Source organism: Rhea pennata, chromosome 11, assembly GCF_028389875.1.
Source record: "Rhea pennata isolate bPtePen1 chromosome 11, bPtePen1.pri, whole genome shotgun sequence".
Taxonomy (NCBI): Eukaryota; Metazoa; Chordata; class Aves; order Rheiformes; family Rheidae; genus Rhea; species Rhea pennata.
In genome coordinates this window covers 18,883,443-19,026,728 of record NC_084673.1, presented here as the reverse complement: position 1 = coordinate 19,026,728, position 143,286 = coordinate 18,883,443, and the positions used below count along the sequence as shown (strand labels likewise).

Sequence of the window (143,286 nt, the reverse complement as noted above, 5' to 3'; positions counted from 1 at the left end):
GGCGAGCGCTTGGTGCTTGGTCAGGGCGCACGCGGGCCGGGCCGCCCGCGCGGCAGGTGTCGCGGGTGCGGGGGCCGCCCCGGCTCCCTGCCGCTGCCGCGCGGGGTCGCGCAGGGCTTCCGCGCGTCTCTGGCTCTCCCCCGCTTCGGCGTCCTCCTCCCTCGCGGGACGCTTTCCGCGCTCCGGATTCACGAGCAGCTTCGCATCGCTTCCACTTTGGTGTTAGAGCGACTCGCCTGAGGAATGTTTTCGCTGTATTCGATAGACGAAATCTCCCCTGCCCCCAGCCCGCCCCCACCCCCTGGCTGCGTTTGCATCCGTGACACAGGCATACAGCCCAGGAGGTGCAGTAGTCGGTCCTCACCCGGTGGCTGGTTTTTCATCTAACGCCGAGCAGCCCTTCAGGGCTACGAGCTGGTGCTTGGGGCTGTTGTGAGAAAAAGCGCTTTGGCTCTCAGTTGCATCAGCTCCCAGGCCTGGATATGAGAATTCGAAGGGTCCCTGGCCGAGGTCTTTAGAAAACGTGCCTGTGTGACATCCCCTGTTCGTGCTTTTGCTGTAAAGAGCAAAAGCTGTCGGATGGCTTCAGTTTCCTTCCTTTAAAACACAGGGAGGTTTGGGGCCCCGGAGGCTTCTTACCCTTAGTGGTGCTGGTTGACCCACACTGGCTCTTGTTGGGCAAATGATGGGCAGGAGACCTTTGGCTGCAAGGGCAGGCTGAGATGGGCAGCAGTGTTCAAAGTGCGAGAGGCAGCAGTGGCATAAAAATACACATTGCTCAACTTTGAAATGCCCTTGCCGAAGCACAGACATAGATTTGCTATGTAAAAAGATACAGGGAAAGTGAGCAAGCCCCATTACCTAGTTAGTATATTGTAAAGAATGAATAGGTCAAGCAAAAATCTGCTTTGTATTTATTCCTTCCAAGTCACCATTAGCATGATGAGAAATCATGCCCGTAAAGATCAATTTTACAATACTGTGGATGTTTTCAAACCATGGAAGCTCTTGGGCTTCTCTTGCAGGCTCTTAGCAAAAGGCAAAATACAGTTAGTGAAATAAGCTGAAGCATCTCAGGCTTGTAGACGTAGACAAGGTGCATGTGGTCTACAGCACCCTCCAACGTTTTTTGTCATAGCTCAGAGAGTTCCTTAAGAAAGGAGCTCTCTGTTTTGAGCCCCCCATTTTTTGTCTGCTCTACAGTAATTTGACAGCTGTCCCGCAAGGAAGAAAGCAGTGTAGGTAGTCCTCTGGTTTTATCTGTCTGTGCTATTTTACTCTTCCTGAGCCCTGTTGTGAGCTCTCTCATGCTGCATAAATGAGAAGCAATTTCCTTGCAGTCAAGCCAAAATTATAGTTAAGCTTGTGCCTTTTTGCCAGCCCGTATACATGCTCTTTTGAGGCAGCTTTGAGGCTGCTTTGGAGCAGTAGAAGAACAGAGTCCGATTCTTCCTGGATCCAGCAGTTTTTGCCCATCTCTGGTTGCTCTACTCGCTCGTCTCAGACATGCTGTTGTGTAATGCTAACAAAAGCAGAAGCAAGGGCAGCTACACGCGTGGAAATGCATACTATCACCTCCAGAAGAGCGGTTTCCTCGCCGGCCGCTCTCCCTCGGCTGGAGGGAAGGACTCAAACAAACGGCACAGGAGCCCGGGTACAAGAGCTCGCCTGTGAGTATATAGCCAAGCAAAGCAGAGTTCCCAGAAAGAGGAAGAAGCTTTGCTAAAACTTGCTCAGAACAGGTGTGAGCCCCTGTGCTGTTCAGCTTGTGTACCTATAGCTTTTATAAGTGCAACTTGTGTAAGCGTGTGTTGTATCAGTGCAAGCATGGTGGGAGGAGTGGAAGGAAGAGCCAGAGAAGAGCCTGGCAAAGGCATTGGGGAGTGAAGGACAGCATAAAGCCAGCGTGGTTTGCTTGCTGCGGATGGTGAGGAAAGCAGTCTGTGGAAAAGAACTTTAAGAAAAGGCACTGAGACCTTCACCTAGTTTTACCTCAGCATAGCGTTCAGCTTAGATCCTGTCATGCATTTCAGCAGTACCTGAGGCATTGCTGATGTTGGCAAGAGGAGCCAGGGCTGATGTACTGAACACAAGGGAGAAGCAGAAACTCCTGTGGCAGTGTGGGATGAACTCAAGTACTGATATCTGTTTGCAGCTGGTGTGATAGCAAAAGGCAGATATAATTCTCTCAATGCCAAATGTACAGAGTTACTGTTGTCTCTGAGCCAGATAACTGGGAGAAGTCATCCAAATGCGTACAACATATCTTTTTTTCCCCCCCCCCCCTCACCTAGCTTTCTTCAGTGTTTAGCTGTGGATTTTCTCCCATCACGCCATGCCACACTGGATGTTTGTTGATAAAGCAAAAAACTGGAACACTTTTTTTTTTTTTTTTTTTAAAGACAGTTTCTCTAGATAGGCAAACACTGCAGGCCTGACTAACCTTTAACAACAGTCTTGCACAATGAAAGAGGACTTGTCCCAAGGTAAAAATGAAGCTGTGCTCACATTTCCAGGAAGGCCCCAGTATAAAATCCTACAGCAACTGAAATCAGTCATTGCTGCTGCTGGTTTTAGATCTAAGCTATAACTTTGCACCAAGAAAGACTGCAATTTTATACAGCGTCTTGGTTTTTCCAAGTGTAGCAGTCACTGAACTGTAACTCTGCTCAGCCTGCCATTCGCAGCTTAGCTCTGCAACCCCGTCTGGGTTAGCTGATTTCATTTGTTGTTTCTGACTGTGTTAAAAAAAAAAAAATCTGCCTTGCTCAGAGGAATTGTGGAAGATGCTATCCAATTCTCAACCTGTGGTTTGGAGGTTCCTTTTTTTTTTTTTTTTTTTGCTTAATGTTTTCAATATTCACCAGGAACAAGATCAACAGTAATACAGATGCCTCTAGGAAGCTATTCTACCATTATACTGTTGCGTGGGAACTAGGCCTGGATGTGCCTGTTGAGCGTGCTAGCGGTGATGGTGCGTGCAGTCACTTTGACAACTGGCATAGCAGGAGGCATTGCAGTGGGTGGTTGTATCTGTGCGTGTACTGAGGCCTGTGGGTATATGCTGGGAGAGACTACAATGCCATGGGCTGCCTTCCAACTTTGTAACCTCCCTCTTTGCCTCTTACTCGTGCTTCATTCCAGGGGAAAGAAAAAGAAATTTAATTTGTTGCAGCACTTCTAAACCAATGGGTTAGTTGAGACAGTCAAAGCATTTATATGTGGAAAGCTCTGTAGTCTAACAGTAAAGAGCATACTGAAATCCACTCTAGAAAACTGAGACCAAAAATGTTGTGAGGCAGAGAGGGGAATTTTTGAACAGTGCAGTACTAAACCACTAGGACAATAACCCACAGGAGAAACATGCTATTCTCCATTGCCTGAAGTCTTTAAGCCAAGATTAGCTGTCTTGCTGAGAGAGAAATTATACAGCGTATGAATGGCAGTGCTAAGAATTTACTGAATGAAATTCTCTTGCTTGTATTCTGTAGGGTGCTTTCTTAAACAAATGTGCTCAGAACTGCAACATTTGGATTAAGAAAAAATACTCAAAACAAACAAACAAAACTATGCAAAGTTTGCTCTGCACTTCCTCCCAAATAGCTGCAACTCATGCATCTCCTATGGATTGTTCTTTTTCCAGGTCCATCACCAGAGCCTACTACAGGAACTCGGTTGGCGGACTCCTCCTCTTTGACATTACAAACCGCAGGTCCTTCCAGAACGTCCACGAGTGGCTAGAAGAGACAAAGGTGCACGTCCAACCGTACCAGATTGTCTTTGTTTTGGTAGGTCACAAGTGCGACCTTGACACACAGCGGCAAGTCACCAGGCACGAGGCTGAGAAACTGGCTGCTGCATATGGTATGAAGTACATTGAGACCTCAGCTCGGGATGCCATTAATGTGGAGAAGGCCTTCACTGATCTGACTCGAGATATATATGAGCTTGTTAAAAGGGGGGACATTTCAATCCAGGAGGGATGGGAAGGGGTAAAGAGTGGGTTTGTCCCAAACGTAGTGCACTCTTCAGAAGAAGTGGTGAAGTCAGATAGGCGATGCTTGTGCTGATCTCTTCTAGTGAGAAAAGTGGTGATGAACTCTACTAACCACCTGTATTCTATTAAGTGAACTCAGTGTGACAGAAGGGAGAGTAACCCTCCCATTGTGAACAGCCTCCCACGTTGTTTTGGACCCCAAGAGAACAGAGCCAGGAAAGAAATGTTCTGTTCCAAATAACCTTTCAGAATTGGGAGCGACAAACCTGAGAATGAGTGAGGGTGCATGTGTATGTTGTAAGGAGACAGGAAGCAGAAAGGAGGGGGAGCAGGAGGGAGTGCGTACATAGGCAGATCTGAATGAGATGGCATGTGCCAGGGAACTGCATGTTGTCCTCTTTTAAGTCAAGCTATAGCTCCATTCCGTCTATTGCAGCCCCAGTATGGGTAGTTTAGTAGTATGACACTCTGACAGAGAGAGAGAGAAAGAAAGAAAACATCTTGGTTTGTGGCAGCTGTTTATTACCAAGAAGACAGATGTAACAGCAGTGTTTCCTCATAAGGCCAATGCCACAGGAAAAGAGTTTACTGAAAGGGTATACACACTTCTGCATTTTCTTTTTTTATGTTCTTGAATCTAGTTCAATATATTAAGACTATTATGAGGGATTTAAAGAGGAAAATAATAGCTAGTTAATTGGTAATTAAAATTTAAATGGTACTCCCCTTCCCCCAACAATGTTTTCCTTGCTGTGCTGAACTGGGATGCGAAGTGGTGACTGCTGCTCCAGATGTAATTATTCAATGAATATTTAAGTATTATCTGCCTAGATGATTAACTTGAAAATATCCAGAGTTCAGGGCTAGACAACAGAATTAAGTGATCGGGAACATGAAGCCAGAAACATGTCCTCATATTCTGAATCTTAAGGCTAGAGTATTGCAGCCAGGTGGACACACCAGAAGTTTCGTCTTGCTGTCTTTGTATCAGTGACCTCTCAGGTGTCTAACCAGCCAAGGCCACAAGGAGAAATGGAAAGGAGGAGAAAAAAAAAAAAAAAAAAAAAAAAAAAAAAAGCTTGCAAAGCTTAACTCAGGTGCATCAGCCATCCTCAAAGGTGAGATATGCTTTTAAAGATGTTAAATAGCGTGGAAAGCAGCAGCTTCCATCAGTACTTTCTGCTGTTAAAGTGTCGTTTTCTTTCTTGGCATCGGTGGAAGAGAGCACTAGAACTGGGAAGGAGAAGCACAGAACAGAAGTGTCTGAGTGGGTGAGAAGGAAAGCCACAAGAGACAAAATAAGAGGAAAATTTGTTTTCTTCCATGTTTTAATTTGACAAAGGAAGATCCATCTCAGGTTGGTCATCATAGGTTGGTAGCTTAGTTACAAAGGCCATTTTCTGGGAACACCATTCACTACTTGAGCTTTGCTTCTGCTAAGTTTTGACTTAAGCTTTTGAAGTGCATGCCCCTGTAGCAAACCTGGGACGTTTTAACTTACTAAACAAACAAACAAAACCACTATAGTGACATCTGCTCAAGCTTGCAAGCTTTCACACAAGCCTGCTTAGGGGGGAGGGATTAGGTGAAACCCCAAGAAGCATCTGGTGTTCACTTTCAGCCCTCTAAGTAGGTAAGAGTAGAATTCTTGCTTCTTTAAGCTATGCCACCTATGAAAGTATGGGTATCCTGGTTGCTATTGCGCTGTCTGTTTCTTTGCTTGGACCTGTTCTATGGTTTGCAGCACCTGAGCAGGTCTTTTTGGACAACATCTGTGGTTTCTATATTAGAGCTGTTAAAACAAGCAAAAAAAAAAAAAGAAAAAAAAAAAAAGGTAACAGTTTTCGTGTTCTGGAAACAATGCGAGTTCCTGGACTCTATGGGCAAACAGCAGAGTTGTACTTGCTGGGAGGGCACTGGTGGCAGGGAGGAGTTGCAACAGTCCAGCGCATTTTGGGAAGCTTGTCACTGCCAAGGACCCCTGGTCAATCTGAAACTGGCTATAAACACATTGAAAAACCTTATGCTAAGGCCCATCAAATTCCAGGCAGAGTCACTGGTGGTTGGGTTGAGTGTCCTGAAGGTACAAAAAAAAATCTCTTTATAAAAAAAATCTCTTTCTAGGTAAGCAGAGCTGGAGAAGATTGATGCAGAGAGAGCCACGAGAGCTTGGCTACCGTGGGCTCTCTACCTGCAGCTTCTGCTGACGCCAGCGGAGAGCACAAGGTCTCTTCAAATCAGGACCATTAGTCTTGTTTTGACTAATGCAAGGACAAACAGATAGAAAAGGGTCAGTGTCTTTACTCTTTGAATGATAAGTAGGCCAAACAACCACTTCAGCCTCTTGAGGGTACAACACTGCTCAAGAGGTGTGTCTTGGAGTGCCTAGCTGAAGCCAGAAGCTGGCCTAAAGGCTGAGCTTGAGTCATACATTAAAGACAGTAAAACTTTTGGATCTAGCAGAGTTTTAGCAATACCAACATTTTATAAGCCTTCATGCAGGAACCTGGCCACTGGGGGGGAGGGGGGAGAAGACCACCTCTCGCTCTGTATGCTGTAAAGACAACCAATACTTTGTCTAATTGGTTTGGGACATTCCCCGTTTCCTGCTCCCAGAAAGCCTAAATAAGTAAGTGCATTCAGGCCTTAAGAATAAATCTTGAATTTATAATACAAGTATGGAACAGTACAGAAGAAAATGTATGCAGTCTTAACTACTTAGATGTAATAAATGGTTATATTAAATTATAAGAAAAATCATTATATACATCTTTTTCTAATTCCTTGCATTTTCTAGACAGCTTATTAAAAATATAGGAAATGTAGATTCATCTGTACAAAATTTGGGATGTTTTTTCTAAGATGAAGAACTTATAGGCTATGCTAAGAATTCTTTTCTAACAACTGGTTTTAATGCTTTGACTTCTAGCGCAAGAGGGATTTAGGGAAGTCGGAAGGTGACACCTTTCACAGGATAAAGGTCAGGAGCTCTTTTACTCTAGGACAAAAAAAAGGAAAAAAAAAGAAAAAAAAAGCTAACTTTTTGTGGTCTTTACCACACATTAAAAACAGTCTGCATGCTAGATGATTGAAACTGCTCAGAACCTCCAAAAAAAGTATACTATATGCCTTTCCTTGCTTTCTGTTATGCACCGTAACAAAATGTGAAAATAATGCTGTATTTAGCTGTATGTGATTGAAAATATGCTTGTATTTAGCAAAATGGTTACTATGTGATAATGTGAAATTCAAAACTTGTAAAGAAACTTCAGTGTTTTTTTCCCCTTCTCCATTCTTTATCAGTAGCCATCTAATACCTGTACTACAGCAACCTTAACTGAAAATCTGATATGGACTAGATCAACAATAAACAGCAGACACCCTTTGCAACAGTATCTGCTATACATTTTTCCTTTGCAGGTCCTCTGCTTTAAAACCAGCCACCTACCTTGCTGAGAAATACTATCACTATTCTGTAAAATAGAAACAAAACAAAACCACCCCACAGAGCACAAACAGAGAATCTGAAGAACCCAGAACTTTTCACTCTTGTACATGTTCCATCCAAACCTACATCCCGCAGTAGTGGGGAGGGGGTGGGGAAGCACCTTCTGACATCTCGTTCTTACAGTAACGAAGATTTAACTGCGACAGACAGATCAACAGTGGACAGAGATCCACCAGCTGCAAGCTACCATTCTTGGCCCCCTCCCCTTTTTTTTGCTTGATATCCAAAAATACCAGGCTTATATAACTGCCATGGGCATTCCCCCCCCCCCCCCAAACCCAGGTACCTATTGACTCTACTAGACATTTCCAGCTCTGCTGCCGCCTCCCCCCGCTCTAACACAAAACATTAGGTCATTGGTATTGTACACAGTACTTTTGCCAGCACATAAATGCTTAACTCATCATTTCATTGTGCACAACAAAGAAAGGCAGTTTCTGCCTTAGGAGCAGCCAGAGAAAGGGGGGGAAGCATGCTTTAGCCTGTTGGGAATCTCATTAATCCAAACAGAAGAGAAAACTACAAGAGAAATCAGGACATGTTTGCAGCTGTCTTTTAATTGCTGATGCTCTGGAAAAAAGAAACAAAAAAAACGAAAACAACAACACCCCCCCACCCCTGCAGTTTGGGTAGCCCCTGCTTTAGTCTAGCAGAGCTTTTGCAGATACCTGTTACCTAATAGTACCTTAGCTATTAGATACATTCGTATTTTCTCTGCTAAAATCAAAGACATTGCAACAATAGTATCATCCTCCAGAAGAGGTATGGAAGGGCCAAGCCCAAGCAAAACCTGAAGGGAATTCACAGATGAAAGCACAACCTCTTCCCTAAAGGCCAGAACCCAAGACATACAACTGACATTTTCTCATGAAACTGGCATCATGTAGTAGTGAAAATAACTGAGTAGATGAGCAAGGAAAAAGTTGAGTTACGCAGTAACAACCAAATGATTTTTATCTGAAAGTTTTGAGAAACGCTTTATGCAACAGCAAGTTGATTAAAAAAGCCTAGGGACAGAACTGATGCAAATCCACAGCCTCTGCCATGCTCAGGAACACAGGCTTCTTCTCCTCTCTGGTCAGTCTTACCTGCAGCTCCCTGCTGAAGACGCTACCCATGTGATGCACTTCTTTTCTTCTTCCATCTTTCCTGCTCTTGAATTCAATTGTGAAATTACCACAGATACTTCTTTCATCTTAAATAAGATTTTTTCAAGTACTTACTTGTGACCAGTGCTAAGAATTTACCATTACTTCCATTTCTGCAGCTCTTACTCTTTTACAGCCATAGTGGTGTCAGATCGCTTTGCTTGTATTCACAAATCCAGATGTGCTGACTCATATCCACTGTTTCACTCAAGCCTGTATTCAGCAGCTACACTTTTCCACATCTGCTGCTTCAACCAAGTTTCTTCACCCCTACCCTTAAGGCAGGAAAACATTATACAAGATTATGCACAAGATCAGTGACTTTCCCCTACAAAGAAAGATGCACAAAAAGGTGTTTGCCACAGCTGTTTAGTTTTACTATTTTAATATCATGAAATAAAAGTACAAAAACTTTACAGGTATATTGTTTATTACATGAAGATTGAACAGTTAACATCTGCATTTATTTTGTAGCGAAACCTGTATTCTTAGTCACAGAGTGTGAATACTAGCCATTGACATCACCACTGAGCATTTCATTTTAGAAACTGCAGAGGTAAAAGGCAACAATCTTGCAAGGCTTCATAATAACCAAAGAAATACTCCACCTGTTAACGCCAGAAGAGGTACTTCAGAGAACCATCCATATTTAATACAAGTTTCACCACCTAGTAGGCTGAGAGTGTTAAGACATTTGAACTGGACATCTGTCTAAGGAATCGTACATGGGGGTTTCTTTACAGGCTATCAGCATTTTGGTGTCCTTGTTCAACACATTTGCAAAAATAAGCAGTGTGTGCACATGTATGAAAAAGAACGGGGCGAGATCACCTGCAGTCTCGACATAGCTTCTGCTGTTTACTCCATTCACCATTCTTTTCTGAAGATGAGTCACAAACTGTTGCAGGTAAAGTGCTGAGAGTTCAGTAACAGACAGTTAACTAACCAGTAATTATTAAAATCAAGTTTATCCCAAGTGGATAGATATTCAGGAATGCTTGTAGGGTTATGCTGCCGAAGAAGTAACTGACTGAAACAAAATCCAAGACTTCACTGTGCTTGATCTGCTTACTAAAACATTAGCTGCATGTCTTCCCAGCCCAAGCTGATTACAACTTCATCAGCTGCACATAACAAAGATGAAAGAGTAAACTCTTACATTACATTAACCTGCAGAAGCGTCAGACCCAATTTCATATTTGCACCTCACATTTTGAAACTTTCAGGTAGAAATTTACTAACGACAGACTGATCTCATCAAAATGCTATGTCTTTTGCTAGACTGCTTGGTGTCTTTTCAAATAATTTGTAATTCATGAAGCATGCATGAAACCAAATTCCGAGTTTACAAATAAATAAAATGGTGCTCACCATTGTTTTTATTTTTATATATTTTACCATTTACTGAAATGATTAAAGTAACTCAGTCCCTTAAGAATGAACTTTGGGGGTGTTTAAATAAAAAATATTTGGAAATTGAAACCACATTTAAAATTGCCAAAACTATGCTTTATTTTTGGAAGGGTCTTCCTTGTTTCTTCTCTTTACATCCCAATTATAAACTCTAGCCATATCTGAAGGTACAGAATTAAGGAAACAGCTCATGCATTAAGGAAAAAAGAAAAAAAAAAGGAAAAGCAAGTTATGTAGTTGGCTGCACATAACTCATTTCACGTGTGACAGTCAATAGAAACCAACTGATGAAAGAGCTGTCTTAGTGCAAAACCTTCACACCAGAATACTAATATTTGTTAACAACTGTAGTATCTATACCATTTATTTAACACTCTTAAGGATGATATTACAAAGAAAAGCATTTTTAGTGTTACTTACTGCTATCTTCTGACTTCAACCTGCCTCCTATCAGTCATATTTACCTACTTCAGGCATTCATCCTGCATCACTAGGTATCTTAAATATCAACATTAAAGACTAGTAACTGTGCCTTCATATCCTGGATTATCTAATGCTTCTGTTGCAGGCTGTCCTCATCACTACAATAGTTTAAAAAAGAAAAGACAAACAAACAGAAAAAATCCCTACAGGGGGTTCATGATGCTCTGAAGAAGTTGGAAAAGTTAAGCAACGTATTAGCTAGCACCAGCAGTGCTTATATTGCTTGGAGAACATCGCAGTGGCAGTTGACTCAGGCACTATTACCAACAGCCCAAAAAACAGTATTTTTACTCTCTCTAGAGGCCACTGCACCAGTCCACACCTTCAAGTCATTCCCAGTCCAGGTCTGCAGCCATTTCAGTAGTTTTCACAGGGATACAATTACCGGCACAATCTTTGCCGTATCAAACCCACTCATCCTCAGCCTAGCACTGGAAACAAAATAACCCTGTTTCACTGCTAAAAAAAGTTCCTGGAGTGCTACAGAATTCTAACTAAAGCTAGTTTCAGATAGAAACATGTCTGGAAATTATTAATTACCCATCACATATACTACCTCCCTTGCAAATTAAAACACACACACACAAAGAATAAAAGGATACTGACTTCTGTAGTGGTAAACTGGTCTCTAAGAAAATCAAGGTCTTCCTCTAGGGAATCAAGGTTTCTTGTAGCTGTTGACAAGTTCTTCTCTAACAGAGCCTGAGCTTCATCAATATCATATTCAAGCATCACATTGGCCTAAAAAATAAATATTTTTAAGCTTAGAAAAGCTTTTATTCTTCCATTACAAGAAATAAGCTGTAGCATGGGTATTTCAGCCTGGTTATAACTCATCCGATTAACAGAAGCTTGCCCTGTTAGGCCAAGACTACAAGATTTAGGAAGAGCAAAGCCTGAACTCACTTGAGGCTTCCACCACTTAAGTAACTGAGAGACAAAACCCTCTAGTGACATGAAAAAGCAGCGCTCTCCTCATTGCTAAGCAACATGGGATTTCACTCTCTATAGATTGCATTGAGCCTTTTACGTGTCAGAATCTCATCTTTTTTGAAAAGCAAAAAACCTCCTAACATTTCTTAACAGCATCAAGCGTGAAGTAATTTTTAAAACAATTTTTGCCGCATTCAAGTATAAAATCAGAATCTCCCTATGTGGGACACTGGCAAACTGCCTAATGGCATTAGTTCAAGAAGTTGTTGATAAAATATTATTACAGGTATTCAAAAAAATAAGATGCACATGAGCCCTATCCCATCCTATAGTGGCTTTTATCTACAAATCTTCATTTCTGCAAGGAGCTACCACATGAAGACAGAAACAAGCAGTATCAAGTCAAGATGCAGCAATGAAGCTCTGTCCTGTTCAAGGGCTATGTACTGAACAGAGACACCTACTATTACTACTTAACTAGACACCACTCCAGGGAATACTGTGCAGAGATGGAAGTGTGATAAGCCCCCTTTTTTTTTTTTATTTCCATCTTCCATTTCCATTTTAGATAATGGAAGCTATAGTTTCCCCAGTAGAATGAATACACATAGCCCAACTCACAGACAGACTGTAAGGCACAAGGAGGAAAAAGGGCAGAAGGCAAAGGACACCTAAATATTATAAACTGCTTGTGCTATTTCATGATAGCTTTTCCGTAAGAACCATCAGGAGGATAAACTTCCTCCAACATGTGACAAATCAAGGTTGCAATGCTCCAGAAAAGCCAGTTTGTAAATTCTGCAGCCAGTCTCTTGGAATCGCTTTACTTATGACAGGACAAAAAGTAGGAGGGTTTGGGAGCACCTGCCTAATCAGACAGCATCCTACAGCTGCATTTATCAACAATGCTTTAGTCTTAACCAGAGGTTCTTTTGGCAGCCAGTCACATGGGAACATCAGGGATTTGTAAGTCTCAGAATAAACATTGGTGAGTTGTCTTTACAGCTAAGAAAGCCTCCAAATACGGACTATCCCAACCTGATACCACTTAAGTACTTAGAAATCTGTGTTTCAAGCTCTAATCCCACCAATCTTTAGTAAGAACTCTAAATGCTGGTAAGAGAAAAAGAAAAAAACGCTACAAGGAAGAAAAAAAACAGTATTTCCCAGAACTTAGGTGAAAAGGAGAGTAAAGTGCTAAATGCAAATAACAGATACAGAAAATGGGAAGCTAGTTGCCAAAGCAATTTGTTGTGTTGGACACATAGCAATCCTAAGGAATGGTGGATGGTAATTTGAACCACAGTGTGATAAGAAAAGCATTTATGAATACGTTCTGTGGGAAAAAAATCCAATAAATTACAATTCTCTAAAAGCCTTAGGATTATATAATATACAGGCACCTAATATAGTAGATGAAACCTCTACTAACATTGAAATTGCCTTGTTTGGTTTGCTCCACTACAGGAGAAGCAGACGGGAACAGAATTATACAATGTCTTTGAGGCATACAGAAGAGACAGCAATGAACAGGTTCTTCTGAGCCCATAAGTTATTAAAAATAGTTTCAAAAAGAGCTGCATTTTACTTACCCCCAACCACAAACAAACTTTATCTGTAGGAGGAACTGAAGCTTTGCAGTACAGATTATCTGCCAGTAAAAATCTGGTTTCCATTGGATTTGTAGATTCCTAATGACAAATGATAAAACTTAAAATTGCTATTTTCACTGAAAACTTACATCAGAGACATAAAAATCACAGTAAAGAGCACACTTCTCTGCTTTTTGCCACTGATATTATATTAACTTCTCAGGAATTATACATAATTTTACTTCAATACTCAAATTAGAGTCCAAAGACTAAAACATTTTAAAAATGTAAAAACATTATAGAAATTCTATAAAGAACAGAGACTAAGTCCAAGTTTAGTTGCAATTATACACTATTAAAAGTGAAGTTTCCATTACAAACATTAACTTTTTTTTGAACTAGCTTTCAAAAAGTACTACATACCTTTAAAACAATTCTGTTATTTTTAAAGGCATATTAAGTGTGCTCTCCAAAACATTTCTTGCAATGTGTTCTGTTAGGGTGGAAAGGCAGTTAGCTTTACTCATACTCATTAGAGATTCAAAATAGTTTACCTTTTTCTTCTGCATGTGTTTTAAAATTTCTAATGTCTGTTTAATTTCAGGAATCTGACTTTTTAGCCTGTGAATTAACAACAGTCATAATTTATTATTTTACACAGACACAAAGTTTCCTAAACAAGTGATCAGCTCTATTATATAATCCAATCTGTTTTAAAACTTGACATTCTAACAACTTTCCAGAATTAAAAATAGAAATTTGAAAGATATGGCATGTAAAAACATCTCTTCTACAGCCTCACCTGCCTCTTATAATACTGAAGTTCAGCACAACAAAGAAGCAGAGCAATACATACAACTTTCAAAATGTAACAAACATTTATTAACAGTAACTTATGCCTATTTGCTAAAATGGCATATTTTTGCGTATTTCTGATGTAACAGAGCAGTGGGAAACCTCAGAAGAGATACAAAGACAAACCACAGCACATTAAATAAATAAGTGTGTTTCTTCTGAGGACCACGGACTGCATTAACAAACAGTTTAGTGCTACAAGACTTAGTGATATTAAAACAAAAACTCTCTCCAGAGCCCAGGGCATGGACAACCCTTGCAGCAGATGAGCAGAGATGCTCAGATCCCCACCAGTCTTCCAGGCATCCAGTCACCTATAATCAACCAGGCTCATGTAGCAGAAGCCTCTGAAGACACCAGGTATAAATTATAAGGGATTCTTCCCTATGCAAGGTAGTTTAATCTCAAATAAAACTGTTATTCAAAGGTTTGATTTTGTGTTTAAAAGAAAAGTGTATTTCTTACCTAGCTTCAGATCAAGACTGAAGCTATTGAGGAGAGATGAAATTAGTAAGACAAAAGTTACAGGCTTGATATAAAACCATTTATCAAATTATTCTCTTTTTTCAATCTAATGTGAATAAGAATATAACAGTCTTTTTCACCTTAAAGACTAAGGACCAATTTAAGGACTAATTTATGCAAAAGTTTGCAGTATAGCTATAATCCTCAGGAAGGGGAAAAAAAAGTGAAACAAAGGTTTTCAGAAAAAGTACTGCAAGTATTAGCTCTTCTAACATTTTTTTCGGATATTTAAATAAGATAGATCCTAATCCTATTTTAAAAATAGGCTGTGCTAAATATTTCCCAATTCTGCAAAAAAATATAACTTACCTCCTTTTCTTTTGAGCAAGGTTAAGTTCCATAAATTTATACTTCTGATACTGCTCATCCAACTTCTTAAGAACTACATCTGCTGTCTCATTTCCAGGCTGTTTCATAAAGGAATCTACATCTTCCTTTATTGGGGGGGGAAGAAAAAGACCTTAAAGTTAGAACAGTTTTAGAAATTTCAGATATACTTATGTTATCATCTTACTGCAACTAAGCCCAGAGATTTTATATGTAAATAAACATTTTTTTTCTGGAATAAAGTATCAAATCATTTTCTTTCTTTTCTTAGTTAGCCTTTTTTTTGAGAGAGAGAGAGAATCAAATAATAGATGCAAGGAGTATTTCATAACCATACTTGCTAGTGCTAATTTGTGGTGGTTTCAGCCCTGGGCAATGTTAAATGGCAGCTAACAAGAGATATCCTCAGACCAAATCCAAACTTCAGCTTCCTATCTGTAAAGGAGGGATAATGCTTTTTTTTGTTAATCAGATTATGAGCTATTTAGGATAGACTAATGGAAAAACAAACAAAAAAAACCAAAACAACAAAAAACCCAAAAAACAAAAAACCATGCCCTGATCAAGCATAAGCTATGGCAGAGATAAAGAGAGGTAAAGGTGAGGAGGAAGGTGGCATCTCCCCAGGCTAGCTGTATGCTAGTAAATATATTCCTTCTACAGTCAGCAGAAAGCAATCAAAAATCTTAAGAACAGTTCGAGTCAGTCCTACCATCAACTGGAATTGTAGTCAAAGAGCACGGGCCTGACCAGGCGAGAAAGCTGACTTCAGATTTGCACAAAACAGTTCATCTGCCTGGGGTCGACACTCTCCATCTAGTTAGACCTGTCTGGCTAGGGATCAGTCACAAGTCTCTGGCCTTGACAGCATTTACTCTGTCAGAACTCAAGATCACTGCCCGAGTCTGCTGCAGTAATTCTTTCGTTGGTTGTCCAGACAAACTCTCTTGCTTGTTGAAATCTCTGAACTCTGGAGAATTAAGACTAAAGAAGTGCTTTGAATTTAGATACCACAGTTCTGTAAAATCTGATAAAAGTCAATCACAGGCCTTTTCAGTTCATCGCTTTATGCCTACGTATTTCCATTCCAGTAGTTTTGCATAAGGAAAAAGACTGTAATACGTTAGTAAAATAAGTAAATACATTTAAACTTATAGTTGTTTTCCCTCATAATTTGACCCATAATCTTCCTTGGCTAAGAAAAACTTACTATGCAGTGATCCAATCTGGTAGGAAGTCACCCATCTTTATCTATAAGCCAAACCTGAAATAGATATATGAACGCCATAACAGACATCAGCAGGCATCATGGTCTAGGCAGTATGACAGCGAGAGAGAGCTCATGAGTTTTTATTTCAGACTAATTGCTTAAGGAAAGCCTCAAGCTACCTCACCAAGAACAAAACAAGAAACATTTTTGCCTCCTGATGGAGCCTGTAGTGAAGCGTTAACTGAAAAACTGAAGGTTAGATTCAGGCAAGTACTGCAAAAGCAACGTTGCAGCGTGTGGTGAAATGAAATCTCCTGTGGAGCTATTCTGCTTATATAAATCACCTAAGACAGAAAGCAAAAGCAGTAGGTAACCTGGTGGACAATTACTCACTCCACACCCAGCCCGGCATCCCATCTCTGCACGAGGTAGAGCTTGTCTGTGCAAGATGCACCCAAAAAGGGAGTGCGAGTCCCCTCAAATGAAGATGTGAGTAGATGGATCTTGCCAAAAAAAAAAAAAAAATAAAAATAAAAGGTTCAAACCCCTTCAGGGGACAGAAGTGGCTCCAGGTCCTCTGTATCCTGGTGATCCTCTCCTAACACCCAGCCAAGGAAGGCTTCGGTTTATCACTCAGGTTTCCCAGCTGCAACCGCCAAGCCCTGCGTACCGGACTTCTGGCACGGCTGAGATACAGCCACTGCTCTGAGCTAGAGCACAACAGATTTGTAACACAGCTGGCTACCGCTGCTACTGCCACATCTTGTCTGGCCATCTCTGCTTCACAGTATGTCACAGAGCATCTCAGCTGCAAAAATACCTTATGAGTACCGCTAGGACCTGCCAAAACGCCTCTTTATCTTCTTACAAATAAAACTCACTGGCAAAACACCATTTTTGGATACTCAGACATAACTCAGACTTTACAAACGTCAAGCAAAGTCACATAAAATCTCTCTAAAAGCTGTGAAATACAGTACGACAGCATGTACCCACGCAGCCCTATGTTCACCTTTGGGGTGACGGCCCAGACAAGGAGCCGCAGGCACACACAGTGCTTCTGCAGAGAGCTGTCGTCACCTACGGGCACGCGCAGGGCACACGACACAGGAACACCTTTTCAGCTCGCACCTCCTGTCCTCCAAGTCCCGTGCATGCTACGGAAAGCAGGATAAGCAAGGCATTTTCTTTGGAAACATCTGGACCACAGCTCAAAGGAAAATAGAGCTGAAGGTCTGTTCTTTAAAATCCAGTGAAACGCTTTGTCAGTGTTTAACGTCACTTGAAATCCAGAGGGAGACAAGAATACACAGGACAGCTTTAGCTTTACCAAAGCCTACGACAAGGCATCGTCATAAACTCTTTGAAGAGCATCTGCTGAATCAAGATAGTTCAAGAAAACAAAACTCAGAGTAAGAACACCCACATAGCACATGGTAGTGGGAACCAAAGTAGTAATCAGTAATTCCTAATCAGCACAGTGACATATAATTTTCTTAAGTGTTTTGGATTTCTAAAAAAAAAATTTCTAAAGAAATAACGTATTAGTGTTTCAAAGTGTTTTTTTTAATACTATCTCTACTTTCTAGTGCAGAGTATCCTTGAAAATTTCTTAGCACATACTTATTTTGAATAAAAAGTCTATTTTAATATCTACAACACCTAAAATCAGCTTACTGTTACCAGGTACTCTAAAACCAGCACAAAGGATCTCTTCTGCAGATCTATTTGATTAGAACATCACTCAAATCAAGAATAATAATTAAGAAGCTCTCACAAGTTTTAAATCCAGACATAAGGTTATGAAGAATTAAAACAGAAGCAGAGAGCTAAGCTCCTACCCCCAGGACTCTTCCGGGTGGCGTGGCACCGCCTGCGAGAAACTTCAGACAGAAGTGTCAAAAGGAACAACCTGGAATCAAACATGGTGCCACCAGCAGCTCCAGCAGGAAGGGGCTGGGTCTGACAAACGCCCTCCGAGTGTTTGCGGAGGCCCCTTACGTTTTTATCTCCTGCTCCCTGCCAGGGCCAGCACCTCCGCTGCAGAGCGGGCACAAGCCACCAGCGCTGCTCCACCAAGGGGCCCAGGGCAGCTGAGGCTGCAGGCAGCCTTTCCTCTCGGGCAGCGCTACACTACTCTCCGTAACGGAGCGATAAGTTAGACGCTGGCAGTAACGGCTTTACCTCTCAGTAAGATTTCCCAAACCTCGTCCTTCAAGTATCTAATGCTTGCTGAAGAATCTTAAAGAATACAAACATTTGGAAGCATTGAAAACACGCGTAATGTACCCATTTGCTCATGACCATGGCCGGTGCTTGCTGAGTAACAACGCAATGTAAGTCACACACCAGCTTGCTCTCTGTAAGAGGTGCCAAACCTGATCAGTCCAGACAGTTCAGGTAAAGAGGTCAAGAAAGATCTTGCAAAAATGGATTTTCAAAACCTAAGAAAACTCAGGAGTAAAGGAGCAAGACAAACACAACGTTCAGGGTAGGCATCAGACAGCGTAACATGAAACCAAGAGGAGCCAGGTCCTTCGATGCACACGGGGTGTGCCCATGCACGCGCCTAAACCCTTCTGCTTTAAACCAGCCCGTGCGCATCAAGGGGAAAGTTAACCTTCAGCGATTTAATGCAGCATTTGTGCTGCAAGAAGAAAACACCTCCAGACACCCAAAAGACGATCCCTGCTTCCTGGTAAAACTACGTACAGCAGCAATCAAGACTGCATGCAAAGAGCTTGCTTGTAGCAGAGACTGACCAAAACATAATTCTGATGTTACGTCAGTGCAGGAATTGACATAATTCTGCTTTTTCTTTTTCAACAGTCAGTAAGATTATTACGTGCTGCTTAATTCAGCTTATAAGCTGGATAAACACGACCGTTAGTTTTGAAGAAATCGGGGAGCCTCGCTGGACACCGCGGTCACTTCTGCAGCGTGCTCCTGCCCGCGCACCCGCAGGTACGCTGCGGGACGAGCGTGAGGAGCACCAGGTCTGGCGCTAAGTGAGGCGGCGGAAGCGGCGCCGCTCTCCGCGCGGGGAGGCGGCCACGAGGAACCGCGATTTCACCCGCGCAGCACGGCGCTCAGCCGCAACACGCCTCGAAGGACGCAGCCAGCGAGGCAGGACGGCAGCGTGTAAAACGGGGCCTCGAGCTCGCTGCGAGACTGCGCGGTCTGATCAGACTGCGCGGGAGCAGCGGCCCCGGGCCCCTCCCGGCCGCCGCCCCGCGCCGCTTCAAACGCACCGGCCGCCACAGCGGCCGCGCCAGGCCAGGCCGCGCCGCGGTGCCGCCCGCCGGGGCCGGGCCCGCCCGCCCGCCGCAGCGCCCGCCCCGCCCCGGCGCGGCGCTCACCACGAAGACGGCCTCGGGGATGCCGAGGGGGCCGCGCTTGCCGCCCGCCGCCGCCGCCTCGCCGCACCCCGCCTCGCTGCCGCTGGTCGCCGCCATCTTGGGGAACCGACGCTGCGTGCGCGGCCCTCGCCGGGACGCCGCGGCCGCGCGTCATCACGTCGGCGCCAGGCCCGCCTCCTCCGCGCGGCTATTGGCTGTTCGGCGTTGAGCGATGGGCCGGCGGCGAGGCGCGTGGGCAGGGCTGAGCGGGCGGCAGAGGAGAGGCGGCGGCCGCCGCTATTGGAGGGCTGCGGGAGGGGGCGGGGCCTCTCGGCCGCCTGCGTCGCGGGGGCAGCGCGAGCAGCAGCTCACCCCGCCCGCGCGCAGCGCTGCCGCCGCCGCACCGCTCCCTCCCGCCGCTCCGCAGCGCTCCGAGCGGCGCCGGCTCGCGCAGCAGCTGCCAGCGGCGCAGCAGGCACGAAGCCTCCCGCGAGCCGAAGGGTCGCGCGTCGAGTCCGTGAACTCAGCAGCGCGGCAGCTTAGTGCTTTATCAGCGACACAGAGCTTTCGCTGGAACAGCAGCGGCTGGCAGTGACACAGCAAGAATGCGCTGTTAAACGTTTCAAGCTCCTAACTGAAAGCAAGTCTCTACCCCTACGGGAATCACAAATGCAGCTACTACAAGCACCGATTCTCAAAGCTTTCACTGTAGAAGCCAGCACCTGCAGGACAGAGGTCGCACTAGCACACCTCTGCCAGGCCCCAGGAGCTCAGCTGGAACACGGGTTAAGCAATGATTTTGCCTTCAGGCAAGCTGCAGCCACGCTAACGCACTAAAACACCGCCAAGCCACAGACACACACTTAGTTGAGGCCGCTTACACGCTGCGCCTGTGATTTGTGACCGAGTACAAGGTTAGGAGAAAGCCAAGTATCTCCCCTCCGCCGCCTGAAGCCAGTTTGCCACCTGGCTGCGGGGGAAGCGCTTTCCCTTGGAGCTCACACCTACTGAGGCAACCTCGCCACTCCCAAACTGAGCCCGTCTCTCCAACTGCCCTGCACAGGGAAAAACACGCTGCTGCTTCTTAAACAGAAGCTGAAATAGTTCACCAACTGATCAAGGCCAGCCGCCGTGACAGCTTCAGCAAGGCACGACACTCTTCTGCACTTGCATGCAGTACGGTAAGAAACAGCACACGAGCACCCAACGCAGCTGCTGTGATCAGTACTACAGCAAGTTTTCTGAGAAGACATGGAAGAACGACCACACACGCCCTGCATGTGCCAAAGTTTATTTATTTTTTCAAAACCTCTTTCATCAATTGACTGAGTATGAGCAACAGCCTTAAAAAAAAAAAAAAAAACAGTTTGTATATTAACAAATTGTGAAGTTAAAATGTCAACACAACCAGTCTTGTGCTTAGGCCTTTTTTTTTCCCCTCCTCCATAGGATGTAAACACTCAAATTTTTTCAGTTTGTGGCTAGATTTTTCATGCATTCTATATTCTTATAAAATGAAGGAGCTCATGTAAAGGAACAGCCACACAAGAATAAACCTGTAAAACAGCTTGAACAACTTAAGTTTTAGTAGCCCCTTTTAAATAAATATCCAATAAAGGCACAAACCTGTTCTGAGGAGAAAATGTAACATACAAAACAAGAACTATTAAATAAATAATGTGTGGGTTGGGGTGGGGGAAATCAGTTCCAGCACCTATTTTTGTAATTGTTCCAAGACGAGATTCCAGCCAAACATTCAGTAAAGGATTAAACCTAATCACAAGGCTATACACATTTCAGATATACTGAAAGATCTGATGTTACAATTTGTGTAGTAACTGTACCAGTTACTACAATCTCTTTAAATAAATGCTCAAGAGAATCTGCATAAAGTAATGATGCAGTAATATACTTAATGACAGATCAAATACATCTTCAGAGTAATAGCAACATAGTTTTTCTATATTCCTAGCTACCAGTAAATGTATAAATGGTAAGATGTAGTTTCCATTGCTCAAAAATATAATCTTTAAAATGGAAATAAACGATTGATACACAGTGCCTTTCTATGTTGTCCTTACAATACAAACTACTCAAAACAAAATTTTTCCCTTTTATGTACAAATTAAGCACTGATCCACAGTGCATACTATTCTAATTATAACCCCACCCTCCCTGCCACACATCGAAAAACCCAGATGTGGATACACCCTGTATTCAATCTTGTAGTCAGAAGTTACTCAATGTTTTACAAAAGTCCATTTGTTATTTTTACCTACAAGTATTCCACCACTATGTGCACAGAACTGAGATTTCTCTAGTACATAATTTATCTGAAATTAAAAAAGGTAAATTCAATAACTTCTTGGAGGCAAAGTCAAACTATATCTAAAGAACATTAGAAAACCCTAGTTATTCAAGAAGTACACTTTCAAGTCCAGTAGGCCTAACACCATCATCCTTCCCAAATTCCCCCAAAGGCTGATCTTGTTGCATATCCCAGAGACAGCCCCCCGCAGCAGCGTTAAATCCCTGCGTTAGGCTTGAACGACCCCCTAGAGTTCAATAGTGCAAAGCGCACAGCATTCTGCAAGTCCTCCTCCATGCTCCCATCTTGGTTACCGGCTTTCTGGAGCGTTCAGAGCAGGATCCCGACCGAAGCAGGTCGTGAACAAAGTCACGGGTACACACAGCGCTTCCCCCTTTCACTTATCACAGTTATTTGCAACTGTTGCGAGTTATTACAGTTACCCTCCAGAACCACCTTTGTCTACAATGCGTTTTTTTGGAGAACAAATTCTGAGCCGTAAGAGCCTTGACATCATCCTAAGTCCTTGCATTTACTTCTAAGCATATGAACTATGTTGTGGTTTAAAACATAGTACTTGTCCATTTTGCGCATTCCAACAGGTCCACAAGGAAGAGGTGGAGAAAAAGCAGTTCTGCACGCTCCCACGAGGACAGAAGTGTGCTACGCAACCTTCGCTTCACAAGGATAAATCTGTAAGAGCTGTGTTTTAACGTGTCAAACATTCTGAATGAGACTAAGGATAAGATAATTTATAGAGTCATTAGGACATACTTTGTGGCTGTTTCTCCTTTTTTTAAATACTAAAGTAAATTGGTATCAGACAGCTTTGCTACAAGAAAGCATGCTAAAGAACTATTTAAAAGAATCCAGAGCAAATTGGAAGTTTTACTAGTGCAAACAGTACTCAGGTCTAAATCCATTTCTGAGTGAAGTACATTCCAGATCTTTACAATGCACTGCAAAAAAGTTATAATGAATATATAATGCTTGCCAGGTACCTGTTTGCATATTTTATTAAAAATAACTGATCATGGCATATACAATCCAGTATGGAAAAAAAAACCTGATAGTTCACCGTGCCAGACACTGCCTGGTCATAACGATCTCGGCTATGACATTGATGCTCGGATACTTACTACTGTATGTACTGGTCTAATTTGAATTCAAGGCTCCTCAATGCAGAATAGAGGAATGGAATTAACTATTTCTTATACAAACAACACCCTCCACCCCATCCCGGACCAATGACCCATTCCGAATGGGATCTATTCCCTTACCACAATGAGGGCAGCTACAGGCATCAGAAAATTCATTAGCTTAAAATGGTACAATTGCTCAACCCAGGAAAGGTGGATTAAAGCTTGGAGCCCTTTATAACTTAAGTTTAAATGTTAAATTGCTGTATATCAGTCCAATTCTTCATCAGCACACATTCAGAGTCTCAGGAGTTTAAAATTTCTGCAAGGTTAAATTTCCCCAAAGGTTAGCGGTTATCAGTTCCAGGGGTTGGGTTTAACTGTTTTGCTTGACAAAAGTATTTCTGCAGCATTAAGAAATACTACTTCTGTACTCTATGGAAAAAAAATTAAACATTTTGAAAATGAGAGGCTTGCTTCTACTGTATTTTGGAAGTTCTCTACAGGACAATTTGACAAGATTTTCAAGGCCTACTTACATTTATGGTGAGATTCAGAGATACTTTTGCAAATATAGTGTCCAAGAGATAAAAGCCATATTAATCTGGAGGTCCATAACAGTAGAAACTCTTTCTTTTTGAAAAACCCAACTTTAATATTAATCATCGGTAGAAGCCACATTACAGGAGAGCTCTTCATTGTGTTCTGCCAAACTTCTGGAGAAAGGGTTGTTTCTAACTTCATTTAAGTGCTATCACATTTTATTGGGCATTTAAAGATACAAGTTAAGGCATTTTCATAGCCAACCTAAATTTTGGAAGAAGATTGTTAAATACAAAAGACACATCAAAAGCCTGTGTATCTAACCCGTCAGCGATAGCATGCCTCACAGACCAGTTGATTCACAAGATTCTCCTCTCAAAACAAGTCTGGACTTCTTCTTACAGCATTAAGATCTTAAAAATACTACAGAAGGAAGAAAAATTACTGCAGCATTAAAGAAAACGTTATTTAAAAGTTTGCACATATTTACACATTTAAAATAATTACTTCTGTATGGTTTACAAGTAGGTTCTTGTTTCAGAAAAGAAGCACAAGCTGTTCTCTATGGCTGGGACTATTTTAATATAGTTACCAGTTTTGAAGTGTCAACACTACTGCAAGATTTGCTTTTATTGAACTGATGAACTGAACTTTAAAAAAAAAAGAAAGTTATATCTCTTACCTCTTTTGCAGTTAGCAACAAGATTTTCTAATTGCTCCAATTTGCTGCTGTTGGGGTATACACTTTCGCTGTAACAAAAACTACATACTTCTTTCCCTACTCTGAGGCAAGAGCTTTAGCCAATGTCAGAACCTGGCCCTTTCAACTAGCCATGTAACACTGACATTATGCCAACGGAGCAATTTATTATTTTCATTATATATATATATATATATATATATATAAAATATACATATATTTCTTGTTGATTCACAGCATTTAAAACTCACATTATAGAGTTTATGAATTATTATAAGCTATGCTAATGTGAAAAAGCTGTCTGATTTCATTCAATATTGGCCTTATGATAATGCAAGCATTACTCTATCAGAGTATTTATTAGAGCATATGAAAGTTTTATTGCTCAACTTCATTTGAGTTGTGTCTTGGTAAAAACAGCCACAGAATTTATGGAGAAAATAAATAGGATTTATGACATTCTCAGTTAACTTCCTTCAGGCAATCCACTGATGAATAAGATTGCAAAGCAATCATATAACCCTCTTCTCAGAAGGTGCAAGTTGGATTCTCATCTTCAAAGCTGAGTTGACCTCAAAGATTAGTTTCCTACTGAAGTCTAAAAACCAGTGAACAAACATGATTTCATACCACAATGACTGTTATAAACAAGAATCTCTAAAGCATTGCAATTCAAATTAGTATTACATTATACAGGGGAGAAACAGTTGCCCTGTTCAAGAATACATCATGGGAAGAATGAAATTCAGTCTTTTCTTTTTACCAGTATTTGGTTGTTTGCACATCTTGCTGCTTTGGCGGCTTTACATAAACTGTATCTGTAAAGTAGAGATTACATATTGTTAATGCCACTTTCATAACATGTTTTCTCAGTGTTTCAGAGGTATGTATCTACACAAGTGCCTTGTTATCTGTAAGTTGGGACTATGTGTTTCATCATTTAAAAGAAAAAACCACCTCGAAACAAAGTGGAACTTCCCTCCCCCCAGTATCTCAAAGAACATTAACAACAACGTATCTAGACGTATCTGGGTGACAGAGGCACACAACTCCTTTCACTTGAACAGTCTCCTGTCCATATCTTTCTTTACTTCATAGCTCAACCCCATCCTCCAGAAACCTTTCACTACTGCCATAGTCAGTATGATTGAACCAAGTATCCAGATAATGAATCTGGAACTTAAGACTTCCTATGACATCCTCCACTCCCTTTTTCTTAACACCGTCACAGTGAGAAGCTAGCCATTATTTTTCTGATCCGTTGCTCTCCATTTGTACTTTCTTCCTCACTTCCTATGGCTGCATGCTTTCATCTGTATATTCCTTCTCACCTGCAAAAGCCTGCTGCCCCTGACTGAGGAACCCCTCACTTTCTCAGAGGCAGAAATAGATGTTAATAGCCAATCACAAGACAAGATATTTGGTTTCTTTACTAAGACTGAAGTTTCAATGAGTCCAAGATTGAAGAGAACATTTCACCTGAGTTCCAGAAACAGGTGCAAAAGGGTTTGTTGACCTTAAACCAGGTTGTGTATACATCATTGACTGGGGTGCCATCAAAGGAGCAGCTCCAATCTGAGGAGGTACCTACAAGAAAAAGGGAAACAGATGACAGACAAGTAGTACAGACAAATCCACTTGATTCTAGAAGCTAAGTTTTTTCCCCATTATAAGCACAGTAAAAACAAAAACATGGATACACACACAGTTAGTTAAGTCACGGCTGTTTAGAAAACTTGCTGTATAAAGTTTAGAATAATGTCTTCCAATGAACGAAGTGAAAAAGCTATCCAATTTCACACAGTATCAACCTCATGAAACAATACACAAGCTGCAGGACAAATCAAACAATAATGCTTGTCATGACATCCACTGAAGTGCGCAAAAAAAAAAAAAAAAAAAAAAAGAAAAAATTAAAGAGTATGAAACAGGCAAGTTCCTTACCATTCCATATAGAGGCACTTGAGGTGTGGTCACTGGGTATGCAATAGGAGCAGGTACCTTCAATCAAAAAAATTTTGAGGTCTCAGATAAGCTCATGCATACTAGTAACTCGCACGAAACAGTACAAAGTATTTTTTTTTAAACACTCAATTTACAAGAAATTGACTTACATATCCAGGATAATGTACTCCATTCTGGCAGGGCAAAAGGAGTAAGCACAGAAAGTTATTTAAGAGGTCAAACTGAAATTCTAACCAAAAGATGGACTAAAATCCAGTACCAAAACTACCTACAACTATGCTAAAGCCACTGATTAGAAAAATTCAAGCAGAGGAAAAAAGGTACATGGACAGTAACATCAGCAATTGAACCTGGTAACTTTGGTAGGCTCCCTGATGAGATTTACAGCAAAAATAGAACTTTTACTAAATTTGCACACATTTTGAGTGTATTGCTTGCATAAACATTTGGGTGAGAAGCTTTTTGGAAGGCATGCAACAGTCCTCCTTCCTCCTATTATGTGCAATAAATGTATAGAAAAACAAGGAAGCCAGTGACCAGTCAGCCCAAAAAACAAATAGCAATGAATGTTCAGTCAGCCAAAATATTGCTAACACACTAAACTTAATTCTGATGCCTGCAATATATCACAATACAAAGAACAAGAAACAAAAAACACTTTAACCGAGGTTATGGGTTAACTTACATCAAGTTATGTTTTTAGCCACAATGATGCATACACTTCATATTGCCATGCAATTAAGTAGTGCTCATTAATTATATTTAGAAAAACCTGAAGTGCTAGTTAGAATACTTCACTATGAAAGATTATATGTGAGGCTGAGGATTACTACAGTCCCTGAATGCCACAGACCAAGTCAGGACACTTAGGCCATTCCAGCAGCTGGGGCATCAATTTCAAAAGATAGCTCATAGCTAAGGCAGTTCTTTGGCCAGTAATTGTTAGACTTTCTGGCGGGTAAGTGAGCTGATATATGGCATAAAGCACTCAAAACATAAGCTTAAACCAGAAGGCATAAGAATGCATGAAAGAAAAAACCCACCACACAATCCAAACATACAGTAGCTAATATGTGTTACGGTGCCCTAAATCCGATCTTCCGAAGACCAGAACACATCAGCACTCTAACATAACATGTTCTAAACACCAAGAGGGGACAGAAAGATTTTTATGGTCTCAAAAATCTCATGGACAAATTATAACCTGAAATCATACAAGTACTATGCAAGTAAGATATTCTCTAATCTGAATCTTTTTATTTCTGTTTCAAGTTCAAATCTGGATTTAATAGTCTATTTAGTTTTGTGAATTTTGACTGAGCATACCCATATAAGCTAAAAGAAAAAAGATCTAGGACAAAACTACTTGCAGTGGCAATAAAGTCAGACAGCAGTCCAAAACTCACAGCAAATACTGCAATTACTATAGTCGTACATAAAGCTGAAGTAAACATTCTGAAATACAGCTGCCTTGGAGGGAAGTAGAAGTGACTGGTATTTGTAGAAATATCAGAATAGAAAATACTGGAAAAAAAAACTCTTAAAAACATAGCACAAGACTCAGTTGCCTACAAATACTGCTCCAGAAAACCAACATTCTGCAAATTAATTAATTTTATCATTTACACTATAACTGTTCAAAAGTGTGATGAAGATGCTCTTAAGCACAATCAGAAATTCTAAAGTGCTACCTGAATTATTAATTAAGGTGCCTTGAAGGAGTTAAGATGCAGTAGCTTTTCAGGTACTGAATAGAAGAGGGAACAAAATCCAAAAGGAACAGTATTTATTTGGCCTTGAAACAGGTTCTTAAGATTCTTAAAGGTGCATCTTTGCATTGGAAGGGGAAGGATGGTCAGGTTTTTTTTCAATTAAAACAATCAGGGAAAGAAAACTCAGGAGTTTAGAACTGTCACAAGTGAAAGGCTACTTCCTTTCCTGTGAGAGGAAATAAAGTATACTAATATCTCCATCTCATTCAGTTCGTGAAGTGGTCTTACAGGCAAGTTTTTCCTCAATCTTGTCCAATGCAACCTTTGCTATTCCTACTAAATTAATTCATGAAGGGAAAAAGGCATTTGCTAGTAAGAAGTATGATTTAAATGGCACAGAAGTTACCATATGTGGAATAGTGGGTAAGGGAGTAGGGTTCCATGTAGTTGATGTGCTTGTTTTTGCTTGCCAGTTTGTTCCACCAGTAAGTTTTTTCTCTGTAGGCTGGGTCCACTGCATATCTGATCTAGAACGAAACCATAATATTAGATTTCAAATTAGGACCAGCAGGTAAATAGTAACAACAATATACTGAAAAAACAGGAAAAAAAAACACGCTTTGTAACAGATGTAGGCAGCTGAAATCTACAGGTGGTAGAAATACTCAAGATTTAACTTCAGTAACTGCTTGTATCTGCACTCTAGCGAGCATTGAGTTCTAGGGCTCTGTTTTTTATTAAAAGAAAACTCGCTATCACTCACTGCACTATACAGTACAACGACTTAAGAGTTTTTATAAAAGACATTTTTATGGCTGCTCACAGAAATATTTAAATAATACTGCAACTGCAAGACAAAAGCATACTATGTCACTTACTATGTTTGCCTGTGTTATAACAACGGCCCATATTAACTCATTGTCTTAACACCGTTCTTGATAGCAGATTACTTTCCAGAGCTGAGAATCTTGCTATGTCAGTGCCAGCAAAATGTACCACAGATTATCAGTCTTACCAGTCATACATGAGTATTAAATACATATATCACTTACTTTTTGGATGGAGTTCCTCCAAAGCCAAGATCTGGGAGGGGGGAGAAGGGGGAAGAAACAAATTCTCATATAAAAATCACTGAATATATTTAGGTTGGGGGGGGGGGGAGTGGAAAATCTTGTTTTGAGTAGCAAATAGGAAAACATACTTTTAAAGTTTCATACTTACTCCCCACAAGATTAGCAAGTGAAGAATCAAGATCATTTGCCAGAATTTTTCCACTTTGCTGACTGGCTACAGCAGTTCTTTGACTTTGTGGTGGTACTGTGGGTTGCAATACATCATCTAGAAGAGTAAAAGCTAAACCAAGACATAAAAGCAAGAACATAAAGAAAATAACTGTTACCAAAACAGTTAAAATGCATTTATTGAAAGAAATCCAGAAGTCACGGAGGCATCTTCCTTATACAACACTATCAGTAGGGCTTTTTTTTTTTTTTTTTTTTTGGGGGGGGGGGGGGGGGGGGGGGAGGGAATATTTATATGTGGAAGATCAACATGCCAGAAGTGTTTAAGGCTTAGGTACAAGCATAGTTGAACCTCTCATTCTTTCTGGAATATTATATTCTAGTGCACTGTCCAATTTTACTTCAACAGTAACTGGTAGTATTTTTAAATTAAGCTAAATCCCTCCTAAAACTCAGGGGAAAAAAGTATAATTTCTTATAAGAAATATAGCCATGGTTTCACAGTAATACTAATATCTTCAATGTACACAAGAATTCCTTTGTTATACATTCACAAGAACTTTGATGCAAAATAGTATCAACCAGCAGAGTGATAACTAAATTATTCTTTATGTAAAGCATACAAATAAAATGCAAACAAAAAACATGCAAAGTTACACTTTGCTTACTTAAGTGTAAGTACAATGCCTCTCAACAAACTCTGGGGAACTTATTATCACATTATCAAGAGAAAACACTGAAGTCATAAGCACTAGAAGTAAAACACAATCTTACCCATTAACAAAAATCCGATGGGCCACATTTGAGGTTTATTCCCCCCCAAAAAAAAGAGAGAGAGAGAGAGAGAGAGAGAGAGTTATTACACAGTGTAAGATTACTCAGAGCAAATTTTAAACCAAACAACTACAATTGAACTGATTGTCTATTATCTTATCAGTCCTATGTTATTCAGCTTGCAAATGGGCTAAGTTACTAATTTCTGCATTGTAATGGCAGTTATGTTAAACTTCAGGCAAAAGTAGCCTGCAGGAGGCAAGTCATTTTAAGGTATTTTTTTTACCACTAGTAGTCCTGTACTCTTGTGCAGTAGATTTTCCTCCAAAAACAGCATCAAAGTCTGCATTAATTGCTGAAGAGGTGGTACTTGGAGGAGCTGAATGAAGAGGAAACCCTAAACAAGAAATTCAGAATAAATCAGGTACACCCACTGAATAGATACCACTCACTACAGTGAAACTAGAATATTAAAAATCAAATTACCATCAACAGTCAGAGGATGATACACAGAGGTATATGCAGGTTTATGACCACTAAAATCATCTTCATGAAAAAAGGGAAGAAAATAAGATCAGATTAAGAGAGAAAAGGAAGAGAAAAATCCAAAAGAGTCTGCAACTATAAAAATTTTTTAGGAATAAAGAAATTTTTTTTTCAGCCAATTTGAAAAGTATTAGTTAACTCTAGTTAACTCCTGCATTGCCTGTCACTGCAAAAAGTTCCAGTTTAACAGAAATCAGCAAAAACTCTAGCTGAGAAACAAGTCTTAGGATGCCTAGCTTGGACAAGCTGAACAAGATAATGGATTCTTTCAACTCTAGAAATAAAACTTTAGCAAAAAAATGGTTTTGTTAATACTTCAGGAATTATTATACTATTTCCACTTGCTAACAAAAATTGAAGATTGGCTCAAACCACAAAAAGACTATACAACACAGTTGATTAGTAGTATTATCTCCAGTTGGAAAGAAATTAGGTTTTTTTTTTTTTGTTTTTGTTTTTACCACTGAACAGTTCCACTGTTTGTTTGGAGGAAAAGGTAGAACTGATGAAAGGGGTGGTAGATTTTACAGCTTCTTCAACTGGCTTCATGTCAAAGATGTCCAGATGAGGTGGAGAACCAACACAACCGTTTGAGGACGAGAAAGGACCTTTCAGACGCAGTAGAAGTAAAGAAAAGAAAACACACAATACAAATAGCAGAGAAGAAAAATAGACTGAAATGACTGTACATAAGAATTCTAGAAGTAGTAGATTTTTCATCTACTGACTAGCCCTGTTAAGATACAGATTCTTAGTTTCAGATGAAAAATGTCTAACAGTTTTCTGTTTAGGGAAAATAGAATTTTAATACAGCCATTAGGTAGGAAGGGGAGAAGAACAGAATGCTTATCAACAAAAAGAATAGTCAAGGACTATTTTTTAGGCTTCAGGAATATGCCTTTTAAATAGCACTTAAGCATACTGGATCCACCTATACTAACTACACTAACACTTGTAACAGCGTTACCTTTGCCTTATTTCAGTTTGACGTGTATTTTTTTTATGCTTATCATGATTGTTTTTTGAAGGAATTGGCGAAGGTATAAAAAACAGGAACAGCAGCTTTGCAATAGGCATCCTGAAGTTATGAATACCTTTTTAATGAAGAATGCATTACATTTCTTATTGAAAGGAAATACTAGTACAGCATCTTCTCAGTTACATCTGCTTCATTCCTATTTCTCAGCATATTTGGACTTTCATTACTGGATACAATTAGTCTTCCCCTCCCTTTTGTTGAGTACCTCCTTCATTCCATCCACTGCACATTGTCATTACTATAACGCATTTTTAAAAATACATAAAATCTCTGGAAGAGTTTGCCAGAGCTTTCAGATGACTCGTTTTATACTCTATCGAGGATAGAGGTATTTGGGTGCAGAGGAATTAAGGTTTAAGCTATAGATTCAGTTAAGCACAAACCTGTGCTTTATCATGAGATAATACTCCTGTATTTTAATTACACCCATTATTTAGACAGTAAAATCAATAGTATCTGCTTACCTCCCCATGCATTGCTTGCTGATGTTGCTATAGCTGGAGTACTCTGTACAGTTGGAACAAATGCAGGCTGAAGATCAAAAAGATCACTAGAAAGGTTGGGCATGCTGAGGAGGAACAGAGGAGGGGGAAGGTGAAGATACATAAAAGGCATTACAGTCTCATGCTATACACAGACTCGTACCAACCTCACTTTTTTCTTTTGACTATGAGCCAGTCAAGAATACTGGTATACAACAAGACCAGGTAATTAAGCACTTCTTATTGTGGAACACTACCAAAACTCATGTGAATAACCAGGAAATCATCAGCAAAAGGTTATTTGTGAAGAGTATATCCCATAACTAGGATTTGTGCTTTGCACTTGACTGCAGAGTTACCTGGCCAGCGTCATTTATGCTTGCTTCAGAAAGCGAATGCTCTCTCACCTATTTGTTGTGGGTGCTGGTACTGCAAAAAGGTCAACAGCTGCAGTGGTATTCACACTTTTTCCTGATAAAGTGCTTGGAGATGCTGATGTAGAAATGGAATTTGATACCACAGAAATCTCTCTTAATCGCTGTTCCTGAAAGGTAAGACAAATAGTTTGAAATTTAATTGCATTAATTTATCAACTCTTCAGTCCTGATTCAGCTTTCAGTAAGAGAAAGTATCTTGTTCTGTTCTAGATTGTACTGTGCACTTCCTCAGGAAGTGATAAATAAGTAAAAATTAGAAGGTCCAGGACTGAGGCCTTAGGAGAAGAACCTTGCTAGGAAAACAACTCAACAAGTAGCAATGAGTGAACAAAGGAAAGAGAGCATTAAGGAACCAAGACAAGAGAACACACTGGGTTTTCTTTCAGATGTGTATGGACTTAAAATCCATAGATTATACCTAAATATTCAAGATCTGAAATGGTTTTGCAAGCTAAGCTGTAAAATCATACATGAGAACAGTTAAGTATAGACAGAAAAACAGCTTGTGTTCTCATTACAAGCAACATGGCTGAAGAATCATGCTAAATCATCATTCCACGCCTCACAAGGGAAAAAAAAATTCTCATCTAGCAATAAACAGTCCTATAATAGCAACATTGTATGGTCAGCTGTGGTGACAAGACCTAGAACTCTTGTATGTCCGTTTCACAAATCATTGAGATACAGAATTCAATCATGAAAAGAGTATAAATGACCCACTTCAGGTGCCAGCTATTCAAATCATACTCCTGGGTAGAAGGGTCACCATACATTGGCAACCAACACACCTACAGAGTAAAGTCTTTGCCTCTCAGTGTTAATATCCCCTCACACATATTAGCTTAAACCAACTCTGGTCTTAACTTGTATCTAGTGAAAAATTTTGGAATATAATCTTTTCAAAGATACAGTACCTTAAGTGCCTGCAGTCTAGCTTGCTCCTCCTCTAATGCCTGCTGCTTCTCTTTCTCATCCATCCTGCTAAATGACATTCCTGTGCTGGCAAGCGTTGAAACAGCGCTGGACAGGGCACTAGCTCTAGAAGTAGAGATATTTTTTTAAAAAGTTAAATTAAGGAAAACCTCTCAGCACATCACTACTTACTTAAGCATCAAGTGCCTTATCTTTTTCATATCTGTTCTTACTTTACTCTTTCGTACAGAAAAGTAGATAAATCAATAATAAGGCAGTGTGGTGAACGAACAATGCCTCAAGTTTCAGTGAGTAGATACTGGAAAGTGCAGAATGTAACTATTTTGTTTTTACTTTAAATGTCATATAGACTAGAACTTTATTCTTTCAAGTAGCGGAGGCATGGAAAGCTTGTATGTACGCATTATACGGACAATCGGAAGCAAAGCACAGAAGTTCTTCCCTACGTACCAGTTTAGCAGAATACTGTGGAAAGTAAGTTCTCAGATGCTTTTCAAAAGTCTGTCATGCTGGACAGCAATTCACAAATGTACGTTACACTGATATGCCTGTCAGTATATACCCACATTTCTGAGGGGGAGCGTGTATGCCACAAGAGATCTCTTAAGTCAGACACAGTACCTCCAAGTCAGAGGTGCTGCTCATACATATGGATACCGATCTTAACAGAAAGAATACTGCAATACTTGTCAGCACAAATCATCAAGCTAACTTGGCAGTTTTAGGGAGAAGCAGTTTTGAAATTTTTATAACAGGTTAAGACAAATTCATGGCTTGAGAGGTATATAACTGACAAGAAGAGGTAAACAGCAGCCTGTCTGGGGTTTAGTAATAAACAAAAATCCCCAACCTCAAAACATAAATCTCAAAAGTCTTACAAGAAAGAAATTGGTAAAAGGTGAAAAGAATAATACATAGGCCTCAGCTCAATGGTTTATAACAGCACAATAAGACATCTGACAGAGACAGATACACAACAGATATCTACTCAACAAGTGCGATTACGTTATCAGACAACTCCTCAATATACGTATCATATATTCTTGTACAAAGATACACTTTTAAGTGAACGAAATCCAAAAGGAGAACCTCAAATGGTCAAATACAGAAGCTGCTTAGTAAGACGACAAGACTTAAGTAAATACATCACTGTCATTCATTTGGTGCTCACCGGCTGGCAGCAGAGACTTCTTTTGTTTTCTTTCCTTCCAGAGAAGCCAAATGCTGTTCCAATGCTTCAAGCAAGCTGCTGGGCGCCTAAAGTTAAAGTACTCATAAAAGACTGCTTCTAGACAAAAATATTATCACTGTTTAGCACACAGATTAGTTTCCCATCCACCAATTTAAAGAAACCAAATAAAATCCCACAATAATTGTGTACTTATTTTTTTTCCTCCTTCTCCTCATCCTGTACACCCAAGCTCTAGCTACAGAGCTGTGGTCTACTAGAAGTAGTGGTATCACACAGACATGAAATAAAGATCCTCTCAGACTAGGTCTGCTTCTATGCATGTAAATTGAATTGAGGTAGGGGGATGGAAGGAAACAGTGTTTGCTATGCTAAGATAAAAAACAGTAACCAAGTGATTAATTCCCTTAAATTTGCAAGAGTACCCACAGGACGCCTTTGCCTTGTTGTCCCCACCCCCCTCCCATAACAATAAAAAGCCAACAATCACTTTTTTCTTTCAATCACATCTTCACAAAGGCTTGCACTGGAAACATTTATGACCACAGCAGTATGCCAGCTTTGATAACAGTGGAATAAAAATTTGACCAAAGTTTTGTCTCAACAGTTCTACAGATCGAGTAGCTATTCAATACATGATTACACAATAAACTCAGTTACACCAAAGCCTTTTGTACCATAAAACATAATAGAAAGTAGCAATATCATTTCAAATCAACTTAGGTTTTTTTGGTCAAGAAAGTGTTACCCATGAGAAGCTCCTAACATTAAGTTATCTTATAAACAATGAAAAAGATTAAAGGAAAAAGGCTTCACTCCACTTAATTCTAGCACGAAGTCTAGCATTTAAATGTCTTGCTCAACACTTCAGCTGGAACTTGAGACATCTAAATGAATGTCAGATGATCAGTGTGCAGGAGCTTATGAAGTCTTTTGAGAGTACAGCCATGATATTATTCAACACCTCAGACTAATACTAATTACTGATGTGTAAACAAAGAGCAAGTTTAAAATAGAAAGACTAAATAGCACCAGAATCATAGAATCAGTAAGGTTGTAAGGGACCTCTGAAGATTATCTAGTCCAACCCTCAAGCAAGTGGCCCATACAGGGATTGAACCTGTGACCTTGGCATTATTAGCACCACATTCTAACCAACTGAGCTATATCCTAACATATAACTGCTTTAGTTCCTAAAAAACTAAACGAGCAAAAAATCCACCACACCACTCACAACATGCTTCCTTTCTGCCACACACTTATATCTACCTATTGAAATATTTCCTCCCTACCAGAGAAAACAGCTCAGAATAAATTTGAATTAATCTTGATTACATGTTAGTAGCTAGTAACATTTCTCCAGGTCACCCGTAGAGAAATAAACCCCCCAAAAGGCAAAATGATTAGGCTGGAACTTCTAGAAGAGTTCACTGCCTTACTGTTTCAGCCACATTACTCATGTCTTTCAACTACACAGTCCCTGCCCCATAAGATGAGTGAATTAAAGCCTACAGCAGATGCAGATGAAGGGAATAGATCTCCTAAATTTTAATCTACTTGCCAGCTCAGTCCTCATCAACTGGCAGGGTTTCAGAGACATTAAATCTCTGTTACCACTTGCCAACTTTCAATAGGTAGCATAAATGACATGCCCTGTTCAAAAGAAAGCAAACAAACAAATGTGCCCTTGCCAGCCCTTCTATCTAAGAAATGGACTATGTATGTTCTGGAAAGAGGAAAATTAATAATCAGACAAGGCTTTGGCAAGTCCCTATCTAGAACACTAAATACATTTTTCTGGCTTCCAGCATTCAATGAAGCCAGATTCAAGCTACAAGAGATGCAAAGAAAGGCAATTAGAATAATCCTATAAAACTGCTTGGCTTAAAGGTCCGAGTTGATACTTCTTTCCACAAATAGAGCTACGTAAGCTAGAAGAGTGCTGTTACCACAACTGGACATGAATAAATTCAGCCTACAAGCTAGATAGCTATTCTGTAAAGGAGTAGCATTTTGAAATGCCTTTTCAGAAAGAAATCAGGGACGAAAAAGAAATAATTACCTTTCAACAGAAAGGCAAGTTTGCAGTAGACATTACATAATACAAACAGACAGATAATCCCAGTAGCAGGGGTCTATACTCCAACTCTGGAAAGTTTTTTCTGGTCCGTATTTCCTTTCAAGATAACACTAAAACCTATCTGTATGGAAAAGCATGTTCTATATTCCAGATTGCTTAAGAAGGAAAAAAAAAAAACCCAAAACAGATCAATAGGTTCTCTGTAACTGCATTATCCAGTTGAAACGTAGTTTGAAATGTACACTCTCTTATCTGAGCTCCTATTGCAACAGATGCACAACAAAACATTAGAGCTGAAATTTTCTGAGTGAACACAGGTTAGTGGTTTTACACCAGAGAAGCTGCCTAGTTAATGTAGCTACTAGGACTTGAAAAAGTCTGTTTTATTATTTCAAAAAAAGTCACCTAAAGAAAATATCTGACCAATTAACACTCATACAGGAGAAAGTGATCCTGCTGCACTGATGAAATACAGTAACAAGCAGAAAAACAAACAATGTCGTTGTGAACCAGGGCACCTAGAAAGGACCGTGTTATCTCCTTGATGAGAATCAGCAACAGTGGCACTATTACTACAAATAGTTAGCCTTGTTAAGCCTTTTACAGCCAGATAAAATAGTAAGATTTTCATTACGTTTTTGCAAACTGACTGAGGACTACATCAGATGAAAACAAAACAGAAGTAAGACAGTAAGAATGATTAAACTGGGGAGAACAGCAACATTTAACTCAGTCAGCAACCTAAGCTACTGGTGAGAATTCAAGAACACTTCAAGTACAAAAAACAAGCCCCTGGCAGTGAAAAAGTAAAGCATGAATTGATCCCGATTGTCAGAATCGGGAAAGAAAAAAGCGTTATACAGCAGTTGCTCTATGTGTGTGTGTATGTATATATAAAACAAGCTTCTAAACATACAACTTCATTGTTCTCAGGAACAACTTAAAGAAACTCTGAAATATGCATATCCACAAACAACAAACACCCAAGCAATTAAGTATTTTTTTTTTTAAAAAATATATACACATAATATAGTAGACCAGAACATGAACAAAGGACTGCTGTTGCGGTTTATTGTCCATGATCCTGTCAGAACTTATACCAGGACCAGAAGCACAACGAAAACTACAGTTGTTTTGAATGCCCAGTATTACAGAATTTTATAGAAAGTAGTTTTGGGATGGCACTAAACTGATTTACAATTATTCAACTCTGAGGTGTCACGGATTACTTGACTAACAGTGGCACTGAACTGCCAAAGTACACAAAAGACCAAAGGCTAGAGTTCAGACTTGCCTTGCATGTCTAACGGCACTTAGAAAAAATAGCTGAACTGCTAGAAGAAATGTAAGATGTAAGAAAAGCAAGTTAAATGAGGAAAAAAAAATTGTCCTGTTGCTTTTGTATCTGAAACTTAAAGTTAAGTCGCCTAGTCTTAGAAAAATCAAGAAAAACCCCATGCTTTGAAGAATCTTATAATCACCTAGTTAACTGGGCAAATAAGAGCACACAAACCCTGCGTTCAAGCCAACACCATCTGTGAAGAAATACTGTCTCAGACTTAAGTATAATTTCATTAGCATAATACAGACATCAGCTGAACAGACAGTGCTGATTAGAAGACAACTGAGATAGTAAGATGCTAACAGCTATTCAAACAGTAATAGAAAACATTATGCTACTACATTTACTCATCATTTGTCCTCACCCTGTTGGTTATAGTCATATTTCTTTCCTACTGCAAAGGCCTGGAAGTACTTGAACAGGATTCACATTAAATTAATTGCTAGTGTAATTATTAGAGACTTTTTTTGTTTTACAAAATACTAATTTGAGATGCTAACTGTATCATAGAAAACAATGAACAATGAGGAGAGGTTCAGATTCGACTTCATATAAAAACACACTGAATTAAATTTAGGCATATCTTCCCAAAAGATATATATTGACATGGTTAATCTGTGAAATTTAGACAGCATGAGATTAGACATTATAGTTCATGAAAAGTTATATATTAGACTGACTGTTTCACAAAGAGCCCACTTCAACAGCCTGAGTACACTACAGCTCTACGGCACTCCTCTCTCCTGACAGATCGTCACTTATTCTATCCACCAGTTTATTCCACACTACTGAAAGGATGTCAAGTACCAACAGTCATTTTGGGATGACGCTAAGTTAGAAATTATGACAGAAAAAACTTGAAAAGAACAGCTTTGTACACTTAATTGGACTACCAGTGTTTTCTGTTGATCAAGTCAAATCATCTCTCACTTCTCATTTGCTCCTCTATTTATCCTCACTAGAGGATACTCCCCTGCATTCCATCTTTTAGACTAAATTTTCCAGTATACAAACTATTCCTAAGCACTCTCCTCATTGCTGAGCGCTGTTGAAGCCAGAGTACCGATAAAAAAACAAGTATGGGGGTAGGGGAGAAGCAGATTCTTGATTGAACAAGCAAATAGTAACCTTTATATATATTTAGTGGAAGACATGGTGCTACAGTGAAATGAAAGGTTTTCCTCAAGACAATGCAAGATGCTTATGTACTTATAAGCCATAATGAATCCCATGTGACAAAAAAGCAGAAGTTCTTACATAAGCTTTTTTGAGTGCTATTGCTTTAAACAATCAAAAACTTTATTAACAGCTGCAAAATATTTAAGCATTGAGTACATTTGATCCATGAAAAGGTGAGCAGATGCATTTCCCATATATAAATATATGGGAGAGAATACATCTTCAAGATGAATGTTGATTATGATGCACACAAACCTTTAAGAACACAAAGGACAAATTGGGTTAAATCAGTATGAAATGTACACTGACCTGAGTAAGATCTGGAATGTCACCCTGATCAATTCCAACTTGCTGAGTTTACAAAAAAGGGGAGGGGGAAAAAATTACATTACTACATGCAGTGGCAATGAAAATAAAAACTGTGAGGTCTGAATGTTACATAGAGACTAAGATATTAAAAAGGGATATTTATAACTTTCTGAATCGGTATGAATTTAGCTAAGAACATGCCTTAGAAATCTAAAGTACATTACATTGCATTGCATCTCAAAACAAAAACTTTCAGCTAACCTTATTTTTTTCATGCAGAAAAACTTATTGAAAGCATTCGAAATATCTACATTGCTTACTGGAAGTCCTCCCCTTTGAGCAACTACAGTAAAAGAGTACTGTAAAAATACTAACATCCAGTCCATTCATTTTGGACCACTCAAATTTATAGCACTTTACACAAAAATGTTTATTCTGTCTGACAAATGAAAAGGATGCCTTAGAATCTCCCTTTACAATAATGAGCATAAACAATCTTTAAAACATCTAGCCTCTAAAATGCTTATTTTGTATAGTAAAGTTAAGTAAACGGAGTAATGTTTGTGAAGTTACATGATTATGAATATGTATCACTGTACCAGAACAGATGCCTAAATGATACCCGCCGCATAGATGTTGATTTATTTACCTCTGCTACTTTGAGGAATTCTGACAATTTGGTCATTCTGGCTAGAAATTTTTTGTAAATATCCAGGCCTTCTTTGCACTGGTTCTTCTTCATATCAAAATATTTTTCTGAGGATGCAAATAAACTCTTGTAAGTTAACACCCTCCCTGACAAAAAGCTGGCACAGAATTATAAATGCTAATTTGAGACAAGCTTCAGGGACAGAAGAGACAGAAACAACTCATTAAAGCGATGAATTCCAAAATGGATATGAATATCTGACATCTTTTGTAATAAAATCAGTCAAAAGAAAAATATTACTTTTCTTATTTCAGTATACTAGAATACTATGCAAAGCTTTATTAAGCAAGGATATGAATCGCTTAATCACTTCAACTGTTTAATTAGGTATGAGTTTTTTTTTTTTTTTTTTTTTAAAGGAACTCAGCTTATTAGCTGGCAATGAGGGAAATTATTGTTGGAAAATATTCCTGCTATGTATTTACATTTTTAGACCCGTATCATTATGCTTTGGACAATATCCAAAAGACATCAGAACAACAACTAAGTGGTACACAAACTGAACTGACCTGAAAGATGCAGATACCATTCCTTTTAGCACTTTTTATGGTTTTGCTCTATATACTTGTTGGTATTTCACCAAGTCAAAATTAATAGACAGGAAAATAAACTGATCAGAAGACATTTTAATTCAGAAATTTGCTTGAATAGTCCTCATTATAAATCTTTGATAAGAGCTTACTGGGGTTGGGGGGGATGGGAAGAGGGGAACCCAGACTCGATATATCATGTACTGTGCTCATTTAGATTCAGGAATTGGCTAAAAATAAATTAATAATGATATAAAGAAAGTATGGGAAATCAGAAGCCAATCATGTTGTGACTATATTAAACATATAAAAAACAAGTAACGTTCCTGTCTATAATTGCACAGCGAACATTATAGTTTAAGGAAACCAAACCAGGTACCTCACTAATACTTTTACAGTTCAGTTGCCAAAGGTTATCCACTGTAAATTCATAGTGCTTCTGTTTTATTCTCAGTCTCTCTCTTGTCTCAGTTTCTAGTTCAGACTGGTTCACATCATTTTTTTTTTTTTGATTAACTATAGGAGGTATGCTTAAGCTATGCTTGTTGTCACTGAGACTAATAAGGGCTTAATTTAATGGTAACGAATCTGAGACAACATATAAGGAAATTACCGTCAAACTGTCTACATTTTCTACTTCTCTCAACAGCTTCAACAAAAGCTCAAAAACTAAAAAGATTCATACATACCTAAGAGATTAATAACCCCCTCATTGTATGCTGCAAATAGTCTAATGGAATCTTTAAAAAGGAGCATAAAGGCAGCATTAATGACACCATTTGTTAGTTCATTTGGATTTGCCTGTGTAAGAAAGCAATGAGAAAGTAAATTATTATTAAATAACAAAGATCTCACTTCAAAATAAGCGTATTGCCTAAAAATGAGCTTCATGCACTTACATCAAAATCAAGGAGTGCATCAAGCTGATTCTGTATGATCGGAAGGGTTTTCAGAAGCTTTTCAGCATTCATGGTTCTCATCACTCCATCTATCCTACAGAGTAGGAAACACAGGTTTACTTTTTACCAGAAAACTTCAACATATTGTTTCAGCAATGTTACACTATCTGCAGGGTCAGAATCAATACCAGTGCATGACAAGCTTAAGGGCAACTGGTATTTTCTCCCCACTCGAAAACCTTGATGAAAAAAAGCAGTAATAGTCTTACCCTCTTTTCATTTTGGTGAAGTCAACTGCTACAAGTCTATATGAAAGTGCTTTTTCATTCAAGTATCTGCTATATCGTCTAATGAAGGTAGACATATCATAGCCTAAAAATTAAGCATTTGTAAGTTAAGACATTTTGAAGATATACATTTTCAAATCTTTTCTCTAATACTATTCTCTTATTTGTCCATTTCATATCAATCTGCGTAAAAAGATTGCTCAGGCACAATGCTCACAGGCACATTCCAGAATCTTGAGCTTCACTGTTTTCACTTTGAGATGGTGTTAACAGCCATATGCTTCCCAACTTGCTAAAACTAAGAAAGTATTCATGACAGTTGTAAGAGAAACTGCCTTATAGCATATTAGGTAATTACCAAACAGCTCTTATTATGTGTTCTAGAAATTGCACTGGAAATACATTCCTGATAAAGTGGTAGACTTCACTAACTTATCCTCAATACCTCAAAAAACACATAAACCTACTTTCCACCACTGACAAGTAATCAGAAGCCCTCTCAGAGATGTGAATGAGTTCTCATTATCTACACAGCACATTCAGTTACCATTCCTTGCACCTCAACAGTTTATATTCACTCCCGAAACACTAAAATGCAGTGGTAAAATAGATCAGTGTGCCAATATTCATCAGGTTTATTCTAGGCAGCTTAGGAGTTCACTTTTTAAATTTATAGCCCTGTAAGTGCACAATACATGTATTACAGGCAAACTTCCACCACTCAGCTAGGTAACTCAGTGTCTCACTCTCCTCATTTCTTGCATTTATTAACATCTCTGGTGCCTCATGCAATAGAAACCATAATACTCTTTTATATGTAAAGTCATTTGTCTCTTAGCATGCAGTGACCCAGGTACTAAACACCGAGCAAAAATCAGTAGAGTTGTTTCCTTCAGTAAAAGATACTTACCCTGCATGGCACTTTTGTCCAGGTAGTTATTAAGATTGAACAACGTGTTTCGGGACGCAAGATACTGGATAAAGCGCTGTTAATGAAGAAAAAGTTGAGTATCATTTTTGTTCTTTTGAGAGTTAGAACATTTAAGCACAGTACGGAAAACTACATGTAACTGTTTCTAGTAACCACCGTTAATAGAAATTGGTTACAAGACAAAAAACAAACTGTAATGTAATGAGTTAAAATGCAGAACTGAGTATTTAGCAAAAATACAAATCTAGTTTAAATACGATGACTTCACTGCCCATGAACGAAATACTAGTAATCCTAGAGAAAGCTGCTTAGGTTAACCTTGTAGTTTAGAAGAGACAAGCTAGAAAAAGAACAAAAATACCACCAAATTTATCCCAGCTCTCAAAGCGTGGCTGCTGCAGAAGATAGTGACAAGTTTAGTTACAAAGTTTAAAGAGTAATTAGTAACTATAATGCTTCTAGAACTGTGATGAATAAAAGCACTAAAGTTGGTGTCATCAGTCTAGGATTACAATGCACTAAGCTGGTTAAACAACATTTAAGTTTTGACAAACAATAGCTGGCTCAGACATGGCAAGAGTAAGAGACCACAAATCCAGATAGCACAGTAGTTTTCAAAGTCTGTCACTCTTCCATACACATCATCTCCCATGATGTCAATTTCTATCCTTTTCATCCACCTTTACATATATATTTTAGTCCATAAAATAGCATTATGATCAGTACAGCACATGGGGCTTGTTACATCTTTGATCCCAGTCCCTCTGCTGCTATAGCAGGGAAGGTCCTATTATTACTTCAGTTTTCATGGTGGAATTTCAAGTGTCTGTCAGGTTTGGATTATAGTACGTTGCACAGAACTCATGCTTGTCCAGCCAGCCCCAGTACTAGGTCTGCTCTTTGGAAGCTGCAATGAGGGCTTCGCACAGTGACAGAAAAAATTCTCTTCTCACAAGCATGATTTAATCATAAGCAGTACTTTCACCTTCCCTAAAGTCCCTCTTCCCAGATAATTTCCCAACGTATCAGGTTCTACCTCATCACATAGGTAATTTCACATAGATTTTCAGCCTATAGTAAGAGAGAGTTCTGACAAGTCTACAATTAACAGCTTTACTGCCAATAGTTCTGGCATTGCATATTTGTTTTTTCATAAAGCATTTTATCTGGTCTTTGTACATCTTATTACTGCATTCAAAGAGACACAGAAGAACAGAAACAGTTGCAAAATGATCTGAACAGAACAGTGATATTCAGGAGGTATATATACAGATCTGAAATTCAGCTAGTATTCTGAATCATATTCTAGCAGGACCTAGGCTAACTATTATCCTCCAAATGCCAGTTCAAAATGTTAACTAGGCTACCATTTTGAAACACACTCTGAAGGAGTGTTCTACCATTATGTGGGGGGACGCATAAAGAGATTGGCCTTTCTGAATACCACTTTTTGTTTACATAGTGATGTGCAGAACATTTGCTACATCTACTTCAAGAGTTTACATGAAATTTTTTGATGAAACATGTTATGAATTTACAGAAGTTTATTTCAGTACTTCATCATGGACTGTCAAATAACTCACCTAAAAAAAAAAAAAAAAAAAAAAGAAAAGATCCTGATCATCAATGTTTTCAGATTTGTTACCAATCACAAGGTAGAACTTGAACAGAGAGGTCAAGAGAAGAACAATTTACCAAGCAGCAATGATTTTGATCAGTTAAAGGGAATTGTTTACTACTGCAATTGACACTCAAGGGAACTATCAAGGGTTGCTGTTGCAATCATGGGCTTACCACTAAACAGGATTTGCATTACACAAAGCAGAGACATGAAGAGGTTTGACCTCCTTCATCCAAAACTCAAGAAAGATGGTCATGCTGAACAAGAAACTGCAAGGCAGCAATTGCTCAGACATCATTCCGACCTCTGCTCTATAACTTGCACTTAAAATAGAAGTTCAATTGATAATTTTTTTTTCTGCTAAAGAATAAAATACTTTCATATTTCACAAGTGAGCAGTACACTTAGGTTCCATCTTTCCACGTGAAATCACAGAAATAGCTGGAACACTATAGGAGTCCAGCAGACACAAATAAGTTTAAGTTTCAAATGCATCCATTCAAAATTGAGGTGCATTCTTGGCACAGGCAAAATCCAAATCTTTTTTCAATGAAAAAATGCCACAAGGGCGAATGGATACTCTAAGCTCCAAATTCTTTTTCTACGGTTCGGTTGGCTTTTGTTTCTTTCAAACTCCAGTGGAGAGATATGAACTATCTTTGAAGAAGAGACATCAAAATAGACATACTGTTTTACAGTATTCAGTTTAGCCTTATTGTTATTCTGAGCACTGAATTTCACTTCTGAGCTACCCTCTAATTTCAGCCTACTGTCTTTCCTAACTACAACATAAGCATGTAAATAACAGAAGCGTAATGTGGAACACACTATGTTTTATGGACCATTTCATTAAGTTACTAGAAATTTGGAGAAGGGAAGCAACACTAACTTTTCAGAGCAGTTTAAGGGTGTGAAGCAGTACCACTGAGAGTTCATTCCAATATTATCAGTACCTACCATAAGTACTCAAAAGTTAAGAGAACAGATACATACAAGTTAAGAACTAAACTGCTACTTGAAGAGGAGAAAATTTAGTTTTTAAATATAAGACTGTGAAAAGGAGACTACATTTCTAGTACCATGTGATTACATTTCTAAAACCACACTGACCATAACCACTGCTGAAATAGTTTAAACAAACTAAATACACTGGAAAACAGTTTCAGGTGAATGCTAATGGCAGAAACATATGACAACTTAGCCTAATGGACAAGGATTTTCAAGACCAAATATTCCAGTCATCCTATTCCTTCTCCTTCCAATAAATATTCTTATCTGTTAAATAGGTTGCCTGCACAGTTATGGAGTGCTAACAAGACATTTGCTGTGCTTTCACTGACGAGCACTAGACCAATGAAGTAAAGCTCATCAGAAGTTTTTCACATCTTCATTCCGGAAAGGCCAGTCTAGCACACCCTCATAACCCAATCCTGATACCTGCAGTCAAATTACAAACACTGAAATATTTCAGTATTGAAATAATCAAGCATTATTTCTTCTCTGGTGAAGTACTTTACAGGCAATGGCAGGGGAGGGGGAAAATGACACATTAAAAAACCTGAGGTACACATTTCATAGATTGACTAAGAATTTCTTAAAACATTGTCAGAGACACCTTAACAAAGCTATGCCTTACCTCATTTCCATACATCATGAGGTGGTGTGTTGTAATTAGAGCTTTGAACACTACAACCCAGCTACTGTTTGCAGTTCTCTCAAAAAGTGTGTCTGCCAACTGTGGAACATTCACATTCATTTCATTTGTGCACTGTATCAGATCTAAATTAAAGAAAAAGGTCAAAGCATTACAATGAGAGATATACTCAAAGAGGATAATCATGTTATTTTGTGTTTGCACATGAAGGATTCATACCAGAAGTGTTAGCTCAATTATTCCTTCAACAAAGAACTGAAATTATTTTACATTCTGTGCTTAAATTCTGTGCATTTTACTGATAGAGCATGAACTTCAAAAGCATTCCAACAATTTTACAGAGTCCCAATACATCATCAGTAAATAAACTACTCCAGCAGAAACTCTAGCCCCAAATTACAGTCTGAAAGCCAATATAGATAATCTCGCTGTCCAGCTTCCTGAAGCCACTCAATCTAACCAAAACTGAAAAGCAGAGAAGAGAGGAAAAGCTGAGACACTTGTATCACATAAGATCAACAGGTAGCAAGTATCCTACAATCAGGATCTAAGCCTGAGTACTGACATACATGCACTAAAGTGAGATACTGCAAACCTCTGCTAAGCCTCTTTTCTATGAGACTTAAGAGACAGAATTTGAGTCCACACTGCTTTCCACTTAGCTAAACTGACATAATCATGAATCTAAGTGTTTTGTTATGGACCATAGGAGGTCTTTAGCTTCTGCATAAAAACTCTGTGTAAAGACCAATTATAACTCAATAATAAAATATTAGCTTGTGAGGCCACAGATAGGCCTTCAAGCCTCTACCTCAATATTTATTGGCATAAACCTAGGTGAGGCTCCAGCAGATACGTGGGAACAAAACCTGCCTGAGAACAGTAGCTAAGTCACTTGCTGAGAAGAGAGCAAAAAAGTAAATCCAGAACTGTTCTAAACCCCTCGAGACATGCCCTACGACTAGGCATTTATTCTCTCTTTGAACTAAATATGGCTCAGATATGATCAAAGTACACCTTTGTGACTGGGTAATAGTTGCAAAACAAACACCTACTTTGAAAAGCTTCCTTTGCGATCTGATATTTAAGTCAATTTTCTGAGCAGCCTGTTGGCTGCAGAGCAGCACCACCGCTTATGTGGGGGGATTTTTTTGTGTAAGTACTTGAAGAAGGATATCTGCCTAGGAATACGAGTGACAACTGGATACCGAGATGTCAGCATCACCAAAACGACCAATTCAGCTACCTAATGAGCTATTTACCTCATTAGGCATGAGCAGAAAAAAAAGACCACATTATCATAAGCAATTTAAACATAAAGATTATATATTGACAGTTCAGGACAGAATGCCTTATAGAAATACCACACTTAACATTTGTATCTATTCTGCTGCACAAAACATAGAATCAGTAAGGTTGGAAGGGACCCCTGGAGATCATCTAGTCCAACCCCCCTGCTCAGCAGGGTCACCTAGAGCATGTTAGACAGGGTTGTGTCCAGGCGGGCCTTGAATCTCTCCAGAGAAGGAGACTCCACAACCTCTCTGAGCAACCTGTTCCAGGGCTCCGTCACTCTCACAGTGGAAAAATTTCCCCTCGTGTTCAGGCGTTTCCCTAAATCCAGTCAATTTATAAACAAGTATTATAAAGACATTACTGTCAGAATTAGCTCAATATTTTCCATTTAACTGAAGACTCAAACCAGTAAAGAAATGTTACAGAATTGTTACAAGTCATAAAGGAGTTCTCAACTTACCCCCCCCCAAAGAAAAACACTACACTGAGCGGTACCTATAACATTACTACTCTTAGAAATTACATTGGTCTGTTGAGGCCAAAGACCACCACACAGATAGCCTATTGAATGTAGTGTTTTTGCACATACAATATCCTTTTCTTCCACACGACCACTGGGCAAGTCAAGAAGATATTCAACTTTAAGAGTGCTTTTTTTAAAATAGTAAATGAAATTGGAAGGAAGATTCAGATTAAAAACAACCAACCTTCTGCTTTGAGAGAGCAAAACAGTAGCCAAACTAATTTAATTCATATTTTGCTAAAACATCTTATGGAGAGAGTTCAGTCTTCTCATGCTCCCTCAGCTAAGGTTTGCCAATAGAGGTTCCAGTAAATGCTAAAAGGATGCTGAACACCTAGGAGATGTCTGACATACCTGACACCGAAATGTGTTCTTAGTGTTGTCCAGCCATGATCATTTGTGATAGAAACTCTATTGTTAGCAACTATATGAAATGTTGTAACTAATCACCTCTAAGTCCTACCTCAATTAAAAGTAAAGCAAACAAAAACACACACAATTTTGGCTCATATTGCCCCCCTACTGGTTTATACTACAAAAAAGTCATTCAGATGTCAGTCTTCAAAACTGCTAACTGCTCCCTCATGTGGTACTCAGAAGATGCCTTCTGCCATGTGACAGTGACAAAGTGGAGGCTGACAGAACTGGTGCCTTGGAGAAGTTCATACATTATCCTTACCACCGAAATGTGGTTCCATCTGACTGAAGAGTACAATTCCAGTAGTTCTGTAACAGTGCTAGCAAGGTTTTCCAGCACAAACTTCTTTCTTGTGTAAAGTTGGGGTCTGGCTATTATAGCAAGTATGAAAAAGATGGTATTTCTGCTCAGAGCCCAATTCAAGCTCTGCTTCGGGTTAGAGGACCTCAGTGAGGTGCAAGTTCCACATAGTTCAGCTAATCAAGACACATACTGGCTCCCCTCTGAAGTCAACTTGCATAGAGTGCACTTATCACTTAGTACCACTGAGATCTGTGGTTCCAGATCCTCCCTGAATGCAGTAACAAAAATCATGGTTAGCCCATAGAGGCACATCTGCTCAGGGAAAAGAAATGTCCCTGAAATACTACTACTTAAAAAGGAAAAAAAACTCAGTGCATTTTATAGGCTAACTTGTCCTTCATAAAAGCGTATTGTAAAAAATCTAGAGAGACTCTAATAAGGCTACTTGAATAGAATTTTTAATAGTAATAGTTCTATTTAAAGCCAGCATCATACTGGAATTATAGTATTCAAGATATGCAAAAAATACACCTATCATCTCGCTAATATGCTTATTTAAAATCTGCAACAGGACTATCTACAAAGAAACAGTAGTACGGATTTGTAAAAGCTGGAAGCAGAAGAGGAAACAACTATTACCACCATGTATCTTGAAGTATAACTGAACACATACACACCTGAGAGACTGACAGCTGAACAGCTATAGTATGGATTAGCTTGAAAAAGATATTGGCAGCAAAGAATGGAATGAAATGCATAGGGCAAGTGATGTTGGTTTTCTTATCAGAGTACTTCTGTAAACACTTCACAACTCAAAGCACTTTGCCAACTACCTAGAGGAATTATTTCAACTGCAAGTGAAACTGCACTGCTATTTCTAGAATGGAATTCGGAAACTTGTTAACACTACGCAGCAAGATCACAAAGCTTTAAGTCAGAGGAGTACTGCAGAGGAACTCAAGCAGCCTGGCAGAACTGTGGAAATATTGCTGCCTAAAAGAGTACTCAGAACTTCTCTTCCACAGCTCCTCTGAAACACTGGCACATCAGCTATGAAGCCAGACAGCTCTCCAGAGAAAAGCATGCATAAATCCAGATAAAAAAGAACAAAATAAAAAACCACCCTGTTCTTTGGAAAGTTCTCAACCAATCACTGACAAAATTGATACACTTTTCAACTTTTAAATATCAGGAGTTATTGCTTTCTTCGTTCAAGAATACATCTTTTTAAGAGAACTGCAAAGGCATCAGTTAAAAGAACCATAATTGTTTAATACTCCTGTATTTCTTCCATTTTGTCACAGAACTGAAACTGCTGTGAAGACAGGTAGATGCAAGAATTCTAACAGTAATTACCTTAATCCCAGCAGCCTGTAGAAAATGACATTTTCTTACTTGAAAGTTGTACTGCACACTGAAGTTAAAGAGAAGAATCATACACACAAGTTTTCTCAATGCAGTCTCAGGAATGTAGTGATTCTTGTTGGAGGGTTAATTAAGAGATAGTACCTGACTGATACAAACATTATGTCCACATGCTCTTACATAGCAGATTTGACAGAAATCTTAAGTCATTTATGAGCTAAATCTGTACCATCTTACAGAGCTATATTTACTAGAAGCAAGGTAATTCAGCTATCCTATTCTCCCTGCTAATCAAGGATACAAGATGGCTCATAAAGCTTTTTCAAAAGCTTTAAGTAATTGCTAAATAAAAGAACACTTATAGATTCCAACAACATTAGCTCTATTTTTTTCTTGATTCAAGTCATATTTCCTCAATTACTGTACTGAAAAGCTTTACTGTTTAATGAAGAGCTTCAAATTAAAGAGAACTTCCTTATTGCCCCTAGATGAGTCTAAGGGCATTTGTTTATGCTGTTTCCCAACTTGCCTATCTCTAAAAACCACACTGCATCTGAATGCACTAACAGTCATGAGCTCTAGCTGCCAAGAGTACAAAGGGGCAGACATACAAGAACATACCAAAAATATGACAGTCAAATTGATATTACTGGCAAAAATTTAAATCCACAATGATTTGGCAGAGACCTGATCTTTCACCCACACAGAGAATGAAGCCTGATTTTGTTACATAACACAACTTTACAGTACCCAAATTACCACTTTTGCCAGGATTTCCAAAGCCTATATATGCAGCATAGTAGTTTTAGGTTTTAATGAGCAATGTTAGCTACTTTCCCTCCCATTCACTTCTTAACTGGGCTGTACACAAATTAAACAGGAGTTGCTTGCTCTTCTTTATTACTGTGTTCATATAGAAGTTCAGAAAAAAAAGTTTTAATAAATTTTGGTCTACATAAGTCTAGTCTGATAATTACCAGCTTTGCCACAGCTTTAATTTGTTCATTTTTATTATAGCTTTTCAGCAGTTAACCAAGAATATATATATGATATATATCAATCACCAAAAGAAGCATCTAGCCTCATTCTACTGCAACCTAAAATTAAGAGGCAGAAAGGAATTAAGAGAAGAACTTCAAGTGGTCCACTAAGGAAAAGAGAATCACAGCTGTATAACATTTTATTTTATCCCAGAATATTACAAAATATTACAGAAATAGATTTGTTAATTTATTTAGGACACTGAACTACTTGATAAAAAGCATTCACATTCCTTAATTTCTTTTTTTTGGGGGGGGGGGGGCAGGTGTTATTTGCTCTTTAGGAAAGTGTTACTATATTACCAAGAAGTTAGTAGCCAGGCAAATTTCTGGACTCTGGAATACCGGTTTCCACAGTGCACATGTGGTGTCTTCCCCATTAATACTCACACTGTGATTTGAAGCTTTCCTTAAAGCTAAGAAAATATGGCAGATGGGATTTTCAAAACTCATCTGGATTGAGTGCACTGACTGAATGCAACTGCAGCAACTCTCAAAAACATGTTCTTGGTCAAGTTTTTTGTTGAGAAGCAATTACAAGTAATACCAGACAGTGCAGTATTTTTAATGATACACACATGTGGGGACCAAGGAGCAAGTTGAAGGAGTAGATCCAAGTTATTCTTTAATTTAACTTAACTTAGAAAGCATTTTCACTGTATCTCTGAAAATATACTGTGTTATTGTTTTTAGAGATTACACTGTTTAAACTAGTATCATACCTGCTCGCATTTAATACAAGCAAGTTTTGCGTGCAGGTGTACAAATAAAAATTAGTAAGTGCCAAAGACTTCAATCTAGCTATTTCAGCAGATATTTTAAGAAGTCTGGATATGCGCGATGAACATTTTCTAGTGTTCACTAGAATCTTTTTAAGCCTAGAGCTATTTATAGTACACATTTCACACCCTCTTTTCTCTCACCTCATCAAAATGTTGCTCCATTTCAGATAAGTAATTACAATAACATGCTTTTTATTTGTCTTGGACAAAAGTCAGAGAGAGTGAATTATACAAAAACACAGAACTCATTCAGTACAGGAGGTCCTTCAGGACACTGGCAGGTCTAAAGTCTAAACAGAGGTTTGTACCAAGAGATATCCAACAGAATTTGATAGTCACAATTCAATCTCCATTTATGTTACTCTCAAATTACACTGAGAATTTTTCCATTTTCTTCCATTTTCTTCTTTTGTAAGGTTATATTAGGTGAGACTATTTTAAGAGCATTTTTCAAAGAGTACACTACTTGAAAGCTTCAGAAACTTCTAAGCTATTGAGCAAGCTATCACCACATTCTGGCTTCCTGTTATTTTACCATTTCTGGACTTAAGGCTTACCTCATTAAGTTGTTCTGCCACAGACAGAAAATAACTAACGGTGCAACAAAAGCAGTATCTTAAAGGTGAAAGAACAATCAAGGATAAGTTACCCAGTCCTAAGGCTTTTAATATCAATACAGTAGCTGCAGTATTTACTACTGTAGCTGGCTTCCAGTCATTCAGATCAACAGTAAATGAAATATGTATTTGCTTGTTTTTAATTTTTAACTTTTTGATTCATCTCAAAGGCTCTCATACAAGATGTCTGTATTAGCATCAGTGCGCCAAACTGTCCTCAGCCAACTTAACCCAGCATGCCTATTCCGAGAAATTAAAACAGCAGACTCTCAGGCACCATCAACTTGAAAGAGTGCTGCACAGCCACCAGCCAGCTCCCTTGACTTTGAAGAAGCCAACATACAGTTTCATGTTGTACTTCCTTCCTCACCCTAACCAACACACACACACACACACACACACATTACCTTTACTTTTAATGGACAGTGATAGGGTGTATCTCACAACACGGAAGTTTCGAGGGATTCAATGCACTTCTGAGCAGTCGAACGATACCAACAGTAACTTCAGCTATTAGTCAGTTATTAAAAACTGACACAAAGCAACAGTACTGACACCGGGTAACTTTGCGAGTAGCCCATTTATATTTTTTCACATACAGAAAGGAGTTTAAGTATACTGGCAGCAACCTACTCCCATTTTGGAGACGTGTTGCTCTATTTCTCCCCTTCCTTCACCTCAAACGTTTTATAGAAGGTGTAAGACAGAAAGCCGTGACATTTCGGGAAATGTCAAGTACGGCTGGACCCGCCGCACAGACAGCAGAGCGCTCAAAACCGAAACCGGTCGCTCACAACAATAAAACCACAGCGCTTAATCCACCTTTGCCCCAGGTGCAGGATTAACGCGCACTAGGCTATGTGGCGCGCTCCGCCAAGGAGCGCTTCCCGCGAAGAGGCGCTCACACGGCTGCGCAGGCCGCACCTCGCCGCCCCGGCCCCTACTCACAGTCCAGGTGCTTCTTCTTGGGGCCCATCACCTCGTGGGTCGTGGCCTTGCAGACGGCCTTGGCGACGGCCGAGCCGGTGACACTGTGCTGCGCCGCCGTGATGCGGTCCGTGATGGACTGCCCCGACATCTTCCGCCGCCGCGGCGCCGCGCTGCCCGCCCGCCCGCGCCGCCCCCCGCTCCGCGCAGCCCCCGCCGGCCTCCCGCCGAGGAGGGAACCCGCAGCGCCCCGCCGGCCGGGCTCCCCCGGGCGGCAGCGGCGGCGGCAGCAGCAGCGGAGCCCTGGGCGGGCGCCGCCTCAGCCCGGCTCCGTTCGCCCCCGCCGCCGCGAGGCGCGTCCCCGGCGCCCCCCGCGCCGCTCCCTGGCCCTGAAGCGGCTCCCGCCGGCGCGGTCAGCCCCACTCTGCCTCCGTCCCCCGGCGCCGCCGCTCCGGCTTTTCCTTTCACATTTCCACTCTCAGACAAAATGGCGGCGGCGCCGCGGCGGCGTCAGGTGACCGCGCTGCCGCCCCGCCCCGCCCCGCCCCGCCCCGCGCGCGCCGCGGCCGTTGGCTCCCTCACGGCGGCGGCGGGCGCGACCTTGTGCGCGGAGCGGTAACGGCGGTTCTGAGCCCTAAATAACCCGTCGGCCAACTGCCGCTGAAGCAGCTAGGAGCCCTTGTAAGGCCGCCACGCGCTTTTTTTGCGGGGCCTCTTGGGTTCTGAAGGCCCCCGTCCACGTTCTCCACGTTAAAAACAGCCCCCAAAGACCTAGAAAGTTGGGTCGCGGAGGCGAGCCACACACCACTTGGGTCTTTGGCCCAAGATCTAATAGACATTTTAGTGCTTTTCTTGGTGCATCCAAGCTCTCTTACTTGGCCTTGTGTAGCAGCATTGGCTTCTCTGGGACTGCAGAGCTAGAAAAGGACATTATGGTACTACTGTATGTTGTAGAAAGGTTCCTTCTGCCTCTCTTAGTAGTTACAGAGAAAGAAGAAGAGTCCCATCAAAACTGCTTTTCTCTTGCAGATTTTGTGTTTTATCTTCAGAAGCAATTTCTATTAAAAGAATAAGTATAACCTCCCTTGTTGAATCCACTGCATGTTCAAATGAGGAAATTAAATTTCTTCTTAAGTTCCTCCCTGTAATTCTGTTATATGCCTACTCCTATGTTAGGTTGTTGAAAAGCTTCATGAGAAACCTCTTTGTATCGGCACAGATTGTATTGGGGAGTCTGAAAACCTGTTTATCCACAACCACATTGACCTGGTTTTGAGGACATGGTCTTGTTTATTTAAAATTACAACAAAGAACCAGGCAGGACAGAAGCTGGGTGACGGATCTAACCAAAGAAGGGAGGGAGGAAATGGTAGTTTACTATACACATATATTCACTCATTTGCCATTTTCCTGAGAGCAAACCAGAAAGCAGTTGCAGCTTTTGCCAAGTGTGATAGTGGTTTCTGTGATATGGAGACCTGCCCATTAGAGCTGGACTGTTACCAACAATATGCTTCGAACAGCGACCAGTCATATGTTAATGGTATCTTATGAGGAGAATTAAACAAACAGTTTAGAAATGATAGGCTCTGTAACTCACTAGCAATCCCCTTGATCCTTCCAGGCTGGCTGTTTTCGTACCAGCTCATTAGGTGGCTAAAAATATGACCGAGGTTTAAAGAGAGCTACAGAAATGAGCAGGGACTTGTGCCTAGCAGAACTGTTCTGGAGCAGAAATTCAGGAGTCCAGGTTGTGGGATTTGGCTCACTTACAAGGGTCAGCTGGTTTTGATTTTAAAAATTTTCCTCAGGAAGCTCTCTTTTCTTCTCATCTACATAAATAGCAGCTCTTACAAGGATAGGAAGAGACAGAAAAAGTAGTTTTGAAGAAACCTTCTTACTTAGAACTTGCTCCTCCGCCTATTACATTGACAGCCAGTGAGCTCTTTGACTTCAACGAAAGTGTGTTTGAGTTTCCAGGCCAAAAAGGGAAATTGTCCTTTTTCGTCATCTAGCAGAGTGAGGAAAGGTGGGTTTTGCAATAAAACAAAGTCCGATTGCATCAATATCAATTGATTGCATCAATTCTGTCTCATTCAGGTGTTACATTCACAGCAAGTGTCTTCGGATCTGTTTTTATCTTAAAGACAGGTATAAATTTATCCCTGAACATGTGCATACAGTAACATATGCTATGGAAAGCATGACAGTGCAGTGGAAATATTAGCAGTCCTGTGATCTGGGGTGGAGAATATTCTGAAAGAAGGATTTCTATAACCCTAAGGGCTTAAATACATTAAAACATGGTCACTGCTATTAAAATACTGAACACTTCCTCTACAAGAAAAAGTTAGGCATCTTTAGCTCTGCTGGCAGCAGGCAATTTCTAGCTGCCTTATTTTTGCCTTAAGACTTGTTGTTTCTGGAAAAAATAATCTTGATTCTTCAAAGCCTGAGGAAACATCAGAATGGTAAGAAAAGAAGAGATGGAAAGATTAAATAAGCATTATAAATATGTCTAAATCTCTTACGGCTTGTCTAAACAAGGAAGCTCTTTCAAAATAAGTGAACCTGTGAGTTGAAGCACAACAGCTATTCCCCACCCCCAGCCGGGACTTTCTTATTTTATTCTGTTTCAGAAAGCCTATGTTTCACGTAAGTGCCTGAGTTGAGAGTTTTCCATTGGCTATAAATGCCTCTGTCTTTACTGAATTGGCTAGTCAGGCCCAAATACAAGTTCACATTTCTCTCTGTAGTCAGGCCAGTAGCTTGCTCCATATTCAAGCCATACTCAGTGTCGGTGGCTGAAGATCATGTCATTTAGCATGAACTTGTGCACAGGCTAACACAAGAAAATGAATGCAGTCTATAGAATTTAAATGCTAGATAGTATGAAACAGGCAGATATTTAATGGCATTAAGGTCATCAGAATGCCATGCTTTATAGAAGTGCCTTGTTTCAGGTTAATGGAGTCAGCTTCCAAAGCACTGCTATTGTGGAGCAGAGATGCATGTGAAGAGCTAGGTAATAGCTCTTCCTTAATGATTGCTTATTGAGTACTTGTGTAATTCTTATCCCAGCCAACAAGTTATACAGAGAAACTGAAAAGTATCCTGAAAACTTCCCACATGTTTTATGAAAATAGTGTGGTCAAGAAGTCCATGCTGTCCTGACAGAAGGAAGACCAGAGATAATAACTCAAAGTGCATATACGTCAGAATACCACTTGTGAAAGAGTCTATAAATACCCCCATATCAGGAGAAGCATCTGTCAGAAACTGCTGCCTTTTAGGCATTGAAGTTACTCTGCTATGCAACACAATATATATACAGTAAACCAGTTACTTGCAGAACACCTTATCCTCCAAGTGCATTGATTTCTAGTGAGAAAAATACTTGCTACTTTTCATACTTACTATAACACAGAAATGCTTCATAAAGAAAAAATAACTAAAAACAAATTGAAGAGCGTCAATTCAGCCCTGTACTTCTTCGGGATGTTCTGCTCTATCGCTAAACACCTCTTTCATGCTACAGTTCCCAGGACCTGTGGGCAAAAAAGGAATTCTTGTTGGTGCACAAGGTATAAAAAGAGGAGGAAATCAAGCTAATCTGGTCCATCATCTAGTCATCTTAAGGTACAAGTCTGCATTTTTGCTATAATGCAAAACCTTATCCGATTAGTAACAGAATGTTTGGGTGAAACACTACACCCTTAGAATCAAACAAGGGCAAGGAATTAAGCTCCCACCCACTAAGGTGGAGTGACAAGGTACATTCTTCATCCCAGATTAGAGACGTATTTACAGAGGGTTGTGCTGTGACACCATGACAGATGCACAATTAGCTACACAAATTGTTGCACAGAAATTTAATTGAGAGGTGGGCACATGGACTAAAAGGAGGGCTGGAATGAAACCTTACCTACCTCTCTGTCAGCTCCCTAATGCCGACATGCGTGATTAGTCTCAAGGAGACAAGGGAGGGTCGATGTTTTTTAGGGCTGACATTTCTCTCATTTCTCTCTCACCTCGCTCCTGCAGTGCCATAACGTGAGCAGAGGTTTTGTGTGTTTCTGGAGGAGTCATTCAAGCATGTAGAGACTAAAATCCAGCTTGTCCAGCTTGAATCCAGTTCATTGCTTGTGTGGTTCTACCAGGAGAATGACAGCAGATTTCACATGAAGTAGCTGGCAGTTCTTGCATTTACACCAAACAGGTACTTTCTCATAATGTACCTTGCCTCTCTGTCTCTCTCTTTTTACTCCTCTCATGTGGAAACAGCACATCTTTCACAATTTAGTTTAGCTTGCAAATCTTTTTTCTTATCCATTCTTCCTGCACCTATGGACTTATGTTCATATTTTTATGGATAAAAACTGGAAATGATATGTTCAGTTTACTTCTTGGGTCATTCATCATGCTGCCTAGTGTTTATTATAGGACAAGTGATTAGGGCTTTTGGAGAAAGGAGACAGGAAACAGACTCCAGACATTGTTAGCATATAAATAGCCTTGGGGAGGTGGTAGTGGCAGAGAGAATGGGACATTTCTGGGATTTTGCCATAACTGAATGACACAGATGGTTTTCCAGTAAAATGAATATTTTGGTAGTGAGTAGTGAATGTGCTTCAGTCTGGCAGCACCTACAGCCCCAAGAATGCAGACAATTTAGAAGTAGGTTTGTCAATAAATACCATCTGTTCAACATCATTGAATCCAAAATATTGCAAAACCTGCCTTAACAGTGACTGCTGGTTTGGTAGACATAGGTGAAATGAAAATCACTGCTAAATACTTTTTGTAAATAGTGTGATTCTGATTTCCAAAGAATAAAACTTGCTTAAAATCAAACTTGTTTATTCCAAATTTAAGTCTGAGAAAATTGAACTGATGCAGTTAGCTTCTTTTGCTAATGGACATAAGGCATCTCCACTGAAGTGCAACAATAAGGGTGCAGAAGCTGCTTATCACACAGTAGCTTCTGTAGCTTGGACAGTTAAATATCTGAAAAACTTCTTGCTACCACTTCTCTCAAGGGAAGGAAACATGTAATCCTGTGAGCAGCAGCATGAGTAAAGCCTGGTATCCTAGTTACTATGACTGGTGTTTTAAGGTTGATTTCCTCTCTGAACACGCTGATACCTGATAAGAGGTGAGTTCCTGCTGCAGCCTTTCTTTCTGTAAAGACACTGATAGTCATTTTGTCTGGCTCCCTACATTCCATTCAATTCACAGAAACAGATTATCTTTGTGATCTTTACTCCTGTTAGATTTTGCTGAAATTGGCTAATGGACTCAAAGGCAAACAGAAAATAGAAATAAGATTATTTTCTAAAGAGTCTAAAAAAATTGTATAAATGAATTTTAAGATTGTTAGCTGCCTAGTTGACTAATTCTTACCTGTTCAGAGACATGAAAGGAAAAAAAAATCATACTGTTGTCCAGCTTCGATTTATGGCTATGATCGTCAGGCAATCTGTTTTAAAGTTTTTCCTGTGATTCCACCAGCTGTGAAGGAAGGAGGAGTGAGGATGCAAAAGCTAATTGTCAGCTTGCCCTGTGTGAAACCATGAGAAGTCACTTAAGGTTCAAGAAATGCAAAAAACATAGCATTTCGTTCTGCCTTTGACCTTGGAACGGTCCTAAAGGGCTGTTCATAGGCTAGAGAAGATGAATCTTCATTTCCTTCCAAAGACTGAATTGTAAAATGTGGATAAGAATTTTAGCTACGTAACTGGGACTCTGTATGACTAAATTCGTCCAAATCTTGCATAACTGCAAAATACTAAAAGATCAGATCACGAGTCTGTCAGTGGAAATTGCATGGCTGAAAACTCAGACTCATTTTTATGTTTGAGTTTCTTTCTTTCTTTCTTTTTTTTTTTTTTTTTTTTTTTTTAGTGTGGGATCAGAGAGAATTGCAGGGAGAAACAGGCCTGAAAAAGCAATTCCTTAAAAGAATAATTTAATAGAAAAATATGTGAAAATAATGGAACAAGAAAAAAAGTGAAGATTGAAAAGAAGATCAGTGCTGAGGACTGGAATTCACAGCTCATTTTCTCTGCAGAAGAACAGAGGTGACATACAAAGAAGAATCATAAAAGAGATGGGTGAAGGAGAATGGAAAAGTTAACTGGAGGAGTAAATCATAAGAGATCCTTTTTTAATAGAGACTGCTTACATTTGTATAAATCTGGAATAAATCCACTTACCTCAATATTTCATTGACACCAGTAAAGTTACCCGACACATACAGATTTGCAAAAACAAATCTGGCCTGAAAATGGCAAGAGAGAAATTGGTCACAGGAAATTTACTCTTTGAAAAATTATATCTAAAGCTCCTTATGTGTCTATTATGCTTAAAAAGCTTATGATGCTTAAAAAATGGACCATTTTTTTTTCCCTCTGAAACAACTAATACTAGACATCATAAGGAATAGGTAAGCAACAAAAAAGTTGGCAGTAAAAATATTTCATGAACTTTAGCTGCATCTTGATACTATATTTTATCCTGGTAGCTGTGTGGTGTGGTTCATGGAATAAAGGATGGGGGAGAAGCTAGAGTTGGATTTTGGCTCTGTATATTCTGTCCTTGCTTTGACTGGCATGTTGTACTCCTCAATGACAGGCGATAGAGATTCTCGCAGGTTTGTTCTAAGTAGATGAATGGCAGGAAAATGTTTGACACACCAATACCAAAACGCTGTGGGTCTGGGAGTGGCATGAAGAAAATCTCAGCGAAGTATATTTCTGTTAAACCCATGAGAAACTCCTGCTTCCAAGTCTCAGATAATTGTATTTCTGTGAAGTCCAAAAGAAAGCTGCTTCCAAAAATCAAGTCAACACTCAGAAAGATAAAACTTGCCTTCAGTGAAAAGTGTGACATCGGAAAATTCTGTCTCTATGAGTGAAGAAACACTGCTGAGAGGAGTTGGGAGCTCTTACAGAAAGGTAATGCCACTGCCGTAGCCTGCTCTGCACCCCAGTAATGTCCAGTAGGCCCCAAGGGATTCAGCTCTGCCCAGAGATTCAATGGGGGTTCCTATAAACTTCTTCAGCCCTACCAGTCTGGTCCTGTGTTGAGCTGGGATAAAGCTTGCTCTTCCGGGACAGCAAAGTGGCACCAGACTGTGATTGGATTTGTTTTGGTACCAACCAGGAGTACAAAATCAGACACAACCTGTGGTACCTTTAAGCCCTTTTTCAGAGTCCTCCAGGAACATGGAATTTGTGCTCCATGGCAGATGATTAGTATAAGCCACACATTAATTTTCTCATCTGCTGTCACATGAAGATAAGTCACACTTCCTCTGCTTCCTCCTTCCATAATGCTCGTGTTGACAAACAGCAACCTCAGCAAGTAGCACCAGCATTAGTCTGTGCCTAGGGCCGGGTGCTATGTTTCACAGAGTGCTCCAACTTCTGCCTTTGAAATCACTGTTGAAGTTTGAACTTTTAAATTGCTGACTCCGTATAGAGAAGGGACAAAAGAAAGAGGAAAAGAAAAAAATGAAAGGAAATGCAACAAAAATAATCTAGAGTTATGCCACACTTGCGTAAGTGTTGGTAGACAGAAAGTCAATCTGCCCCTGCACCATCAGCGCTGAGCAATTATATAGTAGTCCTTCCCTTAGATTAATTCCCTGAAGGCGTGTTACTGCGAATAAGGACATATTGTAGAAAATTTCTGTACTGTATCTGAAGTGACTCATTTTAAGAGAGTTTCTATTTGGTCATTTTTGTTGCTGAGCATTTAACAAAGATCCCTGAAAGTCACCTTGCTTTGACTTCTCTCCTTGCCTTTAAATTCAATGTCTTTTAAAAGATAAAATAAATGCTACAATATAGTGTAAACAGTGTAGTAGAATTACTTTAACCTGGTCCAGTTTGGTTTGTTACCTTGTGAATTTGATTCTGAAAAGCAGGCAGCTGACTGAGGAATCTCATGCTGATTCAGGTTCCTAAATTTAGGCTTGAAGATTGGTCTTGGTTTAATGGTAGGGGGTCCACAGCTCCCTTTGGTCTTTGGGACTCTCCTGGGATGAACCTTGCTTGTTCATACATACATACACATAGGTGTATGTGTGTGTACATCTGTGTGCACATGTGAGCAGTTTTGGTACTGAGAGTCACTGCCAGCATTACCAAAGGTAAGAGCTGAAGCCTGAAGGACCCTCAGTGAGGACCAGGACAGCTGTTCTGACTCTCTAACACTACTCATTTTAACTTCAAACTTAATAACTTCGGAGAAACAAGAAAGCTAAAATCATCAGACTAGTACAATTATACAAATGATCTTGTTGCAGTGGGCCAAAGCAGATCTGAAATGTTTTTTTACCTCCTGAGGAAGAACAGCGTATCTGCTTTACGGGAGATTAATTTAACGCTTGGGCCCTGCTTGGATTGTGGGGGCTGCCACCATGACAACAGAAGAAGGAAAAAAAAAACAGGGTAGCTTTTGCAAACGTTCATATAAAACTGCTAATAAAAACCCAAGCCTGTATTAAAATCAGCTTAAAGTAGTCATGGAAATTGCAGTCTTGTCAGCCTTATTTGTGTACCAAAAAACGCAATGGAAACAAACAAACAAAAAAAACCCTCATAGAATTATGAGACATTTAGCGGAACAAGAATTAATAAGGACAAAACTGCATAAGTCCATTAAGGAAAATCTTTCCTCTCAAAACATATAAAATTCCTTGAGTGTGTCACTAGAAGATAAGGGCAAACTAGCACATATCTTTTATCTAGACTTTCAAAAAAGACAAGGAAGAATGAGGTAAGGCACTTCTGAAATGCCCTCGAGGCATCTCACTGTTTTGTTAGGTGCTTACAAACCTTTGAAAAGCTGATCCAAAAAGGAAGAAAGAAAGTAGATGTAAATGGTGAATTTCTGCTTGGCAAAGAGCTAAGAGTGTTTAAAACTCAAATTCTTAATGTAAATACATGTCATTGCTGATGAAGCAAGAACTGAGTCAATGCCACTGAAACACTACAGCTACAAAATGGCCCAGGAGATGTATTTTTATACAACACAATTAACCCAAAGGGCTGACCTCTGCCGAGGTGGCCGCTGGTTTTCTACCACCTCCCGCCAAGGTTTCTGCGGACCTCTAGGCTGGTGGGCACTGGTTTTCCACGGTCAGCACATTTCTCTGTTCCTTTCATCCAAAGTTTTGGAAAATCCTGGAGCTAGCAAGCAGCTCCATGAGCCACAGAACTAATAAATAAACTCATAAATTTCTATGTATTTATGTCTTGTGGTTGATGGGGTTTTTAGCTGAATTCTCCTATGCTTGCAGCATGGCTCCATTACTTATGAGACATCAGAAAAGCCACACGTTATGCATATCCTAACCACCAGAAGAACTTCACATGAGTTCATACTTTATTAAACACCAGAGAATCCAAATGAGAGAGAAGCTTTGCCTAAAAGGGGGGTTTTCTGGTGTCTAACAAGGCCTGGGCTCCCCTTAAACTTTTTTTGCAGCACTGAATTTGTTCTGCTACCTTTCTCTCAACAGGGACATTAGCAATCTCTTTCTTCTCTGCTTGATCATGTGTTCCCACAGAACTTGCAAAAACTTAATTAATTCAGCCATTCGTTCCTCAGTCACATTCAGTTTAAAGTGGCCAGGGGTTTAAGAGCTACTGGAGAAGTGGATGGATAAAGACTATGATCTTACAGGCCCTATTGCCTTTCCAGGGATGTGAAAGGAACAAAACTGGCTCATAAATGACAAGGAGGAGAAATACTGATTTTTGCCCCCGAGGGAAGGCTGCTTTGCTGTAGCTGCTGCTGCTCAGCCAGGCGCGGGGAGCGCTGAGGACATGAGGAAGGTGCCACGAAGGCCCCAGCACCCTGCATCGTGGCTGTGCAAGGCCAGGAGGGTATTTTGAACAGGCTGCGCACCAGAGAAGCAGCGAGGTCCCTGGCCAGTGTGAGATACGTGCCTCCGGGCATGTAAAGCGGCGGGGCTGATAACAAGCACGGGGTGGATCTGCAGTCAGGAAGCCAGGTCCTGTGCTTAACTGTGCTGGAGAAAATCCAAAGTGAGCAACAACAGCTTCATTAGCCAACAAGGGCAGGGCTTCAGGGCCAGCGCCCAGGAGAGAGGATCCGTTTGCTTCTCTGCGAGATGTTTTTTAAGAGGTGACGGATCAGTGCCTCTTACCATCTTCTTCTATCACATCCTTTAATTGTTTGTTTTCTACTAGACAGAAACTTCAGAGCAGAGATTCCTGCAAGGTGTGCAGCACCTTTGGGTGCTGAAAAGCATTTCCTGTTTGCTCCAGCTGTATCGTTGTGCCCATTGAACAGTATCACCTCATACTACTGTGCGTCTCACCGTCCTTGCCCCTGAAACATCACGCCACAATAACAATTCCTGTTTTTCCACGGCAGAGGAGTTCCTCTTCTGTTTATATGATTAAACAGTGACAAATAACACTGAATACTGACAGCCCCTAACGCTTCCCTAATTTGGAAATTCTGACAGCAGTTTTACTCACTGAGGGCAAGTCTGTGCTTTTAATGTGCAATTACAATGCATATTGCACACTATTGTGTTTTGATGAAGTAAATTCCTGCTCCACATTCATCACGCAGAAGCTGGTTGCGGTCATTCAGAGTGAGGCACTCGGGGAGACTGAGCAGAGCCGACGCTTTCCGGGGCTGAGCAGAGATGGGCTCCTCCTTTGCAGATGTTCATGCTCGAGCATAGTTTAGGTGCCCAGTAGAGAGAGTTAGGATGGAAACTGGCCCAGAAGATGGATACAACAGGACCAAGAGGCCCCCTGAGCTGTATGGAGCAGGAGAAAGGGGATATACTCTTATCCTGGGCCACCAAAAAGGAATACTTTCTTCACTTAGATAGTCCAAAGACTCCATGCACCACAGGGTGAAGACAACTGCATTAGTGTATAAATATATCTGCCTGTTTTAGAGGTTAGAAAGGAAAAGTAGCAAGAATAGCAGGAACAGGGACTAAGAAACCTCTCACATTTGAAACTGGTTGTGTTGCTTGGAGGCCTTGCACAGGGATGCTCCTGAACCTCCACAGCTCCAGAAGAAGAGGAGGAAGTGCAGGCTGGAGAAACGAATCCCATAAAAATTCATTTATGGAGAATATATCTCAGTCGGCAAAATGAGGGCGACCAACAGGCTCAGAAACTGGTGGCATGTGGTGGGTCACAGTGACACAGGTCACAGCCCATCCACTTGAAAGCCTCTGGGTGTTGACACGTTAACCTTGTGTAGATCAGATGGAAAACGGCTCCCCAAGGAGGAACTGATGCAATGATGACACCCTGCTCTTGCTGCACAGCGCCTGGGCACAGAGAGATATAACTCACTGCATTATCTCCCTGGGCAAAGGGGCCCGTTGTGAGTGAGGAGGTTGCACCAAGGCTGATCTGTTCTGCAGTCTTCAAATGCAGATGGCAGCCTCTTGCTCAATGTGTCCAAATTGCAGCACTTTAATTGCTCATTCTGAACAGTGCCTGGGGCTGCACTGCAGTTCCTATCCCAGCGCACCAGCCAGCGATAAAAAACAAGGATTTTGCTACCCACTGCTGCTAAACCAGAGCCAACAACTGCTACAGGAACAAATCCCATAGGCAACATCTAAGCATATATGGTTGAAGTCCTTCACTATCATCTACTGACCAGGAACAAAATAATCATAGTGGCCTAGCTTCCTGTTTCTGTAACCAAAACGCACACTGGCCTGTGAAAGAGCGAGCTAAAGCAGTAACGTGGGTGTCCCGGAAAGGCAGGCAGGGAGCACGGGAGCTCCCACCCGCAGCGCTGGGGATTTCAGCTGGACAGCGCTCACACAACAGGAGGCAGAGGTTGGACTCTGAGCTTCACTTTAAAGGAGCATGAAACCCAAACATTCAGGGATCACATGCAAGATTTCTAGTAGCAATAAAATAAATAATACTGAAATAGAGAGCTAGTTTTTGTTCCTGCCATAAGATGCTGTAACAGAAGTCACTCCACACATTGGGTTTTGGCAGCATCACCTTCAGAGCCAGGTGGGATCACCGATGGTGTCCACATCTCAACTTCTGCCTTGGTATTGCTGCAAGTCAGCATTGTGCTAGAAGAGCTGACAGGGAAAACAATCATTTTCTCTTCCTTTTTCTGGCTTGTTTATTCCGTCAACACACAGAAGCACTGGTACGTGCACAGCTTCCCAGTTTTGGGTAACGTACTCTGCCCTGGACACAATAGGAACAGGCTTCGGGCAGCAAAGCTGATGCTGAAAAAGGAGCTCTAGTTATATATATATATATATATATATATATATATATATATATATATATATATATTTTTTTTTTTTTTCCCCAAGGCATACTATTTCATGGGCAGCCCTTCAGGGATGGAAATATTTTCCAGGTTGGTTAAGTGAAAAATAAGCAAGTGGGCGATGGAAGTTGGCAGCAGGCCTGCTCTTGCTGGCCACCCTCAGCCACTTGTTGACTCTCTCCTACATATCTAAGCAGGTGGTAAAGAAAAATAACACACAACAACAATTCTGGATTATTTTAGCAAATCCAGGAGTCAGACTAGATTGTTCTGTTGGGATTGGCTCAGGGTGTAGCTATGCAGGAGAGGTTACGGCAAGGGGTTAAGTGTGGGCAACTGGGGCAGCAATTTCCTAGGTCAGTTTTGCATCAGCCAGAACAGCACTGGTCTGATCTCATTACTGATGAGCTGCTGTTTTTTTTTTTTTTTTTTTTTTTTTTTTTTTTCAGAAAAGAAACCCAGATTAATCACTTTTATGTGAGGGCTTAAGTCCTGTATTTGCCTCCTGTGTTTTGATCTAGCCTTTAAGATTTACTGCTGCCAAAGTTTCCTCTGCCTTTGATACTTCAGAAAACAGGGAAGAAAAGAAAGAGGAATATTGTTGAATTTTATCAACTTTTACTATCATCCCTTGACAAAATATGATCTGTAGCAATAGCATTTTGTTTACTTTTTTTAAAAAAATGCATGCATTTCTTCATCAGCGAGGCATAACGATCTGTTCGGAGAGTTCCTTGAAAAATGATGTCAGATGATAGCTAAAAATCCACCACTTCCTCCAGAAAAGTTTCACAAGTAGCAATGGAAGATCAGTGAGGAGACAGCTGCTGTGGTTCCTCTTCTTTGGCTTGACAACCCCCGAGGCATGGATTTGCAGCTCACCTATGAAGCAGAGGCATGACTGATCTTGGCACTAGCTCTCCCCGTTGCTTTTATTTTGTGATATTTCCTGAATTTTTGTGGGAATCTCACGACACCAGAAGATCTACATTCTGCTTTTTGGTAAGCAATTTGCTAACCTTGAGGACATTCTTCCATTAGAAAGAGTTTCCTCCCCCCCGCCCCGTTTCCTCTGTGTTGACAGCTGTGAGGCCACACGGGAGCTTTGGCGAAGCAGCTGAGTGTTCGCACACTTTTCAGGTCTCCAGGTCAAAACAATTCTGAGTGGTGGAAGTTGCGTTTCTTCAAGCCGGGTGCTGCTGGAGGGAGAAGATGCAAGCAGCCAGAGACAGTCTTCTCTGGGGGTCAGGCAGCAAAAGGAGCTTGCACGGGACTTCCAGGTAAAGCAGGAACTTGCTGTCTGCTGAAGAGCACGAGGGCCTCGGGTAACTCGCGCAGCCTGCTGAGCGCCGCGAGCCTGCCGGCGCCCCGGGAGGTGCGAGCAAAGTCACAGCATGAAAAATAACACCGACTACGAACCGCCCCTGTTCCAACTTGTAGGCTGCTAAGATACAGCGTTTCCAGGGCTAGGATGCTGCCTGTAAGGACCGTTTTCCTTATTTGTATTGCAGCGGTTTGTAGATGTGGGCTGGGACCTGCTGTCTTGGCTGCTACCGAGGCCTTGAAGGTGACCCCGAAATATAGTAATTCCCTTGTCCAGAGCAGCACAAGCCAGAGAGCCTAAGGCTGGTGCAAAGAGCTAAAGAACTTTGCTGTCTTACTTATTGTCTGACATGCTTTGATCACTGCTCTATAATAATGGAATAAAAACACACTTTGGGGAATAAAATCATATTTTTCTAGAAAAACCTGAGAACAGATGTATTAGCTTATAAAAATGAATTTCAGAATTATTAATCTAGTTTTCCTAGATGCCATTTCCATGCAGAATGTCTCATCTATGGGAATAAAACCATCCAGACAGATCCAGCTGTTCTCTTCTTTTCTCTACACCAGCACACATCTTTTTTTTCTCACCTTCTCCCAGCACAGACCAGCAACTCTGCCTCCTCCTCACACTTTTGATATGAACAACCCGGGTCAACAGAAGCAGCAAGAGCTTGTTAGATAGATTAATGTCACACTTTTGAGGGAAAGAACAGCACTTTCACTGTTTCCTCCCTTTTTTGAGCACAAGTGTATAGGCTATGATACTGAATAAAGTAAAAGGAAAATTTCCCTTTCCCCCAACCTGACGCGGGGGGTTGGGGGCAGCAAAGGTGCACCTGCTTTTCAAACCAACCCAGCGGGGAGCTCTGCAGGGAGTAGTAGCGCAGTCACCAGCTAGAAGGGCCGCGGGGCAGCTCTGCCATATAAATAAGGTTGTTAAATGGGCATTAAACGCCGTTCGAGATGATCAGAACGGCTGCAGAAAAAATCCAAGAGGCGAATGGATCACACAAGGTGCTTTTGTGGTGTGTATAAACCTGGAGAAAACTTACGGAGATCGCCGCAGTTATTCCAGCTTCCCACTCGGAGCGGCATCCGGACGCCGGGCGAGCGCTGGCTGCGGCGCTCCCGCCGCGCGGTGCTCCCGGTCGCCGCGGCTGCGCGCGTCCCGCCGCGGCTCACCGGCCGTGCCCGCCGCGCCGCCCTTCGCTCGCCCGCCGCGTGCTCGCCACGAGGGCCGCCAGGGATTTCCTTCGGTGGCATTTCCGGGCGATTTCTGACTAACTGCAGAGGAAGTCAGACCAAAGAAATGATGAGTCTTCCATTTTTTATTTTTAGAAGAGCTTCAGAAGCGGCGTTGCTTATTTTCGAGCTGTAACCACCTGCCCTCCCCGCTGCGAGAGGTCTCGTCTTTGCGAGCCGGGCGGGCGCCGAAGCCAAACGCCTCCTCTGCTGGGAAGCGTCGCCCTTTCGGGAAGCTTCGCTCGCAGCTTGGGCACCCGCCCGTGTTTTTAAACAAATAGTCTGGAGCCGGAGGGAGCCGGAGGGCGCCCCGCGTCACGCAGACCCGGCGCCGATACGAAGCCAAGGGGTCGCTCCGAAAGCTCACCCCAAACTTCATCCCGCAGCCAAAAGCCATGCTTTTCCTCCCGGCCTCCCCTCCGGTGCTGGCAGACACCCGCCAGCGCTGCCTTCCTTTGATCTTCTGCCTTTCCTGCGGTCCTAGCTTTAATTTTATGAACTTCACCTAATTTGGGTTGTGCAAAGCCGCCTCGCCTCCGCAGAGGGAGCGGGGGCGTTTTGCGGAGCGGCGTGCTTCGCGGGGCGGGCGGCAGGGCCGCCGCGGTTTTTTTAGGGATCTGTGTGTTTTCTCTTCTGGGAAAAAGTGCAGAGCAGGCCTTGCCCATCGCGCTCTCTGCTCCCACGGGGAAGGAAGCAGAAAAGGAAAAAAACCCGCCAAACCAACCGCAACCGCAGCCAGCGCCAGCGTCTCTAGCTAACGGCACGGCCAAAGGGGCTGAGCTCGCGCATGAAGAACTGAATAATATTTTTGAACAGAAAGGCAAACCAAACTGCAACGACAGTGTGCCAAGAAAACACCCACAGGTCACCTTAAGCGTTACAAAGCTCCGGGAAGCCCCCGAGCAGAGCAGTGACTTCTCAGGCTCTCCTAAGCGCTGAGGTTTCCTTCGCTGTCAGGACGGGGGCAAGTCAGGACTGTGCAAACGTAAAGACGTGTCGTAATCAGCGGTTAAAGGCAAACCAAATGCCAAAGTAAGCCAGCACGGCAGCGCTGGAGGTCGGGCTGTTCTGTGATCTCTCCCGCGTTACAACCGTCCTGGCGCTCGGCTCCCCGGGGGGAGATGGCCAAGCCCCGGCCGGATTTCTTTCCTTTAAAGTTAAATTCTAGCTGCGGTGCTACGACACCCGGCACACTCCTATAAATACGTGTAACAGGTAGGGCAACGTCCTCCGGCCCTGAACAACTGCAGGAGCAGCCGCAGATGCTGTGCGATGGGGAAACTGGGATCATCGGAGCGGCACGCGGCCTGCGTTGATCGGCGGCTGAAGGACGGGGCTGAGACTCCAGGCCTGGGCATTTCCGCTCATGCCGCTAGCCCTGGGCAAGTCACCGCTCCTCTAACTGCACCTGGAGATCAGCCCGAGGCACGGGTGTGGGAAGCTCTGGGAGACTTCTCGGTGGGATCGCTGAGCTGAGCACTTCGGATACTGCTCGATTCATACGACCATTTCCAGTTAAAAAAACACCAAAGCAATCGCACTCCTAAGCAAAATGGTTAACAGAGGGGAAAAAGTGCCAGGGCTGGTGTGGAATTACTGCTTTTTTTGGCTGATGTATGGCAGCGCCAGGAGCAAAGGGGCTTGTGTTTTGCACCGGGGCATGATTCAGCTAGCCTGCGGAGGGACCCAGGGCTGCACCCGTCTCCTCTGGCGAGGGGTGTCTGGGGGACGGAGGCAGCAGCCGAGCTTGATTTATCACACCAGCCCTCCCTACAAGGCTGATCCCAAAATTTTGCGTGGTATCGAGCCCCCAGAAGTAGGTTTATCTAAGTTTCGAGCATCCATGCCTCTCAAGACGTGCCGCCCAGCTTTCCTCGAGGTCTCTCTAAGCACCACAGTCCCTTTGCTCACTGCACTGCGGGCACCTAGCCAGGACTGCAAAGCTCTAAAGATGATGGTTGCCTGAAGGATTAAATAAGCTGTTTCCCAAGTACCTGCTTGCCGGGAGCTAGCCGCTTTGCTCAGCTAGCACCGGCGGGCTGCACCGGGCTGTCGCAGCAGACATGCATGTTAAAAGGATCCCGTATCACCACTGCTGCAGGTGGAAACGTCACCAATAGCAGCTAGGGGCCTCAGCCCCAGGCGATTAAAGGATCTGACTATACAACCACCAATCTTTATATCCAAGCCCCAGGCATATGCTTAGCAAACCCGTGTTCGCAGTCGTCTCTGGTCAGTAAAGCGTGGCCCTGTCCTCCCGCTGCGCTGCTGACTTACCTGTGGTCTGGGAAGGACGTGGCCGGCAGGCTGCAATGCCGCCCAGCAGCTCCAGCTTCCTCCTCCTCTTTCCTCACCTCACCTGCAGATGAACTCTCTGAAGTGCTGGGGTGTACAGTTTGCTTGCAAGCAGAACATGCATCCAAATAATTTATATGAACTAGCCACAGTCTAATAGATAAAAACCTGAAAAAGCAATACAAGAAAAATGGAAGTGGAAGAAAGGTTTCCCTATGGGCATCTTGACTTATTAAAATTATTAAAGATCACAGCTATGTTTTATATTAATTTATTAGAAAAAGATACACAGTTTAATGTGCAAATATATACAACAAACATTACAATGAAACATCAGGAAGGGAGAGTCACTCCCCTCTATCAATGACTTACTCCTTAACAGAGATGACTGTTTAATGCTTCCCCACAGATTTACAAATACAAAAAAGTATAATGCTTCACTTGCAAGAAACAAAAGTTTATTTTTATTTGAACAAAAAATATTCTGGCTTTGAAATGGCAAAAGTCTGCTATTTTGGTGGCTTTTCTTTCTTTCTTTCTTTTTCTTTTTTTTTTTTTTTTTAACCTGAGCAATTTTTGTGGAACAGGGGCACAACGGAAAGGCATTGCCCTGTGCTTCATTCTCATCACAGCATCTGATGGTCTTTGAATCACTGAACCACTGAATCATTTAAAATGAATGCAGCTCCAAAATCTACATCTAGTACGTAATTAGCAACGCTGAAGGGAGCAGGCCCTACCCTGGGCAGAAGTGAGCCGGCTGAAAACATCCAGCTGCAGTTAAATGGCTGTTGACATTCTCAGGCAAAGTGTTCATTTCTGACAGTAAGGTATTTAATGCTGTCTTCTGAAATAAAGGTACTATAGAGAAATGAAAAATACAGCTTAGTCCAAAAAATAAGAGAGTTCTGGATCCTGCTGCTCCTTGCTCAAATCAGTGATCATTGAAAGGCTGCAGAAAACGGCCGTAACAACTCCTAAGTGAGTACAGAAGTTAAGAATCCCTGTAACTCCAAGCAAGTACTTAAATCCTGCTCCATCCAGGGAAGAAGTTCAGATTAATTTATTTATGGTTCTTTAGGATTAATTCCAAGCAGGTGTTTGACACAGGTAGTTTTTGTGCTTACTGGTGGCAGGCAGTTTAGGTAAAAGTGATCCGTATCGCACTGACCTTCCTCCCTCCAGCGCTTGGGTGCTGACGCTCGGCTAATTTCTCCGCTGGGCCCGATGGCTTGGGAAACGCAGCTGCTCTGCAGAGCTTCCTGCTTGGATTTTTCCTAATTTTTCCAGGAGGACTGAAACACTTTAGCATGTTTGTGTGACCCAGCTCCATCCGAAAACTCCGCTGAGTGATGTTTCCAGTCGCACCAGACCCGCTTGCTCGGTGCTGCTCTCGGCCTCGCGTGCCCCAGGGTGCCGAGGGGCCACTGGCCGCCCCATGTGCAGAGAGGCCCAGGGCCTCCCTCCTCATCGGCTCTGCTGTCCTTAAATAACTACTTACAAAGAGCAAAATCGTAGCTGCGGAGTGAAGGGACGCCGCTGCGTGTGGAGCGTGCCCGGCTGGCTCCACACCCGGGCTGTGTTTGCAAAGACACTGTCCAAAGCTGCCGCAGTTTTGGGGCACTTTCGGTTTGTCTCTCCTCTTTGACCATCAGTATTTAGGAGCAAAGTTAATTAAATGCTGACTCTGTTTTGCTCTGTAACGTGTCTCCTCTCCTGCCAATAGGCTGTAATGATGCTGCTGCTGGGATGCAGCAGCTGCCGCCTTAGAGCCCGCAGGTACGGTGGTTACGTACCACAGCAGTTCCATCTGGGGCAAGATCTTTAATGGTGGGGTGACCACAGCAGAGCTGGCTTTTTTGCTATCCGCAACCATCCTCCTCTTCTTTAGCCTGTTTGGAGCATTGTGGAACTAGACTAAAAGGGAAAAAAAAGAATAAGCAAAAAGCCTCAGGGCTTTAACTTTTATTTTTTTTTTTAATTTCTCCTGTTTCAAGTGTTACACTTGCATAAGAATGCATGTCGTAGGCCCTAGAGCAGCAGGTGAAAAGGGACCCTATATGAAAAATCAGAACAAAAAAACAAGCTTAGTTTTTGGTTAAAAAGTGCAAGTTAGTTGCAACTAAGCTGTTTTCATCAAGATAACTTATCTCCAGCGTCAGGAAGGAGACGCACAGAAATTTAAAGAGGGTCTATTTTGATCCAAGGAGAGTCAGCTCCAGCCTCCACGTTCATGCCCATTTAGGAAATAAAAAAAAAAAAACACACTAGAAGAGATCTTCATTTTCTAAACTTCTGAATGATGCAGTAGCCATGTTTGTGAAGGCTTAAATATTTTTACAATAAACTGGAATAGCCAGGGAATCAATTGTCTTCAATAATGTTGTATTTTTCCATTTCAGAGGATATTCTGACAGCTTGAAAAGAAACACTCCAGTAAAACACAACCTAATTTGCACGCTGTTGCAATCTGAATCAGTGGCTCCCATGCTATCACTCTGCAATTGGGATCTGCAGAAGCAAAGTGCAATTTGTGGAGGTTTTCTGTGCTTTGCAGGGCTCTTGAGTATGGTGGCCCCATATTGTAATACACTTCTTAGCTGATCTTTTAACTCTTTCAGTACTGCAGCATGCACCAAAAACATCTGTGTTTTTGTAACAACTGTTGTGCTTCTACCTCTGTGCCACCTCTGAGGAGGTGCATGTCTCCCTGACCTCCCTTCTCCTGCCACAACGTCTCCCCTGACCCAGGACAAAGCTGGTCAGAGCTCTCCTAAATCAGTTTTAGTGCAAAAAATTGGGATTTCAACAAACAATTTCACACCAAATAGGTATGATTTCTGCCAAAAAGTCTGAATTCTCAAAGCTTTTCTGAACATCAGCTTTTATTTTAGAGCTTTTTTTGAGGGGAGAGAGAAGGCTGGAACAGCAAGTCTACTTTCTGCAATATGACTCCCATTTTCCTGAGCGGCTCCAGTCCAGGACGCTTCATGCCTGCAGAGTCGGGTGTGCAGCCTGCCCCAGAGTCAATAAAGGTGCGGGTGAAGCTCGCTGTTCTTGCAGGAGAAGCTAAGACACTGATCGTTGCAGGTCACCAGCTTTGTTTTTGCTCTAAGGAAAGCAAGGTTTGCAAGCACTTCAGCTATCTTGAGGTAGGAGAAAAATGGTGTTTCTATTCGCTAAGCTGCCGTTTGTAGCAGGGGCCTTCCACTCCTCAGCCTTCCAAAGTGCCCCAACAGCTGAATGCAGAATGCAGGCATGAAATATGGTAACTAGGAAGCTTGAAATGTCAGCGATTTCTGTGATGACACTTCGATGACCTCGGTTTGGTAAATCAACATCTTTTGCATGTTAAATTACAGTAGTATAATGCAGTAACAACAGGCACATGAGAGGAGGCCAGTGAACTGGCCCTCGTAAAGATCCTGGTTCTCTATCCTTGCCAACAGGAACGGACCTCTTACGGCTAGTGGGACTTACTTGCACAAGGAAAGGCTCCAAGATCTAATCCAGTGTGGGGTAACACGATGGTGCTGTATACTTGCTTTATTCGAGAGGCCATGTGCCACCTTAAAATGAAGATTGCAGCCAGGCTTTTAAAGTTAAATATGTTATAAACCATACACGTATGTGATCCTGAGATAGTGCTCCTTACAAGTCCCAAGGTAGATAAGCTTCCTGAGCCCAGAGGTCCTCATGCTGCGTAAGCGTATTGTTGCTGCTGTATTTTGGCAGGCCTGCCGGCCTCTCGGACCGTGCGGCGCTTCCTAACGCTCTCTCTCGTCGGGGTGTGTCTAACCAAACAATCGGTCTGACGACTGCTACCAGCAATTCCACTTGCATTTTTTCTGCAGTTCGGATGAAAGCATTCTTGATCCTTTGCCAGTTCTCCCAAGACTTGCGCAAACAGGCTTACAGCTTCCCTTTCTACTTTTTGGCCAAGCAAGAGCTGTGCGTCTGCAGCCTCCTGCTAGAGGAGCGTCTGTGCAGGGCTGTGCTGAAGACATCCCTCAAGATAGGAAGAAAATATCAGTAGTAACTGGATGGAAAGGCAACATGTATAAGCCGCAATGAGGAGAAGCAGCTTAATATGATGACCATCATCTGGAGGGTCACAGACGAGGCTTTCCAGTTCCAGCGATGCATAGTCCTATTTTGAGTTTCTAACAGCATCAGCTCAGAGTCAGACCTTTTTAATCCAGGCGAAAATTATTTTCCAAAATTCTCTTTACTTAAGCACTACGTATTTAAAAAGTTCTTTTTATTGTTTCAGTATTTTAGCCCTTAGTTGATTAGTCACCAACAGCTGTCAGATGCCCAGTGCCATTAGCATTTTGAGCACCTGCAGCATTTGAAGGAATATCAAAAAATAGCTTTAGCAACAAGGAATTACACAACAGAGGAAGAAGGCAGGACTAACTAGATTAATGCAACATGTAGTGGATTTGTTAATATTAAGTGTATGACTTGTCCCAGAATCATGCCAGAAAATGGTACCATGTAGCTTACTGGTAAGGGCAGTAAAAAGAGTAATGCATTACTTTAATCATCAGCGAACCACTCACGCATTCAACATACTATTTCCAGCTGAAATCAAAGGTTTTCTATTAAAAATGTAATTCCTCTAGAGACCATAAACATCTTACAACTCTCTCTGCCTCTGAATGCTACTGTGATAGCTGCTTCATTAACATTGTGGTTCCAGTGCAAAAAGAAAATCCTCCAAATCCCAGACCTTCTTCCTTTAAACTTTAGATTGCCTCTCATCTGTCCATTCCTGCTTAGTGTTCTGTAAAGCTTGAGTCTTCTGCTCATCTACCTGGACGTAGTCCACTCTCTGCTCCTCAGAGAGAAAAGGTTTCTGTGGGAGAGAGCGGAAAAAAACAACTTACTCATTTCAAGATGGAAAGGGATGCTAGTGAAACTTGGCTTGATTTTCTGTTTTCCCTTTCTCTTATTCTTTGATTGCTTCACTTCACCTTGAAGCTCACAGTGACATCAGCTGACAAGAGCATTGCTTTACAGCCTGCTTTAGATATAATTATCCATCTGTCACCCTGTCACTCAGCCCAGCACAGTCAGAGGGAAACATGCTGTTCTGGCTATTTCCATACGGATAATCATTCTCCTGTCCCTGCTGTAGGGACAACCTACCAGCATTTTAACCAAAGGGAGGCTTTAAATTAAATTAAAGGAGGCCTAGGAGTTTCTTGCCTCCAAGAATATTAACTGATGGGGAAAACGGTACGCATGATGCGAAACTTCCATGAGCACAAACAGACAGTAGTTCTCTGCTTTGCAGAGTATTCCATTAGTTACCTGCCCAATGCCTAGGTAGACTGCAAACTCTTTGGAACAAGGATTGTATTTTGTCAGAGTTGCTAAAGAAATTGAAATGCTTTTGGTGATGCAAGAATAAAGATGCACATTTTGCCATGGTACAAGAGATGGTACAGTTTTACCCTGAGAATTTATCATAGGCTATAAACTTGCTACTGCAGATAGATTTGGAGAGGGGAAACTAAAAGGAAAGGGTTTGTGAAGACTCAACAAAAATGAAAGAGCATGCCAAGATCCTGCAAGCACCAACAAGCTTGCCCACAAGCCCTTACCACTGCACACCCCAGGGCAGTCCCATGCCCTCTGCTGAGCTCATGCTGAGGGCATCGCTGAGTCACGCTAAGGACACCTTGTTATCCCTTCTAATCATGCTTTTATATTGTTAATCTTGAGCCTGTTGTGAATGCAATCAGCTGAAAACATGATCAGCTTCATTGTACTTCGGGCACCTAGAGGAGTGTGAATCTCTGTTGTGTTTTCCTCCCAGCAAACAAAAAGACAGGAGGCTATGGGGTTTTCAGAGATGACTCATACCTTCTGTACAGGGGATGGGGAAGCAGAATTAAAATCCAACGCTAAGTAATCAAGGTTAGATTTCCTTGTCCATGGAAAAGCACCACTGTACGGAGATGTTGCCTGTCTGTGTTCCTGTCAGGAAAGAAGAGAAACTTTCAATGCTCTTAAACCATGATCCTGAAGGGAAAGATGACACTCTGAGGTGCTAGACTCATCTGGCAGAAGGCAAATGAGGAAAGTCAGCACACACAGTTTTCTGTGCCAAGGGTATATTTATTGACTAACCACAGGATAACACTAATTGGTTGTGGGATTGTACAAAGAAATTCAGGAAGCCTTATTCTCCTGGTATTTATGGCAGAACATGCAAACTGGGCTGATTCTCATTCTGATTTAGAAAATCAGGAGGGATTTGTGCCCAGCTTCCCAAAACAAACCCTTGGAAGGCTCAGATTTACAGTGGTTGCCAACTAAGCCATCAGTGCTCTATGAATTTGAAGAAATAGTGATGATTCTGTTCATATCTATCAAGTGAATATTAATATCTGGAAAATCATACACAATCACAAATATGTAGAAGGTTTTAATTGACTAGAAAATCAAATGGAGGAGTGGTTACACCTGGAGCTGCCCTGGTGAGCAGATTTGGAATCTAGTAGAGGTGTGAGTTAAAATTTGAAACTATGGTTTGTGATCAGTGGTCCATTTTGCAATACACTTGTACACTTGTACAGCCACTGCTGTTGGACTTTGGCTATGGAGGCAGATTTGTACACACTGACTGCGATCAAGGGTTTTGAAATCCATTTCCACCTGAAATTCAAAAGAAACTGAGAATCTGGTCTTCTGCAAGACATGGCTAAAGAGTGAATGAAGAAAAGGAAGCCACAAAGCCAGATGTTCTTCTTTCATGGGATGGGAAGTGGGGTTAGTGCCACCAGCCAAAGCAGAAGCAATAGGAGACTTTAATGGGGGTTCTGTTTCTGCACAATATTTGGTGTGTTTCTTAAGGAAGTGCACTAACGGCTTTCTGTCATTTCCTAGGAGATTTTGCAAGGCAGGCACACTTTTAAAAAGTGAAAAGATTTAATTTTCCTTTGCCTTAATGAGTTCTCATGTAAATATGGCTGATCCCTGTGATCTCTTGGAACTGCTCAGCAACATTCGTGGGCGAACAGCTGAGTTCTGCAGAGCAGAAGAAGGGCTTCCCTTATCTCTCTGTAAATTGGGCCCAGTGTCTTTGGTTTAAAACCATTCCATCATTTTTTTTTTTTTTTTACAGAAGGCAAGGGACAAACCTCCTCAACATTTTTTCTTAGAAAACAAACTTCTGCATTCTCCATCAGTGTGACAGAGCAGAATAAAGCAAAGGATGGCTGTGTGAAAATGAAGATTACCATATGAATGTAACTTTCTTCCTCTTCTCCGGAAACTGAATTGGCAAATATTCTTGCTGAATTAATACCGTCTCTTTCTGGTGAGATAAAGCTCATTCGATTGCTATGAAGAAAAACACAGGAGAGGTTAAGGAAGCATCTTACAGATGCTCTGAAATGAAGCCAAAGCCTGACATAGTCCATATGGTGAATAAACTCACACTAATGCTGCAGCCTTTATGGAGAGGATGTGCAAAAATGTTCATTATTTCTAATGAAAGTGCGTTATAGTCCTATGAGCATCTTGGTTGCTTTTTTTCTGGGGTTTTCTTGCATCATAAAAGTTTGCCATCTCTGGCATGACAGAAAGCATAAACCGTCGGAGCAGTTCTCCAGCAAGTGCACAGAGGCAGACATCATTCCTCTGAATAATATGTGCTGATGGAGCAGTTGCTTTGTTGTGCGGGTGTCCACACTTTAGAGATTGATGTGACTTAATCAGCTACTGGAGGTGCACGCAGAGGAACTTAGCTGGCTTTGAAGACAGTAAAAACGCATGCTATCTGTGCCATGGAGATGGCTGCAGCTCAGCTGTTTTACACAGAAATTTTTTCCACTAACACAGCTGTTAGAAGTATATCATGAGTAAAGTATTGCAGGCTGGCAGAGTGGAGTTAGTTATTAAGAAATTAAATAGTTACTTCATGCAGAATGAATAGCAATCCCTTTTGCTTTATTAATTCTGGACATACTTTTTTAATTTTGTTAATGTAAAACATAAAAACTCCCTCAGCTCGTTATTGTTCAAGACTCTGTACTGTGTCAGCATTAATTAACCGTAGCGCTCTAGCAGGGATGCTTGGGAGGCAAACTAGCGGGTTTTCCTAATAAGCAACATGCAGCAGCCAGTGCCCAAGGGGTTAACCAGCTTCAGACTGTTAGGCTGGAAGAGGACTCTGCAATAGAGGAACTGCCTGTCACTGACATCTCAGGTCCCTTTTGCACACCAAAGGTTACCTGGGGAAGGGGAGAGGATGGCTCTGCTTGGCACAGATGCAGGGCAGGAGGTTTGTGAGGATTTCTGGTTTCCCATACACGTTTCTGCGGGACGAGCTCTGCTGTTACACTTTCCCCAGGAGCTGGAGGTTCCCGGTCCTGGTGCTGATTGGTGCCCCAGGGCTGAGTCTTCCGCTGCCTTTGGAGCCCAGCACTACAGTTACTTCATATTACCTGGGCTCTGAGACCCAGATTTGTCTTACCCCACAACTAGTTTCCAGTGACAAAAGGTCATAACAACAGATAAAGCCTGAACTTGCATGTGGCAGGGCAGAATAAAAACACAGTCAACAAGTTAGGCAAATCTTTATCTTAATTAGTTCTCCTTTGCTACAGAACTTTGCAGGAACAAAAACAGCTTACTTCGGGGGAAAAAAATGAAGGGATGCGAAGCTTTTAGCCATCACAGTAGCCATGCAGATTGGCTTCAGCCTTTTCAAAAGAAACCTTCAAAAGAGACTATCTGAACTTTGAGAAAACTCCGATTTGCCAAAAATACAAAATACATAACTCTTGACAGAAAGAACCACATGATGCTGAACACACTGAATCTGTCTATCTTTAAAGGGATCCTTATTTTTAGAGACAGCAAAAGCCTTGGAGATGCTGGAAGGAATCTTGTGGAATTCTTGTTTGCGGACTTTGCCAGGAAACTATTTCTTGTGGAATGTGATAAGTTAGTTTTAACTCCATGCTACAATGTTAATGCTTAAAAGATTGGAATGGCAGGTTTCTTGTTGACTTACTAAGGCACAGTCCACATCCTGGTCACAGCGGCATGCTCTCGGATTGTGGAGAGGTTTCTCAGGTCCAGTGGAGGAGGCCGTGCTGCAAGTAGATGCAAAAGGAACTAAATTTATAAAAGGACTTATTAAGAGGTTAAGAAAAGTACCTATTTGTTCGAAAAATACAGTTTTACATTAACAGCAGGAAACTAAACAGTGCATTTCATAGAGCACAATTGATATAACCAAGGGATAAATCAGTAAAAATTAGAAATCCGTCCACTTCTATCAGCTCTAGAAAGCAAAGTCCCTTCTTTGTCCTAAAACAACAGAAAAAATGCAACGGGCAGTAGGAAAGCAGAATCTGCCACGAGAACTGTATCCTTGCCTCAAATCTCATTTGCAAGTGCTGCCTTCAAGAGGAGAAGCCAGTTTGGTCTATCGGTCAACACAGAGCTTTGGGCCGTCCTCTAAACCCAAAGGTCCCACATGCAGAGATTAAGATCTTTCCCCTCACCAATCAACACACACTTTCCACTCATTTCTCAAAGCTCTCTAAGAGAGGACCTGAACCTGCTTTGCTTCCCTCTCAGTGATCTAAATTTCTGCCCTCACCTCACAGAAGTATTTCCTGAATCGATTTCTCTGTAGCCCTCTAGCCCAGAGAGCTTCAGTACAAGCTGGGCTTAGGCAACAGCTCCTCTGAAAAGTTGAATTTCATCCCTAGTATATCCTTTGGCAGTGTGACTCTCAGAGATTTTGGAGCTGTCATGGGAAGTGGGAGCAGAAAATTATCACCAGTAAAAGCATCTGCAGGAAATTCCTAATTAAACTAAAACAGCTGCACCTACCAAACAGAGATTTAACCAACAAATCTGAGGATTCACGTGTTTGGATGTCCTGTCCCTGGAATGTCAATGAGCTGGTGAGGTAGCAGTGCACAGCCAGTGCAGTTGCAGGATTTTTTTTGCTCTCTCTCTGAGGTTTTATCTGTTTGGCTACATAGGCAGGGTGAGTGGCAAGGTGAATTTGAACACCCCTGCACCACGCTAATGCAGTCACAGGGTCTCACACTACAGAGGTTGGCACAGCCGCTCTTTCTCTGCTTGCAGATGACCCTGCAGACATAGCCTACTGTGTTACAGCACTAAAAGCCACTACACTGCAATTCAATCTCCTCTCTAGAGCGAGAAACATGTTACAATGTGCCAAGGACACTATCAAAAGAGATCACCAATGTCCTCCTTGGCTTCCAACTGCTTATTAGATCTGGCCTTACATTTCCTACGAGGCTTGAGGTCTCGGTTCACCGGCGGGGGCTCCAGGTTCGAGGGAAGCTCAGGCAGGGGGCTGGTGAGTTTTTCAGTGCTGACAACAGGGAAGGTAAACGTGGCTGAGCCTGGGCTCATGGGAATGTAGCCATCGGGCGAGCAGTCGGAGCCAGGGAGAGACGGCGAGGTGCTGGGGCGCATGGGCACGTAGCTGTCCTCTGTGCTGTCCGACGTGGTCGAGTAGAGCGGGGAGAATCGACAGGGCTTCAGAGTAGGAAGGAAAAGAAAAGGAAATGAGTCAGTAAATCAATAGCTAACCCCCTGTAACCCAGCCAATGCTATGAACTGGCAGTGGAGCTGAACGGGGCCGCAGGCCAGGAGAGTCCTGATGTAAACTTTGAGAGGCAGAGGATGGAACAACACGAGACGAACACATGGGCTCAGATGCTCATGCCAGCTTTGGAAAGTTCACTTCTGAGCTTAGCAACTCACTGCTGGAAACTAGGACTTAAGTAGGAACAATCCTCTGACTTCAGCAGGGTTGTACTTGCCTCTCCCAGCAGCAGTTTTGACCTACAAAATGAAGGAAGCCCTTTCATATAAAAACCATTTAAAAGAAGAACATCTGATGAACTAGAATTTTGCAAATGTGGAAGGAGAGAAAGCAGAGACACAGGCACACAAGTTACTTCTCATAGCTGGGAATAAACACTAGAAAATCATTTCACGCAGGTTAGTATTGGCTGAATACTGAGAAGCGTTGATTACAAACCCTGAAAGCTTTCAAGGGTAAGAAGAACACATCTTGCACAGAGCTCACTTATAAGCAGCATCTCTTGTAAGAGATATATAAGAGAGACAGGGTGTACAGCTCCAGGCAGGAGGCTGACTACACAGTGTGCAATGCTGCTACATATAACCCATGTCTGCACAATGCTGAGTCATGAAGCTGTGGACTGACAGATCATAGAATCACAGGGATTTTGAAAGCAGAGAATTTCATGTGCCCTGAAGAGGAAGTATCCATTGGGATCGTGAAGTGCTAGACTCCTTTAGACCCCTTTTTCAAGAGATAAGCAGTTTTCTCAAGTGCTATTGGTCAGCAGTTTCCTTCTCAAGCCTGCTGGTTTCCTCCTCTGCAGCAGACCTGACTCCATTAGAGTGTTCTCAACTCCCTTGCTTCCTTTGCCAAAGGTTTCCTGTGCCTGTGAAGGCTGTTTTACCTGACGCCCTGCCAGGTTTCCCTGCCCGGCGAGATGGTCCAAGAGGGACCCAGCAAGAGCCCAAACGGAGCCACAGCCTCAGGCAGTGGCTGGGCTACTTGTGCTGGAGCACTGAGATGGACAAGAAGCAGCACAAACATAGTTTAAAGCCCAGAGCTTCTTCTATTTTTTATTCTCTTGCCGAGCACAGAAGAGGATCCTGGGTATCAGGATGTGAAATGATTCACTTTCTGTATTTCATCATGTGCCAGTGTTTAAATGTATGCCAGCAGAGTACTTACCAAATTCAAGCTAAGCCTCTTATCTCGGCTTCTTAAAGAACTGCCTTCCATGTCTGCTGCAATACAAAAACAGCAATTAAAAATTTGATAAGGCAGTGAAACCTTAAGGAAATAACTGAGTGAAGCATATGGCTCTAAAATAATTAGAGCTTATAAAGACCCCAAATTCCTTATTATTTATCCTAAATGAAGAAATCCAATGAAACTTAAGACCAGAACCAACTTAATAGCATTTCAAGAGCAATTACATCCATTTTAAATATGATGAATTGAAGAAACATGCACATGTACAGCCCCATTGTAAATCATGCTTCCTGTAATCACAAGCAATTGGGGAGAAAGACTGGTGCAGTGGGGAGAGCAAACAGCTAAGCAGACATAAAATTTCAATCTAGCTTCTGTTCTAGTTGCAGGACCTCCGAACACCCTTCTACGTTTTCCCATTTTTCAAATTCAGGTTATTATACCACAGAGGACTGTAGGCAAGATTGACTGGTTGTTGAAAGCTATTTGGGAGCCTTGAATGTAGAGTGTTAGGGGAGCGCATGTTATCGTACAGCCAGCATGGGGAGGGAACGTAAGGGCAGGGGAGGTGTTCTCCTCCTCGCCACTGGGAAGTGTTGATGTCTTGCAAATGATTCAAGCTGGCCAGAAATAAACAGCCGGTGAGAAGGTCCCTCATCACGCTGCCCCCTTGTGCGGACTGACTTTCATCTTGAGCTAGGTCAAATTTATTTTTGAAGCAAAAGACAAAAAAAAAATTGAAAACCAGCTTTCAAGGCATAGAAGAGCAGCCATGGGAAATGCTGCAAGTATTTTACTCTGAATAGTAGTTGCAGTTTATTTTCAAGTAGGATAGGAAAAAGGAATTGGGGAATGGGAGGAAAGAGGACTACCTACCAACCTTCACTCCAACACACACGTGTGTGTGTGTACATATATGTATATATATATAAAAACATATATATAAACACACACACATATATGCACATATATATACATACATATAAATACATATTTGTATCCCTGCTTAAAATTACCATCTTTCTTTTGTGGAAAATGCTTTTATTTGAAGAAAACGGCTTGTCTGTGGTTCTACTGAGGCTCTCCTTGGGAATGCCATAGAAAACCCTGTAATCCCATTAATACAGTCTGCACTCCTACTGGGGTCTTTCCTGTGGTGATATCAGTGTAGAAGACAATAGAAGTGCTAAACCAGAACAAAGCAATACTTTCAGTGTAGGTGTATATATATGTGTATGTGTACATTTATCTTTATAAGTGTGTGTGTGTGTATATATATACACATACTATATATATATAGTGTGTGTGTGTGTGTGTGTATGTATGTATATGTGTATATATATATATATAAATAGACACAGTCACTGTCCTGGGACAGCTGTATTTATTTATTTTTTAGCAAAAAGACATTCCAGCACAGCTCTCTGGCAGATGCAGTGATGCCAGGATCCAGGTGCCTTGTGCAGATCTGGCTCATTCCCCTGCACGCAAGGGGGATCAGCACAGGCTGCCTCTGCGGTGCCGTGCCAGGGGGCCCACGAGGCTGCTGTACCCCCTGCCTCGACCTGGTTGGCTAAAGCAGTATAGCTTTTACAGGTTGCCAAGGTCAAAAAATAGACTAATAACTTGGGTGGCCTCACTCTAGGAGCCAGTCAGGAGCAGCTGTTTTCTCTGTGTTTCTTTTTCGTACCTTGTGTGTTGAACACATTTCAATTCAAACTTTAAAGATGCACATAATTTTAGCTATGCTTGGGGTAAGAAAAAAAAACAGTGGCACTTATTAATTCATTGCTGCCCCCTGTCAGGCAGAGATAACCTTGCAGCACTTCAGCAGAACATGACATTAGGGCACTTAATCCTCTTAAAAATAATTTGGCATAAATTGGAGTGGAGAAACATTAACCATCGCAAACGTGGCAGGTGGTGTCAAAGTGGCGCATACTTGGAAGCAAAAGCATTGTTTTTCAAGGAGCTGGCAACCGAAACCAAGAGTCAAGAATACTATTTCCACTGATGGGTGTTTCTCTGCAAACCTTCCAAGAATTGTTTGTACACTGATAAACAGGCTGGGCAAAAGTCTCCATATTTTAGCTTTGAGTCTTAAGAGAAAGACCTAATTGCCCTCAAACACCTGGTGGTCATTCAAACCAAAGGAATCTAAGGACACCTTGTCTTTAAAACTGAATGTAAATGCTTGCATTCTCCTTCTCATCAAACACGGCACCTCACTGCAAAATATTTGATAATCTCCAGCTAGGTATTTGAACTGCTTCTCTCTGTTCTGTGGTTCCACAAAATAAAACTTCCACATACTGCATATGTTGGATTTTGACACCTGGGATGTTGTGGATATTTGACTGTTACTTTTGTGTGAGACGACAGTGTTTCAAGGACACGTGAGGAGGTCACCTCAGCTCAGAGCAGAGTTTGGTTTGCAGCAGAGACTCTTGCTCTGTGGCTGGTTTTCAAGCTGACCTGTATGAAATGCCAGGACATGGTGGGGGGGATTTGCTCAAGGACACAGAGTCTCTGGTTCATCTGGGATTACATCCCATTGCCAGTGTCTTCCTGGCTTCCAGTTCTTGGCCCTAAACACATCCTTCTTCTATGGTAAAGACTAAATGCAGCAGAGCAGCACAGCTAAGAAAGCATTTCTGCTGTGTAAGCTCACGTTTTGACCTGCAGAAATAGAGTTGGCACTGCCTGATTTGCCAGCTGGCTTCTCATTTGTTTGGTTGTTTGTTGGCTGCTTTCTTTTGGGGGGAAAGGAGGGGACATTGCAAATTAGCAAGTCATGAGTCACCCTGCAGAGATCACAGCTAAATTGCTGTGTGTTACACACTGATGGGCATTTACAGGAGCAGAGGCTGAATATAACTGAGGGACAGGTTTCAGTTCTGCTCACAAACTAATTGGAAACAAGCATTTGAGGTTGCTTTGAGGGGTGTACCGTTTTGCAGGCAAGAGGCTGTGGAGAAACCCAGTGATTCTTGGTTGATTTCATAGCAGCTCTGTTCTTAGTTAGGTCTCCACACATGGTTAATAGAGCTTTGAGTATGCAATTTTCAGTGGAAGCTAAAAATCTGATGCCTGAATGGAAAGAAGGCCCATTGACTATAAGGTCTATAAGGACTTAAAAAAAGGATTGGGAAAAATGAGTGTCAGTGTGGGCAGGGAGGCAGAGAGCTTTGCCTCTGCGTTTCTCCCGATCTGCCCCACACCTGGAGCCTGCTCGTGGCTGGGCTTTGGGCAACTCTGGGGCCAACGTTACAGATGAGGGCAGCTGTAGGGGAGTATCTGCCCCGCGCTCAAGGGGCAGCTCCACCTCTCGTGCCGGGCATACCTCACTGTCTTGCCAAAACGTGCTTACCTTTCCAGTTCCTGACGTTGTCTAAACTGGACAAGGAGATTCTCCTCGGCACAAAAGTGACATGGGCCCGGCAGATCCCAGCGTGGCCGTTGTGCAGGGTCCCACTGCCCAGCTCTTCCCCTTTCCTGTCAGAGAAATGGGTGGGCTTGGGTGGCCGGGGTGGCGGCGTGTTGGACAGCACATCCAGCTTGGTTACGCCGTAGGGCAGCGTGTTTTGGCTCTTCTCAATCTGCAAGGTTGGTGTTAGCGGTGTCCCCAGCAATGGAGAGGAGGAGGAAAAGTCACTGGATGGCCTGCTAATGTCTATGCTCCTGGAGATGGCTCCATGGTTTGCTGCAGGGGCCCCGTCCTGGTGGATGGTGCCAGCACTAGACGGCTGCACAAGGTACAAAGAGGGTTGGGACTGCAAGGTGTCGACAAAGACGTCATCTGATGAGGTCTGCTCCAGCGATCTGTCAGAGTTGGACCAGCTGTCACATCTGCACAGGACACAGAGAGATCAAATACAGCCCTTTCCTTTTCTCGCGATTGCAACCGAGCGAACACATGCTCTGATAAACCCACCCAGCGGGACATCTCCGCAGGCACCCCGAGGCCAGCCAGCACACGAGCCTGCCTCGTGCAGAGGCTTGCTGAGGGATCTGATCCACTGGAGCACCTCAGCCAGTTGGTGGCCACTCCTGTGGCCCGCTTCTCACTCCCGATTTGGAAAACGTCCACTGATCGCTTAATGTCATTTGCCTCCTGCAAAGCTGTCATCAAGCGAGTGTCGGTGTGTCCATTTTAATGCACAAACGTTTTAATGCGCAAAGGGCAGGGCCTGACCCTGCTCAGCCGCCAAGGGGCTGCGCGGTGGGTCTGGATGTTGATGCTAGTGTGACTGCTGTGTGTGACCGTGCGTGGCAGCGGCGCTTGGCCTTCGGGCCTGCTGCCTGGGCGCCTGCTTGCCGGGACGCTGCTGGGCTCTGGAGCGGTGCCTGCGCCCAGCTCCAGCGCCATCTCGGAGGGACACCAGGGGAGCAACACTCCTGCCCCAGCTCAAGCCTGGAGGATTTGTGTCCTCTGCGTTAGTGGCGATAAACCCGAGCCCTCTGTGCTTGCTTGTGTGTATGTGAAGGGAAGAGTTCACACAGCAGTGCTAGTCAAGTTTCAGCTTCTGCACCGTAGCATACGTTAAAATAGCTACCTGTTTCTCCAAATCTTGTTACTGGACAGGGGAAGATGTGGCTTCCAAAGCTGCGTTCTCATAAAGCGAGACCTTTGTCAAGTTGTGGGAGCCCAAACTCAAAACCAGAGGGACTTTCAGAAAAGGAAGAGCCCTGCTTGGCTAGGACTTTACCCACGCAGCAGTTCAACACAGTGAAAGGCATGCTCCAGGCCAAAACCTGCCCCTCCCCTAGCAAGCGAAGAGACAAGCCGTCGGCCTTGGGGCAAAAAGCACAGGGCTGGGGGAGGCTGCTGCTCCCTGGATGTTTCCACTGCGCAGTCAGTGCAGCCACTCAGGAGCACGCCAGGGCCAAAACGCGATGCCCTGCTGCTGATCTCCACTATGAAAAGCCCCAGTAAATCGGGTTGGGTTAGCGGCCAGCTACTGGGCTCAGGAGCCCGCGCTGAGCTGCAGGCGTGAAGAGCCAGCTTGCCGCCAGCGTCCCGGGACGTCTCCGGAGCAGCCGGCCCAGCCGGCACGCCGTGCGCCGGCGGCACCCGCGGGGCAGCTCGCAGCCCTACCTGGTGTGACCCAGCTTGCCCGACTCGCAGTTGGAGAGGAAGAGGTAATCCGGGAGGAAGACCGACTCGGACTCGCTGGGGGTCTCCTCCGCGGCGGAGGTGTCGGCGGCGGCACCGTCGACGGAGAAGGAGGGATCGGCGACGCGGGAGGCGTGGGTGGAGGCGGCCGGCGAGGGCTGCGGGGACGAGGTGGTGTGCGACAGGCTCTCCGCAGAATCTGCAACGAGAGGCGACGGCCCCGGCTGAGCCCCGGCCGCGGCGCCCCGTGCGGAGCGCGGTGGGGAACGCCACCTCCCGGCCCCAGCCACGGCGCCGGCCGGCTCCACAGTCCTGGAAACCGAACGTCTGCTGAAGAGGAGTCACTGTGCTCCGAAGCAACCTGCAGCCCATCGCCTTGCCCTGCAAACGCACTCGGTGGGCTTCAAACGGGAGCCCTGCCCGCCGCGCGGGACGGCCGCGCGAGCGCCCAAGCGGGAACCGGGCGGCCTCGCGGCGCTCGGAAAGCCCCGGGGGAAAGGCTGCCCACTTCCCCTTCGCTGCTGCCGTTCTCCCGCCCGGCCCGTCTCACCCCGAAGCGGCAGCGGGTTGAGGCAGAAACACGGCTCGTGCGGAGAAGCAGCGCGGTCTGGCAGCCGCTGCCCCGCTGCAGGACGGGCTGAGGCCAAGCCCCGGGCGAGGGGCCGGGGAGGTGCAGCCTGCACGTAGCGATGGGGATGGCTTCCCCCGGGGAGAGCATCGAGTGTGGCATCTGCCTTACCAAGGGCTTTTTAGGACCTCTCTGACGCAAATAATTAATTATTAATCTCCAACACTTCAAATTAATGGAGACAAGGGAAGGGATTGATTTCTTCCCACTTTTGAGATCTCAGAGGGTGAAACCGATCTCTGCCGCTTGCAGAAGAGCCGGATTTATCGCACCGCAGCGCTCGTCTGCCGGGTCCCTGCGCCTCTGGATGTCGCACACCCTTCGGGCCAAGCCGCGCCGCGGCGGTGTAGCTACCGCCGCGCAGGTAAGGCCTCGGCGACCCAGCCAGCAAGGAGGCCCCAAGGCACAGTGACTCGGAGAGCGACGCCTCTCCCGCACCCCTCCTCCGGCACAGCCTCCTCTTCGCTCCCTCGTCCCCAGCCATGCCCAGGTCCCGCCGCACCCGGCTGCTGAGGCAACTGGGAATGTTTCTAGGCTGCGGGAAGCGGGATGTCGCCTCCAGTCGCCCTCTTCCTGGGGCGAGGTGGCAGCAGATCTGTGGTGCGCGCTGAGAGCGGCAGCGAGGCGGTCTACTCCCCGCAGGCGGGGCGGCGTGGAGCCATGGCGAAGCACCGCCTCCGGCCCAGCTTTGGGGGGATTTAGATCTGAAACTGAACCCCAGGCGCAAGTCAGACTTCTCCCTGCAGGCAGCCTTGGAGTATTTTTGATGGAGCAGCTGCCCAGCCGCTGCCTGCTCCTCACGGTGCGCCCAGCCAGCAGGGCCGGGAGGCGCCGGCCCTCGCTCGGGGCGCCCGTACGCCTTTCCGCGTGGGGCTGCTGCGCGTGGCTGCCCACCCCGGGCCCGCGGGTGCGGTCGTCGCCTCTGCCCTGGGAGGCACTGGGCACACCTGCAAGCCGACCAAGGCGGATGGAGATGGCTTCCAAGACACAGCTACCAGACTTGGCTAAAAAACATCGCTAAAAGCAAACAGAAACCTCCTGGACTTACACGTTGGCCTCCATCCCATCATCTTTCTGGTCTAAGTTAAAAGAAGAGTAAAAAAGCTGATCGTTTTTGCTAGCGCAACAAAGTCAGTAGAGTAAAATACACAGGGAAAACTGTGAAGAAACAAAGCCGAGCACCTGTTAAACTAACAATTTTCTGAATTGCCCCGTGGCTCATCCCTTTAAATTGAGCAAGTGGTGGGGAAGGGAGCCAACTCTTTCCTTCCCCTCTACCCATATTGACTCTTTGCTATTTCCTCTAGTTAACTTTGGCCCTAAGGGGTCATGGTAGATCCCAATGCAGCAAAGCATGTAAGCACATGCTTAAATTTGAGCTTATTCAACAAAACATTTGCTGAATTTTAAGCAGGTGCTTACAGCAGCAAGACTTCAGCAGTGCTGTTCACTCTAGTTATGCTTTTACAGGATTTCATGTTTAGAAAATGAGGTTGATGGCTGGAAACTTCCAAACAGACAAAATAATTTTTCCCTTTCTATTCTGCTGGCTAACATGGTAACTCATTTCTCGTATCTTGGACTTTGAGAGCTGTCTTGTAAACTGAGGAAGACCAAATATGTACTGGGCTACTTCTGTAGGGATGTCGGAAAAATGTGTGCGTGCCACCATCTGACCACATATAAAAAAATATCCTCAATGCTCCCTCAATACATGCCAAGAAATAAAAATTAATGACATTTGGGGTTATTAGCACAAACAGAAGTAGCAGGCCTGAACTCCATCTGGTACTCACAGGCTTTAGCCTCAGATTATCCCATCAGGAAAGACTGAGCACATGGTACCGGCAGGATGGGGACAGCACGGCCGTGCCCTTTTCTAACCTTCGGCGCTCGGAGATTGCAGCCGGCTCCGAACGCGGTGGCTCTGCCGCCAACTCTGCCGGTAACCAAATCGGCACGCATTAAAGTTACCCTGCAGCAGCAGCGGGCAGAATAAATTATGCATGTCCATTTTCTCCAGCGCCAGCGTGGAGAGCAGGTTTGGTGCCGCTCACCCTCCTCCCTCTGTTTGCTGGCAAAGCAGCGGCAGCTTCGGCCGCTTCCTTGGGCACGAAGCAGCGCGAGGACGGGGCCGAGGGGCTGCCGGCTCCAGGGCTTCCCAGGAGTGAGGGCAGCTGTGGGCACTTGCAGGGCAGGCCGCCAGCGGGCTCAGCCTCCGGGGCCGCTCGCTCCCCGGCAGGACCGTTTGGAGAGGCGGAGGGCTTCTCCGCACCGCTGCCGGCTGGCCCCATCTGTGGGGCTGCCCCGTTCCCACGGCCCGGCGCAGGCTGCGCGTGTCGGCAGGCCTTTCGGGGAGGCGAAGATGCCGCCTGCGAGGAGCTCCCAGGCAGGCAGGAGGCGGCAGGGAGCGGGCTGCACCAGGCGCGCTGCTGTGGCTCCGCGGGTGCTTGCGGGTCCCCCTCAGGTGTAGGTGCTGCCTGCCAAGGCAGCTATGCTCTTAAAAGAGCGAGGCTTCCTCATGAGAAAGGTTAAGCAACCTTCACAGCAGTTTCTTTGGTGAAAAGCTGTCATATCGTGCTGTGCCAACTCATCATGGTTTTGGCTTGTGCGTGGGATAAAGCGTGCTCGTGGAGGCCCACGGCCATGTCATCTCATGCTCTCCTCACCCTCCTCTTTGCCCAGCCCGTGGTCCGAGCTTCCTGCTGACCCAGCGGGATGACGGCTCCACCGAGCCCGTAGGGATCCCACAGCTGCTGGGCAGCGGGGATCACCTCCTGGTGCCCACCACCATGCTTCTGACCCACACTTCCACCCCTCCATGCCACAAAAGCAGCAGCTCCCAAAGGATTCACCGCTTTGCCAGAGGCAGGATTTGTGCAGCAAGGGTTGGAAAACAGGGAAAGCGCCTCCCGCCCCTCCAGCCAGACTCCCCCAGAGGTGCCGGCTCGCTCCCTGTCGTTTTGAGCGTCGCCAGCAAGCGGCACGGCTCCCCGCGGCCGCAGAGGGCTCTGCCTGGCGAGCCCTTCCCGCCGCCGCCCGCCCAGGTGCTTCCTGACATCTGTCTGCAGCTCGCGCTTCGCTTCTCCCGTTCTCGGCCGGCCCCGCTCCTCAGTGGTGAAAGAAGAGGCGTCTAGGACTGGCCGTACTGGACCAGCCAGGGTTTCACTGGCTTGGCTCTGGGTCTGGCTGCTTAAGGGTCAAATCAGAGGCCTCTGATAGCTAGGACCCAGCTATTCGTCCAGCTTCTTTGCCCCTGCACAGGGCTGGGAGCAAGTGGCCTGTGTTTATAGCTGAGTCACTGCACAATCCTGCGACCGCACTTCGAGTGCCTTAAGCAGAGAAAGCATGAGATTTGGTTTCGGCCTCAAAGGCACAGTAAATTTTCCAAAAGATGCAAGGATGAAGAATGCTTGGTTTTACAAAGCAATATTGGCTTTGAGATCCATTTTAATACACAGGACAGCTTAAACTTTCTAGCAATTGATGTATCTTTCTTTTGATGATTCATTTCAGGGACTATTTTTTTTTTAACATGTAGCATTCAATTTTAAAAAAGCATATGGCTTTTAATAGAGCTTTTCTCTTCTTATGTTAATTTTTAAGGGCAATTTGTTTAAACCAACAGGTACTTGGGGGATTTAGGTGCTCCCCAAAAGCTCAAGCATTTAGCAACTGTTTGAAATGTGGCGTGCAACCCATAAAACAGTGCAGACTTAAATCAGAGCTTGGGATATAACCAAGATCTGAATGTGCCCTGCAGCCTGAGCAGAATATGCCCCAGACCAGGCCACATCAGCAGGGGCTGCAGGATAAATAAAAGTCTATGAGCTATCTTTCATTAGGGAGATAAGTGCATGCCCAGGAGCTTCACTTACACTGTGCACTGTCAGGGCTCTAAGTTTAGATGCCAGACTATACTGAACCAAGGCAAACGCTCTGCACTGTTGGACCTCTTTGGGGACAACGCTGACCTTGAGCAACAGTGCAAAAAGCTGCAACGTCAGCTTTTCAAACTGCTGCAGCAAGAGCTGTCACTTCTCATCTGTCAGCGGCTACCCTGCCGATCCTTGCTGGGAGAGGAGCACCACCCTGCGACCTTCTCCAGGCACCACCCAGGCATAAAGCACCCGCAGGGGCAACGCTGCGCTCCACCGGTGTAACCGAATACAGGTTTCCAGTATAAATGCATCTATAGTAGGGACTGCTGCTGCCTCAGCTGCCCCGATCCTCCACAAATCACATCTCCTTGTGCACACCCTGAACACACAGTGCCAGCAGAGGTCTACTATCCATTTGTGAAGCGAGGATGTAAGTTATTTTTCTCTTTTGTTTTGCCTGGAAAGTTATACCTTAATTTCAGACTATTTGGTGGAGGTGCGTGTAAAATAACACCACAACGAAAGCAGCAATGCAAGAGCAACATATCGCAGGTTTAGCAAGGGCAACTGGGTTTCTGAATGGTCCCTAGTTACGTCCAAGCTGCAAAGGGATGTTGGCTCCAATCCCCACACAGCTACCAGCTCAAAACACTGTTTTTAAGTTCTGGCTTGCTAGTTGCATGCATGGGCAGTTTGCACTGGCACATAAAAACATCAGCAAGTTTTCCTGGTGGTCGCTAAACCGAATGTGAAATCAGCAGACCTCAGATTTATAACAGGAACACTGCAGAGCACTTCCCACTCCCTTCCATTTCCCCTCAGAATAAACTGCTGAAGAGAAGATTAAAGAAGCCAGGAACTGGGATATATTAAAATAAAACATCTCATCATGGCCTTTTGTTTCCTTTCAAGTTACAAAGCCGTGGTATGTCTACACGGCAGTTGCAGACACCGGTAGCAGTCAGGGATCAGGGCAGAGTGATCCACCCTGCCACACTGACACCCTGAAACACATTGTTGTCCTTTCCGAGTTATCTCTGATGAGGCTGAGCCCCCTCATCACCACCCTCTTCTGCTCTTGGGCTGACTTTTATCATGGCGAAGGACTTCATTCTGAGTCACTTCCTATGAAGCTCTCAAATTGCTGCTGTATCTGCCCCTTGGAAATGTCAAGGGAAAGACAGATTGCTGTTATCTGAGCCTGACTTTCTCATTTGAAAGGTAAGTTAATGGTACAGATCCCTGCATTAATTACTGGCTAGATCCATTTTGGAGCAGCTAATTCTTGGAAGTGTTCCAGCAAATTCACCCTAGTGAGTATATACAGGGGTAAGCCTTGGCAAACAGGCTTCCTATATCCTTCACTGGCAAGACCATCTCTTAAGTCTAGACACACACACTCCTAACACTCTCCTGTCCTCTGTTTTTCTTTATTTTTCTTGTCATTAATAAACTATGATAGCTCAGTATTTTTGTCGTTGATTTATATATGTACATGTACACACAAATCTATCTACATTCCACATCTAGCAAAGCCTGAGAAAATGGGAGTTTTGCAAGACCCTTTCTTTTCTGGAACAGGTGTTTTACATTAAGCCAAACTAAATAAATATGAGATATGTAATGAAATAAAAGACCCCAGAAGATAATGCTCAGTCAGCTTCTCACATAAACACCTTTTCTTATTAAGGATCTGCTGTTTATTCTAGCAGGAATTAGTTCATCGAAGAGAGACCAAGTGTCCAGCTACTATTTTTACCCAGCAAAAATGAGATTCCTGATAACTTTCACATCAGGATTTAGCAGAATCTCAGTGCTGTGTGAAGCTAATTCCTGCCCTCCCAAACCAGCTGACAAGGTCTATACTTCCTATGTACTTCTATGAAAGAGCCTAAAACCAGATCATCCTCCCAAGCCCCCAAATAAGCGTGATCATGGTCCTACCTGTGCCATCTTCTAAATGCCCAAAATTACAGATCTGGCTGATGTTGTGCACCCAGATCTGCATCTCCTCCTCAGTTTTGGCTACCAGGTAGAAGGTGCGGTAGGTGGTTCTCACAATGAAGACAAAGTTGTTCTGAAATTCCTTCTTGATGAAGTTGGGCCCTGAGTGTTTCAGCACTTCACACTCATTGAGGTCGATGATGCGAATAGGTTTCTTGGAGTGGTTGTTCCTGTAGTACTCCAGCACGTCTGGGTTCCCGCTCATGCGGCCTCTGCGTAGCACGAACCAGCGCTTGCGCCATGCCTGCAGAAAGCACAGACAGGTTCCTTTTAGACTTCTGACTGCCAGCCACATCATGTTAATCAGCCTGAACATGCATGTTTTCTTATTGTTTTATTGTTATTTTAGTAAACTGGCCGAACTGTGACTCTGATTTGAAATGCTTGCCATTAGCTTGCATTTGTGATAGAAAGAAAGGCAGAGCTGCCACTTTTAACAGTTAGGAGGTCAAGATGAACTTGACTTCTCCGTAACATGGCCCTCAACCTACAAGCAATGTGTATACACAAGTCTGATACTTCATCTGCATTAGTTACCGTACATGAACAATGACGAAGTTAGAACACTTAAGTGAAATAAAAATGTTTAGGACTGTGCGATGTGTGGTAACATATTAGTTAATTCCTGGCAACAAACACCTTTACCTAGTAAAGACAAGGCTTTCAGATGACCTGGACAGCTTCCCTCAGACCATTTTCAGCACTAATAAGAAGCTGTTAATGAGCTGCCAGTTACTTCTAAAAGCTGAGAATAAACCTTAAGGGAGTAGCAGTACTAGAAAAGTTAAACAGGAAACTTCAAGATGTTCTAGTACATCTATTCACACAGATAACGTCTAGAGGGACTTCATCAACCCAAATCAAAATCAGTAAACATACATATCTTTTGGATCTGTGCATGAATGAATAGATGACATTCAGGGTTATACAAAATCTTCTGAGGATTAGGATGATGCATCACTTTATTAAGCTATATGCAAGATTCTAGAAACAAAATAAGACTTTTCCCCCTCTTTATTCAGCAGCTGTTTTGGTTCATTAACAGTATAAGCAACTCTGTGTTGATTACAGCTGTCACCAACATACTTACTTCGAGGGCCAGAAGAAATCCATCCTGACCTCTGTTACACAGAAAAAAAGCTGAAATAAGATGTTAGGAGCTCTCCTCTCACTAAACTCCATAAAGAGTAGGCTCAGATAAAACCACATCCAAACCAGAAAGACCTCAGTGGCTGGCAAAAGGAGGGAGTTGAAGCTGATGCTGAAGGAGCCCCAGCTCTGGCTGCAGCCAAGGAAGGGAGATGGTGCTCATACATGGCCCAGGTGTCTGCCACAGCTACACAGGCACTGGCTGCTTTAATTGTCTGCACAAGAGTCAAATGTTCAGTGGAAAAACAAAACAAAACAAAAACATCTGAACAACCATAACAGCAGCTAAAATAACCTCTCTACCTGAGTCTTCGCAAAACAACTCACAACAGTGTAAAAGTCAGTATCAGCAAAATCTTGCACATTTTGGGATCAAGCAGATGGTACAGATTTTGCTGAAACTGAGATCCAGTGGATACGATGATAATTAAGATCATCAATAAGAAACAGTCATTTGTCAAAAGAAAGCTTTCACACAAAAGAGACTTCCTTGCAGTGAACATAGCTTAGCACTTAACTTGCATTTGATAGCCTCAGGTAGAGCCAGCATCTGCCACTTGTAGCCCAAGGGCCACGCACACTTGGCACATCCACATTAGGTTCCCAAACACAACATCAGACAAAAGGAGAGGTGCTCCAGGACAAATGAAGCACCCGAGACCCTCCTTTCCCTACCAGGATGGTGGGCTGCCTACAGCAGGGTGGAAAAAGCCCGTAAGATCCCCTCCTGTTCTGCTAACAAAGCAGGCCACCACTATCTCCTAGATGGTCAAATCCATCTTGCTCCTGATGGAGATGGGAAGGAGATCACCTGTGTGTGAGCCCTGCCAAGGAGGGAGGGGAAGCCAGGTGACATTGCAGTGGCCTCTTCAAGACCATGCCTGGAGGAACAGCTTCTCCATGGTGTCATCTCGCAACCAGAGTGCGCCTCCAAACTGGTGCAAAGCTTGGCCCTGAGCAGGGCATGTCAGACACTAGCAGGGTCAGAGTGCTGTGATGGGGCAAAGAGAGATTTATTTTAGCTGATCAGAATCCACAACGTCTGGAAAGAAAACTATTTAGTTTGGAATTGAATATGCTGCCAAATTTACAAGAGACTTCAGATCAATTTAAGGGATGAAAATTGGGTTCTACAGATAGATGAAGCAACCTATATACTTAAATAGTAAACCATTCCTGGGATTCATCCTAGGTTTGTCACTTGTACTATTGAAATGATCTAAGTGGCCAGAAGAAATGTTACATTTATTTTGGGGCCTCTTGAAATTAGTTCCTTCTTGATGAAGGAATGATACAATGATGATATGTTTACATGTCCTTCAAAGCTTTATTGGCATTGGAGAGAAGTTTTTATCAGAAAAGCATAACTACAATCAGACAAGAGCCAAAATAAATCCAGAACAATATTCATCTGCCCTTCGTAAGTGGAATAGCTCACTGCCAGAAGGAAGAAGGAATTTGCAGCAGCGTTGGTTGGATGCCAGCACATTGCTGTGTGCAACACAAGATACCAGTGTTTTCTTCTGGCTTGTGAATCTTTCACTTCAGGAATTCCATAGCCACTTCTGGAGAGAAGAGGAATAGCTGTTTCCATTTCAGTGGGATTTTTAAGAAAGCGATCCTTATTTCCACAATCTGACTTATTTTCCTCATGCCGAACAAGGGGTGTGAGGTTTAACAAGTGCTGCTATTACATGTGAATGTTTGCTGCACCATGAGGGTGTTGTAATCTGTGGTGTCAGATAAAACAGGCCGCAAGTAAACCTATATTGTGCCAAAAAACCAGCTAGCTAGTAAACAACACCACGATGGGAACGGAGTGCCTGTGTGGGAAAGTTTTAGCCAAAGAACTTAATCACTTCACTTTTATCTGGGGAGTGTGTTTTCATTTATATGTACAATATGCCCAGTATCTCAGATCTGGGTAATCAGTTAGATCACATACGAGCTAAATGAGGTAAATTGGCCTGAAATAGTTTCCCCTGTGAGTTTTTTTGATTTTTACTGATTCTAATAACAAAACACAAACAGCTGATAAACTTGGAATTCTTTACCGGCTAAATTAATGCTCACAACTCCCCCATGAGGATCATCTTCATTTTACAGACGGAAGAGAAGAGGATTACAAGAGGGAACAGCATAAAGGACGTGTGTGTGCTGCCGCCTCGTCCCACCTCGAGGCCTCGCAGTCATGTCTTCTGGCGGGCAAACAGTGCGTGATCATCTCCAGGCCAGCAATGGCTAGGTCTCATGCTGAAAGATGAGGCCAGAGGTTTGTGATGGGCAGGGTTGACTTGAACATTCAGGACAGCTCTCATCAAACAAGCTCTGTTGGAATGACTGAGCCGCAAAGGCCATGTGAGAAAGGTCTGATAGGGTTTCTCTGCTGCGGCTGGTTGAGGTTGTGGTGGACGCATCGGTGTGCACAGGGCTCCTCCTGCTACACGCTGAGGTGCTGCTGCCTTGAGCTGTGCAGGAGGCATCCCTGGGACAGGAAGCCAGCAGAACTGCAGTATAACAGTCCTGCCAGCACCTGAGAAAGACATTTTCAAAGCTTTTTTTTTTTTTTTTTTTTTTTTTTTTTTAAGAACCATTTTTAAGCAACTTATTTTAGGAAAAATTTAGGCGGAACTTTATAGCATTTCCTATAAATGATTTAAAAGAGGAAGTTAAAATTCCTATGTAGACAGCTTTGCGAGCAGCTGATGTCTAAGCATATTAAGGCCGTATAAGTTAAGCTTGCTTGGCCCTGCTGCAGGAGGCAGGACGTGCTGGAGGTGCGGAATGACACCCTGCAAGGGGGAGCTTTGTGCCAGGAGAGGAGGAAGGGCTCAGGCCCAGCTTCCAGTGAGCATCCTTGTGTGTGAAGACCCGAGGATGTGTTGGGAGCTCTTCGCACCATCCGTTGCGGGCAGAAAGGGCCAGTGCTCAGAGGCTTGTCCCGGCGGAAGGGCTAGCACATTTCTGACGGCTGCAGTGCTCTGTAATAGTGCGCAGTCAACTCGCTCGCCGACACCAGAGATGAGAAAGGCCTCTTGCACCCCCAGCCCACCCCCCGCCGGAGCTATGGATTTGCTATTTTGGTCGTGGCTGTTTGTCCCATCAGTGCAGCATAATAAATCTGTCCCTAACGAGGCTGTCTGCTTGTCCCCCCCCCAATATGTCCCGGGCAGCACCCTGGGGGCAGCTCAGCCTGCTGCCCATTGCCCCGTTAGTCAACATTTCATGTGGATTTTTTCTCCCTTGCTCTCTGGTTCTCCTCATTTTCTGCTTAGATCTCATAAACTTCTCCAGCAATAAAAGGCCAAAACTGAGTTTATGGCTGAGAAAGAACCATCAATAAATACTCAATTTAAGAGAGAAAAATGCTCCTCCCTTAGGGCCTTCTTCTGCCTCCACAGGCATGTAACACTAATTTGACCTGGAGAGTAGAAAGAGAAATTTGCTGCAGTACTTTTTCTCCCTTTACGTGGGCGCCTGCAGGCCGATGTATATGCCTGGTCCAGGCTTGGATGTAGCCCTGAGCCATGGCGAGCGCGCAGGACCTGGCCCGCAGCCGTATGGGTCTGACCCTCCTCTGCTTCCCTACCTGCTCACGTCTGCCCAGGCTCTGTTTGCTGCGGGGTAATTCCTGGCACTCACGTCGTCAGCACCGCTCGAGGCCAGCGCTCGGCTGTGACGGGAAAGAGCTCTGAGCTAACCAGGATTCCCAGACTTTGCACAGGGACCAGTGACATGGTCTGGCTCATCTGATGCAGAGACCTATAATGCGCTCTGCATTTCAGGACAGACTAGAGTCTAACACTGAATTTCCATCTGCTACGTCGTGAGTCATTCATTGAGTCACTTGTCTTTCTGTTTGCGGTAGTTTCAGTATGACTCTAAATGCCCTTATTTCAGGAAAGTCAGCAAGAATCTTCCTCAGAGGAGATGCGATGGGTGTACAGTCAAAGGGGAAATACCTTGCTTCTTTCAAGGTGATACAAGCACATTAATTGACTAAAAACACTAATCTAAAAATTTCCTGTGCTCTAATGTGCAATGCAAGCTTTGTAATAAGGAGTCTAAGACGACGTCCTCTAGAACCGGAGAGGTTTCCTTTGTTTCTATTTCTCACAAAAAGAAACTTTTGGTTTGTGTAGAAAAAGTGACGCAGGCCGTTAAAAAAAAAAGAAAAAGACCCAAGTCAAACATTGCCTGCTTTCTTGCACACATTCCCAATTGCCTAGTCTACAGCCTAATCCATAATATTTATGGCGCTTTACATATACAAACATCTGCAACAGAATGAGTCACCACTATTTAATAAACAAGCAGATTCTTTGTGAAGCTAATGGGTTCATTTGGGCATGAAGGGTCAAAGTCATAGCAACTTTGGCATTTGAACTCCTTCAAAATCTTGAAGATGATGAGAAAACAAGTTCTGCAAGTAAAATTAATTACAATCGCACTGTATTTCTGGAGGCAGGAGGAAGGAGGCAGATGCTTGTATGAAGAAACATTGTTTCACTCAGGTCCTCTGTCTCTTCCTGAGAGTGGTAAAGAAATGAGAAGTGTGATTTTCACACACTTTTTGACTAGGGATTTCCTGGGAGGATATTGGCAGGACAACAGATCGTCTCCTTGCTCCTTGTGCATGTGTGGCGAGGGGAGGTTTCTTGACAAGATGCTGCTGGCCAGTGGGGAGCAGCTGCGTCCTCCTCTCCTCCGCTTTTTCCCAGGCTATCCAGTGCTCCAAGAGCATCTCTCGTGGGCTTTTGCAGAGATGAGAAATGCCAGTGCTGTGGTCGCGCTGCTTGCAAAGGCCCCTGAGCTTTGGGAGGAGAGCGGTGGACCAGGCACCTCAGCCCAGACTAGCCTGCTACGGCGAAGAAGTGCTTGCTCACACGCGCAACCCACAGGAACGAAAAACTTAAGGAAGGATTTGAGGCTGGCAATCTTGTTTCAATTGCTTCATCTAACAAAGAAATCCTAACACAAACACAAAATAAACAAGCAGCCCTACTCGTTGTCATCTCAGGGCATAACTTTTGCATTCTTCCTACTATTTCAACTACATGGTGCTGGCAACTTGAAACTTTTCTAGTTAACAGCCAGAGTTCATTTATAGAAAGCAAAACGATCAGTCATTATGATATTATGGTTAACTGACATCGCAGGGCAGAAAGACAGCGGCATCCTCGAGGGCTGCGCCTTCCGCTTGTGGCTGAGGGGGATTCATTTCACCGGACAGCCAGGACTGACCGGAGATCTTGAGAGCAACTAAAGGGCGCCAGTGAAAAGACACAGTTGGTATTAATACATAAATAAACCAATTCCCCTGCTGTGCTTGGCAACTTTTCACTGGGACTAACAAGATGGTAAAGACAGCCTCACATCCTCTCAGAAAGCAAATGAGATTTTTGTGACTTGGCATCGTTATAAAGCAAAGCCTGAAGGCATTTGGAGAGCTGAGGAGGAATCAAGCTTCCGACCAAGGCGGGTAGCTCTGGTGCAGAGTCCATGGGAGCCCCGGTGCAGCGATGCGGATGGGCTGGGCGAGGGAGACAAGGTGGCGGGACAGTAGTTTTGGCCAGTCTGCAGAGCCTTGGTGCTGCCCCACATGCAGCAGCCTGAGGAGCTGGTGGTGGCACCGGGGCAGGCGGGAGGCGGACAACAAATCAAGTCTTGGACGTCCTCCGACTCCTCTTTCTGTTTCGTTCTGTCTGTGTTTTTCTCTCCGAATGGGGATGTAAAACAAATTTGAGCTCAGAACAGAGTTCCCAACAATAGAAGAAAGCGCTGACATTACTGGGTGAAGGAGTGATTTCAGGCCATTGGAGGAGCTCTTCCCACCCAAAGCCCTCCTCTGTTTCGGGGCACATTTCTTCCTTCCCCAGGGTGGGCAAACTGAAACACTAATTCCTTGAAGCTGTCCCCTAAATGACATCTTCTGACTGCTGCTACATTTCTGCAGGCATTTAAGCTCCCTGACAGTGAAGACTTACAGGCAGGACTCTTTATATGAGGATGTTTACAGATTCACCCTCCAGCCAAGAGTTTTAGTTCTATATTCACCCACAGCATGTTTATGTGTAATATCTAAAATGACATTATTATTATCGTCCTGAACACAGCTTAAATTTCTAGAGAGCTTTTTTCACCCTTAAATCCTAAAGCACTTGACAACTCATACATGCTCATTGCACGCAACATATGTTGAGAGTAGTTCACTTGTCACGGAGATTCACCTGCTCCTGGAGCTACGCTTCACTGCCGATAATTAGCATGCTTAGCTAGACACCTCCATTTTTGCACTCCTCTCTGTGCATTTGGGTTTTACCAATATATGGTGCAGCTTTTTTTACCTTCATTTGAAATCTATATGCACCTGTGTAAAGTGGCAAGAGACTGATAGATGGAAAACCACTAGCCTGGCCTGGTATCACTCCTTCAGTCATTTAGTTAGTTTTTCATCCTCTTTGGCCTGAAGTTGAAAATAAAATTATTTCCAAGAATGCAGGATTGGGCTTTTTAGAGCAACATAAGAAACAGGGAGAAAATGGAGAAGCTAAGAATCAGCACAGTGTCCCACATCTCCCAGGATTTAACAACACAACTTCAATTTCTATTAGCAAGAAAGATGCCACCAAAGCCTCATGCAGAGGAGGTGAGGATTCCTACTGTTATATGAAAATTCCCTGTGTAAAATGGCCTGGAAACACTTAAGCTCCCTCTGACTTGTTCACAATAAATTCTTTAATACCTTAATAGTAATAAGTTTTGAAGACTAGATATAAATTAAGGTAAATTTCAAAGACTTGGAAAGACTTTAATCCAGAACTCTTGTGTAATCTTAAAGGAATTTTGAAAGGCTCTGTATGGATCTTTGAGCTCTTTATAAAAATGAGGTTGTTCACAGGTTGTTAGAGGGACAACAGTTCTAGAATACAAATGTGGAGTAAAATGATGACTGAAGCAGTTTGAGTCAACAGAGATTTCATTTACTTTTGGAGGCAAGTAGCAAAAAGTATATACCAAAGGGATTGAACTTTGAACAAAATTTGAGCAAATTTGCTAAACTAATAGCTTTTATGGAAGGACTCCAAACCTACTTTGCTAAGGAAAAAAATAGAGGTGGGGCTAATCCCCTTTCTTGTAGCTTGCAAGTACTGTGTAAATACAGATGTGCAAAGCAGTTAAAGAGCAGAAGGAACTGCAGGTCTGTAAAGCCTGTAGATTGTGCCCGGTCACAGGCTATCAGCCCCTCTCCCTTTATTTTACTAGGAACTGGCAGTTTTCTCAGTATTCTTCACATAAACAAAACAAATTTTGCTGTTTCACCTTGTTAACTGAACATGTGGTGTGAGGTCAGCAACAGTCATGCAGCCTATCTATAACTGTCTGAGCTCACATGATGCTATAGCACTCAGGAGAAGGAACATAAACAGGAAATTGGGCAAAGTGACTCTTTTAGTAGGGGACCACAACACCATTTTTTTTTTAACTAAACTCTTTAGCAACACAATTTTGGACCCAGAGTAGCCAGTATGATCAGAACAAAAGCTGCAAATGTTTATGCTGTAACACTTGGGTCATAACAATGTGCTTCAGGATAGCAAAATGAACCAGCTTTCAGGATTTTGCTCACCAACTTGTCTCATCTGACAGCTTGGTGCACGGAGGAGTAAAAAGATGAGACTGAATATATCCTCCATATACCTTTTGGGCCAAATCTTAATTGCCCTTATCTCTACCATTATTAAATTCATTGCTATGTGCTGCAAAGATTTTGAGATTTTGACCTTTGCATTTCATTTCCCTCCTAAAATTGCATGGAGAAAGGAAGTATGCAGGAGGCAAGCGGAAAAATGAGGAGGAGGAGCTTATCTCAGAGAACAGGTCAAATTTGTTGAGAATAAAGACTGACCTTACTGGACATACGTACAGAGATAGAAAGATAGAAATAATAGCAGCAATACAATAATAGATAGATACTATCTAGTGTCCAAAAATGGTAGATCTAGTAGGTCTGGAGTGTCTCTAAGCTGGCTTTAAGCATAGAGAGGAAGCCACTACTTTCAAAGAGGACTGCATGCTCCTACCTAAGCTCTACCGAAATAAATGGCAAAACTTCCCTTTGCTCTGAGAGGGCCGGGTCCTCCTCTTAACATAAAGCTCTGAGAAATGCAAAGATTTCCCCAAATGGAAAGATGATAGGAAGGCTCCTCCGACATGGGGAGAAGCCTCGCCATGAACCGCATCAGGACATGAAGATGCCTCCACGGATTTGGCCTGTTTTTTGTGGGCTGCTCACAGGCTGCTTTTAGCAATGGATTTGCTCTACCAGGACAGCAAACCTTTACTGGTGGTTTCAGGCATGATCTTGTATTTGTGGGAGGACATGGGCCCTTGCAGGAGATGTTTCATGTGGTGCTGGCCGTGACTGGCCACAACATTTGCGGGCTGCCTCCAAGGTGTCCTTGGCAAACACAACCAGCTCTTGCAAGCGGTCCTGGCCACAGCACTGGCTGCAATCTAGTCTTGCTAGCAGAGCCGTTATTTTGGCAGGAGGGTGTAAAGCGGGACGTGGTATGGGGGAGCGCTGGAGCAAGCCCCTGCAGCACCTCACAGCTGAGTCTTCCAGTAACTGGCCTTCTTCAGGAGCAGATAGTGCCTGACATGTTGCAAGGATTGCCAGAATGTGACCAGTAAACAAATAGATAATTGTGAAATGACCTGGAATTTAGAAAGGACCATATTTGTCACAGAAACCTGATTCAAGAAATTAAGTCTCTCTGGTCAGAAACTAGAAACATTCCTGTGTGATTGAGAGGCTCAGGCAAAGCCGGTCGACGCAGGCCAAATTCCAGTCATTGACTATTTACAGAAAACAACCCAAATTATAAACTCCTAGTTATTTGTCAGAAATATTTACTAAATATCATAACTGCAATTAAGAGTAAACTAACAGTGTAGATTAAGTCACAAACCTAAACATACGGTGAAATATATTGGGTGACTTCTTGTCTTACATATGTAAGTGTAACTGTATGTTACTGGTCGGTATATTGGGTGACCAGTGCTAAATACAGAGGCAGCTGAGCCGAACCAGGATGTCTCACAATGTTGAAGGAGGTTGAATCCTGCACGGATCTAAATTCTGCAGCACTGAAGATAAGTCCTAATGACTGGAGCTGCTCAATAGCTGGTGTTACAATAATTGCTCATTTCAAAGTACAGCATTAGAAAACCAGTTATGCTAAGGAATTACAAAATCTATTTTGATCGCCATTCTGCTATTTTCAACTGTATTTTTACTACTTAAACTGTTATTTTACCCTCAAGTATTCTGTTAGAGAGTGTTAAGATTTTAAAATCTTATTTTTCTTCTTTAAAAGCTCCTCTAAATTAATCTTCTTTGCTTTACATTTCACAGGAGACTGAACCTGGGTTTTGGACATTTTTAGAATTATTCTTTCTTTCTCCTTAGTTTGTGGAAAAGAGGTCATCACTCACACGGCTCGATAATGTACAGCACCCACTAACTGTCATTTTTTATTTTAGAATACATAAATATTAGGAAAAATATAAACAATGCACCCTGTGCCAGGTTTTCTTTTGTTTAAGAATTCATTTTGAGTCATCGGACTTTTTTTGTTGCTGTTCTGTCCTGTATCTCCTCCAAGAAAATAGTTTCACATGGCTAAAGATTTGAAGAGATCACACCTAAAAGCTCCATTTCCCTCTGCATTTTAGGTGCGTTCTGTAAAGTCAGCTGGTTAAAGTCAGCTGAAGGATCTAAGCATCCATCAAGTAAACTTCCCAGGCTCACGAGATAACTGCACATTTCTTCACCCTTGTGCGGAAAAGGAATACTGCCCGTGAAATTCTGCAGCCCTGTGCTTTTTTTCTCAGCGTAGTGTTTCCTGTTCTGCCCACTTCATATCAGCAAATGCAGTGAAATGCTCCAGTGGACCTGGAAATTAGGACCAGACCTCAAATCCAGCAGACTCTGGTTCAGGGCTACGTGCCCCAATCCTGAGCTGTGCTCATCACCCACAAGCCTTTCTCTCTTCATCTCTTGAGACTTAACTTTCAAACTGGATTCATGCATAGGTCAGCTCTTTTTAATCTGTTTATGTTGCAACTTTTGTCTTTGCATAGACATATAGGTGCCCTTGGCTGGCACACCCAGTAAGGTGTTGCTATTCGCTTAAAACTTGTGAGCCACATGGCTACAAAAAACTCAGCATAGTAAATAAAATACTAGTGAACAACACATCTAGTGTTTCTCTTAATTTGCAGGACTTCTCAGACTTCCCTTGCTGAACCAAAAGATGAAATCACAAAATGTTCACAAATATTAAATCATTTCCTCAGTATCTGAATATAACAGGCTGTAAAAGGAAAACAACTGTTTGGCACATCGCATACTTTATCCTTAGCACTCTGAATTCTGTTATCCCTCTGTATTTTGATTTGTGCAGATTTGCACTCTGATCACAGCATCATTCAAAACAACTGTGTGCCGTGAGTTATTTCCTAGGAAATCTCCAGCGCTGCCAGATGTTAGCTTTGCCAGGACAGCCTGGGTTTCAGGTGCCCATGGCAGTGAGCAAGTCGAGCTATTGCAAGCCCAGGATGCCCCAGAAAGCCTCCGATCCGCTGGCCGAGGGCAGCAGGTTGGTGGCATTAAGGTATGTGCCTGCATGAGTCCGGGCGGTATCCTGGCATCTCCATGCTGTGGCAATCAAAATGCAGGTGACGCTGTGATGACGAGCAGTGGGCTGCACGGAGCAGGTGTCGCCAGCAAGGAATCACCAAAGGGGACGGGAGGAGAAGTAAAAAACTCATTTTGCAACTCCTCCAGAACCCTCCTGGTCTCCAGGATTTTCGCAATTTAGAGGTGACCAATGGTTTGATGTCACCTCTGCGATGTCCCTTGCCCCAGGGCAGCGCAGGTTCCTCCGCTACGCTGCAGCTGGCGAAAGGCCGAGCTGGCTTTCCTGAGCAGGTGCCGTCGCTTCGGGGTTATGTTCGGCCAGTTGTCAGTGTTTTGTAACGCAGGCTTTTGCGAGTACAGCAGGAGTAAAACACTCTGCCAAACTCCGCAAATAGTGGAACAGTTTGGGAGTAAAAACAGATTTCAGAAACGAAAGTTCAGCTTGATCTATTGGGAACAACGTGCAATTAATGTGCTCAGCAATATCTTAAATCTGAGCAATGTGGGAGAAGGGTAATAGCTCCCTTTCTATCATTTTTCAACCTGTCAGAACACTAATCTATTAAACGCTGTAAGTCAGATTCTTCGTAAATGTAAACTGGTAAACTCAGCTGAAGGCAGTGGTGCTATGCAGCTTATCTGGGTCTGAATTTTTCTAAAGGGTAAAACTAGAAAATCAGAAGGGTATGTGCTTGTGGGATGGTGAAATTGGATCAATGTTAGTGTTACAAAAGTGATGATAATGAGCCAGCTGGGTTTTTCCACAATCATGTTAAAAATTACAGCATTTATTTCTGCTTTTCTGTGACTTCTCCTCTATCTCTTCTCCTCCCTTCCCTATCCCGTTTTTCGCGGTTTTTGCACTCTGAACTACACCCAGCAGATGAGGTCACTGATGATCAGCCCGGACATGGACGCAGCCTGTGACTCTGCATCATTTTTTGCCTGTGGTGCCTGGTGTGTCCGCAGCGCCGAGCCGTTGTGCGTGGCCAGCCAGGACGTGTGACGCTCCTGACCTCCCTACCTGTCACAGAGCCCACCTTCACCCTTCTGAACAGACTTCATCCACTGATTGGAGTACTGATCACAAAACCATTCTGTTTTATCTAACACATCCAAAATTTCATAAATCTTCCAGAGAACATATAGTCCTCTGTATAGTCTGCAGCTCTTGCATGTGCTTCAGAAGAAAGCAAATTTAAGAGTGGCTGATACTCATTCTAAAATGACACTGTCAGCTTGAACTTCAAAGGAGTTGAAGTGAAATTCAGGCTGATTTGGAGTTTCTCTGCTAATTTTTGAAATCTTCTCACTTCATTTTCAGTTTTTAAGTGATTTTTTTTTTGCTTCTAACCCCATGGGAAAGGTTCACGAAGAAAGAAGAAACTAACAGCAAAAATGCCACGACAGCCTTATATGCTGAGATCTGCTCAAACCACAAAGTAGATATATAAACCTCCCTATTTTCCACAGATATACCCATTTCCTGATCAGTCCAATACAAAAGCAGAGTTAATTAGAAAGACCAGCTTGTCAGCGTGGCAGGCACAGCGTGAGAGGCGATGCTGAACTGCCCTGCTCCACCAGACCGAGCAATGCCGCTGCCACAGAGTGGTTGAAGAACTGAGGGTTTGAGCCTCAACATCTCCTTTTAGCTCGTTTCACAGGGTGCAGCTCCTTGACACTCAATGCCATTGCACCAGCAAGAAAACCGCTGTTCAGGGCACGTGTCTGAGGGAGGCTGCGGACAGACAGATTTACAACAAAGAAACTGTATGAAACGTCCTTAGCGCCATGCTGAACTCACTGTGCTCAGTCTATTAGAGAAAAACAAGTAAGACTTTCCATGTTCCTGCTGCCCTCACTTGAAATGTGAGGATGAATTCAGATGAATTTTTTTTTTTTTTTTTTTTTTTTTAGAATACAGTATCTTGAAGGAGAGTACATTTTTACAGCTGGCATGCTAACAAGCCGCACCAGTGGTGAGAATACAGCAGCGCAGTTATATTGCCATCAGTGCAGGCCTTAGACACCTTTATCTACTGTTCTCTGTAATTCATTATTTTTCTCCTTGCTGCACATGCATATATAGTAGCCATATGTTCCAACAAGTTTCTTTTTTTGAGGCTAATCCACTTCTGTTTTGGCAAGCCATATTTTGCCCTGTGGTTCTGCCACTCAGTCGCCTGCCTGGCTGATTTAGGAGCGATGGCACACTCGTATCACAGGCGTATCAGCACTTGCAGGTAGCCACGTGGGAAAGGATGAGGCTGTGTTTAAAGAGGAGGTGACTTCAGGGGTGTTTATGTCCTAGGAGCAAAGCAAGAGCAGAGAGCTTTCAAAGAGAGGGTTAAAGTGTGAGCTCAGCCACGAAGGGAAAGTAGGGGAGCCCCAGTCTGGCAAGCAATTTGGAAGGACAGGAACGGGAGGAGCAGGAAAGCTGAAGGAAGAAGGACAAATAAAAAACCTAACTGCAGGGATCATGTAGAGAAGGGACTGGACTCTTCAGCACAGTTGGAAAAAGCTCAGCTGGGGCAGTGAGAAGAAGCTTGGTCCCTAACGATTCACGACTCACGTAATGGGAGTCTGAAGAGCGCTGATAGCAAATCTCTGCTCGGGGAGCCGGGGAGGAATGAGAAAGGACTGTCCTGGCTTTGGCCCTGCTGCAGTGCAGCCCTCCCAGCTCCTCCGGCAAGGCTTTCTCAAAATCACACCCAAGATTTTACTATGGGTGGAGTAGCCCCATCTCAGTCTGAATCATCGGCTGCGGGCTGGCCATTGTATGCATTGTTTGGAGGTATCTTCTCTGCTCAAGCCAAGCAGAAAAGAAAGCAAAGCAACAGGAGGGAAGCGGCCATCACTGAAATCCTATGAGAACACTGGGCAATGATGAAAGATTGTGGCTCCCGTCCCTGTTCTGACTGTAGGAACAGCAGCCACTGTAGCAAAGGACCCAAAATAGTAAGGAAAGCCAGGGTAGCTCGGAGGGACGTGCCACCCGAGCACCTGGCTGCTGCTAAAGTTCTCCCTGAAAACCTCCTGTTTCACTAGCCTACCGCAGCTGGAAAGCAAGGACTGCTCAGAGCTTGTGCTAATTAAGCTACCTATTGCTGGGAGAGGATGGGGATGTGGCTGGGAGCCAACATTAATACGGTAGGCGGGATCAGAGGACGCTGCTGCCTCCCAGAGAAAGTCTGCTTTGGTCATTTGGCAGTTAGGTTTTCTTCCTCTCTCTCCCAGAGCTGCTTGTGGACCCACACAGCCCTCGAAGCCCTTTCAGTGCCCCACGTGCCCCACATCACCTGGACCCCAGGAGCCACGTGGGTTGCGGGAGCAGCCCTGCCGGGAGCGCAGCAGTGGCCGCGACACCCTCACTTGCCTCCTGCTCCCTTTGCTCAGCCCCTCTGTGGCTGCTGCGACGGCCAGGGCTGCTATTGCTGGCAGAGCTACAGCCTGGTGTTTTTTGACCTTTTACTCTTCCAGAGATAGAAATGGGATTTGTCTGAGGCTTGGAATAACTTCCTGCGATTGTGCTGGAGAGGGCTAGTCGGACTTGCGAGATAGCTGTGTCTGTCGGGCTGGTGGAGGAAAGGAGAAAGCCTCTGCTGTGTGATTAAACCAAAGACAGATAAAAAAGATCCCAAAGACACCCCATGCGCCTTAGAGAAAAATAAGCTGATAGCACTGTATGTTTTCTCTAGAGTGACGTCTGGGCCTGGGCTGCTTCTGGGTTTCAATAGCAATGACATTAGCTATTACTGCAGAACCACTAATGACCCCTCAAGCAAATTGTGTCTATATATTGATAGTTATTCCTCAGATACTAACTCATAAACCCTCTCTGGATCAGTGAAGCATGTGTGTTTGCCCGTGTAGGAAAGAAGATAATGGTCTGAAAATTGATCCTTTGGGATGATGAGAGCAACTAACAGTCATGTAAGCCTCCTGCTCCTCCCCCAGCTTTCCTCTGCCTCCCAGTAAAGCTCCAGCAGCCTTAGTCCTTCTGGGTGGAAGCAGGAGGGAGGACTGCTCTTTCCTCATTACAGCTTCAAGTCTTCTACGTGATTTTCTTTAACTGACTTTGTACAGTCTTTAACAGTGACTTTGCCAGGTCAGATCTTTTCAGCACAACTGTTTGGCTAAAGAGGTCTAGGAGCTGTCATCGCCTCAGTTATGACTATGCCTCTGACCCTGGCTGGGGAGGGGGAATGGCTGGAGAATGGTATCTGGCCCCTGACCATAGAAAAGAGCTAATACCTACAGTGTGATAAACCCAGTCCCTGGGCGACACTGGGAATCCAAGAAAGACTAGGTGCAGACACTGCCTGTTTTGCAGTACTCCTTGACACCCCCCCATCCACCATCCAACTCTGTTGCACTAGACAAAAACACTAAAAGACCTGCATGGTCTCGTGTGGTTGGACAGAGCTATCGGGAGCTCCCAAAGAAATCAGGAAAGCCTCCAGATAAAGGGTTTTTGAAGCAAGCTTTTAGCTGTTTCTTCTATTTTACTCATCAGTAGGCAATACTGCTCTGTGCAAGTCATGTGTGCCAGTGTTCTCCTGTGACTCACCCAGCAGACTGGCTGATTCTAATTCTCCTTGCTGAAATTTGGAGCAGGAACGATCTTTGCCTTTTGTTGCAGTTCCTCTGAACAACCGCACATATCATCACCTCCTCGCTAGAACCACAGTGGGTGGGATCCTAGGCTGGAAGAGGTAATTTTGTTCTGTTCTGCCCCAAAGTGTGCAAGGAAGCAGTGCTAGCTGGGGACCCTTGGCCCTGGGGAATACACAGCTCGCACTGGGGGTCCCGCCATAAGCCCGATCCCTGCCCAGGGCGGCTCTCGGCAGATAGTTGCTGCCAGCTTCAGCCCTCCCTGCTTGGCACGGCGTAGCTGCGAAGTGGGGCGGCTCCTCTCCTTACCACCCTGTTTCTGCTGTTACTGATCATGAACATGTTTCACAGAGGATAAAGAAGAAAGGGTTTAGTTCTTCCTGCTCAGCAAAAGTAGATCTATCCCAAAGCAAAGGCACGCTTCTGTTGTAAATAAGCACCAAAGCACAAGTGATGGTTCAACATAGTTAAGACTGCTATGTGTGGGCTCCACTCACTCACAAGTCTGCAGCTTGAAGGGAATTTGTGTGTTATATGACATAATGATATGTATCAGTATATGTGATTTATAATGTAATTATAGAATACAGTAGAAGAGTAACATCACGCCTTTGAGCTTCAGTGCACAGCAGTTCTCTTAAATAGCACAAGGAAGCAGTCCTAGACTATGCAGTTTATCAATCGGCACTAAAGTTTTGACTCCTACTTGTATTTCCCTGACTGATTTCTAAATAGGTAGTATCAAAGAAATCAAAATTTTATATTTGAATGTCTTTTTAAGACAAAAAAAGAAATGAAACCAAAGAGGGAAAACATTTAACGTAGGAAAAATTCTATCTAGCATTTTGAAGGTAGCGTCACATAAATAATAAATTTACTTTTAAACACTTTTTGAAGTTTTTAAATGCTTTTGAGCATTGTTTCTGAATTCCAATTTAATTCAAATGCATCTCATTTCAAATCATATACAGTAATCTCTTATTATTTTATATGGAAACAAGGGAGAAAAGAGGTGCTTTGGTAGCTCATTAATATCAACATGTTAAGTTTAAGAATGTGCAAAGCTGTATATTAAACTACCCAAACGATTAGGTAGCTATGGACAGGTATGCACTATCCTTGTTAGCAAAAATGAGTGCTACGTTTATTCTAAAAACTACATTTAGTGGCAAAGTATTAGATAGCAACTGATGAAAGTTAGTGTTGCTCTAGGAAAATAACCAAAAGGTACCTACGGAAAAAAATGAATTAAGAAATAATTTAAGAATTTAAGACAAATTAATTTAAAGATTTCTCCTTTATGATTTAAGTTATGATCAAAATGAGTGGTATCATCAGTCTATCTAACTTCATGTAGGAAAACTACCTCAAGATAAGTCTGACCGGTTTAGTGAAGTACCATGAAGCGAGAACTGAAAATAGAAATAAAGCTATTAATACCAATAGACTGATGAAAGCTTGTAGCTTGTGATAAATGCGCTTGTACACAGTGCTCATTTTCTGCTCTCAAGCACGTGTGACAGTAATGCGGCGAGGGACTGTCACAGCACGGAGCATCTCTTCACCGGCTTAGGAAGCATCCGAGAGCCGGGTAATCAGCCTTTCTCATCACATCTTCATTCCAACCATGCAACCAATAGTTTTGCCGCCTATAGCGTGAAACCGCTGCATAGCTTCACAAGAACCACAAGAATAATGCCTGCAGCAGCCTTTTTGTAGTTTCTCATCTCTGTGGGTTTTTCCCTTGTGCTCTCACTGGCAGCCTCTGAGCTGGTGACTGTGGACACAGTTCAGACACACTTCAGCAGTTTATTTAAGCATAAATATATCTAATACAATTTTATCATTAAGAAGATCAGTTCAGAGCATATGTGTAATAGTTCACACATCAATAAGCAAGTGTGAAGTAGGATATCTCTCTAGGTATAACATACTTGAGTGCGTAGGTGTGAGAGTATTACTAGACCAAAATCAACAACAGATCCCCAAAATAAAGAGCGCAAAAAAGGTTCAAAACACTGCCACTCAGCTGCCTCCAGTTTTAGGCTCTTTTTCTACTGTACAAGAAAAAAAGAAGGCCCAAAACAGGGAACCTATTACTCAGACTCCAGTTGCCTCTCTGCACAGTTTCACTCCACATTGCAAAAGCACTTCAGAATTTGTTTATTTTGCCATCTAAAGCTCCTTGGTTGCCTGACACAAATGCAGATAGGCATGCCACGGTGTGGCTTTGTGTGATCCTTAACATCAAGATACTCTCAAGGATAACAGACAAGTTGCAGGTCAGCAAAAATGCCAGACTCTCCTGAATTTCTATGTGTATTCTTGTGAATTTCCTCGAACTCTTTGCATGAAGTGGTCCGCAGGCTGGCCACAGAGTCGAGACCCTCCAGCTCCGTTTCTGAAGCTATACAGCTTCTAATAACTGAGCAATGATTTGTTTTGGCTGCCTGACCTAGTTCTAGGCTTGGTCGCAGAGCAGGAAATTGTGTGGCTGCAATGCTACAGCCCTGGTACTGCACCATGGCTCTAACAGTGCAACTTAGCAAGATCTGTTCCATCTGCACGGAGCAGCGATCGTCTCAGAAGTTACAAGCAGAAGCGTGAAGTTTGCTGTTGCTAGTTTTGCTAACTGAAGCCCGCAAAAAGTGATGTGAGATAAGGGCTGTTTTGAGTAGAGAGCAAACAAACAAACACCCCTGCAGTGTTTCGATCCTGAAACTTCAGGCGGGGTAGTGCCATTAACAACCACGCATCTCTGAGTCTAAAGAGCTGTATTTAAACTCACAAATTCAATCTGACAAAAATTCTTTTGTTGGCAGCAGTTTTCTGAGGGTACCAAAAAATCCATATAACCAGATCATTTGCCACCCGACCTCAGATCCAGAAGGTACTTAGGCATGTGCTTTGCAGCAAGCTCGGGAATAGTCTTCTGACCTCAGTTAAACTAGAATACTTTGAGGAATTGAGCCCACATTCGTTTGGGCTGTAGTCCAAGTTCTCCCCTCTGTTTTCACTACCTGAAGTCTGAGTAAAACCCGGGCAAGATGAAGTGAGAATCTTGCAACCTAACTCCAAACAACTGATGTGCTCATAGTTCGCCATATTCTCACTTTAAAGACAGACTGGGCAGATATTTTCTCTCCGAACAATGCTGTTTCACAGCGCGTATTTGAAGCCTGCACGCAGTATATAGTACACGAAACTGAGAGGGCACTTCCTCTTCTAGTGCAAAAGTAACGCACCATGGAGAAGCAAGGAAACACCATGCGTAAATGTGTGTTTGACAGTTATGTGGAAATCTTCCTGTGGGTGAACCTTGGGTGGCCAGTAATTTTGATATGAGGGTGGACCACACAAAATCAGCCAGAGTGATTGACCCTTTCCCTGTCCGAGAGCTGCCAGGGAAGATGTCTCCCTGGGGTTCTTCAGTGAGCATGAGGCAGGGTTTGTCTTACAGCCCTCTCTTAAGTATATCTTTGTATTATAGAGACCTTGGGTATGGGAGCTCAGAGCGTAAACAGCAGAGCTGTTTGTGCTCTGAGTAAGGGAAGTTTAAATCTGACCTGCAGTGAGCATGTAGGGTTGCACAGAGGAAGGGCTTTCTCCACGGCTGTGCTCAGAGCAATCTCTCTTTTGTCTCAAAGGCTACCGTGGCTCTGACTCACACACGCAGCCATCAGATTATTAACACTTTTATTCCAACTAGTTATTTCTGGCATTGGGCAGTCAAAAAACCTAAGGCCCAGAGGGCTTCCAGTGTAACTATAGAAATTACAACAACAAACAGCAGCAGCTTGACCCATGGGTCAGTTGAAGCCAAACTCTGAATCACACTTATTTTTTACCTATTGTTATGAAAACGAATTTAAGCCTGCACAACAAGGCAGTACATTTCCCAGCTCCATAGAAGATGTTTAGCCAGCCCAGCTTAGCATGGATGCTCCTAGATGTTCACTCATTCCCCAAGAGATACTATCATAGGTGTGTGTCCCTTGGAACAAGGAGTAACCCTCAACCAGAACCTCATCAGACATGCTTTGTAAATACATTTAAGACTAATGGACTGTATAAATGTTGTGAACTGATCTCTTTCTTCATCTGTATACTCACAATCTATACTTTTCAGAGAGCTCTAAAGGGTGTTCTTGTTTTGATTTTCTTAAGTTATGGGAAAGATTTTGTTCAAGTTCTATCCCTCCTTTACACTTTCAGCCTTCCCTTCTGCAATAGGAGTCAGTTCACCATCAGCTGTGTCAGTAACTAGAAACTTCAGATTGGAAGGAGCAGGCTATTCTAGGAGAAGTCAGAATGCAGTCCAATTACTTTGTGTCTCAAAAGCATTTTCTTTTATCTTTAATGAAAATACATTTGGTTATACAAGACTTTGCCTTGCATTTCTGCTTTAGCACAATGGATTTCTTCAACTCCTTTCTCTAAAAGTCATAATTTAACCTACATTTTGATTTTTAAGGTATTTTAAAGCAAACAGCTCAGTAATCAAATAGTTCCCAACTATGTAAATCAAAGGCTGAAATGCAATACAAGAAACCAGATTAATCATACAAGAAGAACACAGTAGTTTGAACTTCTGAATGTGTAACTCCTAAATGCATAAATGACTGACCCAATTTCTGGAGACCTGTCAAAGTGCAAAGAGAATTATGACAGCCTAACAGTCGTGGAAATAAAGAACAATATATATTTTAAACTTCAGCAAAGAGAACATCCATTGATCCTTTAGCTGTGAGTCTGTTTTATCTGTGTTTTGGAATAACAGTTTTTCTGAAATAGACTCCCATAGAGTATGTGTCTTTGGTAAATAAAATAGATTATTAAATAGTGGAACAAGAACTTTATGATCCACTAATAATCCACGAGAAAAAAACACCTGGCTAGAAGTACCACAGCTTCCAGCAGAGCAAGGACCAAGAGAATGTCTGAAACCAGGAACAAGGCTAAGGCAGTGACAACTCCCTGTTCACCAAAGCTGCCTGCCGCAACTTAACTGAAAATGATCTGGGCTAAATTGAATCCAAAAGCTCAGAGCTGACAAAATAAATCAATGCAGCAAAGAGGAAAAGGAAAAATATAATGAAGTTACTTTTTTTTCCCGGCTTTCATTAAAATGTACCAATACAAAGTCTGCTGTCTGCAGTCTTGGAGCCAAGCTGAGTAGAGAAGAGAAATTCTATTTTATGACGGGTTCTGAGATAATTCTTGCACATGGCACCCCAAAAGGGTGTATCTGAATGAGAATAAAGATTTTTTTTTTTTAAGATATTTGGTATCCGTGGAAAATGTGTTTCTCTGTCTCTGTGTATATAGTTACTCTGGTTAGTCTGTGGCCGTTGTTGTCTGGGTGTTTCACCCAGCAACCGGGCAGAGAACAGCGTGTAGGGAACAACAGGACACATGCCGGTAAAACTGCCGAGGTTGGCCAGGGAATTCAGGGATGGGCACCGCACTTGAAACCTTTGCAGCTTTCTGATGTGGATTAGTCGATGTTTTGAATAACAAATCTTTTAGGTTCTCTATGGAAAGACAAGGTTCATTTCTGTGCCGTTCCCCAAGCCCTTGCTGATTTCCATGGGGTTGGTACTGTGGGAGTTCTCTTTTGAAGAGAAAAACAAGTTAAATCTCTTCTCTGATCCCTCCTTCCCCAATCACTCAGAACATGGCATATTTTTGAGCAAAAATGAAGTTACAGTCACAGGCTTTAACAGATACAAAAGGCACATCTGAAAGCAATGCTTGTACACAGAAAGCAGGCACTGCTTTCCTTTTTTAGACCTCATGGCTTATTTGTTTAAACCACAAAGAAACATTTGCATGCTGCCCCTTTCAGGTAAGATCTGAAAAAATAAAATAAAAATAAATACAGAGCTGTTAACATCTCCTGCTAACTTTCAAGATTATTTTCAACTCATGAAACTCTGTAGCAAAGGGCCATCACTTGAACTTACATTTTTAAAGAGGTAAAGAGTGTTAGCAAAATATACTTTTCAAAGAGGAGGAAAGAAACAACAAAACCCCAACTATTATCTTTTCTTATTTTAAACTGCATCCCACACTTGATGCAAATTTAGATGTGAATGCGGAATTACTCCTACTCTTCTCCTTCGCTTATGACTCTTTCTTACCATGTTTTTCAGAGAAGTAGTTAGGATACTGTGTAAAAAGTAGAATGTATGCTGCAGTCATGAAACGGACCAGGTGATACCTTGCAAATGTGGTTACTGAACTAGACTGGAATGACACCAAATGAGAGGTAAAATACTAATTGGTTATAACAAATATTTATGTTATAAAAGCACATATTGATAGATCAGCCAAAAATATGTGGATCCTAAAATAAAAAGTAAGTTAATGAAAGTTTTTCAGTCAAACAGTAAAAGTGGCTGTTACATGGATGCAGAACATTGAGAAGACTATGACATGATGCTGACACATTTAAGAGGCTTTTAGAAAGCCAGACTAGGATATACAATAAAAGACAGGGATATACGATAAAAGACAAGTATATATGTGAACTTGCAAGGGGGTTTAATGCTTGAACTAGTCCTTCTGCAGACAGAAAAAGATTTCCCAAGTAGGAAATAGTTCTTTATGAATGGTTTATAAAGCCAAGGAAGAATTGTATGGTGACACTGTCTTGATTTTTGTATTAGAAATCATTGCAAATTATCAAGAAGTTATTTCTTGGGGTATATATGTTCAACTAAGCTCCAAGAGATGTGAGAAAAAAAGCTTACTGATTTTGCTGGCATTCCTGTGTGCTTCTTTGCTTTAGATGAATCAGTTTAGCACCATTATTTAGTATCTATATTGGCTGGAGGCTGCCATTTTTCATTCACCCTATTAGTGGATTCTTAGCCTTTGATACGAAGATGTTTTATTGTGGGATCAACACCACTCGAAGAGTTGACATAGGAAACAAAATGGGTTGAGATGCTTAAGTAACTCTTATAATTTAGCCTGGAAGAAATGGGATATTTTTACTTTTATTACTCCAAAGGACAACATATAAACCAATAATGCGGCAAACTCATGTTGCCACATTTTCCTTACAATTTCTGCTCTGCTGTGAGAAAATAAAAATTTGGACTATTTTCTTACTTACGAAACAAAAAGCTTAAAATGTACCTTCCCATAATTTGTTCATGCAGTGTAATCAAGCACAGAATCTGACCTAGCTTAGCAGAGGCATGATTTCCAGCTCTGTGGTTTTCACCTTTGAGAGTATTTGCTATTGGTTTGCCAGCAGTCACTACAACTACCTCCTGCTTTGAATTCTACTACAGCAAAAAGTTTCCAGTTTGTTTCTTTCAGTATAAAGAGGAATTCATTTTAAAACTCAAAAAAATGGAGAATTTTAAAAAATCAGGTGATAAAACCATTTGCATTTTTCTTCTTCTTGATTTATCACTAAATTTTTTTCTATCTATGAAGAATATTTTTTCGTTCTTTAATACACTTTATACCAAAGAGACAGATGTTTGGAATTGTTTTTTCTTCATTTCTGGGAAATTACAACCCAGAGATAAGAGGAATGCTTCTGCAACAATAATTTGATACTTACAGAGCTCCTGTTCTTACTGATTGTTTGAATTCGTTTTTGAAACCCTTCATATATGTTCATATTTTATTCTATGACTTTCTTACTACCTAAATGTAGTAAATCACAGGACTTACTAATATCGTTGCACTGTCACTGTCATGAAGTTACAGCATACATCACGTCCACAATGATTTTTTGGAATAATTATAACAGAGTTTTAAGCCTAGCTAGGAATTTGGGGATAGTTGGGTACTCATGTTTCACTAAATCCAGTACAAAACTATCCTACTGATATTTCAAATACTTTGTAGGACAACTCTGTCGATCTCCTCATGTGCTAGTTTTGCTCCTATAATCCTGTAGCTTGAGTCTCCTCTCTTTGGCAGTCGATTTCAATTCCCACTAAAGGCAAGCAGAATAATTCAATTAGCTTGAAAGAAAGTTGGAGCTGGATTAGGACTTACTCCAAGACTGTTTTTCCATGCAGATTCTGTGTTCATTCCTATTTGATAGCTAAAATAAGGTGAACTCATATTTTTCAGTGAAAAACTACAGGTGCAAAATCAGACCCATGGCATACTGTTGAAGTTGCAGATGACTGAAGTGTGTAAATGATACCGTGGCAGTTCCCCTCATCATTTCTTGCATTCAGTGAAAAACTACATTTGTGCAAAGCCAGAGCTACAGTACTCTCTGCTGTATTGTTCTTCAGGACATTTGCACTCTCATTCTTTTGCATTAAAGGATCAATGTCTTTAGCAATATTCAGATAGTTGCTATACGTATTTTCTAACCCATGCTTAAATCAAAAGCCATGAAGTATACCTATGATTAATTTCACTTGATGGTTCACTTAAGCTCTGTGTTAGATCAAATCAATTTGAACCGAAAAAGTGCACAGAATCAGCTTCTGCTAAATTTCACAAATATGCACAACTGGTCCTGATCCAAAATTAAACAAAGGTAGTGCAGACTTCTGTATAATTTCAGTATGCTTTGTGCTGGGATCACGGACTGTAGTATCTCCTTAAGATTAAGGGGGAAGAACAAATATTTCCTTTTTGCTTTTCTATTACAACACAGTAATAAATGCTGTAGGTATGAGAAAACCTGTAAGGAAGAGTCATACTACATATACAAAATGCACTAGGCATACAAAGTTGGAATCCTTCTTATCTCACTGAACTAAATTACTAAGTAATGGAATTTTCACCAAAAATAGGGTGAATAATACTGAGCCAAACAGATAATGTAGTCAGACATCAGTTTCAAAAAACCAGGGTCAAAGCTGCCAAGGACTCCTGTAGGTCCAGTTTATTAGATAACTATCTGTATAGCTCATCTCTTCTTTCCACACAGCTAAGAAATACCCCCAGTCTTGTCACATTCATATCCCAGCGCTTAGAAACTGAGCATTAGAAAAGTGTCCTTCTGACATAACAGTTTGTGCCTAGAAGTTCACCAAATCAACATTTATTTTTAATAATTGGATTATCAACAGGCATTGGACATCTTCCCAGTTCCCTGTTGGGCCTCCCTACCCTATCTCCGGTATCTGCTGACCCCTTACGAGCATCTGTAGCCCATTCTTGGAACAGGCAAAGGCCACGGCCACGGCTCAGTGTTTTTACGGCGAAGAAAAGGGGGAACACCCTACACTAATGGAGTGATAACTGGCTTTTTCAGCCAGGGTTTTTCAAGTAAGTTGTTATGTTACAGATACCAGTGCTACAAACAGAATGGGTTTCTAAAATGGCCAAATGCTCCTCAGAAGTCACCATCCACTGCTCTTGCTGTCGGCTGCCTCCTGCAAAGGCAGAAGGAGCAACGTGAAGGCCTCGTGCTTGCCACGCCGAGGTAAAGAGTGGAAAAAAGCCTGACGGATTTTCTGGCAGCCACCACAGCTTCTAACTCACACAAAGACTAAAAATGTTAAGTTGAGATTTGGAGGGATTCACGGCTTCATGCCAATCGGCTTTCTTCAGAGCACTCACATGAGCTATCTGCAAAAGGTTACTGTTTCTTCAGCATTTGCGTATTTCTGTTTTCTGCCCTGAAGACCTCTCCAGTGTCTTTACCTGAAGCATATTAGGCTCCCTCCACTCTCATGTAAGGAGAGCTCCTAGACAAACCAGGAGAAGCAATTTTTTTTGCCTTGTTATGTTTCTTCCTAGCAAGAGTCAACTTACCAAAGCAAATAAAACAAATTATCATTTCATTTCTCCTCCTCAAAGGTGACTTTTTTTTGCTACATCTATTTACTGAGTGAACCTAACCACGTACTGCTACTAATGCTTCAAGCTGTGGAAAAAAACCATGGTCAGATTATTGAATTCTGACTATTCTGTTTCTCAAGTATGTTATGAAAGAAAAAGTTATGTAAAAATCATGATGGATTTCACTATTTCCTATTTAACTGTTTTACTGTGAGCATGTATGATGTCCCCCAAATTCACTATATTTGGAATAAATGTAAGCCAAAGCAACATAGTTTAAAAAATCCTTCTGCTTTCTTACAGTAAGACAGATGACGATGTTTATTTTTTCCTTTACTAACATAAAACCTTCCACTTTGACTCACAGGCCTTAAGTTGAAAGACACTTTGGAGAGTATTATTTTACAAACAGCGTATATAGAACTGGATTTTTTTTGTTGTTAGACTACCATACATGCAGAATTTAATTACGAAATATCATTATTTTGGCATACAATTCTCTGGAAAAGCATTTTCCCAGGAAGCTCTAGAACATAACATCCTCCTTGCTAGCGTCATGTTAGCAGTTCAACAATCAAATAGCCCCAACCCTGTATCCACGTACCACCTGGCCCAAGCTCACGAGCTCAGGGTCAGCCCCGCGGCTGGCCAAGCCTGAATGGAAATGATGGGTGACCCTGTGATGAGCTCTGGGATTTTGGTAGTCCTCATGCAGGCTCCAATGCCTGATAAAAAATAGGAGGGATTAAAGAATCTCTTTGGTGGAAATCCAAGAAAATACACCCAGGGCTAAGGAGTCACAAAAACTGAACTACACTTTTAAGATTACAAGATAATAAAGGACATTCTGATAGGATGGTGTGTGGGAAAGCAGAGATTATCACTGCATGTACCACTGTTGTTTGGACTGGAGGGCTTCTCTGCAGTTTTACTAGCATAGTTGAGCTGCCATGTATCTTGCAACATAACTATGCCATGGAAAGCCTCTGATGCTGGAGAAAAGAACATTTTTCCAGGGTTAACTTACATTGCTTTGGAAGTGGTTTAAATTAAATGAAAAAGGTCCCAATCTCAACCCAACAACTTCTGAGCGAGTTGCTTATCAGCAAAATTATAGTGATTTATACTCATGCATTGAGTATACAGTTTTCCTGTAGATGGCATTGGAAATGGAGCTTCCTGAAACAACTTAGTCATTTAATCAATAGTACTTGTGAATTACTTAGTGAGACAGGCTTTTGTTGCATCACAAATTTTGGATTATTCGAGTTTCTCATGTGAATATTTTGATCTAGATTAACAAAAGTTTGTTAGAAAATCATAAAAATATAGCTTTATGTAAGCTCTTAACACCACTGATATCGAGAGGCAGTGCAATGTGACTGTGACATGGCAATGGCTACTCTAAGCTACTAGTGGTAAAGATGCTTTTTCCAGAATCTAGCTATAATTGCACAAATGATCTGAAAATGGAGCCCAAAAGTCACATAAACCATAAGCAAGGAAAGATGAATGTGAAATGCAAACACGTCAGTTCTTAGGCAAAGAACTGTTTTTAAGAGAGATTCTGAAGTGGACAACTTCTTCCTTCGGTATCTGGAAGGACTACAGTTACTAGGCAAGATGCAGGTGACCCAGAAAAATCTCTGGGGCTACTGGATTCCACTGCTGGAGGAGCTTGAATTGTAAGAAATAAACCTAAAACACCTCAGTCAGGCAATCCCCCAAAGTAAGAGGTTTTCTTCCTTGAGAGACATGTCAGCTCTCAGCCTGAGACCTGCAGCCTAGGGCAGGGCAAGTGGTTAGAGAGGTAACGCAGGTACTAGCGCACCAGGCAAGGACCTACGTTTCTGGGGGTGGCTTTCACTCTGGAGAGGGAAGGCAAAGCATGGGGGGAGGAAATTGCTGGAAAGTAGAACACCAGATGAAATCCTCTCATGGAAAACACAGTGTGCAGGTAAACAAAGCACCATGGTAGGGGAAGGAAGGACCTGCTGGGGTGGGGAGCATGGCATCCGATTTTACCCCACACTATTCGCTGGACAGGGATACGTTTCTGCATGAAGTCGCTCCTGCTCTCACTCAATATTCTGGTACATAGCAACTCATCTGCTAGGCCATCTGCTGAGCTGCCCGCATCCTGGAATTAGGAATATGACTCTTTATTCCTACATGCAGTCTTTCAAATTTTACATTCTCCCTTTTGAAAACTTTCTCCTGTCTGCTTGATCCATTACATTACATCACCCTTCTCACCAGCTGGGACTGACTGCTACAACAGTAGGTGTTTAGCAGCCTTCATACTGTCTCTCACCCTTTAGATTAATAACCTCATGTAGAGGACAAACATTGTGTACATATGCCTCGAACACCTTATGTTGCCCCATTCAACAAGATTATCATTTCAAAGATGCGATGGGAATTCCCCAGCCAGCAGCTCAAATATGCTTTTGTATTATGTATTTCTAGGTCCTCAGCACACTGCCGGCTGAGAGTTATGCAAATCTTAGACCATGCAAAGCAAAAATGGCTGCACCGTGTATAGATTTTTATCTCTCAAAAAGAAAGTGAGATTTTTCAGTAACCGTTAATTCTTTTAAGAGGTTATCAATTTCTCTGCAACTTGGCTTTTATTTTTCACCATAATTCTAGCTGTTTCTCATGCCTTTGGGCAGATGTGTTTCACATGAAAGATATTACATAAAATAAAGTGAAACTGTGCTTTTTAACATATTGTTATACATTTGTTGTCCTCAGTTTCCAACTTCAGGTGAGTAAATGCTGCAATTCCTGTATCACACATCACATCTCTCAGTTACACTGGAGCTACCAGGAGCTCTGGTAGTGGCAGGACATGCAATTCCCTCTCTTTCTGCTCTTCTCTCTCCATCTGCTTGTCGTTGAGGAACACTACACTATGCTTGGTCCATATCCACCACGAACAGAGAAAAGCTCAATTCTCATATTCAAGTTCAGTGTTTAATGAAGACAGACTATCACCAATCATAAGTTAGTTGTAAGGAATGCATGGGGGAATTTATTAATTTAAATTATTTAAATAAATTTTTTTATTTAAATGTTGCCCATAAATATGGTCACAATAGGCCAGAATGTGAGAATGTTACTTTTTATGGCTTCTGCTTTCTTCTTTAACTCCTGTATTACTAGAGAACACAAGGTGCCATTTTTATTTCAAGATATTTTTTCTGATAAGTCTGAGTACTTCATACTTGAAATCCTTTCAGGGAGGACAAAAAGGTGTTTCAGATAGATTTTTGCAAACTGATAAATAGAAATTAAATACAAACTAAAGCTGCAGATCTAAACTCTAATGCTTCAGTCTGATTGCACATCTGCCCCATTCCACCAGCTTATTAAAGGCAATGTCAAGTTTACCTGTCCTTGCTATCAGTTATGACTATGTTTTATTTTGCAAAGGAAATATTCCTGCTTGATAGCACAGACTTGATTGTGCTACATCACCATATCACCATACTTAGTCGCTGCTGTTGCTGTTTGAAGTCATATACCTTTTCCTCATCAGTCCCAGCAAGGAACCATGAAGATCCTGCCCTAAAGTGACACATGAACTAGATCTGGAGTGATTCTGCATGATCATGATGCCAACCAGAGAAGGCATCTTGACGGCAGCAACCCTAAATGCAAACTAGAAGTGATCAATTGTCCCACAACAAAATGATCCTGTGTGTCATGACAAGATCTTATATCTAAGTTTGCTTTCCTCCACTCCTTCTTTCTTACTCTTAAGCATACATGGCATATAAAACACTTGCTTTCTTCAAAACCCTCCAACGTCTGAACTAAAATCATATGCTCAGAGATCCCAGTTCCACTTCCAAACCCAGTAAACCTGACAAACTAGTCAAACTGAAACTTGCCTGTGGGTGCACAGTAAGTTCTGAATATATAAGAATATATTCCTCCACAGTTTAAATCTTCACATAGCCCAAGTTGCTAAAATACATGTAAATCATTTGCCTGGAAATGTTTCTGAGACATATCACTCGGGTACCTCTCTATGACTGTCTTTCTCCATCATGGTGCTCTGGAAGGACACATCGCACAGCTACTTCTTCAAGCAAGCTCTGCCTGATTCTTTGCCTTCTGAACTGGCAGCACCCACTCCCGAACAAGTTTCACTAAAGCCTCTCTGAACCCTTGACAAGGTAAGTGCCACGGTAAGCCGAGTCCTTTGGGATTTAAAGTAGCAGTGTAAACAGACTTAATCTTCACCTAGTTAACTGGATATCTGAAATCTGACCGCATGAGACATCTTCTGCCTTAACATTGTTTCATTCTAGCTTAACAAACAAGCTGTTAGCCCCAATAAAAAGACAGGCAAACTTCATTACGGACAACCTGGGATACTATAATGGATAAACAGTTTCAATTTACCAGTAAGCAAACAGAGTTCATTTATAAAGTCTGGAAGACCATTTCAAGCACAAAGGATCTGGAAATACAATGAAAGACAAATAGGTCCTTTAGGAGGATAACATAACAGAACCACAGCGGGTATAATTCATCCTCCTTTCCATTTACAGTGCTACTGGTGGTGGTTGAAACTGGGCAATTTGCTGAGGATGAGCAACAAAGCCCTGGAATGGAGAGGCTGTAGGTTTCAGTTCTCCTGGCTGGAAAATTCTGTGTAGAAAATGCCTGGTAAAATCTTTTTCACTTCAAAGACAGATAAATCATAGTAATTGCTCTTCAGAGTCTGAGATAAATGCAACCTCTGGTAAGGGTAAAGGGATTTGACAGAGCCCAGATCAGAGTTTGAACTCTACAAGGAACAAGAAAGTCTCTAACACCCTCTTCTTTGGTCTGAGGTTGAATACCAGTTGTGCAAGAAAAATAAACAGATATCTCCAATCACAGCAGCAGCAAAAACTTCTGATGTAAATAAATAAATAAACCCGATGGATCCTCAACTACTCATGCATTTTCTGACACAGAACCCTACGTATTCTGTGGACATGTCTCAAGGTCTAAGGCACTTCAGGCTGGCTTGTGGCTGAAAATTAGTGAACTTCCTTATGAAACTAGCTATTCAGATCCATCATTTTATGAGCTATCCCTAGCCTCTCAAACTTTAGCCCTCCATCCAGAGAAGTCTTAACAAATAAAAAGAGAATTTTAAACCTTCTGCAATTTAGGAGCAAGAAAAACTGTACTTAGGGTCATTGCCTCATGTTGCATCCCCTTATTTAGTTTTCCTCTATATATTTTTGGGTGAATGTGGGATTTTCTGGAATGCCTTAGATTCCATCCTTAGATCTACTAGTCTCCTGGGGAGAGGGTACAGTTACACTTTTGGTTTGTAGGGAAAGTAACAGATTTGTGGAAATATAAAAATATTACAAGGAATCTCTAATGGGGTTGCATATACTAACCTGCTTTTGGTTATGGTTGTGGGCTTCTCCGATTCATAAAGAAATTAGATGCCACATATTTTGTCACATCAGTGATATATATATATATATGTACATACATATATATATCCTATTGGTTTAAAACAGGCATACCAACTTACCTTATGCTTGTCAATTTACTGAAGCAAACTTTCAATGTAAAATTGATCTGAACCAATATGAGCATTCAAAAAGATATAATTCAAGGTAATCAGGATTAAAATCAAGAATGCACTGCTTTGGCTAGACCAGGACAACTCCATAAAAGTCAGGCGTAAGAGAGAAGAGCAGCAAGCTGCATCCGTATTTCCGCATCCCGCCTCCCACGCATGGGAAGGCCAGACAGATCGCAGCTGCTCTCTGCAGAGAGCCGGGCTGCTGGCGCCCGGCAGGAGCAGCGGGGCCTCGGCGCAGCCCGGCTTGTCTGTGGGGCACCCGCCATGGGCCGTGGGTTTGGTGGCTGGCTGAACCTAGCCCATGCGTTCAGCATCTGCAACAACATTTGGGAAATGAAGCTGATCTCCATGCTCAGTGAGGCTGCAGTGCTAACTCCTAGCATGGACGGGGAGGACGGGGCTCGCCGGTCCCACCAGTGACTGAATTACAGTTGTGGTTGGAGCTAAGTGACACCATGCGGTCGCAGTGCTGGCCTGTGCACATGAGGAGCACACGCAGCCAACAAAGAGGGACAAAAATGACCCTGCTGTACAAGCGAGGAACTCTTCCCCCGTTCTCGGGCCAGGTTTACAGAGATGTCCAGGCAGATTCTATGATTCTGTGATACCTAGGGAGTCTTGCACAAGAGCCTACGCACGCTTTTGTATAGCTGGTCCTTGGTAAACCGCCAAATTATCCCAAAAAGGAAAATCAGAAAATGGATTCAAATTTCCTGTTTCTGTCTTCCCAAGAGTATATTTGCTAAAAGCTTGTTCTCTCTGTCAGGTTTTCCCTTCTGAGCACACCTTTTTAGAGTGCAGTTTCAATAGTTCCCTATCTTACAGACACCTTGAAGCAGCTATTCAGTTCAGAAGTGTGTGAGATACCAAGCTTTCACCACTTGCCCTTGCAAATTTGATCTTGAAAAAAACAAAACCAAAAGATTGAGCAAAACTCCAGAGGTGTCAATTTTTAGTACTTTCACATGCCCCAAAATTCTTCTGTAATTTCCTTCTAAGTAATCTGGGGTTAATGAGACTGAAGAGAATGATAGGAAGGAAAGAAATAATTTTATATTCTATTTTTTTTCCCCAACATGTCCCAAATGTCACCTCTGACCTGGCTTTCTATTTCTGGCATGGACTAAACTCCCTCTATTTATTTAGCAGCCTACACACTATTGCAGTAACATAGCAACAGTACTTTCACTTGTGAATTTGAAAAAAAGAAAAGAAAAAAAGAACATGCCTTTCATAAGCAAAGTGTTTAAGCATTGCAGTCTATTAGCACATTGATACATGCTTCTATTTTTCCTTTTATAAGGCTTTATTAGACTTCCTTTCTATGCAAACTGAACCCAGAGAGATGAACAGGGGGTGCAAAGTAGTGGCACTGTCATGAAGACTATTCTTGTTATGCGACTCCGACCACCCCCTAACCTTTTTGTTCGTTTGTTTTAATGACGCTTCAGCCTGAATATTTCTTAGGCTCAGCAGAGAGGAAAGTGGGAGTTTAGGGAGGACACTGAAATAATGGAATTTATTTGGTGTTTTTTCCTCACTTTTCAAAAACAGATTACTATTATTTTATGATCCGTAGCTCAAGGGTGATATGAAGTCAGAATTATCTATCCAGAAGTAACTTTTTAAAAGGCACCGAAGTGAAGTAGGAGAAACTGTTCCATTTTCAGTGGTCATTTGACAGTCCAAATCCCACTGATCTATAGAGAAGCTGGCCAAGTAAAGCTCTGTGAAGACACTCCTAGAGTCAGAGGAATATCTAGTGAAAATATTTTGTGAGTCTTATTTCATTGGGAGCAGCAGGCCTAAATATCTCAAAAAAGCAATTCCCTGAGCTACTTAAGTACTTCTTATTTTTAAATGTAGGGCCTCAGTGAGAACTCAAACAATCATTTTATTAGGATGGGTTCAAAAGGTTGGACTTACTAAAATTAAAACTTCTTAAGATTGCAAAGCTTCCACTGTAAATATTAGTAAACAACATAGACGTAATAGCTGGAATAATAGCAAGGGCTTCATGAAATACTGTGTGACATTTGAGAAACTATTTCTTCACTGCCACTGTAAACTTAGCCGGCATCTCTTCAGAGGCTTTTTCTCATCTCACAGAGATTATAGGAGCGTGCGGCCACCTCAAAACACCAGTGGCTTTTCTGGGGAATCTGCAACAGATCTTGGAACTCCTCTTTCACACCACGTGTACGTGCTCAGGTTTTCCAGAGTTTATAAATTGTGAATTCACAATTAATTAGCTCAATACTTCTGTCAGCTTAGTGGCTTTGCTGCACAGTTCGTAAAGTCTGTAAGTATAAAAATAGTTCACGATTGTTCCAAACTATTAGCTTCTCCTTGGAATGACCAGCTCACGTCAGCTTGAAAAAACGACCTCACAACTGTAAAATCCTTGAACTTCTACAAATAGTGTGCAAGTCTGGTATGCGAAAACAGATTGTCCATAAACTATGTACTCTGCAGAGATTACAACAGTTGCAAATCTAAAAAGGGTCCAGTTATGACCATTATTCAGACCAAATATGAACTTAGAGGCGTGGAGATTGGGATTCACAGAATGAATAGTATTTGTCACTAACAGAGCTCGCAGAAACTATTGACTTATAAAATTCATTGTCAGAAATGAGTCAAAAAGTTTCAGATGTCAGTCTAAGTTCCATTTAAATTAACACTTCCATTTAAACAATCATAAAATTCACAGCAGTAATGACATTTTAATGGCTTTCCATAAAATGCCCTACAGCAAAGAATATTGGCTAAGGGGAATGCACTGTTCAAGAGTTTTGGGGAAAGCTACAGAGTAGTTTTGGCTGTTGGGGTCAGGTGGGATTTCTGGCATTAGTTATTTCTGAGGAATGGGAAAATGAAACCTTGAAGAACAGTTGTCTCATTCTAACAATGCAGAAAGCTATTAATGAGTTAATCCCAGAAGGGGAAGAGACTCCTTTTCTGTCATGATGGCTAGACACCAATTTTGTTTTAAATTTAACAAATATCAAGAACATAATTACACAGCAGTTTATAAAACTGAACTTTGCATGGCTATATATTTAGCTTTTTTCCCTGATGCAACACAGACCAAAATAAGTCAAGGATATTGTAAAATAGAAAATATTAGAAAGCTGAAGTCTTGCATTTTATTCAACAAATAAATGAAATAGAGAAAATTCTATTTTATCTGGCTGAATGTACTATTTTGACATGCAAATATCATTTCAAACATAGCATTATTTCCCTGTCTTTTTGCATTATTAATTCATTTCCAACTCAAATGGAAGAGATAAGCAAGCAAATAAAATGATTGTATCTCCTCTGAGTAACATAGTAGGAACAAATTTGTCCTCTTCCCTAAAAAGATACCAATTTGGTATAATACACTGTCAAAGTGACAGAGTAGCTCGGAGGTGACTAAAATAAACACTGCTGTTAAGAGCATTTTAATGCATTATTGGTAGAAGTAATGTGTTTATTCACAATACAATTTTCATGTGCAACAACAAAGAGTTCAGCAAAGTACTACTTTTAATGCTTTTTCCTCTAACATATGTTTGATTGCCTCACTAGTTTAACTATCATTCAAATTAACACTTCCTTCTCTACCTCAAACTGGAATGTTTTTTTAAGTCTCTATTATTGAATGCAAAGACCTGATAACTCTTGGGTTTCTGTTTTGAATAGAAACCAATAGCTAGACATTCCTGTGCACTGAAAACATGTAGTCAAAGATTAAATTGGGGCTTCAGTGCTATTATGGCTCCACCCAAATAAACAGTCCAAGGGAAATTATTTTGCTTAGTATTCTGATATTCAGGTTGCCAAGAAGAACATCGTTTTTAGAAATTATTTTTCTTCTAAGAAGTCAGCCTATGTCATTAGAGGAAACATTGCATTTAAACTACCAAAATGTGCTTAAAATGGAGGAAAATGGTCTGCTTTACACTCAGCTAATTACAAATGTTTAACTGTAATGATGGAAACTCCTCCTAAAATAAATTCTCTGCTGTTATTTTACCAGTGAGATCAATTTGTTCAGGATTTCCAGCAGAAGGGAATGTGTACTCTGCTCCACAGAAGTTTCTATTACAGACGTCTTTACCTGGTACATTATTTTCTGAAGAGTAATTGGAGTTTTTTCTCAAAATACAAACTCCATAGAATATATGTTGGGTTTTAAAATGAAGTAAGAGCAAGAAGAACTTAGGTACAAAGCACCCAACTACAGCCAGCTAAAAGGCTCTTCTCCACCACACAGGATTCTTGTTCTCATCTAGCCTATAAACTAGAGTTACAAAACTCACATAAATTGGTTAAATAAATTCAGATACTTCAATGTAAGTTGAGGATGTTAACTCCACTGGGGTATTAAAAGTGGACTTTCTATGCAGAGGGGACAGAGCACGAGAAGTCAAGTTTTATAGGAACTTCTGGAAATAAACAGGCTTATGGACAAAAATTAAATTCAGAGTTCTCTTAGGTAGTTATTTCTGTAAAATTCCCCCCAAATCCCAAACTAGCAGAAGAAGTGCTTAACTTGACACAGCACTTGGGGATTTCTTTTAGGCCAAGGTAGCGGTGTCCTCTGCTGACACCCGCCCAACACGAAGAGATCAGAGCAGCCGTTCTGCATCTCATCCACCCTTAGAGCTGCTGTGGCACTCTTGTTCCTATTATTTGAGCAAGCTCTTCCATAATTCTACTTTACTTTTTCTTCTTAGTGGCCAGTAACTTCCTGTTTGTTCTCCTGATAAATACCAGAACTTCAGCTAAAAATGGAGAAGTTGTTTAGATTCTCTTATCTTGTAAAAGCCTGGCATTCAGGGTGCCCCCAGCTGAGTTTGGCAAATCAGTTGAAGCAGTTAGAGACTGCTGTCTTCAGCAGGTTGTTGTGCCCTTCTGATGGAGCTTGTTGCTCCTAAAGTAGAGATAGCAGAGATGGACACTATGTTTTCTTAGCTTTTTGCAGTCTAGTATATTAATTTACAGCACCGTTGATTTCAGTTTATGTTAACACACTGGGCAACCATGAAGCACCATGGCTGGGTGCAGATATGACCCTTGTTTCACCACAATTGCTATGGAAGCAATGACTCCATGCACAGGTGTATGGCAGTCTCTAGTCTTTTTAATTTGCATTGAATTGCTGAACCCAGCTGAAAGACACACTGCATGTTCCTGCATGGGTCCTATACTCAACTTAAAAATCTGAATGGTTGCAAATTATTAGACTCAGTCTGGCCTATTAAACAATCCAATGTTGACAGAATCTGCTGTTTGGGTCTTTCCAGCCCAGAAATCCCAACAAAAAGGGTGGTAAGAAATGCAGGGCTAAATTTGCTAATATGGGGTCCATTTTGGACTCTTGCTTGAAAGATGCTGACAAGAAATTTTGATTTTCAGTAATATTTGAAGAATCTAGTCATTCAAGTAAAGTAAGAAACTTGCCTTTTTTGAGCAAGTGGTTTTCCCTCATCAATTTGTATAGTACTGAAAATGAAAAGTAGATCTTCAGCTGGGGTACAGCTGTGCAGCACTGACTTACACGGAGCTGCACTTACTTGCAATGGGCAAGTGCCTGTATGTAGCCCTTTACTATTGCTATGCATATAGCTTAACACCAGCCATAAGTAAATACTGGAGTGCCACCTACCAGAGCCTGCAGGCGAGCTGATTAACTACCATTACTGCCCTTCTCAGGTGTGACAAACTACAAGACAGCAATTCTAGGACAGGTTCAAATTAAATACCTGTTAAAAATCCCATCCCCATCTCCTTATTAACATATGAACAGTCTGTACTTAGTGGTGTTAGTCTTCTGTTTCATTACACAAGCTCTGCACCTGCTTCCATTTCTTTTTTTCCCAGTTAGTGACATTTTGCACTGAACACTTCATTCTGTAAGCCAAGAAACTATTCTCTTCCCTCAATAGAGAACAAATGTTATCAGTAAGTGATGTATTTGTAAAATGAAAAGTACCAAAAAGCCTACTGTTCAAGGCAGGCATTACAGAATTGGTATAGGTGAACATCTTGATTCTTCCAATTTTCTGTTTTTCACAAACATAAACAGGCTCTGAATGCATAATTTAAATTCCTGATAGGATTTACTCAGTGTTAATACAAGGCATGGAGAAACTCATCAAACCCAGAAACATATTTAATGGGAGCAGATTCTCCCATGCAATCTGTTTTCCTGCAGAGACTGGTACTCACAATCCACTAACATCAGTAATAAAAATCTCATGGGCTCCAGCAGGGCCAGGTTTTACCCCTGGTGGGGCTGAGTGCCAAGACGTGCCCAAAACATAGCATTTTCAGTCTAGAATACAATGGACTTCACCTACACCACCACTACTTCCTAGTTTTCACCAGCAGCTTCTTCCTCTCTCCCCCCTCCATCCCCATATCCAGCTCCCCAAACCAGACTTTTGAAAATTCCCCTCTACCTCTCAGCCCCATGCAGAGCAAAACAGGGAGAAAAGCTGTGAAGGAACTAAGTGGGGAAATGAGAGCAGCGCAGCTTGCCAGGCAGCCTTACGGGACAAAGAGCTGCAGCAAACACCAACTACTCTCCTGGGGAACTCCTTGCACAACTGACTCTTTCGATAGGCTCACATGCTAGATTAATGTTTTAAGTATCAGGCAGAAGCAAAAGAATTGTACATGATATTAAAACACTGTTAGAAAATTTCCCTGCTAAAGTTAAGCTCCCTGTGCTTTCTAATGAATTCTCTGCATTTAGCATTAAGCACTCTGTTTTTACAGAAAGTTACACTAGGGTAATTAATCTCATGTTCGTTTCCTGCACATGTAAGAGAGCACCCTTTGTTAGGGAATGATAAGACACTTCTAAGAATAGTAATACTAAGAGCATCAGCTTTGTAAGACATTACAGGAAAAATTTAGACTCTAACACCTGTTTTTCGTTTTTCAAAGTTTTGAAAATAATGTTCTGTTTACTTAGATACAAACTCTGACTTTGTTTTTGTGTAGAAGACCTAATTGATTTCATGAGAGGACAAGCATAAATGAGGGTATACTTTGGTCTTTAGGATTCATTTTGCAAATAAATTTTTGTTTAATTTTATTCTATGTAAATATTCTCAGTGGCTTTTGTGGGACTATTCACAATTCACAGTATCACAACCTGAATTCATTGTTTTGTCTAGTCTCTTAACTACAGGTGCCAGTGAAATAAGTTGGACTTTCTTAGTGGTTGCAATAGATTCGGGATTAAGACTTTATCTTTGTATAGAGATCCCCAGACCTGACCTTACAGAAACCTCGTGCTAAACTCAGTAAAATGTCACTGGGAGTCAACCCAGCGAAGGCAACTGAGGTACTCCAGGGTAAGAGGGGTCCAAACCCCACATTTTGGAGGTGAATCAAACCCACACTTTAAGCTCGCTAAAAGCTTTAGTTCAGACTATAGGTTTTGCCAACTGAACACAAAGGGTAGTTTAAATCTTTGAGATTTACATGTTATCTGTTCAAAACTGGAGCCAACACCATTCTGTTGTAAGCAGTTGACACTTGACACCAACTGAAGTCAGTTTAAACAGCTATTGTTTTAAAGCCTATGTTTTTAAGCAGTTGCTGTGGCTCAGCTTGAGCTATCTACCACTCTAGTGACAAGATGCACAAGCTACTATGGTAGTGAAACTATGTACAAATGAGAAAAATAGCTTACAGGAGGTGAAGGACAATTTCCATTTGGTTTTCAGCATCTCCTGTGCACTCAGTCATATGAGAAAGGATATTAGCTTTGCTGTACTTAGAGCAGATTTTTTTTCCTGCTTTATTATAGACAGAAGAGTAGTTTATTCTACTAACCAGAAAATGAACACTAATCTGCAGAGATCTGACTAATCTAGTGGCTGATGTCCGAAGAATAGCGAAGAGCAAATTTCACTAGTTTTTTTACTGCAAGATCTGTGCACAGAAGACTGTAACTAGTCTTGTGAGCTGATCAGAGCCCCTGTTGTGACTATTATCTTGACTGTATAATGGGGGCTTTCAAATCCCAGCTTTATCACATTCTGTTTTCTCTACTTTGCTCTTTTATGAATATTGAGTCATCAAAAATAGCTTCACTGACAGAGTTACTAATGATACCAGCTGGGTGAATCAGTGGTTCTTACATTGTCTAGTGCCTGCTATACAATGCTACTGGTACGCCAGTTATGAAATATAACAAAAATCAGATATCCATATTTATATGCAGTTCCCTTGAGACACATCATAGTGGTTATTTTAAAATTAGAAAACGTTAACCAAAGAAAGCAAATACTCAGCCATTTCAACGCAATAGAGTAATCTAAAAGAAGAAACTCTGGATGAGAGTAAGTTAAAAGCAAATTTGAACATCCTAATTTTTCCTAATTTTTAATACAAATACACTACTAAATGATATCTACTATATTCTTCACAAGACAGTTATTCCTCATATTACCAGAAAAAGCTAACATCAGCAGTTCAAAAAATGCTGATAAACAGAAGTGAATATGACAAATGATGTAAGCTATGTACATGGTGTGTGTGTGTAATAGACACACATGGTGGCATCCTTCGAGCACAGTGCAGTGCTCTGGGTGAGTTAGGTTGGAAGTGCACTACTTACATGAACATTACCAGCTCCAAAAGTGTGAACAATACCAGCCTGCCCGAGTAAGAATCAACCCAAATGAATATGCAAAATGGCCCACGATGGGCTGGCGTTGGTAATGCTGTCCCAAGTGATTTTTTTAAGGGTCATTTATTTCTACCCGGAATGCCTTCCTTGCAGCCCTGCAGTGATACAGTTTCCTATGTTTGTAACACACACCCTTTTTTGTAGAAAAACAGGCAGGCAGATACAGAATGAAACAAGGGGCCCCCTTTACACACACTGCGGTTGCTGCTCTCCGTGCATGCAGTGTTCGGTTGTTCTCATCAGTCCCCGTTACCTTTTCATTATCAGGAACTTCAGAGCAAGGCACCTTCTAACATCTCTTTAACAGAGGTAAAAAGTAAACCTATTTGCTAGTAAATGCATCTAGCATATAAAACTGGCAAATAAAACTATCACAGATGTTGGCATTAGCAAGTGCCATAAGAATTACACAGCATCTTAACAGAGCTTAGCCTCCAATTTCAAAGTACTGTTTTTTTCAGGAGGTTATTGCCCTTCCCTGGAAAAGATACACTTGAAATTCTGTTACAAAACTGTTAGTTATGGCAACATTAACTGAAACTGAAATGTGTTTTTTAACCTAAGCTGTGTTGCGTAACAATTTAAGAATTATAATCTTAGGAGCTGGCAAAGGTTAATTCCGAAGGGCACAAGAATATTGATGAAAATACAGACAGTCAGTAAGCGCATGGACTAGTAAATCTTTTTTGTTTTGGTCCAAGGCGAAGCCGAAACCCGCGAGACGTTGTAAAGGAAGAGTAAGACACGGAGCACATGCAGAAATCCCTTTAGAGAGAAAAATAACGGTAGAGTCTCCGCACTTACGTATCTCTTGAGTTTCTTCTCGGGGGGCGATTTAATGAGCCATCCAGTGCAAACGACGTCCCCTGAGCTCATCTTCCCCCCCCGGCGCGGCGCGGCGGCGCGGGAGCCAGGGTGCGGGCTGTGTGTGTGTGTGTGTGTGTGTGTGTATTGTTCCCAGCCAATTTGAAACCAGCAGTAATCAGCTTCCTTCAGCTGTGCTCTGATACTGCTCCAGCCCGAGGAGGAAGTCATGACATTGATCACTGACACGGCCAGCCCTCCCTCCGCCGCAAACACAATGCAACACACCGAGCACGTGATGGGCCACCGGGGCCCGCCGCCACCGAGCCGGCGGCTGCCAGAGCCGCCGCCGCCGCCGCCGCCGCCGGGCGGCTCCCGGTCCCGGCCCCGGCCCGCCGCCGCCCGCAGCATCGCCCGCCGGGCCCCGCCGCCGCCGCCCGCCCGCCGGAGCCCGCCCGCCCCGGAGCTGCAGCGAGGCATGGCCCGGGGGATGCCCTGCCCTGCCCTTCGCGTCTTCTGCCGCATCACAGCGACTTCTGCCACTGCTGCCCCGGCGATGCTGTCGGTGCCGCTGCCTGGTACCTCCAGGTTGCAGGAGCACGCAGCCAGGTTTGGGGCTTTCCTCCCCCCTGACCCCTGGCTCGGGCTTTGGCAGGGAAGGCATGCGGAGGGTCTCTGCCCTGCCCCGAGCCTGGCACACCTCAGCAGGCAGCACTTCGTCACCTGCAGGGCTCAGACCCCAAGGCCTGAGCTTTGCGAGCAGAGCTCAATGCAACTGTCAGGAAGGGCAGTAGGTGAAGTCCTGTTTCAGCAGACGACTGTACCCCGAATAGGGATGGTCGCGGCAGGCAGAGAGGGGCTTTGGCCTGGTGACTGAGGCACAGCCCAAGCCAGCGGAGTGGCTGCAGTCCTGAGCGCCTGCTTGCTGCCAGTGCAGAGACCTCCACTTCAGCTTCCATCATTCACCTAGTCCAACATTTCCAAACTTTTTTCCATTTGCAGATCTAAATGTTTTTCAGTGACAGTGTGCTTCCCCATATACATTTACTGGCAATAAACTTGATTTTCCTGGTCAAATCACTGCAGTCTTTTTAGAAACAATTCAGAAATTACTTCAGGGAGACAGGTTGCAATCCACTGCTACAACTAAAGAATCTCGCTGCAGAGTACTTAGAACACTGCTCGTATCCTTGGAGGTAGTGCTTCTCTTCATGATGGAAATTAGAGAGAAAGAAGAGATCATCTGCAGTGAGACCTAGCTTTTCAAAGATGGGGCAGCTTGAACTTGTATGTTCATTTTTAAGAAATTGTTTATAACTTTGATTTAGATGTAAAGTGGATACAGTAATTCTTCAACAGCTTTTACCAGTTGGTAGTTTTTAATGTCCCACGTGCCACTGGCAGTGCACACTTGGTGGAGCCCAGTTTGCAAGGTGCAGTTAGCAACCACAGGTCTGGGAGAGACCTTAGCACTCGCTGAGGACCCTTCACATCTGCATGAGAGCACCTCTGCAGGGTGGGCTGGAAATGGCTTGCAGTGTCAATGCTGAAATCTGATGAACTGGAAAGCACGCTTGCTTTTTTAAGAACTAGAGCAAAAATGTTGTGGCAAACTGCGTTTACTGTATTTAATAGAATATACACTATAAATCATATAGAATTTATAAATACATGCCCAATACATAGTATATTTACATAAGCATGTAAGTAAATCTGTATATAATTCATAGCATTCCTGTTACCAATCCTCTGTTATCAGTAGTTTTAAGATCTTTCTATGAATTAAAATTGAGTCATAGCAAACATGAGACAACAAAAGTACTATAAAAGTTTATTTTGAATGTGCTCCGATCTCACCAGATTTTTGTTTGAAAATAAGTGACTTTTATGCAGCCTTGCAATATTATTTAATTCCCAGCCACACAATCTACTATCACTTTTATTCAGATCTAGATACCCTTTATCCAAAGTGAAGTTTTAACAGCTTCACATGTTTAGTACTAGGCATTTGAACAAGGCTTTGTAATGCTTCTGTTTGGAGAGCTGCATCCACCCATGGGACTTTTTTAGGAAGGAGAAGTAACACTTTCCTTCTACATGTGATTGACTATAATCACTCTGACAGATATGACACCCTTTAAATCTGAAGCCTTTAAAATGTTGGTCTGTCAAAATAAAATTAATTGCAAAATGCTTCATGTGTTACCCCTATAGTATCATATATATAGTGGACTATAGTTCCATTTTTACTGGATCATTTTTCAGACATATAGGTTCCCCAGTCAGTTCCTGGTGCAGCTGCATAACCACTTGCATCAAGGTAGTAGAGGAGATGGAGGGCCAGGACTGGGTGGCCCTGAACTGCTGAACTGACCGAAGCAGTATCACCATGGAGGAGCAAGCCACAGCCTTAAAGAGAACTCCAGGCCCAGTCTCTGGATGCACTTAGTGATAATGTGCTTAAATCATCCTTGGTCTCCATCTCTTCAGCCACTTGTTCCTGTCCTTATGCCACCTCCTCCATTATACAGGCATAATATGTTTGTGTGGCTACATGATTAACTTCATCATAAAATGTATTGTTTGCAAAATAATGAGGCAAAAAAAACGTTTATTTTTCAGCTGCATCAGGACCAGTTTCCTGATATGATAAATCATGAGACCTCCCACAAACTTGTACCTGACCAATGAAGGAGGTGATCCAAGGACAGTAATAAGTAATCAGCAGTTGCTTAAATTGGCACTTCTGCCAAAAATGCATGCTGAGTTGTAGCCATGGTGACAGGGAGGGGTACAGTGGTTCTATTCCCAGCTAGATGTGCTGCTCCTCTTTCAAATGGTTCTTGTCTCCTCACTGCTGGAGCAGTTCAGCTGCTCCAGAGGCACCTGCTGAACTACTTGCACGTTACAGCTCAGCATATTCAGAATAAATAAAATCTGTGCCAGTTTACTTACTGTGCCATTAACCTGAGGGGAAATACAGAAGGCAGAAATCATAATTAAACAGAACATGTGTGTGTGTGTGGGGGGGTTAACGTTTGTTATGAGAAGTGCTTGTCTTCTCGGTATTTGTGCTCCAAACATTAAACTAGCAAATAACGTTATTTTCTTCCCCTAACAGTTTTCATTGTGTTGATAATGTATCGATTACATATTTGTTGGACAAGAGCAGACTTAAAAACTAATGCTATCTAGCCCTCATGGAGGAAGTGGGCTATCATTTTTGCCCTGCTTCATACACAAATTTGTCAACCATTTTAACGTTACAAAATCCTTTAGTTAAACATATGCTTCATCAAGATGGTGAATGTCAGGGTCCTTGTTTTAAAAAACATACTTGAAAACATACATAAAGAGTAAGCTGAGCTTGGAAATAGAATGGAGAGTGAAAGGAAAGAAGAGCAGAGAAAAACTGATTTTGGCTGAATATTTTTGCAAAATCCTTGTGGTGTTCTATTTTAGCTCCAGCTTTTACATTTATCCTTTAGCATTTAGTTTGGGATTTTAAGTTTGCCTTGAGCACATAAGCTGAAACCAGAGGCAATACTGACTTAAAAACATTTAAAAAGAAAAATTATTTTCTTAATATTATTGAAATGCTGAAAGGTTTGAAAGTATGAAATTAGTATGTTTGCTTAGATTTATTTTGTCTCATTTTTAATCCCTGTGTACATAAGTTATCAAATCACTTCCCTGAAAGAGCTCAGGTTTTGCTTGGTAATGATAACTTCAGCCAATGGTACCTGCCTCTTTGAACATGCTGTAGGCAGAGCTACAGGAAATATTCTCAAAAATGCCTGACTGCTGAAAAAAGCCAAATCAAAATGTCTTGCAGTTCAGATAAATTTTTATTTTTTTCTATATGAGATCAGAACCAGTATTACTGAATATGGAAAGTCTGATGGTGTTTTCTATGCTGTGACATTTCCTACAATAATGTCATAAGCTAAGAAGCCCTCATGAATTGCTTCATGAGCTGAACCTCATGGTTACAGAGAAAAAAATTAAACATACAGCATGAAGTTCAAAGTCCAGTAGGTAAATTCTATATACACATTTTTTTTTTAATACTGTCTTTGAGCCACTTTGATATTTGGTTATTTATGATCATAGCTCTGGTTAACTATGATCATATTTTTATACTAGTATGAATTCAAATGTGCTTGCCTCACTCAGGGACCCTGCTTGGTACCTTCCTCTCTGAATAGTTCCAATAAAATAAATACTGTGAAGGTACTATATTCAGTTTCAGTAATAACAGCAAAGTATGACCTATTGAAGGAGTGTGATGCAGATAGCACTCTTTTCAGTGAACAATTCTGTATTCTACAGCCTGTTTATAGGAATTTTAAACTCTCTAAACTACGCAAATTGTACAGCTCATTATCATACGGCTTAATCTAATTTAATTCATTTCTCTTTATTTGGAGCACACCCACTTTATTTGGATCAGCCAGGATGGAGTAGATGGGAAGAATCAAGAGGATTTATTTTGTTCACAAATTTATAGATGCCATGCCAGGAAGATTACACCACAGTAATCCAGACTGACATTCCCACACAATCTAGATAAAGGCATCTTCTAAAAAGTTACCTAATCTGACCTTAAAGATACCAAATAATGATGAGAACATTTTCCAGTGTCTGAGTAATAGTTTTCTCCTTTAAATTGTCTCCAGTTATTTCCATCTTCCTCTTGAAATATGGCACCAGAATTGGTATCCGCTACTCTAATAGTTGGAGTTTCACTAATACTCATTTACAGAATTAAAATCACTTCTCTATTTTACCTTTTTACATACACAACAATACTGTTTTTTCTCCTTCTCCCTGTGTTGCTCTAAGAATTCATTTTCAGGCAACTGAAATGAAGACACTAAGCATTTCCTGCAATATATCCTGATTTAGAAGATAGCCTCTCATCATACAACCTGCATTTTTTGCTATAATATTTTGGTATAGTACTCAGCTATGTTAAATTTTAAAAAGTTGGATGTTAGCCATCCAACTGTTGTTTCTGGTGTTTCTGTTTCTATGGTCATACTACAACATGCACCTAACAAACCCACTGAAATGAGCATTTTTGCCTCTGCATCTTTTTCCAACCTCCCTGTCCTTCCTCATCTTCTTCAGTTCTGCTCTCGCATATCCTCAGCACAGAGCATATCTTTGTTATTTCAGCCACTGAAGCTATGGAAGTGCACAGCTGTCAACGAGAAAGAATGGCTGGGTGCTGTAGGCAACTGTATTTCCATTAAGTTCCTATTCCATTGCCCTAAGTAAGTACATAATATAATAACTTATTTTCTAAAAAAAAATCACACGATCATCTAGGAATCACGGGAATCAGGAATTACATGCAGGGTAAGAAATGTTTTATGGTTTACAATAGCTGCACTCTCTTTCAGCCATCAAATATATGTATTCAACTGGGTCATATTTTCAAAGTGTCTAATTAAAATTCTACTCCCACATTCAATTTACAGAACTCTGTTGAGGTTAAGGTGCATACAAGAGACAGCCACAGTCCTGGGAGAACAGCCCTTTTCTCTCATCTAGTGACTGATCCCTGTTTACACATGGGGCTCGCACCACACTTACTCAGCAAAATGCTAGCATGCCTCTGTAGCATTCCCACACCAAGCAGAAAAACTCAGTACCACAAAAAAGAAATGACACAGTATACATGTTCCAGCTGTTCCTGACAGTTATGACTCTGCTCCCCCCCACAGACAAAATATTTCACTCTTTCTTTCTTTCTTTTTTTTTGTTTTTTTTTTTTTTGTTTTTTTTAACAAGGACAAATTTAATAAACTCTCAGGGGACAATTCAGCCCCTTCTCTTCTCTTCCTTTCAGTAGCCTGTCCTCACCATACAAATCAGGTCTAATAGAGGAAGGCATACACATCATCAGAGCAACATGATTTGTTGTTGTTTAAACTACTAACTACAAAAATCCGAGTCTGACCATTGTTACAGAATGATGCAGTCTCTGTCTGCACTGCACTACTTAATTAATGAACATAATCTGCCTAAGGAGTGCCACATATCTAAGTCACTCATACTTTGCTCATGGTAGTGGGACCAAATGGTCAGATAACTGCCTTTGAAGTAGGAGCTTCTGTAAAAATAAGAAAGCAAAACAGATAATTTAACCTTTTTGTGTTTTCGCTCCAACAAACAGAGGATCGTGTGAGCAGCACATACATGTGGCCTTTACTGTTAAGGATACGGAAGAATCTTACTTTAGCAAAGCTCTCGTGACAGAGATCTCTGCCAAGGTGTCTCAAAAAACAGACTTAATGCCCTCTGGAACCAATCTCCCTCTGGAGAACAGCAGCAGACATCCAGCGTCTGATAGGTGCATCTCCCATTCATAAAATTAGTTGGTGAAGGAGTCGGGATTCTGCTGAACAGCTTATTTATTTGCAAATATACAACTCCCTTTCTCTGAAGTGGGGATGGTAACAGAGTATCGCTTTGGCACAAACTGCTAGTCTGGCACTTTTATCCAGTTCCAGGAGACTGGTTTCTGGCTTCTCTGTCATCCATGGAACCATACATTAAAAATTTGTGCTTTTGCTTCTTTTCAGCATCTGTCTGCAGGCTAGCAAGCTGTCTTATGTCTGCCCAGCTGATCAGCAAATCCTGCTGTTACTCTCTACATATGTGTCTATGTCAGCTTTTCCCTGGGGGATTACCTTGTGGGGTAATTTTGTCAGTTGCCCTTCAAAGTCAGCCACTAATCCTGGTGTCTGAGGGAAAAGATATAAAAGTATCAAGCAGTTTGGTTTTTTTTTAGGAGACCAAACTTTTTCCTAATTGCCTCAATTCTTTTCAGAAGCTAAGACAAATCTATTTCCTTTTCAGTGTATGCCAATGGTAAGTAATACTCTGTCTAAGTGTGAAGGGGTTTATTTATTAACTTTACATGACAATTAAGGGGTATTTGCCCATGTACAGCTCATGGATGCTGGTGATATGATACTGTCAAATCTGCAATGGCCAGAAATACAGAATTCTCATCAAAACTTGACAAGTCTCTTCAAAATCTGAAGTAACAAAATATTACTAGACACTGGACTCCTGGAAGCAAGGGATTTGCTAATTATTATCAAATTATCCAGAACAGCCTGAAGTTTGGAAGTGAAGATTTCAGGAAGGCATGCAGAGATAGATGGAAAATAAAATCTGCAGTTCTGTATTTAAAGCAAATCCTCTACCCAGCTATTTCCAGACTCAGAGATTTGGAAGACTAGTTAGGAACTGCAAGATATGAGCCTTGGCTTCCCTAGAATATTCTTACCTAGCCCAAAGAATACTCCAGAATGAGGAGTAAACTAAGACAGGAAAATTAATGTAGGACATCAAAACAGGTCTAGCTCTGTTTTCTATGTTGCCCAAAAAAGGACTTACTGATAGTTATAGGTAATCTATCCAACTGCTGTATTCTAGTTTGTTTGAAACTTTCATGAAGATCACAAAACAGTGCATGAAACAGATCTCTTCCTTGTCTAGGTAATCGAAGGAAAAATGAAATAGTCCCTTAGTTAGAGATAGTTGAGCAGAAGGTGCTACAGCAAACAGACCTAATTTCAGACAGCTCAGAATTCTGAAGGATGTGTGTAAAAGGTTGCACTGTGTGAAGAATGTAGATACAGGATAGGAAGAGTTATTTTGGCAGCTGTGTGTTTGAAATTTTGTTGCAAAAAAAGGAAGAATCATTACAGGATGAGGAAGAAAGAAGGCCCAGCCAGTCAGGGAAGTGTAACAGCAAAAAAGGGGGAGTGAAGAGAAAGGCAGAAACAGATTCTGTGTAGACTATGATAAACTAAACAAAGTTACACTAGTTTAATAGAACCTTAAGCAGAAATGGATAGTACTCTGGAAAATGTAACAGGTTCAGTCTGTTTTTCACAGTGAGTGGATATTAGCAAGTAGAAGTGGATATAAAGGACAGGAGTAAAAGCACTTCCACAGCAAGACAAAGCCTGTGGCAACTAAGTGATGGCTTTTGGCTTATGCAATGCATCCGCCACATTTCCAAGGCTAATGGAGACGGTACTTTACAGAATCCCTCTGCATATTTCCTGTATCTAAAGGAAACTCTGATGCAAGCTAAAGCCTTTGAACAAGATCTGTTACACTTAC

At 42.3% G+C, this 143,286-nt stretch overlaps 4 protein-coding genes across 19 annotated transcripts in view; 1 reads left to right on the top strand and 3 right to left on the bottom strand.

Annotated features, from left to right (window-relative positions):
- Positions 1–7,392, top strand: part of RAB39B (RAB39B, member RAS oncogene family) — a 7,865-nt gene extending 473 nt beyond the window's left edge. The window contains exons 2-4 of one of the 7 annotated variants that reach the window (XR_009959555.1): positions 3,644–3,864; positions 5,219–6,287; positions 6,927–7,392. Coding sequence is in view for 6 of the 7 variants with exons in the window: in XM_062584453.1 (XP_062440437.1) it covers positions 3,644–4,070 (427 nt within the window). In the remaining variant the exon portion in view is untranslated. Of the gene's footprint in view, positions 1–3,643 lie in introns of all 7 variants that reach the window. The other 6 variants (XM_062584455.1, XM_062584454.1, XM_062584459.1 and 3 more) reach the window with 6 other exon arrangements.
- Positions 7,393–9,006: 1,614 nt separating this feature from the next.
- Positions 9,007–19,472, bottom strand: VBP1 (VHL binding protein 1). Of its 2 annotated transcripts, none has more exons than XM_062584877.1 (6): positions 19,351–19,472; positions 14,764–14,888; positions 13,629–13,695; positions 13,075–13,173; positions 11,152–11,290; positions 9,007–10,227 (listed from the first exon to the last, which is right to left on the bottom strand). In XM_062584877.1, the coding sequence occupies exons 1-6, from the start codon at positions 19,444–19,446 to the stop codon at positions 10,157–10,159; spliced, it is 597 nt and encodes a 198-aa protein (XP_062440861.1). In that variant the 5' UTR covers positions 19,447–19,472; the 3' UTR covers positions 9,007–10,156. The 2 variants fall into 2 exon arrangements, with proteins under 2 accessions (XP_062440861.1, XP_062440863.1); XM_062584879.1 differs by lacking the exon at positions 19,351–19,472 and adding an exon at positions 15,494–15,981.
- Positions 19,473–20,606: 1,134 nt separating this feature from the next.
- Positions 20,607–53,346, bottom strand: LOC134145533 (phosphatidylinositol-binding clathrin assembly protein-like). 5 transcript variants are annotated; one of them, XM_062585107.1, is made up of 22 exons: positions 53,171–53,346; positions 45,861–46,003; positions 42,583–42,658; positions 41,655–41,757; positions 41,386–41,479; positions 41,176–41,287; positions 39,897–40,003; positions 39,248–39,289; positions 34,320–34,405; positions 33,130–33,253; positions 32,186–32,322; positions 31,761–31,864; positions 30,719–30,865; positions 30,198–30,257; positions 29,998–30,108; positions 28,918–29,034; positions 28,749–28,779; positions 28,103–28,223; positions 26,134–26,157; positions 25,964–26,020; positions 25,499–25,606; positions 20,607–24,837 (listed from the first exon to the last, which is right to left on the bottom strand). In XM_062585107.1, exons 1-22 carry the CDS (start codon positions 53,298–53,300, stop codon positions 24,823–24,825), a joined length of 2,049 nt encoding a protein of 682 aa, XP_062441091.1. In that variant the 5' UTR covers positions 53,301–53,346; the 3' UTR covers positions 20,607–24,822. The 5 variants fall into 5 exon arrangements, with proteins under 5 accessions (XP_062441091.1, XP_062441092.1, XP_062441093.1 ...); XM_062585108.1 differs by lacking the exon at positions 26,134–26,157; XM_062585109.1 differs by lacking the exon at positions 30,198–30,257.
- Positions 53,347–70,588: 17,242 nt separating this feature from the next.
- On the bottom strand, positions 70,589–135,327 carry GAB3 (GRB2 associated binding protein 3). 5 transcript variants are annotated; one of them, XM_062584819.1, is made up of 11 exons: positions 135,136–135,327; positions 93,715–94,018; positions 87,244–87,460; positions 85,516–85,994; positions 82,122–82,177; positions 80,626–80,881; positions 79,368–79,449; positions 77,587–77,689; positions 76,208–76,321; positions 75,069–75,194; positions 70,589–72,250 (listed from the first exon to the last, which is right to left on the bottom strand). In XM_062584819.1, exons 1-10 carry the CDS (start codon positions 135,205–135,207, stop codon positions 75,078–75,080), a joined length of 1,800 nt encoding a protein of 599 aa, XP_062440803.1. In that variant the 5' UTR covers positions 135,208–135,327; the 3' UTR covers positions 70,589–72,250; positions 75,069–75,077. The 5 variants fall into 5 exon arrangements, with proteins under 5 accessions (XP_062440803.1, XP_062440802.1, XP_062440804.1 ...); XM_062584818.1 differs by having other exon boundaries at positions 70,589–75,194; XM_062584820.1 differs by having other exon boundaries at positions 70,589–75,194; positions 82,122–82,174.
- Between the last annotated feature and the right edge of the window lie 7,959 nt (positions 135,328–143,286).

Excerpts from the sequence above, each read along its gene's own strand:
- VBP1 (XM_062584877.1), bottom strand. The coding sequence starts at position 19,446 with ATGGCGGCGACCAGCGGCAGCGAGGCGGGGTGCGGCGAGGCGGCGGCG. Across the intron at positions 13,696-14,763 it reads CTTGCTCAAAAGAAAAGGAG|GCTAAAAAGTCAGATTCCTG; the intron begins GTAAGTTATATT and ends GTTAATTCACAG. Across the intron at positions 13,174-13,628 it reads AACACATGCAGAAGAAAAAG|GAATCTACAAATCCAATGGA; the intron begins GTAAACTATTTT and ends ATTTGTCATTAG.
- LOC134145533 (XM_062585107.1), bottom strand. The coding sequence starts at position 53,300 with ATGTCGGGGCAGTCCATCACGGACCGCATCACGGCGGCGCAGCACAGT. Across the intron at positions 28,780-28,917 it reads ACTTGCTAATCTTGTGGGGA|ATCTTGGCTTTGGAGGAACT; the intron begins GTAAGTATGAAA and ends CCCCCCTCCCAG. Across the intron at positions 25,607-25,963 it reads AAGTGCCTCTATATGGAATG|GTACCTCCTCAGATTGGAGC; the intron begins GTAAGGAACTTG and ends TTTTTCTTGTAG.
- GAB3 (XM_062584818.1), bottom strand. The coding sequence starts at position 135,207 with ATGAGCTCAGGGGACGTCGTTTGCACTGGATGGCTCATTAAATCGCCC. Across the intron at positions 85,995-87,243 it reads GGCAAGCTGGGTCACACCAG|ATGTGACAGCTGGTCCAACT; the intron begins GTAGGGCTGCGA and ends TGTCCTGTGCAG. Across the intron at positions 79,450-80,625 it reads CCTCAAGCCTCGTAGGAAAT|CACGGCCTCCTCCACTGGAC; the intron begins GTAAGGCCAGAT and ends ATCTACTTGCAG.